Consider the following 122,688-nt stretch of genomic DNA (forward strand, 5'->3'; position numbering starts at 1 on the left):
AGTTACAAATTGCTTTTTACATTTGTTACCTGATTTATCTGGAGTATAGGTATGCTTCATATTTTGAAGATAACCAAACTGGGGCTATAAATTAAGAATAATATAAACTGTGATGATGCAGCTTGTAATAGCAGAGTCAGGGGTAGAGGCTTCTGACTTCAGCTGTATTTCTCTGTCTACCATTCCATGATGCTAGGAAAGGTGAGTGGGGGTGTACCGAGGGAGAATCCCAGTCACTTTACAAAAGGGTATGCTCTTCACCGATTAAAAACACAGAAAGTCAAGACTTAAACCCTAGATTACCGTGATTCATTTTTCTTGGGGTAATAAGGTAAATTAAAAATTAGGTGTGTCTGTTATAGGAAGAAGGAGCGAATTATCTTCTGAATTAGAAATAGTCTTTAATAGTCAATAGAAGAATGAGTAAAGGTGAAGAAGAGTAACTCTGTTAAAAGATAAATATAAGATCAACCTTAAAAAATTACTGAGGTATTGACAGAATGTGAGAACTGATTTCTAAGTGGGCAGAAAGCTGTCTTTCTAAAACCTTTATTGCGGTCCCATGTAGATGCAGAGGAAGAAGGAAATGGCAGCCCACTCCAGTACTCTTGCCTGGAGAATCCCGTGGACAGAGGAACCTGGTGGGCTGCTGTTTATGGGGTTGCACAGAATTGGACACAACTGAAGTGACTTAGCATGCATGCATGCATTGGAGAAGGAAATGCAACCCACTCCGGAATTCCTGCCTGGAGAATCCCAGGGACAGAGGAGCCTGGTGGGCCGCCGTCTATGGGGTCACACAGAGTCAGACATGACTGAAACGACTTAGCTGTAGCAGCAGCAGTAGATGCAGAAAGATGGACATGGAGAGCGTTCAGGGTCCCTTCCAGCAAAGCAGGGATGATAGACATTCGGGAGACTTTTTCACCTTTTATGATTTCGGAATCTTGCAGTCTATTATTCTCTGTCTTTGCTGCGCCTTTGTGAACTGCTTGTTCTACCTGAAAGCTCTGGAATATTCAGGGCAAACATTCTGAGCAAGGACCTCATTGAGTGTAAGGTCTCTAGAAAACAGACTGCTGTATCATTGCCTTTGGAAAACAATCGTTTTAAGATAGTTTTCAGGTAGGTGAAAGACCAGTGCAACAAACCGATAAAAGGCCTCTGTCATCTGATCTTCTGCAGTTGTTCCTGATGAGAACTGTGTTCCTGCTAGGAGTCCGAGCAGATGCTCTGGCCAGGAGGCCTCTATTTTGCTAGAATCTTGCCCCAATTTAAGGATCAGATTGCAGCTCTCCCAAAAAAATTGCTCTGTGATAGGCTGCATTACTTAGAAAATTCCAATAAAGCATGAGAATGTCTGAGATAAAAGAGCTCTTTGTAAATTAAAGAGAAAAATAAAGGACATCAGTATAATCCTATCTTTAAGCCAAATCTGGATAATGTTAAAGTACTTCCAAACATAATAACACCATTTAACTCCTTCTTTGCCGGAAATGCAACAATCTGCACTAGGAAAAATGTCTCTCCCTCAGTAAAGCAACATCTCTTGAACTTACTATTTAAACTGTGGAAAGGGGAAGAAACAAATGAGAATAAAAAAGGTAAAGTGGGAACTTGTTCTGATCCTGGTAAAGTCTGACATCTCTGGCCTCACCAGCTCACTTTGTGTGGTGGTTTTAAGTATCAAAATGAGAATATGTATGCAGAGATACATTATCTACTTAATAATTTTGTGTGTGTGTGTATCCTTAGTGCCTAGAACAGCAGTGGCACATAGTAGGTGTTCAATAAATACTTGAGCAAAAAGAAAAAGGTAAATTGGGAAGATGGCAAGGAATTGTCCCACTCTTAAAACATTTAAAAAATGGATAAAGATTTTAATGCCAAGATTTGCTTAAAGAATTTCCTCAAGCCCACTAGGGACCTAGAATCTACTGACCCTGACACCTCTTTCATCCCCCACTCTTCTCCTGTGTCCTTACTTCCCTCCTTACCCAACTTCTATTGATAGCCCTTGCATAAACCCTCAATTTCTTTGCCTTCTCTCCTTTCTTCCTCCTTTCTCCTTGCCTGGCAAATTCTCAACTCTAATAAAACCAGCTCAGGCTTCCCTGGTGGCTCAGATGGTAAAGAATCTGCCTGGAATGTGGGAGACCTGGGTTCGATCCCTGGGTTGGGAAGATCTCCTGGAGAAGGGAATGGTTACCCACTCCAATATTCTTGCCTGGAGAATCCCATGGACAGAGGAGCCTGGTGGGCTACAGTCCATGGGGTTGCAAACAGTTGGACATGAATGAGTGACTAACACACACACATTGGCTACCTCACGCTTAAAAGTGTTGGGGAGAAACATACAACCATGCCAACTGGACTCAATTTAAATTTGTGGTCATAGACATCCCATGGCCCTCCCTCCATGCTGCCTGCCTATTGTGTTGCATCTTCCACTCCCCTAGATAACTAGTTCATGCTTGCTCCTTTTTACTCTGTGGATCACTTTGCTTACTATTTCCTTATATGCAAAATTAGAGAAAAATTCCATATGCTCCCATTACCCTAATCCCCCTACAGCTCATATCTGTTAAACTCTTGGAAGATGATGCTCAGCATTGAATTCATGCTTTAATTGTCGTTTACTTAAAAGTAGTTACTGGAGGTTAAAATAATCAGAGAGCATCAACATAGCACTGTTCTGGGCACATTCCCTGACAGTAGTGTCCCTTTGCCCGTATTGCTGTGTCTCTTCTGTTTGAAGTTTCAGTAAGTGAATGCAAGCCTGTGTAAACTAGGGACTGAGCATATGACCCTTGCCTGTGCATGTTAAGTCGCTTCAGTCATGTCCGAGTCTTTGTGATCCTATGGACTGTAGCCCACCAGGCTCCTCTGTCCATGGGATTCTCCAGTCAAGAGTACTGGCATAGGTTGCCATGCCCTCATCCAAGGGATCTTCCTGACCTAGGGATCAAAGCCGTGTCTCTTATATCTCCTGTTATTGGCAGGTGGGTTCTGTACCACTAGTGCCACCTGGGAAGCCTGGGGCTACATTTCTGCTGAACTGCAGGTAGCCTGTCTTCCTGGGCCAGCACTGGGGGCATGCTAGGGGTACAGGCTGCTTTCAATTCTCACTGCTATGAACCCTGTCCAGCTGCCACACAGAGCCCTGCCTAAGGTTTGCGGGTTCATTTCCCAGGGGTGGGGTGCAACCGTACAGGCCAGCCCCTGTATAGTACTGCCTTCCTTTCTGCCACATCTGCCATGTATCCCAGATGAAGAGACAGTGGTAGGACTTGGAAACCAATCTTGGGCATTTTCAAACTAGCTCCTACTGGTTGAGTATCTGTTATGTGCCAGAAGCCTTACGCACATTAGCTCACTTAATTTGCACAACCACACTCCAAAGTAAGTTTCATTGTCCTCACTTTCTAGATATAAACACCCTGCCCTCTCCGAGGCCCCAGTTTCAGATTTCTGGATAGTACCTTCTCCCTCAAGAATATATGTTTCCCCAGAGACGAGCAACAGGGCTGCCCTGATCCATTTAGATTCATGTGAAAAGAAAAGAAGCATTGCCTCCACCTCAAAAGTGACAAAGCAGGCAGACAGAAAGCACAGGCTTGGAAGCTAACAACAGTTGTTACCAATGGGACTACTTAGCTAAGTCCTCCACTGAGAACATCTGTGCTTAGGTTTACTCAAAGTGCTTTCCACTACCCAGGGAGCTATGAGTTTTACATTTTGTAAAGGGGTTAGTTGGGTCATTTCACCAGGTCAAAAGGTGTCAACAATGAATAGTCAAGTTTTAACCTCTTTCCAAACTGAAAAATTCTCTAGCTTTGAAGCAATAGCTCTTCTAGTTTCTTCCAGTCACCTCCCACCCTCCCCAACTTATCAGTTCTAGGCATCCTGCCAAAACAAGCCCATTTAAAAGATTAGAAAACTGAGATCTATATAGACTTGATATCCTCAAGATCAGGCAAGATATATGCTCAAATTTTAGACATAAATTCATATGTTTTCCATCATAGAACACTATAAAATTAAACTGCTATAAACTCACAAAGAATTTGAGAGATATTTCTTAATAAGTTCCCAAGGTTGAACATTCCCCTATGTATTGTGTGTATGTGTGGAAAAGAAACTAGCCCCAAATTTCCATGTGACTATAGCTGGAAGAATAAATATTGATCTCATTTTTTCCTATAATTCTAAATTCTAGATCTTAGGAGTTTAAAGTTATAAGCAAATTTTACACATTATTTAGTCCAATCTATCATAAATTTTAAGTATAAAGGAAAATCCAGAATTGTCTTATTTGAAACAAAAAAAAAAGCACCTTTAGAAAAAAATGTTTTCACATAACACATTATCACCAAATGAATCTATTGAGACAAAAATAATACTAGAATAGGCTGTCTCTGAGGCCATAATATGACTTCCCCTTTTATGTTAATGGTAAAATTACATGTTTAAAATATATATGTTAGGATGAAGGTGAAGAAATATATGTTACAAAGACCATCAAAGTACAATGAAAGTTTTGGCTTTCATACAAGATTTTAATTTGTTTTGTAGATTCTTCTTTGTAATTAGATTTAAGTTAGATCATCTCATGTGACTCTTCTATAAAAACAGAGGTTTTAGCCAAGCACAGACATGCAAAACAAAAACAAAAAATGTTTTCCTTCAGGGACTAGCCTAGCTATAGTTTTAGTTGGAAGCTCAGTAATGCATCTATACATCCATGGTAATTAAATCTAACTTCCAACAAGCTTAAAGTTAAATTTTAATGATCTTTTATAGCTGGGCAGTAAATGATATGTAAATGAGTCATGGATACAGACCTTAGTTTGTAGAAAATGTCAAAAAAACAGTACTGATTGATATACTGTAAAAAGAAAGAGGCTGTGGAGATCTGTGTTCTAAATTGACCTCTGCCACCATAAGTAAAGCTCTTTCCTGTGCCTGGTTTAACTTAATTCTTTTAACTCTACAAAGTAAGAAAGACAGATACTGTTATCCTCACTATACAGATGAAGAAACTGAGGCTCATAAAGGCTAAAATACATGACCAAAATCATGCAGTTTGTAAACAATAGAGCTAGGGTACAGATGCAGCCCTTCAGACACAATTCTATATAGGCAGACATCATGCCTACCACCTCTAAATGTCCGATATAATAAAGTTGTGTTTAGTCATCACTCAATTACAACCAGACTTTTAAAGTACTTTAAACACCATTCAGCAAGCACAACATGTTCTCTAGCCTGCAGGACTAAATGCTTTTATGATTCCACTCTAGGAGGATCCAATTAAGTGCTAAGTTAATAGCCAACTTTATAGCCAAGCTAATAGAAAAGCCACATTACACTGGCTCCTTCTTGTCAGAACAGCCACTTTTAAGACTTTCTGCTGATTTATATCCCCTGATATTTATTGGAATGTCTAGGTTACTGTTAAAAAAAAAAAAAAAAAAAAACAAACAAACAAAAAAACGCTCCCCATTGCTCTGTTACATGTTAAGTCACAATTGTAGGCAGAACATTTGTAAGTAAACAATGTAGAGTATTCAACCAATTCAAAAAATAATGCTAGCTATGTGTCTCCAAACTCTTTCCCCAGATATCTGATGCCAGGCATTTGGTAAATCCTAATAAGCCATTTCAGTTTGGTTTCTTCTTGAAGTCAAGCCAAATATTACATGTACACAGCATGCTTTTATATTTTTCAAAGGGCTTTCGTGTTCATTATTTTATTTTATCCCAATATGACAGTAATGTGTAGGCTGAAGTTATTCTCTGTGGTCTCCCAAAACAGCTATTTATGTAGTCTTGGATTTTCTGTCTGTTTTTAACCCACCATAACACTGCAAGTGTTAAAGAATGAATAGAGCATGAGGGTCACAAAGCTTTTTTGAAGATAATAGAATGAAGAACAGGAGTGTTCCGTAAGCCCACCTTAAGTTGGCAGTGCTTGAAACTAAGGAAGTAACAATAACAAAATAGAGCAACAAATGTTTCAAAAGTTATGAATTAATCTAAAAAAAATATAACCTACGTTCAGTCATTAAATTTGTAAGTTGAAAGGATAAGATAAAGTTGGTAGGAACTGGCAAAAATACTTTTGTATCAGAAATGCCAATAGCACTTAATACACAATGGAGTATTACTCAGCCATTAAAAAGAATTCATTTGAATCAGTTCTAATGAGGTGGATGAAACTGGAGCCTATTATACAGAGTGAAGTAAGCCAGAAGGAAAAGCACCAATACAGTATACTAATGCATATATATGGAATTTAGAAAGATGATAACAATAACCCTGTGTACGAGACAGCAAAAGAGACACTGATGTATGGAACAGTCTTATGGACTCTGTGGGAGAGGGAGAGGGTGGGAAGATTTGGGAGAATGGCATTGAAACATGTAAAATATCATGTATGAAACGAGATGCCAGTCCAGGTTCAATGCACGATACTGGATGCTTGGGGCTAGTGCACTGGGACGACCCAGAGGGATGGTATGGGGAGGGAGGAGGGAGGAGGGTTCAGGATGGAGAGCACATGTATACCTGTGATGGATTCATTTTGATATTTGGCAAAACTAATACAATTATGTAAAGTTTAAAAATAAAATTAAAATAATAATAATAATAAAAAAAGAATTCAGAAGGAGCCCAAAATATAACTTTTTTAAAGATTAAATAAGAAATAATTGAACACAGCTTTACCAAAATCCATGAATATTCAAAGTAAGAGAAGAGAATAGGGAGTGAGGTTAACAGATGTCATGATTTAATCAACAGTCCTCTTTATAATAAAGTTTTAAAGATCATTTGAAAGTGCTAGATTTTCTTTTTACAAAGAAGAAACATATGTTTATATGTACTTTGGAAAAAGCATCTGGAGGCATATACACCTCTTTATTAGCAGCAAGTGTCAAGAAGAGAATATTTGTATGGATCTTGATCCGATCTCATACAGAAGTTTCCACATGTTCTCGAAATATGTGTGAAGAGTGTTCTCCTTCCAAAGATAGTAAGCTCAGTCTCCTTTAAAAATTCCAGCTGGAGAGCTACTGATCTGCCTGTAAACTATCCCTTGAGACATTTTAAGTCAGTGTGTTTCAGTCATGGGTCCATCAAAATTTGGCTTCATGCCTCCCTCATAAACTGGATGAGGGAGAAGGAAGAGAGGAGAGAAGTCACAAGATGGAGGATAAAATATTGTTGTTGTATTTCAACTTATCCAGGAGCAGAATGGGCGGCATTCTAAGTCTAATGTCAGTGATAGCATATTTCAGAATATTTGGGGCCTCCTAACCATGGCGATGGCACCCCACTCCAGTACTCTTGCCTGGAAAATCCCATGGACAGAGGGGCCTGGTGGGCTGGCGTCTATGGGGTCGCACAGAGTCGGACACGACTGAAGCGACTTAGCAGCAAGCAGCAGCAGCAACCATGGAACAACAGACTGGTTCCAAATAGGAAAAGGAGTATGTCAAGGCTGTATATTGTCACCCTGCTTATTTAATTTATATGCAGAGTACATCATGAGAAACGTTGGGCTGGAAGAAGCACAAGCTGGAATCAAGATTGCTGGGAGAAATATCAATAACCTCAGACATGCAGATGACACCACCCTTATGGCAGAAAGTGAAGAAGAACCAAAAAGCCTCTTGATGAAAGTGAAAGAGGAGAGTGAAAAAGTTGGCTTAAAGCTCAACAGTCAGAAAACGAAGATCATGGCATCTGGTCCCATCACTTCATGGGAAGTAGATGGGGAAACAGTGGACATAGTGTCAGACTTTATTTTTTTGGGCTCCAAAATCACTGCAGATGGTGACTGCAGCCATGAAATTAAAAGGCGCTTACTCCTTGGAAGGAAAGTTATGAGCAACCTAGATAGCATATTCAAAAGCAGAGACGTTACTTTGCCAACAAATGTCCGTCTAGTCAAGGCTATGGTTTTTCCAGTGGCCATGTATGGGTGTGAAAGTTGGACTGTGAAGAAAGCTGAGCACCGAAGAATTGATGCTTTTGAACTATGGTGGTGGAGAAAACTCTTGAGAGTCCCTTGGACTGCAAAGAGATCCAACCAGTCCATTCTAAAGGAGATCAAGCCCTGGGATTTCTTTGGAAGGACTGATGCTAAAGCTGAAACTCCAATACTTTGGCCACCTCATGTGAAGAGTTGACTCACCGGAAAAGACTCGGATGCTTGGAGGGATTGGGTGCAGGAGGAGAAGGGAACGACAGAGGATGAGATGGCTGGATGGCATCACTGACTCAATGGATGTGAGTTTGAGTGAACTCCGGGAGTTGGTGATGGACAGGAAGGCCTGGCGTGCTGCGGTTCATGAGGTTGCAAAGAGTCGGACACGACTGAGTGACTGAACTGAACTGAACCATTTAAAACATGCAAAGCCTCCTAGAAAAAGCCTAATGTTTGGTTTCCTGCCACTTTGGGACCATTCTGGCTCTGGGGCTGGAGTTGTTTTCCTCACCTGTTCCCTCTGGGTGCAGTTAAATGGTTGCCTAGTGATTGAGTTGGGAACTGCAGCTTCCCTAAGCACCCCCTCCACCTCCAACCCCAGCCCTGGGAAGTTTTTCAACTAAAATATAGAATAAGAGAAATTTGTCCATAAATATTTCTCACAGAGCCTTAAAGTGTCATATTACCTCACACTGTTACCAAGGGGAATACCTGAAACTATATAAACTGAAACATATAAATATAGTTTAAAAAATTATTGTTGTTGTGTTTGTTTGTCAAACCCTTGGAATAGGTCACCAACACAAGTCTGTCATAAAATCAGGAGTGTCAAGCTAGGCAAGACTTGAGAAATCAATAGTCAGAACCCTTCATTTCAAGGATGAGGAAACTGAGGCTTAGAGAGGTAAACAACAGGAACTGCATGGGGCTGTTATACTTTCATTCACATATTAGCAGATATTGTTCACTGAATTTCTACTTGGCCCTATGTGCTGGGGAAGCAAAGAGTAAGGTCCAAAGAGCACACTGTCTAGAGGGGAGCAAGACCTGAAAGCAAGAAAAAAGACTGTGGGAATGCGGTGGTAAAGCTGTGCAAAGGACCTTCTCATGTCAAATCCACTGGGGGACACTGGTCCCATATAAGGCTACACATTTTAAAAAGCACACAGAATAAAAAGAAAAAAAACCATGGTATATCTTTACAGTGAAATGTTATTTTGCTTTAAAAAGGAAGGAAATTCTGACACATGCTATAACATGGATGAATCTTGACGACATTATGCTAAGTGAAGCAAGCCAGTCACAAAAAGACAAATACTGTATGATTCCACTTATATGAAGTACCTAGAGTCATATTCAAAGAGACAAAAAATAGAATGGTAGCAAGCTGGATTTAGAAAAGGCAGAGGTACCAAAGATCAAATTGCTAACATCTGTTGGATCATAGAAAAAGCTAGAGTTCCAGAAAAACATCTACTTCTGCTTTATTAATTATGCCAAAGCCTTTGACTGTGTAGATCACAACAAACTGTAGAAAATTCTTCAAGAGATGGGAATACCAGACCACTTTACCTGCCTCCTGAGAAATCTGTATGCAGGTCAAGAAGCAACAGTTAGAACCAGACATGGAACAACAGACTGGTTCCAAATCGGGAAAGAGGACATCAAGGCTGTATATTGTCACCCTGCTTATTTAACTTTTAAGCAGAGTACATCATGTGAAATGCCAGGCTGGATGAAGCACAAGCTGGAATCAAGATTGCTGGGAGAAATATCAATAACCACAGACATGCAGATGACACCACCCTTATGGCAGAAAGCAAAGAAAAACTAAAGAGCCTCTTGATGAAAGTGAAAGAGGAGAGTGAAAAAGTTAGCTTAAAACTCAACATTCAGAAAACTAAGGTCATGGCATCCGGTCCCATCACTTCATGGCAAGACAGACTTTATTTTCTTGGGCCCCCAAATCACTGCAGATGGTGACTGCAGCCATAAAATTAAAAGAGGCTTGCTCCCTGGAAGAAAAGTTACGACTAAACTTGACAGCATATTTAAAAAAATGGCAGAGATGTTACTTTACCAACAAAGGTCCATCTAGTCAAAGCTATGGTTTTTCCAGTAGTCATGTATGGATGTGAGAGTTGGACTATAAAGAAAGCTGAGTGCCAAAAAATTGATGCTTTTGAACTGTGGTGTTGGAGAAGACTCTTGGACTACAAGGAGATCTTAAAGGAAACCAGTCAATCTTAAAGGAAATCAGTCCCAAATATTCATTGGAAGGACTGATGCTGAAGCTGAAACTCCAATACTTTGGCCACCCGATGTGAAGAATTGTCTCACTGGAAAAGACCCTGATGCTGGGGAAGACTGAAGGCAGAAGGAGAAGGGGATGACAGAGGATGAGATGGTTGGATGGCATCACCGACTCGATGGACATGAGTTTGAGCAAGCTCCAGGAGTTGGTGATGGACAGGGAAGTCTGGCATGGTGCAGTCCATGGGATTGCAAAGAGTCGGACACAACTGAGCAACTGAACTGAACTGAACTGAAATGAGAGGAGGGGCAGATAGGGAGTTACTGTTTAATAAACACAGAGTTTCAGTTCTGGGAGATGAAAAAGTTCTGGAGATGGATGGTGGTAACAGTTGCACAGTATTGTGAATATAATTAACAATGCTGAACTGTAACACTTAAAAATGGTTATCATGGTAAATTTTTTGTTATATATATTTTACCACATTAAAAAAAAAGTACACAGAAGGGAATGAGAATAAACCAATGATAGCTCCACATAATATGACATGAAACTCTCAAAATGTTGAGCAAAGGAAGGCAGACACGAAAGGATGCAGAATTTTGTGCTCCCTCTGTACAATCCATGTGTTAAAAGTCACCTCTATGGGACGCAGAGACAAGACAGCATGGGCTTCTAGGGTTCTGGTGATGCTTCTGTTTCTTGACCAAGGAGTGACTTTGCAAAAATTAACTACACTACATACATATGTAATCTGTGCACTTTTCTGTACATATATTAAACTTCATGTTTTTGTTGCTGATTTATGGGATATAGATGAACTGGAGAGGAATCAGTAGGAAAGTGAAGGGATTTAAAACTTTCATAAGAGGAAAGGTTGAATATTTTCAGGATGGTCAAAGGAGTTTGCAGTCTTTAAATGCCTGCAAGAGTGGTTGCTCTACCCACATGGGTAGAACTTGAAGGTGGTGGTGGGTAGGAAGTAGAGGAAGACAAATTCAGCTCATTGTAAAGGATGCTTCAGTGGTTAGAATGGGATCTCACGGAATATCACACAGTCAAGCGGAATGAACATTGACTTCCAGGCTAACTGCAACGGGTATGAACCCTGGCCTTGCACTTACTTGGACTGACTATGTCATTCTGAGTCTTAGTTTCATATTTGTAAAATGTGTCTAGTACTAACTACCTTGGAGTAGGAAATGTCAACCCACTCCAATATTCTTGCCTGGGAACGCTCACAGACGGAGGAGCCTGGCGAGCTGTAGTCCGACACAACTGAGTGACGAGCACGCACACGTGCTAACTTCTTTGCTGAGATATTTTCAGCATTAGTGACAATGTATACAATATACAAGCACCTAGCTCAGGGCTTGGTCCATAGGAGGTGCTCAATAACTAATACAAGTTTTTTTCAGTAAAACATTCAATAGAACATGGATAACACCTCTGTGAGGTGTTGGCTTCTGTTCAGGCATTGATCCTTTCCAGCCCCAAGAATCTATGATTTTTTGCATCTTTCTTTGTAACTTTCCCAAGATCTCACAGCTACTAATTGGCAAGGCTTTCTGTCTCTGAGATCTGTTTACTCCAGTAGCTGCCCCAGGGAAGAGGGTTACTAGGCAATTAGATAACCTCTGTCTGCATTAGGTCCTGAGGGATAGGGCCCAGTTCCTTTAAATTCTGAGTGTGTGCTGGAAAAGTTCAAAGAAGGGAAAATCTGGGAAGGTTGTTCACGTGGTAGGTTGTGAACAGACAGGTTGCAGCCTGAAGATACCAAGGGTCTCTGGGGCAGAGATTTTGGGAAAGGGAGAAGGGAAGGAGCAGATGAAGGGGAATTGTTTTTAAAAAGTGAATTAAAGACAAAATATGAAAACAAGCTTAGCGTGCCTCACCATTTTTCACGGTCCAGTTATTACTTGCAAAATTTATAAAGCATAAGCCATAAATAAGAAACGCTACTTTGAAAACGAGTTTCTTCATTTGTAGGAGAAGCAATATATTCAATCCACAAAGCTAAGAAAAACCTGGGTTAGTTTAGCGCTTTAAGCTAAGTTTCCCCAAAGCCTCTTTCTTATTCTGACTGCAGGCTTATTAACCTGTTACATTTCCAAAGGAAATGACTTGCTGGAGTGGGACTTCTCAGTTTTACTCATGGCTGCCTTCCTGACCTCTGTTGAGTATTTCTCCCTTGGATTTATGCCCTGGAAACAAGCCGAGTTTTTGTGACAAGAGACCTGAGGAAACAAACACCTAGAAACAGTCTCTCTTTGTCTTAGGTATTACACATTCTAGTCAAAGTGACCCTTTGAACTTGTTTATTCTCTGTTGGTGCTCAAATGTTACATCTTGGCCCATATGACTTTCATAGTGAATGATAGATGGTATGAATTTACCTTGCTTAAGTTTTGGCCTTAGCCAAAGGAAAGAAACTCCAGCAGCTTCCTTTTGCAAGTAGCAACTTATTTTAGCATTTTCCCTCTTCAGACTAAAGCCCTCAGCAGAAACCAGCATTACAGCCTAAGCCTACACGAAAACCTCAGCTTTTAGTCATATGTCTCAAAAGGATATTACATCATTTCTTAGTTTACCCGTCAGAGATATTTCCTGAAACACAGACACCCACTGCTGGATTTTGCCTAAAGGATTTTGGGGGTGACCTGTAACTAGATCTCATTACTTGGCTATCCCATTGCAGGTTTTTTTCTTTCACCTTGATCAGCAGGCCCGTGCTTTTCACAGGCAGAGGACAAAAAATCAGTTGTCTCTTTTGGATCCCAAGAAGCTCCTGTAGACAGTGTTAGGGTCCTGAAGGAAAGCATGGCATACACAAAATGAGTAATTTGAGGAGATTATGATAAAAGGACTATTTTCAAAAGAACAGAGAGTTGGAGGGGAAACCACAAAGGACTGGACAGTATCACTGTTAGTAGCTGTGAGCAGATAAAAAAGAGTAGTGACAGCAGTGGTTCTCAAACTGTGTATAAATTAATTACCTGCAGGGCTTGTACAACAGATTGCTGGGCCTCACCCTGAATTTTCTGCTGTGGTAGGTTTGGGGTAGGACTGGAGTATTTTTATTTTTCACAGATTCCTGGGTGATGGCAATGCTGCTGCTCTGGGGAGAAAACTGTGTGGAGAAGGCAGCTGGACTCCAGCTGTGCCCCCATAGAGAGATGCAGCAAACCTGAGGAGACCCAGCAGGCAGGAGACAGCGGACTCTTTGACCAAACTCAACCAGTAGCCAAAAGGCAAAGGGGCCTATTTACTGATGCAGTTCAGAAAGTTCAGCCTCTAGGACACAGATTAGAGTGGAGAGTGGATCTGGAAAAGTAAGTGGAAAACACCAGCACTTCCACTTGATAGTATCTTCAAGTCCTCACTGTATATTTTCATATTACTTTATGTTTTTATCATGCTTTCCAGTGTACATGAACATTCACATACCTGATATAATGTGTTTCTCACAGTAACTCTACAGGGTAGGTGGGAATGATATTTATGCTCATTACAAATGTGAACACTGAGGCTCAAAATAGTAAAGGCTGCACATCTGATAAGAGCTGGGACTTCAGTACAGGTCTTCTGGATCCCAGTTCATTGCCATCACTTCACACCTCAGACACAAGGGGATCGCAGTGATGTCATTCTCCCCACCTCAGCCCCCAGGAAGTGACTATGTGTCCTTGCTGTCCCATGTCAGGTCCCTCATGCTGCATCCTCTTCTGGGAAAGGTGGCTCCCTTCCTGACTGCGGAGCTCAGCTCTTGCTCAAGGGCACGTGGTGAATTTAGTCTCCTGCTAAAGTCATTTCTTTGCATTATTCACTGGTTTTTGAACTCTTCAATGGCAGAGTTACTTAAAGTCTTAATTTGGGGGCTTTGAATATGCCAACAAACTGCATCTCTTAGCCCCTCTGTGTTCAGAACCTTATGAGAAACAGACATGTTAGTCAGACACATAGAGATAAAAGTGTCAACTTTAATAGGGGTAAGGCACAGAGGAAGAGCCCCGCAGGTCAGGGCTTACAACCGGACTTCCCAACACTTGCCCCCTAGACCTTCTGAGGAGGCAGGGGTGGCTGCATGTGTGTGCAGGCTCAGGGTTTGAGACATCTTTCAGATGGACAGGCTAGTCCTAGGAGAAGACACAGAAGTGTGCTCATTCCTTCTACACTGGCCCAGTCAGCTGAGTCCCTCCTGCCTTGGGGAGAACTGAAAAGGAACTATCAGGAAGGTTAATGCTCTTCAGAATTTTGAAGAAGTGAAGTTTTTATTTTGTGGAGCTGGGAGAGGGAGAAAATGACCTCCCCTTGCAATAACGCCCTTTGAGGAATATCTTGCTCTTAGAAGTAGGAAGGAGAAGGCAATGGCAACCCGCTCCAGTACTCTTGCCTGGCAAATCCCATGGACGAAGGAGCCTGGTAGGCTGCAGTCCATGGGGTCGCTAGGAGTTGGACATGACTGAGAGACTTCACTTTCACTTTTCACTTTCATGCCTTGGAGAAGGAAATGGCAGCCCACTCCAGTGTTCTTGCCTGGAGAATCCCAGGGACAGGGGAACCTGATGGGCTGCCGTCTCTGGGGTCACACAGAGTTGGACACAACTGAAGTGACTTAGCAGCAGCAGCAGCAGTAGGAAAAAGTGATGTAATTGATTCCCATATGACCTAGGTACTGTATTTTTAAAGATTCTACTCTCATTAGTATAATAGTACAGGCTCAGGCCTCAACAGTACTATCATCTCTTCAGAATGCTACTTTTCTTTCCTTGATTCATTTCTGATCTCCCGATTATCTTTTACAATGGTCTGGATCAGAGACTGCTTGAAGATTCAGAAAGTTCCCATAGTTTCCTTCTGAGAAGATCCTGCTTATTGAATCTAGAGTTTATCTCTTTTTCTTGTCCAGGATCTGGTAGACTATTGGGAAAAGTCCTCACAAAGATTTCCTGGGAACTCAATTTTTAAAACAAGTATCTGTGGGAAAATATTCTCCAAGTACGAAGGGGCTCTGTTTTTGCCTCTACTTATTTCTCAAGCTCCTCAGGGAAAACAAAGTATTACAGGTCAAATCTTTTTACAAGTAAGCTCCACTGGACTGTCCAAATACATGGTATGGATTAGGATTTTGGTTCATTGACTATGACTTAGGTTAGACATAAACTGTGCTGTGGAGGATTCTTGGTTGAATAAAGATTTTCACTGCAAATGTATTTGTTGTAGAGGAATTTACCTGGTAAACACAGATCTCTCCAGCTAATGTTTTCAGCAGGCTGTTTCAGACTGGGGAAGAGGAGTGGGAAAACACTGTGGACACAGTCTGCTGGCTAGCAGTCAAGGCAGAGGAAAGAAAACACAGGCAAAGGTTTGTGTGAAATGCGAATCTGAGTCACAGAGGGAGAGGAAGAAAATAGTATGTGTCATTCTGAAAAAGTTCCTCTTAGAGCAGTTTCTTTTGGCTGTAACAGTTGCCTCTCCCCCGGAGAGAGTCAAAGGGCCTCATCTGGCTCTTCCTGCCCCATTTTCAGACTTAAAAGGCAAATCCCCCCTTTCTCCCAAGAAAGAAAATAAAATGAAATTGAGAGTCCTGGTCTCTGAAGAACCTGGGTGTGGTTTTGAATGAAACCAGGAGAGTACCTTCCCTTAGCTGGGAATGCCTGCAGTCAGGATTGGGATGTGCTCCTCTGGTGCCCCCTTGGGCATGAGAGTGGAACTGGGTACTTTAAGTTTCCTGCTGCTGCTGCTGCTAAGTTACTTCAGTCGTGTAAATCCCCACTATTGAACCAGTACTCTACCCAGAATGTTCAAGACCTTGCCTCTCAGTGTGGAGCAGTTCCTGACCAATATTTGGCCATTACCAAGGCTTCTCTTTTGAAGTTTTTCTCTGGCCACTCCCTATATGCCCTCCTCAATATATTCATTTTTCTAACAAATTCTTTCTTTCCATTTGGCATGCATCTCTGGTAACATGCATCTCTGGGATTGCCTGTTGGCTTAGATGGTAAAGCATCGGCCTGCAATGCGGGAGACCTGGGTTCCATCCCTGGATTGGGAAGATCCCTTGGAGAAGGAAATGGCAACCCACTCCAGTACTCTTGCCTAGAAAATTCCATGAATGGAGGAGTCTGGTGGGCTACAGTCCGTGGGGTCACAAAGAATTGGACACGACTGAGCGACCTCACTTCACTTCACTTCTTCTGGTAACTAAGTCCAAGAAAGATCCTGTCATTTCAGTTCAGTCGCTCAGTTATGTCCGACTCTGTGACCCCACAGACTGTACCATGCCAGGCCACCCTGTCCATCATCAACTCCTGGAGTTTGCTCAAACTCAAGTCCATTGAGTCAGTGATGCCATCTAGTCATCTCATCCTCTGTCGTCCCCTTCTCCTCTTGCCTTCAGTCTTTTCCAGCATCAGGGTCTTTTCCAGTGAGTCAGTTCTTCACATCAGGTGGCCAAAGTATTGGAGTTTCAGCTTCAGCATCAGTCCTTCCAATGAATATTCGGGACTGATTTCCTTTAAAATTGACTGGTTTCCTTTAAGATCTCCTTGCAGTCCAAGTGTCTTCTCCAACACCACAGTTCAAAAGCATCAATTTTTTGGCACTCAGCTTTCTTTATAGTCCAACTCTCACATCCATACATGACTACTGGAAAAACCATAGCTTTGACTAGATGGACCTTTGTTGGTAATGTCTCTGCCTTTTTTAAAAAATATGCTGTCAAGTTTGGTCATAACTTTTCTTCCAGGGAGCAAGCCTCTTTTAATTTTATGGCTGCAGTCACCATCTGCAGTGATTTGGGGGCCCAAGAAAATAAAGTCTGTAACTGTTTCCATTGTTTCCCCATCTATTTGCCAAGAAGTGATGGGACTGGATGCCATGACCTTAGTTTTCTGAATGTTGAGTTTTAAGCCAACTTTTTCACTCTCCTCTTTCACTTTCATCAAGAGGCTCTTTAGTTTTTCTTTGCTTTCTGCCATAAGGGTGGTGTCATCTGCATATCTGTGGTTATTGATATTTCTCCCAGCAATCTTGATTCCAGCTTGTGCTTCATCCACTCTGGCATTTCACATGATGTACTTTGCATATAAGTTAGATAAGCAGGGTGACAATATACAGCCTTGACGTCCTCCTTTCCCGATTTGGAACCAGTCTGTTGTTCCATGTCTGGTTCTAACTGTTGCTTCTTGACCTGCATACAGATTTCTCAGGAGGCAGGTAAAGTGGTCTGGTATTCCCATCTCTTGAAGAAGTTTCCACAGTTTGTTGTGATATACACAGTCAAAGGCTTTGGCATTATCAATAAAGTAGAAGTAGATGTTTTTCTGGAATTCTCTTGCTTTTTCCATGATCCAACAGATGTTGGCAATTTGATCTCTGGTTCATCTGCCTTTTCTAAATCCAGCTTGAATATCTGGAAATTCATGGTTCGTGTACTTAATGAAACTGTGCACCATGTTGTGTAGGGCCACCCAAGATGGATGGGTCATGGTGGAGAGTTCTGACAGGTGGAGAGTTTTGACAAAATGTAGTCCACTGGAGAAGGGAATGGCAAACCACTTCAGTATTTTTGCCTTGAGAACCCCATGAATATTATGAAAAGGCAAAAAAGATCCTGTAGCAAACTGTAAATCAATAAATAAATGAGCATTTCTAAAATCCATTTAAATATTTTATAGTTTTATTGTGATGTAATTTACATACTATAAAACTCACCCATTATAAGTGTACAGTCAATGATTTTTAGTAAATTTATAATGCTGTGCAACCACTGTTACAGCCTAGATTTAGAACATTTCCAAAACCCCATAAAGTTCCCTCATGAGTATTTGCAGTCAATTTCATTTCCAGTTTCAGGCAACTACTGATCTGATTTTTGTTGCTGCAGATTTGCATTTTCTGATCATACATAAATGGAATCATACAATATATAGTGTTTTGTAACTGATTTCTTTTACTGAGCATGTTTTTGAGGCTCATCCATGCAGTATGGGCTTCATTTCTTTTTATGTATGAAAAGTAGTCAATTGTATGGATTCATTTTATTTATCTATCATCAGTTTATGGACATTTGGATTGTTTCCAGCTTTTGGCTCTTATGAATAATATTTGCAATTTATCTACCAGACTATTTTGAACTGAGAATAATAAGATCAGATTCTGAAATAGAGAGCTCTTTTTAAAGGTTTAGCTGAAAAGAGAATTGGTAGTGGTTAAGTGACTAATTAGAAGTTTTTTTAAAAAATAATCCAGGACAGAGATGAGATACTAAAGCAAGATGGCAGGGGAAATGGAGCAAGAGGATGTTTTAAGCATGTTATCAGGGGTAAGTGGAGGCAATTTAGCTTGAGTGGGAAAGCAGAATAATTGGTGGGAGCTGACAAGGTCTTTTCAGGGAAAATACTGCCAAATGTGAAATACAGAGAACAAGGTGATGAAGAAAGCTAAATGGAGTTTAGAAGTTGACGGGGTTGGAGACTGGATGGATGACTAAGAGTCTAGACAGGAGTCTAGCCAAGGATAGCGAGTGAGAAGTGGGCAGTGGGGGTGTGGGGTTCGTGTCCTGGAGTTCCTTTTTCAGGTATCCCCATGCACATTCCCAGGACAGCATGGGGACCTTGGAACAGGAGATCGTGAACAACTGTTGTCTGTCTTCAACAGTCCCATTGACTGAGGGCAGAAATTTTTTGAAAAATGTTAGATGAAGGAATGATTCCCTGGAGATAAATCCTGAAAAGAAGGGGGCTGAATTCTCTGTGGGCATGGGGGTGGAATCCAAGGCTTTCAAAGCAAAAGCTAATGTTCATGTACAAAATGTTTCTGAAGAAACAGATCATAACAGTTGCTTCTATGGAGGGGAAGTTGGTGGCCGGGAATGGGAAGTGAACAAGTCTTGTCTTAGAATAACTTTTTGTACATTATGAATTTTGAATAAAGTGAGCTTAGCATCTGTTCAAAATAAAAATTTTTTAAAAGAAGCTGAGGAAATATACTGGAGAAAAATATTTTATCACCCTCTCACACATTTGTATATATTTTCAGGTGAGACAGCCCTGCTTAGAAAGTTTGTGGTGGGGCTGCTCATATTCTTGTGGAGAATAAACTAGTTTGCCCACTACTGTCCTAGGACCACCTTACTAAAATGTACTGAGTCACTTCTCTGCCCTATTTTCAGCTCAATGAGAGCCACCTTCCTCCCTGACTGAAAGAAGAGAGAGAGGAAATCCCGTTGTTGAGGGTTTAATTGAATAGGTTCAATCCTGGTGATGGTATGTCATTCTGAGTGAAATTACCTGGGACAGAGGTAGAGATGGGAAAAAGAGAAAGAACAGCCCATATTTACAGAAAAAAATGTATGGTCTTAAATTACAAGCTTAAAAAAGAACATCCACATCCCCTTCATTTCAGGGCAGGACTTGGAGCCAAAGCCTCAGAACAGGAAGCCACGGACAACCTCTTCACCATCAATACTAAGAGAGTACAGGAGAAATGTTCCAGGCAGAGTCTAGATTTAGGGATGTGACTTTAGTTCTACCTCTAAGTTTGTATGATCTTAGACAAGTGGCTTCCACAATCTAAGTATCAGTATCCTTTTCTACAAAATTAGTAATTGGATGTGTAGGTGAACTCTAAATATTCTACAGTTCCCACATCTTATAATTTTAAATCTTACAGAGCCTGCCGTATAGTTCTGCATCTTATCCTAACAGGTATTTCACTTCTGGGCTTTTGACGTATGTTTCTTAGCTCTACTTTCAATTTTTAGCTTTGGGAGGTGGAAGCTAGCAGGAGCATAGTAGGAATTGGTGGATATTCAATGATCTTTATGTTTCAGCAACTACTGTTCATAACCTAGTCAACTGGAGATAATTTTGTTTTTTTTCCAATTTTTTCTCTCTTCTGAGAACTCTTTTGTCTTTTTCCTTTGTAACCATTCACCTTACTTCTAAATTCTTTTGCTGTTCACTAGCCTATACTCATTTATTGATATTGACTGAATTATGATTGAATTATAAATATAATGATTACTTCAACAAAATGAGTACCTACTAAGTACTACATAGGCAGTTTTCAAACATTTTGGTTTCAGGACCACTCCACATGCTTAGTAATTATTGAAGACCCCTCAAAGCTTTTGCTAATATGGGTTACATATATAGTCTTTTCAGAGAAGGCAATGGCATCCCACTCCAGTACTCTTGCCTGGAGACTCCCATGGACAGAGAAGCCTGGTAGGCTGCAGTCCATGGGGTCGCAAAGAGTCAGACACAACTGAGCCAGTTTACTTTCACACATTGGAGAAGGAAATGGCAACCCACTCCAGTGTTCTTGCCTGGAGTATCCCAGGGACGGGGGAGCCTGATGGGCTGCTGTCTATGGGGTCGCACAGAGTCGGACACTACAGAAGCAACTTAGCAGCAGCAGCATATAGTCTTTTACTGAATTAACAAATTAAAACAGAAAAATTTAAGCTAATAGCTGGTTTTAAAATAGAAACAATAAGGACTTCCCTGGTTATCCAGTGGTTAAGAATCCACCTTGCAATGCAGGGTTTGATCCTTTGGATCCCTGGTTGGGGAACTAAGATCCCAATGCCATGGAGCAAGCTAAGCCCTTACACCACAGAGAGTCCAGGGTCTGCTATGAAAGATCTTGAGTGACACAAGAAGATCCCCCATGCCACAAGTAAGATCTGACACAGTCAAATGAAAAATTAAAATAAAAAAATAGCAACAATAAACATATTACATGTTAGCAACATTAAAAAAAAGCTATATATTCAAAAATGAAAAAAGTGAGAGGAGTGGCTCTGTTTTGCAAATTTGCATATCTGTTTACATCAAGCTGAATATAAGATAGCTGGATAGTCTCATGCCTGGTACTGCATTTAATCCGTCACTTTGGGGTTTGTAGTAGTTTCCTGGGGCTGCTGTAACAAATTACCCGTGCCTCAAAACAACAGAAATGTAATCTCTTTTGGTTTTAACTGAAACATTGGAAAAATACCCTGATGCTGGGAAAGATTGAAGGCAAGAGGAGAAGGGGCAACAGAGTATGAGATGGTTGATGGCATCAGTGACTCAATGGACATGAGTTTGCACAAACTCTGGGAGATAGTGAAGGACAGGGAAGCCTGGTGTGCTGAAGTTCATGGGGTAGCAGAGTCGGACACGACTGAGCGACTAAACAACCACAGTGGTTTTGGAGGCCAGAAGTTCAACATCAGTCTCACCGGACAGAAATCAAGGTGTGTGCCAGGAAGTACTCCCTCTGGAAGCTCTAGAGGAAAAGTCATTTCTTGCCTCTACCAGCCTCTTGTGGCTGCTGGTGCTCCTTAACTCGTGATGACTTGTTCCAATCTCTGCTTCTATCTTTACATCAAATTTTCCTCTTTCATGTGTAGTGGCTAATCTCTCTCTGCCTCTCTCTTATAACATTTATGATGGCACTTAGGGCCTCCTGAGATAAACCAGGATAGTTTAATTTCTTTCTTGTAAGACCCTTAATCACATCTGTGCAAGTTTCACTCTATAAGGTAACATTCACAAAGTCCAAAGATTAGGATATGACCATATCCTTGACAGACAGTATCAGCCTATCACGGGTTGGTATGTTTGAAGTTTATGAAGAAATCCTAGTCTCACATAGATTATGTAGTTCAGGAAAAAAGAAAGTATTTTAATAGCCTTTTCAAATAACTGAGGTATTCTTCTTTGACACCATACCAAAACTCAATAAGCAGTAGTTTCTTAAAGGTTTGTTGCAATATGGAATTTGAAAATATATCAGTGAACTTTTCATATAGGATTACATTAAAATCATTAGTCCATATGCATTTTAGGTAAAATGCACTTAAATTGAATGAGACTTAAATTAAAAATTCTTACTGCTTCATTAAAGATATGCTTCTACTGATGGCTGATTCATGTTGAGGTTTGACAGAAAACAGCAAAATTCTATAAAGCCATTATCCCTCAATTAAAAAAAAATAAATTAAAAAAAAGATATTCTTCAGTGTAACTGTCTTTTTTTAAAAATGTGAGTATTTGGTGGTGAAGAGTACAGTTGAGAGCCTCTGCCTTGATTTGTGCCAAGGTGCCAGCAGTTTTGTCCGGTGCTAATTTTACACAATTAGTGCAAATATCAGCACAATTGTTCCAGCATAAACTATGAGATTAAAAAAATTGTAAAATGCTTTATTTTAGCATCCCTTTAGTTTAATGCCAGGCATTTATATAAAAGATCTTCAAGGATTAGCTCATACTGACACTTGATAGCTACAAGCAAAGCAATGAGTCTAGCTACATCTATAATTACATAATTTTTATCTATCTTGACAGTATAATTCGGCAGATAGGGTATTAAATTAAAAATCTTTATGTCTGTAACTAAATTTATAAACTGGATCTTTGGAAAACATGATTTCTTTGACAGATTTTTCACCTAGCAAGCATTCATTCGGTAATGTGCAGGCTTTATTAGTCTCTCAGCTATCATATGCCCTTCTCCAGCCAGGCCAATACAATAATTTAACCTGTAAAATGCTTCAGCTGGCTATTCATTTCTAGTTTGAAAAGTGGTAACAAAAAAGCTTTGGCTTTTAAAGAGGTTGTCATTTTGACTTTACCTTTTTATTTATTATTATTATTTTTAAAGTTTTCTCACCTTTCTTGGCAGGCTTTTTTCCTACATTAAAAAAATTATTTTTAACTGGAGGATAATTGCTCCACAAGGCTGTGTTAGTTTCCGTTGCACAACAACGTGAATCAGCCGTAAGTATACACATATCCCCTGCCTCTTGAGCCTCCCTCCCACCACACTGCCCATCTCACCCTAGGTCCTCATGGAGCACCGAGCTGAGGCCTGTGCTCCACAGCAGCTTCTACTGGCTATCCACTTTACACGTGGTAGCTCATATACATCAGCGCCACTCTCCCAGCTCGTCCCACCCTCTCCATCCTCCACTGTGTCCACAGGTCCATTCTTCATGACTGAGTCTCCATTCCTGCCCTGCAAATAGGTTCATTAGTACCATTTTTCTAGATTCCACATATATGTGTTAATATGTGATATTTGTTTTTCTAGAGAGCTTATCGTTTTTAAAATACTCAATTTCCTTTTCTTTAAACTGAGAATGACTGGTCTCAAAATGATGCCTCAACCTACCTGGCACCATAATAGTGTTTGAAAATATTCTGTTGACTGAGGTAAACCATTAATATGTCTAAAGTCAAGGAAAAGAAATAAGCTTTGGTCACACTTTCCTTTCTTATTTACAGTTCACTTAGATTTTTCCCTTTACCTGAGTCAGAATCCTCTGATACTGATGTATCATCTTTTTTAGCATCTTTACATGTGGGAGATTGAGAAAGCAGATCTTTTAATTTCTCTCTCGTGTGTCAATGAAAGACCCTAAAATTAAAAGAATTACAAATAAAATTTTGTTTTAGAATAAAATATTAAATTATAAAAAATAAGCTTTTGATAAAATTTAAATATTAAGAAAAGTTTTCAATAAACTAAAAATATTCTTGCAAAACAAAATGTTTTTCTTTGTGTTTTTGCATAAGCACAGTCACAATTTAGGGATTTCAAAATACCATTTATTGGATGATTAATGAGAAATAATATATAAATAAATGTTGACAAAATTCTTAGAGGAAATGGAAAATGTTATTTGAGCCAACTGAGGATTAAAACCTGGAAGACAGTCTCTCAGAGAGCTCTGAGAACAGTTCTGAAGAGGTACAGGGGGAGGCCGGTAGTATAATATGAGTTTGATGAAGAGGTATGTGCAGTCAAGCACTCATCTTGGTAGAAGGTTACCACTGTTTGTGAGGAACAAATATATTAGTTCATGGGTTTAGTGCTTTTCTAAGTATTGTTGTTGTTGTTCAGTTGTTCAATTGTGTCCGACTCTTTGCCACCCCAGGGACTGCAGCACACCAGGCTTCCCTGTCCTTCACACAGCTCCCGGAGCTTGCTCAAACTCACGTCCTTTGAGTTTGTGATGTCATTCAACCATCTCATCCTCTGATGTCCCCTTCTTCTCCTGCCTTCAATCTTTCCCAGCATTAGGGTCTTTTCCAATGACTCATCTCTTCGCATGAGGAGGTCAAAGTATTGGAGTTTCAGCTTCAGCATCAGTCCTTCCAATGAATATTCAGGATTCATTTTCTTTAGGATTGACTGGTTTGATCTCCTTGCTGTCCAAGGGACTCTCAAGAGTATTCTCCAGCACCACAGTTCAAAGGCATCGACCGTTCAGTGCTCAGCCTTTTTCATTGTTCAGCTCTCACATCCATACATGACTACTGGAAAAACCATAGCTTCAATTATAGGGACTGTTGTAGGCAAAGTAATGTCTTTGAGTTTTAATATGCTGTCTAGGTTTGTCATTGCTTTTCTTCCAAGGAGCAAGTGTCTTTTAATTTCATGGTTGTAGTCACCATCTGCAGTGATTTTGGAGCCCAAGAAAATAGTCTGTCACTCTTTCCATTGTTTCCCCATCTATTTGCCATGAAGTGATGGGTCTGGATGCCATGATCTTATTTTTTTTAAGCCAGCTTTCTCACTCTCCTCTTGCACCTTCATCAAGAGGCTCCTTAGTTCCTCTTCACTTTCTGCTAAAAGGGTGGTGTCATTTGCATATCTGAGGTTATTGATATTTCTCCCTGCAATCTTGATTCCAGCTTGTGCTTCATTCAGCCCAGCAGCTCGCATGATGTACTCTGCATAGAAGTTAAATAAGCAGGGTGACAATATATAGTCTTGACATACCCCTTTCCCAATTTTCTTACATTTAAGTATAAGAAGATGTAAGAAACTAGGTTCGTAAATTTTTTTCCTACAAATATTTATCCGAGAGCCAGTTTTGTCACATTTCCAGAGCACAGAGCGCCTCATCCTGATCTTTGCCTTGAATTCCTTTCAGGGTATATTTTAGGTCAGCAACTGCCATGGCTAATGACCTGATTTTTGAAGAATTGGATGGTGAGCAACATTTTTTATTTTACAATATCTTCCTTTGGTCTTAATTTTGACTAAAGTTTGGGAGTAATTTTGTGATCAATTTTTTCCATGGTGCTAATTGCCAACATCCACTGGATCATGGAAAAAGCAAGAGAGTTCCAGAAAAACATCTATTTCTGCTTTATTGACTATGCCAAAGCCTTTGACTGTGTGGATCACAATAAACTGTGGAAAATTCTGAAAGAGATGGGAAGACCAGACCACCTGACCTGCCTCTTGAGAAACCTGTATGCAGGTTAGGAAGCAACAGTTAGAACTGGACATGGAACAACAGACTGGTTCCAAATAGGAAAAGGAGTACGTCAAAGCTGTATATTGTCACCCTGCTTATTTAACATCCCATGGACAGAGGAGCCTGGTGGGCTGCCGTCTATGGGGTCGCACAGAGTCAGACACGACTGAAGCGACTTCACAGCAGCAGAGTACATCATGAGAAACGCTGGACTGGAAGAAACACAAACTAGAATCAAGACTGCCGGGAGAAATATCAATAACCTCAGATATGCAGATGACACCACCCTTATGGCAGAAAGTGAAAAGGAACTAAAAAGCCTCTTGATGAAAGTGACAGAGGCGAGTGAAAAAGTTGGCTTAAAGCTCAACAGTCAGAAAATGAAGATCATGGCATCTGATCCCATCACTTCATGGGAAACAGATGGGAAACAGTGGAAACAGCGTCAGACTTTATTTTTTTGGGCTCCAAAATCACTGCCAATGGTGACTGCAGCCATGAAATTAAAAGACGCTTACTCCTTGGAAGGAAAGTTATGACCAACCCAGATAGCATATTAAAAAGCAGAGACATTACTTTGCCAACAAAGGTCCTTCTAGTCAAGGCTATGGTTTTTCCTGCGGTCATGTATGGACTGTGAAGAAAGCTGAGCACCGAAGAATTGATGCTTTTGAACTGTGGTGTTGGAGAAGACTCTTGAGAGTCCCTTGGACTGCAAGGAGATCCAACCAGTCCATTCTGAAGGAGATCAGCCCTGGGATTTCTTTGGAGGGAATGATGCTGAAGCTGAAACTCCAGTACTTTGGGCACCTCATGCGAAGAGTTGACTCATTGGAAAAGACTCTGATGCTGGGAGGGATTGGGTGCAGGAGGAGAAGGGGACGACAGAGGATGAGATGGCTGGATGGCATCACTGACTCGATGGACGTGAATCTGAGTGAACTCCGGGAGTTGGTGATGGACAGGGAGGCCTGGAGTGCTGCGATTCATGGGGTCGCGAAGAGTCGGACACGACTGAGTGACTGAACTGAACCGAACTGAGGAATGCTCATCCCCAGGTCAGGCACAGATTCCATTGATAGCCTCTCACTGTGTGCTATTGCTGGACTAGGCATTGTTAACAGTAACCAAAAGCCTCTGGACTGCCTGTCTTATTAGTTTGTTATAGTTCAGGAACCCTCTTGTTGCTTCTTCCCATATCTAGAATTACACTACTAAGATGATTGATCTTATAGGACTACATATTTGACCAATTGTTTTAAACAACGTAATCATCATTCAAAAAACAAAGATAATGGCATCCGGTCCCATCACTTCATGGCAAATAGATGGTGAAAAAAAAAAAATGGAAACAGTGACAGGTTTTATTTTCTTGGGCTCCAAAATTACTGCAGATGATGACTGCAGTCATGAAATTAAATGACGCTCGCTCCCTGGAAGAAAAGCTATGACCAACCTAGATAGCATATTAAAAAGCAGAGACATTACTTTGCCTACAAAGGTCCATATAGTCAAAGCTATGGTTTTTCCAGTAGTCATGTATGGATGTGAGAGTTGGACCATAAAGAAAGCTGAGGGCCAAAGAATTGGTGCTTTTGACCATGGTTTTGGAGAAGACTCTTGAGAGTCCCTTGGACAGCAAGGAGGTCAAACCAGTCAATCAAAGGAAATCAGTCCTGAATATTCATTGGAGGCACTGATGCTGAGGCTGAAGCTTCAATACTTTGGCCACTGGATGCAAAGAGTCAACTCACTGGAAAAGATCCTGATGCTGGGAAAGACTGAGGGCAAGAGAAGGGTATAACAGAGGACAAGATGGTTGGATGCCATCACCGACTCAATGGACATGAGTTTGAGCAAGCTCTGGGAGATAGTGAGGGACAAGGAAGCCTGGCATGCTGTAGTCTACGGGGTTGCAAAGAGTTGGACCTGACTGAGCGAGTGAACAATAACGGTTATCATGAATTTTTTCTGAGGCGTGGCCACACAGTTGATAATGCAAAAAATCAATGAGAATACAATTAATATAGTTAGTAACATTCTGAATAAATATTTAAGCTAAGAAATTCTACTAGGTGTGACCCAGAATCTCCCCTGTTCATCTCACCAGTCTGTTTTACACCATTGGCTATTTGTAAGGGAAATGATACACTGGCATTGTATATAAAGTTCACTAAAGTTGTCTACAGGTACAAGGTGAATGTGGAGCATTGTGACCCCTTACAAGATTGAGAAAGAAGCTTATCTTCTAAGAGTTAGATAACTAGTGCCAAAAAAAAAAGAAAAGAAAAATTGATGTTTATGGTGGAGTAGGTATTTCTGCCATTGGGGAAGTCTGGTTAATGCATAATGCAGTTGCACAATGCACATTAGAGGGGAGGGACCGACCCAAATAGGCACAGAATAATTTTATGTCTAAATTTCTCTTGTCTTGCCTTAAAATATGAATTTTTTATTGCATCACGAAGATAGCTTATAAGAACCCACTAGAAGTACTAGAAGTACTGAGGATAAAACAAGCTAATCTCTGAAAATACACTGATCTACCAACATATCCTAAACCGTAGCTGAATCTATAAAATACAAGAGGAGTATTCAAACACGTATTTCCCCAGCCAGCAGAGGCTGTAAATCATCTACCCTCTTGAAAAAGTCTCTATACACTCTGGAGAGGATAAGCATGAAAACAGCAAATAACATTAAAGTAATGTTGTGACCATTGTTTTGACTTCCTGGATCCTCTCTCAGAGACTCTCAGAAGTCATCAGACCACATTCTAAAAACCACTGTACTAGATTCTGTTCCAGACCGAGGTTGGGATAACAGCAATGAATAAGACATCCTCAGTACAGGGAGAAAAATATTGATGTAGTGGCAACTGTCATCCGTTTTAAAACAGAAAATAACAGAACATTGCGAGACGACAGGTCGGGGGCGGTGGTGGCGGTGGCCACCTGACCACTTCCCCTTGCTGGCTGCCTCCCCAGATCCTAGAAGAGGGGCTGAAGGGTAGCGACACTGGCCAAGAGTCCCCGTACGCGGCGTGGGCGGAACCCGGCAGGATGAGTCCACAGGACAGCCGCGCTGTCATTCAGCTCCACCAGGGTCCCTGGCACCGCCAGGACCAGGGCGGCGCGTGGTGCCGCGGTCCCTCGTCGCCCCTCAGGCTGCGGCGGCGGGAGGTGTAGGGATTGCCGGTAGTCCCCAAGCAGTGGGCGGTGGCCGAGAGAGGGCCAGGAATGTCCACCTCCCTGTGGTGTCCCCAGCAGCGCGGAGGCGCCTAAAGGGAAAGCGAGACTTTGGCGGGCGAAGTATGAGGGAAGGACGGCGGCAGCGGTTACCTTAGGAGGAGCCAGAGACTCGCGAGACGCTGGCGTTGCCATCGAAACCGGGAGCGTCCGGCCCTTCTCAGTTCAGTTCAGTTGCTCAGTCGTGTCCGGCTGTTGGCAACCCCATGGACTGCAGCACACCAGGCTTTCCTGTCCATCACCAACTCCCGGAGTTTACTCAAACTCATGTCCATTGAGTCGGTGATGCCATCCAACCATTTCATCCTCTGTCATCCCCTTCTCCTCCTGCCTTCAACCTTTCCCAGGATTAGGGTCTTTTCCAATTAGCCAGTTCTCCGCATCAGATGGCCAAAGTACTGGAGTTTCAGCTTCAGTGTCAGTCCTTCCAATGAATATTCGGGACTGATTTCCTTTAGGATGGATTGGTTGAATATCCTTGTAGTCCGAGGGACTCTCAGAATCTTCTCCAACACCACAGTTCAAAAGCATCAATTCTTCGTCGCTTCTACTCCACCACAAGACGACAACATCCGCGCAGGCTTGGAGCGCGGTCTTTCGCTCGCGGACTCTCGCGCCCTCTAGCGGCGTCTCTCGAGAAAAACACTGTACTTGTCCGCGCGGGACGCGAATAAAGATTTCTTCTTCAAACAAACAGGAAGTGCCTACGGAGGCCGGGCCGGCGGCGGGTCAGGGGCCGGGCATGAGGCCGGGCGGAGACCGGATCGCGGGCGGCGGCGATGAGCGACATAGTGGAGAAAACACTGACGGCGCTGCCGGGACTCTTCCTGCAGAACCAGTCGGTTGGCGGGCCTACGGCCGCCAAGGCGTCCTTCTCCTCCCGGCTGGGCGGCCTGGTCCGCGGCATCACCGCGCTCACCTCCAAGCACGTAGGTGTCCGTCGGGCCGGGAGGTCAGGGGCGCCTGAGGGAGGCCCCCTCCCTGGGAGGCTCTGGTCCCGCGGTGAACCCCTGGAACTGGCTCTCCGGCGGGTTTGTCTGTCGGTCCTGGCTTCTCTCCGGAAGCGTCACTTGGGCTGCCCGGACAGATAGACAACTAGGAGGCCAGGTTTCCACAGTTGGCCCTGACGTTGACTCATTATTATCTGGGGCAAAGTCTTTACTATTTGAGCCTCCGTGTGTTTCTCGAACGTTGAAGTGTCAAAGTACCAATACATATTTCATAGATTGTTTCGAGGGTTAGAAGAGACACCAACCAGTTGAAAATACCAGGTGCCATGGAAGTGTCAGCGTTATTCTCAAAAGTTTCTTTCCAACTCGGATTCTTGCTCTCTCCCAGTTCTTCAGTGTATGCTACATAACATGTATTACACAGACCCTGCCATCTGAACCTGTTGTTTGAATATGTTTGGGGAGCTCGAGGTTCTTAGGTTAGATCTCTGGATTGGGGAAAGAAAAAGCGTAATTCTTCCCAATCTCAGTATTTGCTGAGTAAGTTTCTGCCTCCGATGGGCTTTGAAAACGAGCTTTTATAATGGAAAATTTTAAGTTCCCACAAACTTTCTGTAGTTGCATGGGTTGTGTAAGATGCTGATAAAAAGCGTCAAGGATTTTGTATCTTAAAAAAACAATCATGTGGTATAGCGTAATTTATTTGTTCAGAAAATACTTATGGAAGAAGCTGTGTGTTAAACCCTAAGGAAATAGTCTAAAACACATTTACTTTTTCCAAAGAATTGGTCCTTCATCTTGGGCTTAAGACAGGTATAAGCAGTATATGGTGAAATATGTGTCAGGAGAGAAGAAAAGAGAAAGGAGATTTTTCTTCAAAGTGCTCTGAGGGTTTAAAAACTGTTTGTAAACTGAAATAGGATGATGTACTGGAGGGGATCTGTTTCACATTCAGAAATCACAGAAAACAATTATTTGTGGACTTAATATTGTTTTAACATTTTGTCCTTTGCTAATTTTTATGAGATGGTAAATGAAATAAAATATTTTTGGTTTTAAATTGCAGTTTGAAACTGTATATAAGGTATCTAAATGTGGCAGTACTTCACTAGTACTTTTTGGTTAGTTACTTAATGGGCATCTGCTAGTTCATTGTGTAACTTAGAGATAGCATTGTATTGGGCAAAATTTGGACCAATTTTCAAGTGCTTAAGGAGGTGAAATACAATGCAGACGATAGAAATAGCCATATTTGTGAATTTATTCTGTGTGTGTGAGAAAGAGAGGAAAGGGTAGGGAAAGGATGCAAGGAATAAAGGGGAAAAGGTAGGGAAGAAGAATATAGTTTAAGGGAAAAGGATTGGTTTTTGTTTGTCTTCTTACCCTGTTTCTCCATTCCATGAAGAAGAAGGTGTGAGAACCTTATTCTGGGCCACTACATGAAGAATTTCTTTTCTACTTATTCTGTAGTGTTAATTAAAAAAAAAAAAAAATTTCTGCTAAACCGTCCTTAAGGGGACAGTAACTGAAGAAAAGAGGAGTGGTGAGTTAGCGTGAAAATATTTATTCTTTCCAGGAATGATTCTGAGGGTTGGAGAAATCCCTTTAGGCAAATCTGAAGCACATACTTTTTATAACTCTCCTTTAAAATAATGTTTCTTATTTATAATATTGTGAGTTGTATTTTTCCCTTTTAAAAATACTATTACAGTTTAAAAAGACAGTTATTCATGAGTCAAATATTTTCACTTTTTTAGGAAGAAGAGAAATTAATCCAGCAGGAACTGAATAATCTGAAAGCAACTGTTTCTGCTCCTACTACAACCCTAGTAAGTTTACATAGTCGATGTCAGCATGTTTTCAATTTGAAATCTGGTCTACAATTGACTCAGTAGTGGCATTAACTGATGAGTTGCTAAAATCTAATATATCACAGTCAAAATCAGTTATGGATGATAATAAGTCAGACGTTAACTTTGGCCTTTTATTACCGACTGACTGCTCCAGACCAAAACTTGCTTGACTGATGTCAGTTCAGTGACAACATGATGATAGTTACATAAATGTGGTAGTACTCCTGGGACCCCATAACCGATCTTATTGTTTTAATGTTGTGCACTGAAAGAAGGTTGCTGCTGCTGCTGCTGCTAAGTTGCTTCAGTCGTGTCCGACTCTGTGCGACCCCATAGACGGCAGCCCACCAGGCTCCCCTGTCTCTGGGGTTCTCCAGGCAAGAACACTGGAGTGGGTTGCCATTTCCTTCTCCAATGCATGAAAGTGAAAAGTGAAAGAGAGGTCTCTTAGTCGTGTCCGACCCTCAGAGACCCCATGGACTGCAGCCTTCCAGGCTCCTCCATCCATGGGATTTTCCAGGCAAGAGTACTGGAGTGGGTTGCCATTGCCTTCTCCTAAAGAAGGTTAGGACACATAATTTAAAATAGTATTTTAATACTATTAAAATATATAATATTTAATATACATTAAATATAAATATAGATAATATACATTATAGAATATTAAAACATACAAATATATAAAATATAAAAATATAAAATATAATACTATTAAAATAATAGTATTTTAATACAGACCTTAACAGACCTGAATTGATACATTGTAAAAATCTCCTATTTTGCATTTCTACATCTTGGAGTATAGGTTGACTGACAGAGTAGAAAAATGATTTTCTTGCTATAAAACTGAGTATATTGCATAATAGCTAAATGAAGATCTAGTTTAAAAAAAATTGATTCCCTATAATTTGATTTTCAAACAGCATTCATTCAGCAATTAAGCAGTGGCCACTGTGGGACTGTCCCTACATGGTTAGATTAAGGCCTAGGTTTTTTTTTTCTTTTAATTTTCACGTGGTTTTAAATAATGAGATTTTATAAGCAACATTTATTTAGCAAAGATTTAGTGAGTGCTTTCTTTGTGTAAGTTGCTGTGGCATACACTTCTAATAAAGGTACTAGGGTGATCATTTTGCTTGTACACATGATCATGTGTGTGAATAACACTTGTAAAGTCTGAGAGAATATATGTGTTTCCTTTTCTGGTTATAATAAAGGACGGTGAATGGTGCTGCCGGATTCGTGGTCTCCGAAGGAGAAGATTTAACTCCAGGACCAAAGTTAGTCACAGTCACTCAGAACTTTGTATAGATTTTATTTAAAGTGAAAGTGACAGAGAAAGCTTCTGGCATAGATATCAGAAGGGGGCAGGAGAGTACTTGCCTCACTAAGCAGGACCTTATATACTTCTCAACCAGCTGCTGAGAATAGATAACAAATACCTCAAGGCTGTGAGAATTTCGCCCAGACCCTTCCCTGTAACATACATCCTGGGATGACATCAGCATGTCAGGATGAGATTAGCCAGAAGGAACAGGTTAACCCAGAGCTCAAGACTTTGGAAGTTTTACCCAGGCCTTTTCCCATAACATTCATCCAAAATTCAAAAAAAAGGCATGTCCTTGAACAAGAGATGCTGCTGCCTTTGAGACCTACTTGTCTAAGGCAAAAGTATGTGTTAAAGAATGTTTACTTGCTCCTTAAAGGGGCCTTACTTCTTGTCAACCTGCCTAAGTTACTCTTCCAGGTGGACAAATGAAACTCAAAGCATAATTAATGTGATACAGTGTTCAGTGTCAGTCTCTCAGTTGTGTCTGACTCTTTTGTGACCTCATGGACTGTAGCCCACAAGCTCCTCTGTCTATGGGATTCCCCAGGCAAGAATACAGGAGTGGGTAGCCATTTTCTTCTCCAGGGGATCTTCCGCACCCAGGGATTGAACCCAAGTCTCCTGCATTGCAGACAGAGTCTTTACTGCCCAAGCTATCAGGGAAGCCTCCAATGTGATGTATCTGTATGTATTAATGTGTATATATATGTGTGTGTGTGTATAGATATGTATATGTTTATATGTGTATGAATAAAGTCATTGTGCATTGTGATACTTGAAAGATATGTTAAGCAATGACTTCTCTTTTTAAGCAGTGACTTCTCTCTTTTTACTTGATTTCCATTTTCTACAGTTGGCAGTATTAAGTACAATTTTTCATGTTATTCAGTATAAACCTGATGTTAACAGAATTAAATAAGTAGATAGAAGTTAGGGAGCAACAGTTTGAAGGAAGATTTTATAATAATTATGGCCAGTCATTCTGAGTGTACGTTTTAGAACAGTCTGTCCTTGAGGTGGTGATGTAGAAGTTAGATTACAGTTTGTTAAAGAAATTCTGAAGTGAATTTCTACATTGGAGAATCATTTTCTTCTCCAAAAATAAGAGAATAATAGTGTATGCAATAGAATTTTACTTAAAGTGCCTAATGACTTTTGAGAACCTATGAGATAAAATGTTACAAAATCAAGGTTGATATTTAAGGGCTTAAATGAACACTTTCACTCCTCATTGATACAGAATTTTGCTTAAATATATATATATTTATTTATTTTACTGTGATGGGTCTTAGTTGCAGCTTGCAAGATTTTTAGTTGCGATACGTGGGATCTAGCTCCCTGACCAGAGACTGAAGCCAGGCCCCCTGCGTTGGGAATGCAGTCTTAGCTACTGGACCCCAAGGGAAGTCCTGATACAGAAGTTTTTGAAGAAGCTTCCAGTATCTTTTACACGTTTTCTCAGTTGTCATTGTTCAGTTGCTCAGTCATGTCCAACTCTTTGCGACCCTAGGGACTGCAGCATGCCTGGCTTCCCTGACCTTCACCATCTCTCAGAACTTGTGCACACTCAAGTCCGTCGAGTTGGTGATGCCATCTAACCATGTCATCCTCTGATGTCCCCTTTTCCTCCTGCCTTCAATCTTTCCCAGCATTTGGGTCTTTTCCAATGAGTTGGCTCTTCATATTAGGTGGCTGAAGTGTTGGAGCTTCGGCATCAGTCCTTCCAGTGAATATTCAGGATTGATTTCCTTTAGGATCAACTGGTTTGATCTCCTTGCAGTCCAAAGGACTTTTAAGAGTCTTCTCCAATACGACAGTTAAAAAGCATCAGTTCTTTGGCGCTTAGCCTTCTTTATGGTCCAACTCTCACATCCATACAGGACTACTGGAAAAACCATAGCCTTGACTGTATGGACCTTCGTCAGCCAAGTAACATCTCTGCTTTTTGGTTTGCTGTCTGGGTCTGTCGTAACTTTTCTTCCAATGAGCGAGCATCTTTTAATTTCATGGCTGCAGTCACCATCCATAGGGATTTTGGAACCCAAGAAAATAAAGTCTGTCACTTTTCATTGTTTCCCCATCTATTTGCCATGAAACGATGGGACTAGATGCCATAATCTTATTTTTTTGAATGTTGAGTTTTAAGCCAGCTTTTTCACTCTTGTCTTTCACCTTCATCAAGAAGCTCTTTAGCGTCAGCTTCACTTTCTGCCATAAAGGTGGTGTCACCTGCATATCTGAGGTTATTAATACTTCTCCCTGTAATCTTAATTTCAGCTTCTGCTTCATCCAGCCTGGCATTTTGCATGATGTCCTCTGCATATAAGTTAAATAAGCAGGGTGACAATATATAGTATTGATGTACTCCTTTCCCAATTTGGAACCAATATTTCTCAGTATTTAGTAGTTAATGTGGTAATGAATTAACTTTTATTACTTTAAACCCAAGTGAACTAAATTAAATCATTAAATATTATTCCCTTAAGATTTTCCTGTGATTTATTTTTAAACTTTTCATATTTAAATGTGTATGTGTATATCTATCTATATATAATATATATGAAATATTAAATGTTGTCCTTAGTTTAAAACATTTTATTTTACTATTCTTAAGCATTTTGTGATTTAGGAATTCTATAATTCTGTTATATATTAGGGTTAATTTATTAACCCTAATTTTTAGATACTAAAATAGTCTGAGCTTTACATATTTTGAAACACATTTATTTATATTTTTAATTCTTGATTAAAATTTGCTGTCAATATTGAGAATGCAGATATTCTCATACTAATAAATTTATAGAATCTCTTAAAACAAGTTATTAGCTTATGTTGTAAATTTTGAAAGACTCAGTTAAGTTTAATCTTGGAATGACTCTACCATTAATAGGGCTTCCCTGGGTGGCTCCGACAGTAAAGAATCTGCCTGCAATGCAGAAGACCTGGATTCGATCCCTTGGTCGGAAAGATCCCCTGGAGAAGGGAATAGCAACCCATTCCAATATTCTTGCCTGGAGAATTCTGTGGACAGAGGATCCTGGTGGGCTACAGTCTGTGGGGTCGCAAAGAGTCGGACGCAACTGAGTAACTAACATATACACATACCATTAATAAAGTCATAATAATTGTGAGAGTTGTTGAAAAAGTAATACTTAGACAATAAATTATTGCATATCATATACAGCATAATAATTCTGAAGAAACTCCAGATGCAATTTGGTTTTTAAGTATGAAAAATATTTTCATTACAGAAATTGTTACAAACTTGTGGGGATTTCATGGGTATTTTCATTTGACAAAGTGTATTAAATGATGTGCTGCATTCTAGAAGTGAAGTTAGAGTACTATGACTGAAGTTTTTTCTGAGGACCATGCATCCCACATTATGACCAAATTTTTCAGGAGAGGGACCTAGAATTAGAAATAGCTATAATTGATTTATTTTATATTGTTGCCTCTAACAAAATATCGAAACAGTTTTACTAAAATGAGTACTGTTGATAGTTAAATTTGGGAGAAACTTGTTTACAAAGTCTGACTTTGGGTAATTCACATATGTTGTTTCTTCAGTGCCAGGATTAAAGAATTCTGCTGTTAAATGATTACAAACATACTAAAGAAAGAGTCAAAGCATTCTCTTTATATGATTACTGGATTTTTTTTTTTTTTTCAGAAAATGATGAAGGAATGTATGGTGAGACTTATATATTGTGAAATGCTTGGATATGATGCTTCCTTTGGCTATATACATGCAATCAAGTTGGCACAACAAGGAAATCTTTTAGAAAAAAGAGTAGGTATGTATGCGTTTAAGACTTTTGCACTTTATCTTGTCCTTAAAGTTCTGACTAGTATGTAAAATAAATGATGACTGATATGTAGTATGTTTTTAGAACACTACCTTGTGATTTCCTTACCTTTAAAAGATAACGCGTCAAAAACTTACAGCCTATAAATGAAATCAATTTTCCTGATTCATAGCATTTTGGAGTTACATAGAAGATTAAAAGTTGTTTGTTCTTAGGATGGTGGTTAGATGACTTTGTCAAGACTCACTGAACTATACCCTTAAAAGGATGAGTTTTCTTGTATGTAAATTATACTTCAGTAAAGCTGATTTTAAAAAGTCTATTCAGTTTCATCAGTTTAATGATCAGATATGGTTTTTTATAGAATAAGACTGAAATTGCTGTGAATAATTTTAGCTATCTTGCTCTTAGTTTCACAAATGTTAGCTATAAGGATTTCAGGTATCTTTTAAAAATTGTTATCTCTATAATTAGCCTTCAAGGCTATTAGTAAAACTCCTTTCAAAGACTTAAAGCTTGTTTTCTTATAGCTTCAGCTTCATATCAGAAACTTAAGGAGCAAGCACTTTAGAATAACATAGGAGTAGAACGTATTCTTTATTCAAAGAAGTTGCTACTGTTACCTTGTTGGGGACCAACCTTCTTATGCTATATTGACCCTTGCTGTCAGGTGATGGGGAAGGGTGGAGATGTCTTGGTAAAAGATTCTGAGACTATCCTCACACAGCATTCTACTTGTTGAACCTCACTTCACCAAAAATACTCTTCTGTCTTTCGTTATATCCTTCCCTCCAAGTACAGTGGCCTCTGGCAGCCTATCTCTCCCTTTCTGTATTTCAAACCAAGTTTTAACTCTTCTGTGATCACTCAGGTGGCTCCTACCATCTGTTTGTCTTCTCCAACCTAATTGTAAAATCTCTGACAGCAGGAAATTTTGAAAACAATAGATAGTCAATACTTTGTACATCTGTTGCTGTCTTTTTCTTTTTAGACTTTCATGTAATTTTTTCATTTTCAATTAAATTTATTTACTTATGGCTATGCTGTGCAACTTGCGGGATCTTAGTTCTTTGACCAGGGTTTGAATCCAGACCAGCAGTGAAAGCGCCAAGTCCTAACCACTGGACCACTAGGGAATTCTCTGTTTTATTTTTAAAATGTGTAAAAATTACTTGTGTTACATGGTCCAAAGTTAAGACCTGATAAAAAGGTATAATCAGACAAATTTCTGATTTGTCAAATTTTTACTTTTATTTCTAGCTCCTGTATGAGGTTTGCCCCTTACCCCATGAATAACTATTTTCACTAGTTTCTGATTAATCTTTCCATTGCTTCTTTTTGAAAATAAGCAAACAAGTACACATTTATATACTCTCTCTTACACAAAAAATGGCTTGCTGTAGAGATTATTCTACACCTTGTTTTGATTTCTTTGTATTTTTATACAGTTGCATAGTTTTCATTGGGTGGGTGGATATACCACAGTGTTTTCAATCAAGTCTCTATTGGTGGATATATGAGTTTGTCTTTTGTTTTTTGCTCTCATAACCAATGTTGCAGTGAATGACCTTGTACATGTGTTATTTCATAGTTAAAGTGGCTAAGGAGACCCCAGATTCATTGAGATTCATGGTCTTTCTTAGGAAAGTATTTTCTTGCCACCTAGAGAGACATGTTTGTGGGTATCAGATGTTCTTTATGTGTGCTAATGGCTGGAAGTTTTGTTTTTTTAATGTGATGTGAAAGTTGCTCAGCCGTGTCTGACTCTTTGCAACCCCATGGACTATACAGTCCATGGAATTCTCCAGGCCAGAATACTAGAGTGGATAGCGTTTCCCTTCTCCAGGGAATCTTCCCAACCCAGGGATCTAACCCAGGTCTCCCGCATTGCAAGCAGATTCTTTACCAGCTGAGCCACAAGGGAAGCCCTTGTTTTGTAAGGTAGCATTTAAATCTTTTATATCTTGATTTTAGTACTTCTGCATCATCTACTCCTCTGAGATTTCTATGGCTAACTTTGGTGCTTTGTCTGATAGATAATGCCTTATTGTTTTTCACATGAATATTGTTGAATAAATAAATCTCAGTATCCACTAAGTCAAGTATTATGTTAGGTGCTTTATCTTGTGAGATGGTATTTCACTTTACAGAGGAGAAAACTGAAGCTCAGAAAGGAAGTCAGTTGTTGAAGGTCATAGAGCTATTAAATGGTGGAGCCAAAATATGAACCCAAGTTTCTATGAATCAAAGCCTGTATTCTTTTTTTTTTCTAATTAATTTATTATTTATTTGGCTGTGCTGGGGTTTTAGTGGTGGCATCCAGGAATCTTCAATCTTCACTATGGCTCGAGGGATCGTGGCATATGGGATCTAGTTCCCTGGCCAGGGATCGAACTTGGGCCCTCTGCTTGGGGAGCATGGAGCCTTTGCTTCTGGACCATCAGGGAAGTCCCTAAAGCCTGTATTTTTATCCTATAGCTCACTCTTAATCATAGCAAATGTACTTTATAATCATAGTTGTTGTTATTTCTTTTCCTGAAAAAGAAAGTGAAAGTGAAGTCACTCAGTTGTGTCCGATTCTTTGTGACCCCATGGAGTGTAGCCTACCAGGCTCCTTGTCCATGGGATTTTCCAGGCAATAGTACTGGAGTGGGTTGCCATTTCCTTCTCCAGGCCATCTTTCCAACCCAGGGATTGAACCTGGGTCTCCTGAATTGTAGACAGACGCTTTACCGTCTAAGCCACCAGGGAAGTCTTCTTTTCCTGAAGTCTTTTTAATTTTTTGAGTCACAGAATATCTTTTCCCCCTGTTTCTGGATTATCAAAATAGTTTCCCTGTTTTCTCTGGTTGTCAAAATAGGACATTCTTTGACACAGATTTAAGGTTTTTTGTAAGGTTTCAAGGTGGTCTTTGGATTAGTTTGTTAATCTTCTTGCATTGTGGTACTAGTGACTTAAGTGTGGATAATATCTTTGCTGAACAGATGTAGTCTGATAAGATGTAATCTCTGCTTTATTTGTTTTTTAAAATTTATTTATTTTAATTGAATAATTACTTTATAGTATTGTGATGGTTTCTGACATACAGCAACATGAATCAGCCACAGGTATACATGTGTTCCCCGCTCCTGTAATCTCTGCTTTAAATACTGTCTAGGGTTTTTCTCTTCCCTGGTCCTGGTTTGTTCTTTTTTCTCTGTCCTGATTATGGGAGTGATAGCTCTGTTCCTCTGACCTTCAGTGAAGATGCTTGGTTATGAGAACAGGAAATTTCTGACAGTTTTCCCACTTTCCACAACAGGCACAGACAGTATGAATGCTGGGTAGTGATAGGGATAGTTAACCTTAGAATCCCTAATAAAAGGGCTGAAAGAATTGAAAAGAATGAAAAACAATGGGGATGGGAAACAGGGAATCGGGTCTCAAGGGAGACTGAAGAAACAGAATGGCATAAGGGTTAAAAACGTGACCTAACTCCTACTGGCTTGGTTGTAGTCCTGGCTCCACCATGTAGTAGCTGCAGACCTTGGGCAGTTATCCCTTTTGGGGCCTTTTATACTGGGGATAATAATAATATCTACCTCATATAGTTATTGTAAAGATTCAGTAAGCTTGTAATGTATTTGACCCATAGCAACTGTCTAACAAATGTTATCAATATGAAGGGTGACAGGAAAATGAAATGGGGCATCCAGATTCCATACACATGGTATTTGTCATGGTATTAAAGTACTTCCTCAATTTTAAGATGTACTTTTTAATGTTTTGATATTATTAAAAGTGCTTAAGTCAATGAGTATATTTAATGTGGTAGACAGTGTTTTTTTCCTCAACATCTATTCACTCAATAGTTTATCTTCAAACTGAGAAAACAAGGTATTTCTTGTGGCTTAATGTATGATTTATGTCATATGGTTTGGTATTAAATAGCTCATTCAGTAATACAGATAGCTGGTAACTCACTATTAACTATAACAGCTGTTAGTTTTTGGATAATTGTATTTGGCTATAAGACAAAATGTTTTGATTGATTATGTAGAAATTTGCACAGAAGATAGAAGGTATATATTCCTAATGTCATTTATAGGACTTTAAGCTGGTACACATAGCCTTTTTTCCATTTTAGTTATATCCTGTGAAATACCTAATTATGAAAGACTTCAGGATGAAGAACACCTGAAATCTTCCTTACTGAATTTTTTTGAACCTTCTTATTTTACTATTTGTTTTAATATTTACCTGTAACTCTGTCTTTGACATTCAAACTTTGGAATATATTATTGCTTTGTTTAACTTCTTAAGAAGAGTTAATTTTTGACGGGTGTTAATGAGACTTTTTCTCTCAAATTTTAAGGTTATTTGGCTGTATCTTTATTTCTACATGAAAGTCATGAACTATTGCTTCTCCTTGTGAACACAGTTGTAAAGGTACTGTATTGTATGCTGGTTAATATAAAGTCTTAAATTATTCCATCAGGCATTTGACAGTTTTTATATTTTTGAAAGAATGTAGGCTTGCAGAATGCGTTTATTGGAAAGATCTTTTAGATCGGTTTCTGCATCTGTAGAATGAGGATAATAATAGAACTTAACCAAGTTGTAAGGGTCGAATGAAACACTATACAGAATATCATTTGCTACTGCTGCTGTTATAGTGGTTTCATTTAAAAAAGCAGAGTTAAGGAAAATAAACTCAAAATGGTCTAAAGATCTACAAGTAAGACCTGAAACTATAAAACTCCTAGAAGAGAACGTAGGTAGAATACTCTTTGACATAAATTGTAGCGAGGTTTTCTTGGATCAGTCTCCTAAGGCAGAATAAATAGAAAGCAAAAAATAAACAAATGGGACCTAATTAAACTTAAAAGCTTTTGCACAGCAAAGGAAATAACTGATAAAATGAAAAGACAACCTACGAAATGGGAGAAAATATTTGCAAATGATGGGACTGACAGGGCTTGATATTCAAAATATACAAACACTCATACAACTCAATATAAAAAAAGTAAACCGTAGTCACAAAATGAGCAGAAGACTTGAATAGACATTTTCCCAAAGAAGACATGTAAATAGCTAACAGGCAATGAAAAGATGCTCAACGTCACTAATTATTAGAGAAGTAAAATCAAAACCACAGTGAGGTATCACCTCATTGAGAATGGCTATTGTGAAAAAGTTTGTGAAAAATAAATGTTGGCAAGGATGTGGAGAGTTGGCAAGGATGTGGAGAAAAGGGAACCTTTATACATGGTTGGTGGGAATGCAAATTGGTCAGCCACTATGGGAAACAGTATGGAGATTCCTTAAAAAACTAAAAAAGAACTACCATATGATCCGGCAGTTTCACTCCTGGGTTTCTATCTGGACAGAACGAAGACACTGACTTAAAAAGGTACATAACCTCAGTGTTCATAGGACTATTTATAGTAGCCAAGACATGGAAACAACCCAAGTGCCCATCAACAGACAGTTGGATTAAAAAGACTTGGTATATATACATAATAGAATATTATTCAGGTATTAAAAACAGTGAAATACTGCCATTTGTAGCAATGTGGATGAACCTAGAGAATATTGTGCTTAGTGAAATAAGTCACACAGAGAAAGACAAATACAGTATGATATCACTTATATGTATAGTCTAAAAAATAATACAAATGAATGGAAATGCAAAATAGAAACAGACTCACAGACAGAAAATGAACTTGGGGTTACCATAGGAGAGAGGGAGGAACAACTTAGGAGTATGGTATTAATAGATAACAAATTACTGTATATAAAATAGATAAGGAAAGGGATAGCACAGGGAATTATACCCATTTATCATATAATAGCCTACAATGGAGTATAATCTGCAAAAATTTTCTAAATCACTATGCTGTACACCTGAAACTAATACTATATTGTAAATCAGCTATACTTCAGTAAAAGAATAAATAAAAAAAAAAGCAGAGCTGGAACTAGAACTATAATTTAGATCTCCAGACTCTTAGTCAGATGCATTTTCCATGCTATTGTCTTTTTTTCTAGGATCAATTTTAAAGGGATATAATATAAACTGAATAATTGAAGTCTTTTAAACTCTAAAAGTCAATTTAAAGGAGAATAGAGTATAATTGGGTAACTGAAATGTATGATAATAAAAACAATTTAATCCACATGCAATATTTTTTTCTGTTAAACTTTTAGACAAAATTGGTAATGAAGTATAATTGAATTGTTGAGCTTTTTCGTGTTTATCTTATTTCTTCTGATATGTGAGAGAGTGTGTGTGTGTGTAGTACTTTCTGAATTTTAAGTCATATATTCTCTTAAGGTCACTAGTGGCTTTAAACCTTTCCAAACTTTCAAAAACGTAGTTTCAGTTTCTATTAAAATAGTTTATAAACTTTGTGCTTATATAAGTATATATAAATGCATACATTTTATAGTATGTATTAAAAATTGCTTCCTTTTAAACTTCCACTCATTGCTTTAACAATAAAAATTCATAAAATTTTTTTTGTTACTGGTTTAGAAAAGTTTTAAAGGCTGTAGTAAAGAAGACTACTTTGATCAGTGTCAGAACAGAAATATAGTTTCCTTTAGATTGGTTACTTTTGGGCTGTCTTTATCTATTGACTCTATTAAGGCAAGTGAAACCTGATATTCCTATAAAATACAAGGTATTCCTAAATGGACAAATTAGTTGAAAACTACCGTATTAAGTGTATAGGACCATTGCAATGTTGAGCTCACTGTCCCTAGTTTCAGAATTTGCACTGAATGTTTTCTTTGCTTAATAATTATGTCAGGACTTGCAGAGCACTAACCTAGTAGAAGTATGTATGGCACTTACTATCGTCAGCCAGATTTTCCCCCGAGAAATGATTCCAGCTGTTCTTCCATTGATAGAAGATAAACTTCAACATTCTAAGTAAGTAAATTCTTTTTTGGATAGGTGTCTACACTGTGTATTTCAAAAGAAAAATTTATACTAAAAATTTTATTCTAACTTTGATTTAATGCTACCAGGATAGAGGATATTCTTTGACTGCCAGGTATAATACAAAAATCCCCAATAGCACTGTCCTTTATTTTTATGTGGGTTTAGAAAAATGTTAGGCAGCTTTCTAAAGTAAAACTGAGACAGTGAGGCTTACCATCAGGAATCCTTGGCTCTCTTTCCACTTCTGCTGCTAACTCTCAGTGGTCCTGTTTTTCCCTTGGCTATATGGGGTTGATTGAAGCTCCTTAGTTCTCACAAAGTTGTTTTATAAAGTGAAATAATGGAAAACATTTGGAAGTGGTTCAGATGCCATGAATCCATAGCTTCAGTGTACTGGAAATGCTTTTATATCAAAACTGCAGCTTTAGCAGGATATATACAAATGAACCTTAACTTGTAGTATTTTGCTAATTTTGAATGATTCCTCAACTCTCTCCTTATTAACTTGATTAGTATTTTTTCCAAACTTGGAATTATTTTGTTTTTGCTCAAGCCCCTTGATTTCATAACCTTTATAGCTAGGAAAATGTTTAGTCACTAGCCATTTTTCATTTGTGATTGTGGTACTTTATTGTATACATATTTTTGTTAAAGATTTTTTTTTTGTTACCTGTATAATATCTCTTTATTTCTATGCTTTTTTAAGTCAGCATTTTTAGTGTTCTAAGATTATAAAATGTCGTCTTATGGTCTGTGTTCTTTAAGAAATCTTGGGCCATGAATCTTCCAGCTAAAAATAACAGCTCTTACTGAGAATTATGGAGTAACTTCATAGATTTTTCAGACTTGTTTTGTTTGTGTTGAATTGGTGTTTAGAACAAATGATGGGCATGGACAGTTAACTACTGGAAATGAAATATTAGCCTTTCTTTATTTAGAAGTTGGTCTATCATAGCTGAGCATATTTTTATGAAATTTTTCCATACCACCACTGTTTTGTGGTAGCCGTACTTACCCTTTGTATGAAATCTTTCTGAGAAAGATTTGAATTTTTTCCTTGTTGCTTCCCATTTACCCTCTCAATTTTTTCCGTATTGCTCCCCATCTACTCTCATTTCAAATCCTGGCTTTTCCTGTCTTGTACTAGTTAGAATTTAGACTTTCTGAAACTCTGCTTTTGCAGTTATGGCCATACCTACTTCCTCGCTGTGGAGTAAAGAGCTAAAGACAGAGTTGTGGGCCACAGCTACAGATAGGCCAGTAGATGTCACGACGAAGCTGTGAGACAGGGGTTGGACTTGACTTTTGAATCCTTGGTTGTATTTTCACATGCCAAACCTACAGCCCAAATCCAGGTTTTTTGATACCTTGTGTTATTGCCACCATTTTGGGCCAGACCAAGGGATTCCTGAGCCTGATGAGGGTTTGTATTCTTTTTCCTCACCTCATTTATTTACTGTGTCCTGGAACTCAGATTGGTTAATACCCTATAGCAACACTTTGGGATGTAGATTCCAGTTACCATAATATTAATACTAGTGGCAAATCTGTTGTTAATCTGCTTTCTTTTTATGTGAAAAGGATTTTCCATCATGACATAGTTTACCCAGGAAGATGATGGGTTGCTTGTTAATGCAGAAGCTGGATGACCATTTGTTAGGAATATTATAAAAGGTATTCTTGAATGGAACACAGAGGATTGCATTGAATAATCTCAGTCTTGAGATTCTATGATTTTAGGTATCAGAAATATGTCTTAAGGAATCCTGAAAGTAAATACTTCACTACTGCTGTTGTGAGCACTGCCAGCATTATCTGCAGATATGAGCCATGTGGAAACAGGCATGAGAGAGAAAAACAAGAATATAATTCCTTGAAAATGACATTGTGTTCACAGGATAGCAACTCTTTATTTTTGCTTCTTGTGTGCTAGACATTATCTGTTACAAATGAAGTGCACGACTTGTATATACTTTCCTCCTCATTGTAATGAGGTTTTTGAAACATGAGCTGGGCAAGGAGAGGAGTAACAGCTTTTAATGTAAGTCCCCCTTATACTCCCCTGCCCCACTTAAGTATTTGGAGTATGTTTACCCATGATATAAAAAAAGAAATATAAAAAGCTGAAATGTTAAGGAGACTTTAATGTTAATGAAGAGACTGTTTAATATTACTAGCTGAAATTACCTCTTACTCATTTAAACTTACTATTTATTCTCTTCCCAATCTTTAGAGATATGGCTTTCAGAAATGGAATTTGGGAATTAAGAAATTTGTTTATCTTTCTTGCTTTGTTTTGGTTTCAAAAGTAATATATGCTTGTTATCAAAGAATGTTGTAACTAAAGAAATACATAACATGAGACTTAAAGTCTCTTGAGGTAACCTCCTAGAGATAACCTCCTAGAGATAACCACTATTTTATAATTTGGTAAATTAGAATAAAAATTAATAATAAATGGGTAATTCTCTCTCTTTTTTTAGATTAAAGTAATAGCTGGTATTTTGAAATCATCTGGTCCGTAATCTTTTCAGCCTAAATGTCTGATATTTCCAGATGGTTTATTTAGATTTTATTTTTTATCTTTAGGGAGATTATACGAAGAAAAGCTGTTCTGGCATTATATAAATTTTACCTCATTGCTCCTAATCAAGTACAGCATATCCATGTTAAGTTTCGGAAAGCACTTTGTGATCGAGATGTTGGAGTCATGGCTGCTTCCTTGCACATATACCTTAGGATGATTAAGGTAAGTTGACATTTTGAGAAGTTACTAAGTAGCTATCATTAGAAAAATATAACTATGTAATTAAAAGAAAACTCATATTTTTCAGTAAACTGCATCACATTTAAGTTTGTATTATTGACCCTTTAATAGTAATTTTTGCATGTTGTTAATAGCATGAGTTGCAGACACATTCTAGACTTAGTCTTTTTTAAATGCCTGAAATGTTTTCATGTTATGAAAGAAGCATGGGAAAATGGTAGCTCTGGAAGGTGGTTGAAATTTGCAGATTTGTGGATTTTCAAGAAGTGGCTCCTTTTTATACAGCTTCATGGGATACTTACAACAGCTTCTAAAGTGAGGAGAGCTGGTGGGGAATGTGTAAGGCACAGTCTGCAGAAGCAGTCCCTAATTGTTTTGGCACTAGAGACCAGTTTTGTGGAAGACAATTTTTGGATGGGTTGGGGAGGGGGAGGATGATTTTGGGGAGGGTGATTTTGGGGATGAGTCAAGCACATTATGTTTATTTTGCTCTTTATTCCTATTATTATTACATCAGCTCCACCTCAGATCATCAGGCATTAGATCTCAGAGTTGGACCCCTGGTCTATTGTGTTGATTCCATACATTGATTCTGTGTTAGAGGAGGAAGGAGGATTAAATGTTATAGTAAAAATTTTTTTCTAAATGGCAATATGGGTTTATACTAATTCAGCCCCAGTGTATTGCCTGAAACCTTTTGTGTCTGAAAGTATATATTTGTGAGAGATTTCATCATATCTCATAATGCTATTGAAATAAATTTAAAATTATACAAACTGAAAGTTGTCTTTACTTTTATGCGTTGTGTGTTCCAAAGTAGTATGGTATAAATAGATAATTGACATTAAATCTTATTTTCCTCTGACATTTATTAAACTCTGAGAGAGCTATTATTTCTCTTCCAAAAATTTGTCCTTGATACCATAAAAATTACAGTGAAGAGTCTAGCATTCATTTTGAGGAGTACGTATTTACTTTCCCTAATTCAGGCAGATGGTTACTAGACCACAGTTGTGATCAATTTGTAATATATACAATGTTGAATCACTATGTTGTACACCTGAAACTAATATAATATTGTGAGTCAACTATACTTCATTAAACAATATAAGATGAAAAAATTTCCTATGTCTGAGAGAGTAGTCTGATAGATAATCAAGGCACACTCATTCAGAATCACAAATATGTTTAAATACTATACAGTTAGTTAATTTTTAATAAGCAGGCTTGATGATTTGGGGAGTTTTGAATGTTCGAGTAATGTTGGTTGTGCTCTTCCACCCAGAGGATAATTTAGTTCAATTACAAGGGAAGTCTTTTGCAAACAAAATTCAGAGATTGCAAACAGGCCTTGATTTTCATCTAAAGTAGAGAGATTACTGCTTTTTTTCTTTTCAATTTTTAATTGCTGATACTAGCTATTAAAAGTTCTAAGATATAATTATCGAACTTTGGAAAGGTAATTAAACTGGTGTGTGGGACAAGTAGGGAATGGTTGAAACTTTAGGGGCATGATTCACTTCTGAATCTGGTCACCAGAAGAGTTTCATTGTGGAAGGAATTACACAAATCAGAGGACTGTTTCATTAAATGTGAACATGAGACTTCTAAATGAGCATATACTAAGTTAGATTCTGCATAGCATTTCAAGCAGGTCTGTTTTATTTTTGAGATACTGTTTTTAACAGAAAGTTTTTTTGTTTTATTTTTTGAATATAGGAGAATTCATCTGCATATAAAGACTTGACTGGGAGTTTTGTAACGATCTTGAAGCAAGTGGTTGGAGGAAAGCTCCCAGTAGATTTCAATTACCACAGCGTACCAGCACCATGGTTACAAATTCAGTTGTTGAGAATACTAGGACTTCTAGGAAAAGATGATCAAAGGTAAACTCTTCTAAGTAAATTTGATAGGCTTTAGCCATGTAAAGGTTCATGATAAACCAAATTCTCCCAATGCTTAGTTGACTTAGTAGTGATAAGTAAGCCACTGTAAGAAGTGTATAAATTCAGCTTGTTGAGATAATCCTGGCTTTCTGCTTATCTAAGTCCACTCACAGAAAAAGTTAACTTTGGAGCTCCATATCTTCTGTGAAACTTTCTGAATCATTCTAGTTTGGAAGTTGGGAAGCTTTTTTTTTTTTTTTTGGGAAGCTTTTTTATAAAAAGCCAGATTATAAATATTTTAGACTTTGTGGGCTATATGTTGTCTATTGCAACGTGTTAACTCTGCTGTGGTATATAGCTCAAAAGCAACCATAGATAGTATGTAAATGAATGAGCACACCTCAGTTCCAAAAAGCTTTATGGACGTTAAAACTTGAATTTCATATAAACTTTATGTGTCATGAAATCTTATTCTTTTGAATTTTTTAACCATTTAAAAATGTAAAAACCGTTTTAGCCTATAGCCAATATAAAAATAGACATCTGGCCAGATTAGGCATGCAGACTATAGTTTGCTGACACTATTGCTATACTGGAACAATTCATTTTGTCTGAATTACTTTTTTTAGGCAATAATTTTATGAAACTTTTTATTCATGTCTTTCCAATTACATATATGTTTTGTAACTTTTAATTTTGCTGTAGTTTTTTAAACTTCCAGAAAATTTCCAAGAATAATACAGGGAGCTCTCTACCTAGATTCATCAGTTATTTATATTTGCTTTATCGTTCTTTCTATCTCTTCCTGTATGTGCATGTGTGTACACATTATTTTTATTTAAAATTTTTTTCTGAGCTGTTTGAAAGCAACTCGATTTATTCCCCTCAAGAGCAAGGACCATTGGCTGAAGTCCCTGATGTGTTTCTATCTTGAGAACATAATATTAGTCGGATTCTGACTCTAGAGATATGGTTTTGTTTTATACAGTAAGGTACATGTATTTGCTAATTCTCTAGTCTTGCCATACTACCGGATTGTCCTCCAGGCTATTGCTCCTAGTAAAGCCCTCTCAGCTTCAAGTCAGAACCCATCATTGGTGAGCTTCTAATGAACACCAGCTGGGCTGTATCACTCTTGGTATTGCTGTTTTCCTTTTTTCTATCTTTATGAATCTCAACCTTGATTGAAGCCTGGGGTGAAAACCTGGAGTTGATGGAGCAGACACACACATTAGAAATGTTTGTCCATTGTGGAGCTCTAGTTGAAGCTCACTAGAATTGTTTTAAAACCATTAATTTCATAGTAATGCATTCAGATCTCATTGGTCCAAAAAGATTTAATGCCATCATATGTTGTCAGAAAGTTACTTTGTAGACATTAGTGAATTTACTAAATTCATTAACTCATTATCATCCTTTCCTTCAAGGATGCATTTGGAGAATACATACAAAAATGAATATGTTTACAGAGTTCAGAGAGCTCAATTGAATAGAAATTAGGCTTAATTAAATGAGTAAAGAATATGTCTCTTTTACAGTGTTGTGGACATTAAAATGTTTTCTCCTTTTTTGTCCCAACTCTAACGAGATTTTATGTTAACATGTATTTCTTAAGACATGATATGCTCAATTTGGCAAAGTAAAAATGTTATTTTATAACAGGATTCTAATATATTTAATTGTAAGTATTAATTTACTGGACAAGTCTTATGTTTATGGTCTTTTATATCTATTTGAATATTTTCTTGTGTTTTATAGCATTCTGCTTCTTAGGTTATTAACATTCAGCTCAATCATGTCTGCAAATGTTTCCACATTTTGTGTGGTTAATTATAACTCCTACATTGGCTTTTAAAATTGGGAAGTTACACTGTAATGTTAAGTGTAGAATTACCAGATTTTTTGGGGGGGAATATTTGTAATGTCTACTATATGACTGTTGTCTGTGGAAAAATGCTTACATAATAAAATAAGGGATTTTAAAATATGGTTCTGAATTCTCAGTTGATATGTATACTTCAGTTAAGGTATAATAAAAGTACATGCACTTCAAATTGAGTTTTATAGCTGTATAGTTTTTTAAAAAAGAAGACATTTTCTCAGAAACTTGTAACATACATGATAGATGATTTGTATAGCCCAAGATTATTTTGATCTTTTTGTTTTGTAGTATAGTTTTTCTACAAGAAACTACTGTGTATTTCTTTGTTGGTGGTGCTTTTTTCTATTAGTGCTTTTTGATTTCACAAAACATACGAAAATATCAGCTGAGAAGCCATATTTTTCACCATTGGCCTTTTAGAGAGGACTTTTACCTGGAAAAAAGGCGTAGTGGCAGAGTGCTAGGGGTCTATAAGGCACTGCATTTTTGTATAGTTTCTACCTCAACTCAGTTACTGTAACTGTAATCTGTGACCATAAAGACATAGAATGGTATTAATTTGTTAGTTTCACAAAAATATAATTTCTTTATATTTAACATAAATGAAAGTTAAAATTTTCTCTCTGAAGAACCTACTGCTGCTCAAAGAAAGACTGATACTTGAATATTTTTTTAAAAATAAGTATTTAAAATACGTATAATATACTGTCTGGAATAATCTGGATATGTGAAGTATTACTATAGTAATTTTAAACAGGTAGAAATATTATATTACAAAGAAAATGATAAAAGAGTGTTCAATCAGATGAAAACCGTAACCATATTTAAAGTAGGTACAGATTGAGGAATGAGTTGATTGACTTTCCTCATTGGCTAGTCAGCTTTGATAAAACAGAAGGTTAAACTCTTAAAAAAGTGAAAGTGGAATATTTAAGAAGTGAAATTCCCATAACTTCATAAAATGAATTTCTTTCACTTCTTTTCTGTAGATCCTCAGTTTTAAAGAGAGAGAAGTTTGAAAAACTATGTTTTATTGGGTTATAATACTATAATTCTACTGCAAATAAAATATCTTTTAAACAGGACAAGTGAATTAATGTATGATGTTCTTGATGAATCCTTACGAAGAGCTGAGTTAAATCACAATGTCACATATGGTAGGTAATATTTGTGTAAATGCTGCTCTAATAATGTTTTCAGTATTATAGCTAAATCTGTGTTAGAATACTGTGAATTCCAGTAAATTTTAAATGTTAATTTTTAAGGTGGTTTTGGGTTATTATTTTTCATTGAAAGTATTGAATAACTCATAAAAATAATTTGAAATTATGACATTGTTTTAAATGTTGATATAGATTGACTATTATAATTGTCTCTCTTTTAAAGACTTCATTTTTAAAGAGAAATTGTCTCTTTATTGAAAATGTTCAATAGATGATTCAACAATCAAGCATCTGACAGTGAAGATAACCCAGTAGATCTATTCCATACTTAAGAAAACAGTTTTCAAATAAAGCAATCTGTCATCTAGTCACCAAATATTTAAGGTTTTATTATTTATTAGTCCTTGTGCAAGATGCTTGGAATACAGTTGTGAACAAAACAGTCTTATCATTGAGCTCATAGCCTAGAGAGATGGAAAGGGACAGGTACCATGAATGTTACAGAGGCAAGTTACAGGTACTGTGGAGCATATGGCAGCTATTCTTAGTTGAGCAGAAGGATAAGGAAGGCTTTTCTCAAAAAGTGATACTTAAGAAGACAACTAAAGGTTGAATTTGAGATAGATAAGAATATATAGATATGGAATAATGAACTTTGTAATGAAGAGACAGCAGCTATTTATGTTAAACACAATTTTAAAAAGTCTTTTAGTGATAGGAAACAAGAGTAAAATGGGGGAGGAGGGAGAAGAACTGAGAAAAGTAACTAGTCGTAATAGCCAGAGGGAAGAACTCTTAGTTCTTTGTTGATCAGCTTGAGAAAGCTTATTGAAGAAAGTGGGATATTTTGAGGTATTTAAGAGATAGAAGTAAAACACTTTGAATTTTGCCTACTGTGGAGATGAGCAGTAGAAGAGATATTGAGAAATACAACTCAAATGAGAAGTCATTTCTTAATCTGGTGAAATACCATGAAATAGGGGATAGAGAGGAGTATTTGTTCTTTCAGGCAATGATAAACTGCAAATCTTAAAGAATAATGGTTGTAGAAACATAGAGTAGACTAGAGGGTAGAAGTTGAACCGGTTTTAACTGTAATAAAACTGAAGAAAGGATTGCATCTGTAAGACTAGTATAGAAAAAGTAATGTACATGGTAGTGAATTGGGATAGTAAATTTTGAAGGATAGATTTATGTTTTGCATGTATAAATGGTAGTTAAGGTAACAAGCATGGTATTCATTTGTTCAACCAGTATTTATTGAATTCCTACAAAACAAAACCTTAATTTTTAAACTAGATACAGATTGAGGAAAGAGTTGATTTACTTACATATTCCTCCCTGCTAAATGTGGGAGATTAAAGGAAAAATAAGGTAGACACAGGCCCTGCCCTTCTAAGTGTTTAGTATAATGGACAGTTGATGGCATCTAGGATCTTATTGGGACTTACCAGGTGGCGCTAGTGGTAAAGAACCCGCCTTCCGATGTAGGAGATGTAAGAGACTGCAGGTTCGATCTCAGGGTCGGGAAGATCCCCTGGAGGAGGGCATAGCAACCCACTCCTGGATTCTGGAGAATCCCATGGACAGAGGAGCCTGGTGGGCTACAGTCTGTACGGTCGCAGAGAGTCAGACATGACAGCGACTTAGCACGCACACAGGATCTTATTATGTAATGAGAAGAATAAGGCATCAGAGGTAAGGATGATCCTTATTGAGGCGGGTGGTTTGGCTAGGAGCTGTCGGAATAATCCAAAGTAGTGTCAGAATTTTTCCAGGCAGCTAAAGTAAATTAAAAATTGTTTGAGATATAATTATTTTATTGGATAGGTAATATATGCACATGGTTCAGAAATCAAAAGGTATGAAAGGGTATACAGTGGACAGTAAAGTGTCCCTTCAACCTTTATCACCTACTCCTGTAGATAACTGCTGTTACCTGTTCCTTTCCATTTAGAGAATACTGTATACCTGAGGAAATAGTTTTAATGTTCTCCATTAGGACATCCTTCTTTTATTAAGATTGACGAGACCAGTGCTAACAATTTGTTTCTTTGTAGTCTACTGGTCCAGTGTTTAACTTTGCCAGAGAAACTTAGTTTCTGTTGTTTTCTTTTTTCCTTTATTTACTTCTCTTTGTTCTGCATTTCCCCCCATACTTGTACCAATACAGTTTATAGCTTACATTTATCAGTGGTAGAGTATTCTCTAGTAAACTTAATATAAATATTTTATTGCTTAAACATATCAGTATTAAATTATAAACTTCATAAGGACCGGGACTATCTCTGTCTTATTGGCTAGCATATCCCAGTATCTGGCACTGGGTTAATCAGTGAGTAATATGTTTTAATTGAATTAATAGAAGAGAAAGTTATTTTACTTTTGATCAGTTATCTCATTGGGTTTCAGTCCAAACCATATTTTAATTAAAGTTTCATTTTTATAACTTACCTTAGTGTCAAAGGAAGAAATTAATCGTATCAGAGTCATTTAGAGTGTATCTGCTATGTGCCAGGCGTTGTAAAGTGATGTAGAGGATATGAGGCAGTATAAAATGTAAGCTTTGCCTTCAAGGAGTTTACAGTATAATGGAGGAGATAACTTATATATGAAGGCATAATACCAGTATAAGGCAGAATGTAAAGGGGGAGGTAAAGGGAATAAATATTACAGGATTCCAGAGGTGGTTAAGATCACTGTGGGCTTCAGGGCACCTAAAGATTTATTGATGTAATAGGACCTTGAAAGATGGGATTGAGATAGCCAGAAAGGAGGTTAAAAGCAGTTTTAGGCAAAGGGAACATGAAAGAAGGTGCAGAAGTGGGGGTGTTTAAAACACCCCACTGTTTCAGAAAACTGACTTGCCAGCTCGATTGGACAGTTAATAGTGGGAGCAGTGGGAAGGGTATATTGCGGACATCCTCCTATGGTAGCCACAGAGTTTGGATTGTATAAATATGGAGATATGGGATAGTTTTGGGCAGGAAACTGATAAGATGAGAAGGACATTTTTAGTAAACTATTTAGTAAACTGAGAGATAATATAAAATGAAATACAAGGGATAGAACCATTGAAAGTAGATAGAAGTACTTTAGGTGTACTCTACCCACTAAGTACACCTAAAAACTTTGAACATTATATGTAAAATAAACACATGAGATTCTGAAACGTGGATAAATGAAGGAGACTGATTAGGGACATTGGCATGTAAGGAATGACTCCAAGGTTAGTACCCTGGGTTTTCTTTTTGCCTTGTATGCCCCAAACTGGTTACTGGAGAGCCAGCAGTCTGAAAATGCCAACAGGTGCAGATAAAAATGCCCTGAAAAAAAGCCTACTCTCTAGCCAGAGGACTCAGGCAAAAAGGGCAGACTAGCAAGATGGAAGACTTTTAGACAATAGTTTTTCTATTGCAGTCAAGCACCACATAGAAAAAACTATGGACTACCCAGAGCAGCAAAGGCTGAATGAAGAATCAAGATTTCCATCCTCATCAGGTATAATGAGGTACCCCAACCCTCCCATGGAGCTCGGTGGTGAAGACCAAGAGGGCAGCTGCAGTTTGATCCTGCCGTATGTCAAGAGGGACCCTCCCTGGCATTGCCAGCGGAGATGATGTGGGAAGCCTGGGTTTTACATCATCAAGGAACAGAGAACAATTGAGGTACCCCTCCCATCTTTCCTGGGGTGGTGGTAGAGGAAACTTAGTAGAGTGACAGGGCTTTTTCTACTGGTCCGGTACACTAGAGTCACTCCGTTGTTCTCAGTACAGGTCACATCGGGAGCAGTACTGGGGTGCCCCTTCCTCTCCCAGACAGGGTACCCTCATCCCCCATCCAGAAGGATGCAGCATCCCCTGCCATTCCAAGTGTTAAAGGAAGCAGAATGGAGAAAGTGGACTACCACCCTCATTGGCTGGTACCCCCATTTCCTTGCCAGAGTGGTGACAGTAGATAACTTATTTAAAATGTAAGTAAAGTCTAGTCTGAAGGATAGAGTAATCAGTAGAATTCCTCAAATTTTGTACATAATCCTACCCAAAATATCTGTGATAAAGCCACAGTGTGTCACAAATGTTAGGACATTATTAATTTGGTAATTTTTACTTAATGATATTTTGGTTAGGACCTAGGTTGCTTTGGAGGAGTAAGCAAAACTCCACATTGCATTTTTTCCTTTAGAAGTCCTCAGAGGCACTTTCGTTTTAACCACTGCAGTGAGGAGACAGTGGAGTGACTGCTTTTTTATCTGTGGACTTAGACTTTTGTAGAGTTGGAGTATAAACAGTCTTAAAATCTCTAAATTATTTTAAAATAATTTAAAAACCTATTTTTAATCGATGGGGTCGCAAAGAGTCGGACACGACTGAGCGACTTCTGAGTCTGTGTGTATGCCTAAGTTGACAAATAAGTGTATTTTTTGAACTATTAATTTTATTCTATACCTAAACTAGCAGTTCTTTTAGGTTTTGTGTAGGTCGTATAGGTTTCTGTCATATATTCTCCTTTTTTTTTTAACCTTTAAAAATGTAATTGTACACCTAAAACTAATAATTTTATATATCAGTTATATCTCAAAAAATATAAAAATCATCCTTAGTTCACAGTTTACAAAGATAGGCTGAAGGCTGGGTTTAATGGTATTTTGCCTAGTCCTGCCTTAGTTGATTAGTTAATTGACCAAGGCTTTCTCTGTTTACTTCATGAAGTCATAAAGTCAACTTTTTGAAAAAATTTTTCTTTGAAAACAAATCTATTAAAAAAAAGAATTTTATTTACTGTTTTGGCTATGCTGGGTCTTTATTGCTGTGAGGGCTTTTATCTAGTTGCTGGGAGTGAGGGCTGCTCTTCAGTTGCGGTGGGAGGGCTTACGATCGTGGTGGCTTCCCTTGGGGAGCACAGGCTCTGGGGTGCATGGGCTTCAGTAGCTGGGGCATGTGGGCTCAGGACTTGCAGTTCCTGGGCTCTGGAGCACAGGCTCAATAGTTGTGGCGCAGGGGCTTAGTTATTCTGCAGCATGTAGTCTTCCTGGGCCAGGGGTTTGGTAGGCACATTCTTTACCACGGAGCTACTGGGGAAGTCCAAAGTCAACTCTTTTTCATAGCACAGAGTAAAGACTTTACAGCATAATATCTGCAAAGATCTTTTTAGGTTCAGTTGACTTTATAGGTTTTCCTTTAATTAAAGTCTATTCACTTCTTAAAGAGATGTTTATTTCTTAAAAAATGCTTATTTCTAATTTCTTTTCTCTCCTTATTTAGAAAGTATTTATTTTAGTAAAACTTTTTACCCAAAATGTTTATGTGTATCAGTTGATAGGCAACTTAGCAGTGTAAAAAACATAGCTAGTTGAATATTCAGGCTCTATTTTATATCTTGTACACGAATAAATGATTATTGTGTTTTAAACTTTTGGAAAAAGAGCAGGAGTGATTCTTTCAAAGATATGATATTCTTCAACCGTGTGTGTTAGTTGCTTAGTTGTGTCTGACTCTTTGCAACCCAATGGACTGTAGCCTGCCAGGCTCTTCTGTCCATGAGATGGATTCTCCAGGGCAAGAATACTGGAGTGGGTTGCCATTCTCTTCTCCAGGGGATCTTCCTGGCCCAGGGATCAAACCGGGGTCTCCTGCATTGCAGGCAGATTTCTTTACCATCTAAGCAACCAAGGAAGCCCTCAGTTGAACTGTTTTTAAGTCTGCTTATTTTGTTTAATGGTGCCTAAATTATTCTTGTTTACCATGACCAAGCTCCAGCTCTTTCACTCTTGATCTTTAAGAGAGTTTGAAAAATATTTTAGTGTCCATTTTAATCATCTGTTATAGTTATCTGATCTTTGATGAGACTAGAAAATCAAATTTGAACACTATCAAGATGTCAGTAGGTTTTCTATAACCTTGGAGGTTAATTTTTAAGTTAATTTTTAAAAAGTGACTTGAGTTTTGAGTATAAAAATTTTGAAATAAATGCTAGAGCACCCTAAAATGATTATATTGAACTAAACCACAAAGAGTTGGACACAACTGAGCAACTGAACTGAACTGAACTGAAACCACATGGAAATAAACTACATATCCAGTTTTTGTGTATAAGTGGTAGAAACTGCCTGAGAATAACTTATTTTGAAGCATTCAAGGAGTGTTGGAAGTATCTATTTATATAGGAGTAATGAATATATTACTTATGTGCCCATTAGAATGTGAATTTCTTGAGGGTAAGGGTGTTTGTCTCTGCTGTATCCATACTAGTAGAACAATGTCTGACTCATAGGAGGTTTCAGAAAATACTTGTTGCATGGATGAATATAGCCTGAAAATAGTAAAATTCTTATCTTTGAAAAATTTCCATAAGATTTTTGACTAAAACTGACCTTCTGATTAGTTTGTTTTGTTAGGAGTTCTGCACAGATACATTTTTTATTATGGCTTACTATGATCTCTGAAGTTATAATATTTTATTTTTCTAGCTATTCTGTTTGAATGTGTACATACAGTCTATTCTATTTATCCTAAATCGGAATTGCTTGAGAAGGCTGCCAAATGCATTGGAAAGTTTGTTCTGTCACCTAAAATAAATCTCAAATATTTAGGTAAGATGATTGGTTCTTTTGATGGAAATTACCAAGAGAGCTTTTTGAAATTTTCTGAATATTTATTTTAAGTCACTTTATGTTATTTAATCTTTGTTTCTAGGACTGAAGGCTCTTACCTATGTTATCCAACAGGATCCCACTCTGGCTCTTCAACATCAGATGACAATAATTGAATGCTTAGATCATCCTGATCCCATTATTAAAAGAGAGGTAAACTGGTATTTTGAGTAGTGTATGTGAAATGTTAAAATTTTTAAACATTTTGTTGGTCTTATGGAGAGAGATGAAAATTATGGGCATGTGCACACGTGTGTATTTTAACTTTTGAATGCATTTTATTTTTTCTACTGAAGTTTAAGGGACTTTTCTAAAAAGTACTTGTATCAATAACCACAAGAATGGTTTTAAATTGTGAGTTGGAGAAGTTAGGAAGGTGTAACTAGGTGGTGGTAATGGTAAAGAACCCCCGCTGCCAATGCAGGAGACGTAAGAGACATGAGTTTGATCCCGGGTCAGGAAGATCCCCCAGAGGAGGGCATGGTAGCCCACTCCAGGATTCTTACCTGGAGAATCCCGCGGACAGAAGAGTCTGGCGGGCTACAGTCCATAGGGTTGCAAAGAGTTGGACGCAACTGAAGTGACAGCACACATGCATGCACACACCTGTGTAGGATCCCTTATCAAGGAATCTTACTGGTCCAAGGGTTGTGTCAATAGAAGACCAGAATTCTATTTCCAGTTCTTCCTATTAGTATAATTTTAAGACATAATTTATGATAATTAATTTTTTTCATTATTTTCCTTGACATCTATAAAATGGGCTACTCTATTCCTTATTGAATCTGTAAGAATGTTGATAGAATTAATAAAGATAGGGACTTCCCTGGAGTTTCAGTGGTTGGGACTCCATGCTACTGCTGCAGGGGCACAGGTTCAGTCTCTGCTCAGGGAGTTAAGATCCTACATGCTGCATGGTGTGGCCAAAAAATAAAAAGAATTAGTAAAGATATCCCTAAACTGTTTTGAACTTCTTGGAAGGAAAGGTGTATAAATCTACTTAATTTTTTTCAACTTTTTCCTTTTATAAAATTGCTTCATTATCTGCTTGGGTGTTCTAGATAGATCTGGTAATTCTCATGTACAGACATGATTCTATACCTTCATTTAAAATGGTTTATGGGACCTAATTAAGAAGAGTGATTGTTTTATTTCTGATTTTAAAAATAATGAAGATAAAAAGATAAATTCTAGTAAACATCTAAATTATTTAAAAGCAATGAATTAAAAGTTCATTGAAAGAACATTATTGCATTGAATAATATGAATGTTGAATTCTAAAGGTACTACTTTTGAAATAATGTTTCTGAGAAATTGCCATCTACATATATGCAATATATATGCATATATATTTTGGATTCATATTTTTGATCTTCTAAAAAATAGTTACCTGCCTTGAATGAATCCAGAAAGTTTATGGATAATTTCTATGTGTAGACATTGTAGAAAAATGCAAAGATGCCAAGGGACAGTAACAAATAATTATATGACTCTTCTACTTTGAATGGATACAGAGCATGCATTTTCTTTGTGTGGTTAAGTAGTATGTTGAACAGGGTTGACTTGGGTACAGTTTTCTTAGTTCTGTGCTTAATTATTGGGATTTAATTTAAAAATGAGAGTTAAAGAGAAACAGACAACTTCTAAAATTATCAGGTCTGGTCTGCAGTGAGAAAAGTAGTTTGAATTCTTTGGGGAGGATACTGAGCATCAGTGGTGCCCAAAGAAGGCACTGTAGTACTGTTTCCTTAATTCCACTGTCATATCTAACCTCCATCAGTAATTATGTGGCAAGAACTTTGGTCCTGGGGTATGGAGTGACATGTTGCTTGGGTCTGGGATGCTCTTTTACCTGATTGTATTACCTTTCTTTCATAACAAGACAAAAGAAAGCATGAGGGAGTTAATAGAAAAGACCTTCCGCCATGCAATTCCTAATACAATGCCCCATTCAGTCCTGGAAACGCTAAGTTTCATAGTCTTAGAGTAGGAATTAAATTTGGTGTACATTATCTTAAAATACATGGCTTACAGAGCCTACAGGAAGGATGTCTGAAACAGCTTTATAAGTGGAAAGCTAGTGATGGGGGATCTATGTATTTATAGATTTTAAATGGTGTTAAGGATTAACTGGAACAGTTTTAAAAAAAAATTCAAAATCTGTTATCCTTTGTACTTGAAGTCCTGGGTATAAGGATTGAAAAATTAGGAAGAACCCTAAAGAAATCTGAACAGATTTAACAAGTAGGGTACATAGAAATTCTCTTACAGCTAATATTGTTGATCCTGAAATGCTAGTAAAGGATGCTTTCTTATTGCTGCCTTTTGTTTCATACTGATTCTGGGAACTATGATATTTGTGGAACCTTAATATAGGGCCTCAGAAAGCCAGGTAAATGGGAGTTTACTTTGGTAATGGTTTTTCTTCATCTTACTTGAGGCAGCAAGAGGTGTATTCCTCAGCACTGAGGAGCCATAAAACAGTTCTTCCTTGATACCTGAGATTCTGAAAGTAGGCCTTGCTGCACTTTGAAGTGCTTGCGCTACCTTATCCATCCATGAGAGACCATTTAGCATATTCAAAAGCAGAGACATTACTTTGCTAACAAAGGTTCGTCTAGTCAAGGCTATGGTTTTTCCTGTGGTCATGTATGGATGTGAGAGTTGGACTGTGAAGAAGGCTGAGCACCGAAGAATTGATGCTTTTGAACTGTGGTGTTGAGAAGACTTGAAAGTCCCTTGGACTGCAAGGAGATCCAACCAGTCCATTCTGAAGGAGATCAGCCCTGGGATTTCTTTGGAAGGAATGATGCTAAAGCTGAAACTCCAGTACTTTGGCCACCTCGTACGAAGAGTTGATTCATTGGAAAAGACCCTGATGCTGGGAGGGATTGGAGGCAGGAGGAGAAGGGGACGCCAGAGGATGAGATGGCTGGATGGTATCACTGACTCGATGGACGTGAGTCTCAGTGAACTCCGGGAGTTGGTGATGGACAGGGAGGCCTGGTGTGCTGCGATTCATGGGGTTGCAAAGAGTTGGACACGACTGAGCAACTGATCTGATCTGATCTGACAGATCCACTCAAGTGCACTTTTCTGTTTGGGAAGTATGGAAAAGCATTTTGGAAGACTGGATTTTTGTATATGTATGTATACAAAAATCCAGTCTTCCAAAATGCTTAAACACACACATGCATAGTATGCAGGCATGTGTAATGTAGGCTTAGATGCTTTCTCCTTGGAAGGAAAGTTATGACCAACCTAGACAGCATATTAAAAAGCAGAAATATTACTTTGCCAACAAAGGTCCATCTAGTCAAGGCTCTACTTTTTCCAGTGGTCATGTATGGATGTGAGATTTGGACTATAAAGAAAGCTGAGCACCAAAGAATTGATGCTTTTGAACTGTGGTGTTGGAGAAGACTCTTGAAAGTCCCTTGGATTGCAAGGAGATCCAACCAGTCCATCCTAAAGGAGATCAGTCCTGGGTGTTCATTGGAAGGACTGATGTTGAAGCTGAAACTCCAGTACTTTGGCCGCCTGATGCGAAGAGCTGACTTATTTGAAAAGACCCTGATGCTGGGAAAGGTTGAGGGCAGGAGGAGAAGGGGACGACAGAAGATGAGATGGCTGGATGACATCACCGACTCAATGGACATGAGTTTGGGTAAACTTCAGGAGCTGGTGATGGACAGGGAGGCCTGCTGTGTTGCAGTCCATGGGGTTGCAAAGAGTTAGACATGACTGAGCAACTGAACTGAATTGAAGAAGCTGTTACATTTTTAGAAAATAGGTTATAAATCTTTTAACTTTTTGGTGTTTGCATGGCCTGTCAATGTAGAGATGTCAGATCATAATTATCTGTATCAGTCGAAGGGTTTTAGACTTTTGAATTGATTATAATTCCTTTTTTTCAACAATGGTTTTACCTTCCTTAAGTTCTATTCTGGTTAAAATGTGTATTTCTTGAGTTCCCGTTAACTGCCCAGTAAAGCTACATAAAAGTGGAAGAACCAACTATTAAAAACCTTTGAAAGTGAAAGTCACTCAGTCATGTCCAACTCTTTGCAACCCTATGGACTGTACTGTCAATGGAAATCTCTAGGCCAGAATACCGGAGTGGGTAGCCTTTCTCTTTTCCAGGGAATCTTTCGAACCCAGGTCTTCGGCATTGCAGATGGATTCTTTACCAGCTGAACCACCAGGGAAGCCCAAGAATACCGGAGTGGGTAGCCTACCCCTTCTCCAGGGGATCTTCCCAAACCAGGAATCAAAGCAGGGTATAAACCTTTATGTTACAGTATTTATTGGGATTATCATGCATAGTTTTATAATACTGCTTTTGTTTTTCTTTCTTAAATAGACTCTGGAACTTCTTTACAGAATTACTAATGCACAGAATATAACAGTGATTGTCCAGAAAATGCTTGAATATTTACATCAGAGCAAAGAAGAATATATTATCGTCAATTTGGTTGGAAAAATAGCTGAGCTGGCTGAGAAATATCTTTTGGGCCCTGAGTCATAAAACACTTTTTAGTTACACAGTGACTTTATTTATTTATTTTTCAAAAAATAAATGTTTTTCCTTTTTTTTTAACTAAAATTTTTTTTATCACCAAAAACGTTTTGTATTGAGGTAGAGCCGATTAACAATGTTGTGATAGTTCAGGTGAACAGTGAAGAGACTCAGCCATATACATATACATGTATCCATTCTCCCTCAAACCCCCGTCCCATCCAGGCTGGCACGTAACATTGAGCAGAGTTCCATGTGCTATACAATAGTGTTTTGCTTGTTATCCATTTTAAATATAGCAGTGTGTTACACAGTGACTTTAAAATGATTGGTATAGACATAGTCACTTGTAGGTTGAATTCAGAGGCCCAGCAATAACTTCCATTCCTGATGTTCAAGCCTTTCTTATTGTTAAAAACAAAAAGTTGTGTAGACTTCCTGGGCGATAACTTTTTTCCTGTTTCTTTTTATTCTACTGGGCTGTATTATCAACAGGAGTATACAGGAATCTCTTGACTCTTCTTTTATCCCTCCTTGTCTTTGACTTTACTTCCTACTCAGTTTCTTTCCTGAGTAAAAGTTCTTGTTGTTTGAGGGAGATTGGTGAGGATATCAGTATGCTAAAATTTAGCCTTTACATGATTGCTTATACTGGGAATGGTCACAAACTCCATTTACGTGTTACTTTTCTTCACATTTGTTTTTAAAAACTCAGAGGAACTTTACAGGCCCCAAGGTTACTCAACATTCTTTTTAAGATGTTTGTTGTTTAAATCTAAGATTGAATGAATGAATGAGTAATGTCAGTCAAATTATCTTGGAATGCTTAAGTATAGTTTTGTCCTGGCCAGTGCTATAGCCCTGGCTAGCAGAATGGTAGAATTTTAGAACTGAGGAGGAACAGATTAGAAAAGAGGGTAAACAATTGTTCAGAAAGACATATCACAACACTTAACCTTTCTGAAGTGCATGCCATTTTCCATTATGTATTTGTCCACAGTCAGCTGGAATATTTCTTTCAGTTATTTCACATTTAATTGAGTGCCTATTATGTCCAAAATATGGTGCTAGATAAAAAAAAGCAACATGAATTGGTTTACTAAGTCTACTAAATAAGCTTTACTGAACACCTATTTTACACAAAGCTAGAGTATAGAAAAATTTATTGGCAGAAGTTAAAATTATAAATGCCAAACTGGGATGAATTGAGGGTTATTTTTGCAAAGATTGATTCAGGAAGGGTAATTTTAATAACTGGCATTTGGAAGTGTACTTGTTCTTAACACTGTGGACACATATGCTCCTGATAATGCGTGGTTTATTCAGACAATGAATGCTGTATTTTCAGTGGGAGGAGATGTGATGCATCCTGATATTCCCAATAACTTTCTGAGACTGCTAGCAGAAGGTTAGTAAACTATTGCATTCTGTAAAGATATTAAAATTAAATGTTTTTATTACAGAGTCCTTGGAGAATTTAATGGAAATTAAAATGGTATATCAATTCCTTTGTAGGTTTTGATGATGAAACAGAAAATCAACAACTAAGACTTTATGCAGTTCAGTCTTATCTTACTTTACTAGATGTGGAAAATGTATTCTATCCACAGAGATTTCTTCAAGTTATGAGTTGGGTAAGCAAAGTACATTGACTCATAAATGTTTATAATATTATTTTTTATAAAGACAAATACTGATAATGTATTTCTTCAGAAATCATTTATTTCAGATCTGTTAACTCCTTCAGCTGCCGATTTTCTTTCCCAGTGGCTACCTTCTATCACTTACCTATTTACTTGTGTGTTCATTCTCTCTGCCCTCTCACTTGAATAGTCTTTTAAATATGGGTATTTATTTAGATGCCTGTCTGTATACAATGCATTTGTTGTGAATCTGTATATGAATATGTGAATACTCATGAAGCTGTGGTATGCTAGCTTTCTATTGTTGCATAATCATGTTACCACAAACTTAAAACAGCATACATTTGTTATCTCACAGTTTCTGTGGGTTAGGAGCTCAGGTATGGCTTAGCTGGGTTTTCTGCTTAAGGCTTTTTAAGGGTGCAATCCAGGTGTCCCTTGGGGCTGCTGTTTCATCTGAAACTTGATTAGTAAAGGATCTGCTTCCAGGCTCACATGTGGTTGTTGGCAGAAATCAGTTTTTTGTAGCTCTAAGGCTGAAGGTTTGATGTTCGGACTGTTGACTGTTGGCTGCCCTTGGCTCCAAGAGTTGTCCTCAATTTCTTGCCATGTGGGCCTCCCAACATGGAGGCTTGCTTCATCAAAGCCTGCAAGGGAGATGATCTCTTTGCAAAGTGAGGTTACAATTTTGTAGAGTATAAGGCTTACATAATCATATACATCCTGTCACCTTCGTATATTCTTTCCTGTGCATGTGAGTGAGCATTTCTGTAGGGGGAGATTTGGAGAAGTGCATCTCTGGGTCATAGGATGTTCACACTTTAATATTTTATGGTTTTGTCAAATGTTAGTATGTTAAATTAAATTTTACCCAGACTTTTATGTAAGAATTCTTTTCTCATCTATGAGAAAGGTGAAAAAGTGGCATAATAAATACCCCTGTACTGTTCATCTAGATTCCCAGTGAATGTTTTTAACCACCTTGCTTTACTTTATCTACATCTCTATATATAGCTGCTTCCCCTATAAAAGAATTCAATATAAATCTCCCAAGAGTCACATTCTAGATAACCATAAAACCATTATTGCAACTGAAAAACATGACCTTAATTCATTAATGTCACCCAATATACAGTCCATATTCATATTAATCCAGTTATCCAAAAAATGTCTCTTATGACTATTTTTCCATTCCTCCTTACCCCATATCCAGTCAAGGTTCACAAATTGCATTTAGTTTTTCTTTTAGCCTCTGTATTTTACAGTGATCCTCAGGTTTTTTTTTGTTTGTTTTTTTGTTTTCATGACATTGTTATTTTTTTGGATGAATACTTGTAGAAAGTCCAGCATTCTGAATTGGACTATGTCTGGTTCAGGTAAACATTTTTAGCAAGAATACAACATTGTCAATATGTACTTCCCATTACATCATATCAGGATGCATATAATATCAGTTCCTCCAATTATTGGTGATTGTTAATGTCTTTGGTTAAGATGGTGATCTTCATATTCTCTCCATTGTAAAGGTACCATTTCTTCTTACTAATTTAGAACTAATCTGTGAGGTGATTCTATGAGACTGTGTGAGCATCTGTTCTTCAGCTGTCTTTTATCAATGGTTTTAGCATTGATAATCTTTGCCTAAATTGATTGCTGTATTTGGTAGCCATTTGTATATGTTCATATATTAAGAGTGTTTCTTTTTCTACAGCATACAAATCCTGTCCCTGTTTTGTTAGATTTATACTTAGATACAGATGGTCCCTGATTTAAGATAGTTCAGGTTAGGGTTAGGGTTCTGGCGATGCGAAAGTGATACAAATTTAGGAGAAACTTCAAATTCTTTATTTTGAATTGAAGTATAGTTGATTTACAGTATTAATATTATATCAGTTATAAGTGTACAGCATGTTGATTCTTTCTTTTGCAAATTATATTCCATTAAGGTTATTATAAGATTATGGGTCTAATTTCCTGTACTATTCAGTACATCCTTGTTGCTTACCTAGTTCATACTTTGTTTGTAGTTTGTATCTCTTAATCCCTTATACCTAACTTGCTCCTTCCCCCTTCCCTCGTTCCACTGGTAACCACTGGTTTGGTTTTTTTTTATTATTTATTTTATTTTATTTTATTGAATATAGTTGATTTACAGTGTGTGTTAATTTCTAGCATACAGCAAAGTGATTCAGTTATACTGCTACTGCTACTGCTAAGTCGCTTCAGTCGTGTCCGACTCTCTGCGACCCCATAGACGGCAGCCCACTAGGCTCCCCCGTCCCTGGGATTCTCCAGGCAAGAACACTGGAGTGGGTTGCCATTGCCTTCTCCAGTGCATGAAAGTGAAAAGTGAAAGTGAAGTCGCTCAGTCGTGTCTGACTCTTCGCAACCCCATGGATTGCAGCCATTCTTTTCCATTATGATTTATTATAGGATTTTGAATATAGTTCCTGGTGCTATACAGTAGGACATTGTTATTTATCTGTTTTATATATAGTAGTTTGTATATGCTAATCCCAAATTCCTAAGTTATATCTCCCCTATCTCCTACCCCCTTTGATAACCATAAGTTTGTTTTCTCTACCTGTGAGTCTGTTTCTTAGATAAATTGGTTTGTGTCGCATTTTAGATGCCACGTATAAGTGATATCATACAGTATTTGTCTTTTTCTTTCTCACTTGCTTCACCTAGTATGATAATTTCTAGTTCCATCCATGTTGCTTTAAATAGCATTATTTCATTCTTTTTCATGGCTGAGTAGTATTCCATCGTGTGTGTGTGTGTGTGTGTGTGTGTGTGTGTGTGTGTGTGTGTGTATATATATACATACACCATATCTTCTTTATCCTTTCAGTATGTCAGTGGACATTAGGTGGCTTCCATATCTTGGCTATTGTAAATAGTGCTGCACTGAACATTGGGATGCATGTATCTTTTCGAATTCTGGTTTCCTCTGGATATATATGCCCAGGAGTTAAGTTGCTAGATTATATGGCAGCTCTTTTGTATTTTTTAAAGAAACATCCATACTGTTTTCTGTAGTGGCTTCACCAATTTAAATTCCCGCCAGTCATGTAGAAGGGTTCCCTTGTCTCCACATTCTCTCCAGCATTTGTTATTTGTAGACTTTTTGAGAATACTCATTCTCACAGGTGTGAGGTAATATCTCACTGAGGTTTTTGATTTGCTTTTCTCTAATAATTAGTGATGTTGAGCATCTTTTCTTGTGCCTGTTAGCCAGCTTTATGTCTTCTTGTGCCTGTTAGCCAGCTTTATGTCTTCTTTGGAAAAATGTCTATTCAGGTCTTCTGCTCATTTTTTCATTGAGTTGTTTTGTTGATACTGAGTTGTATGGATTGTTTGTATATTTTGGAAATTAAGTCCTTGCTGGTTGCATTGTTTACAAATATTTTCTCCCATTCTGTAGGTTGTTTTTTCATTTTGTTGATGGTTTCCTTTAGTGTGCAAAAGCTTTTAAGTTTAATTAGGTCCCATTTGTTTATTTTTGCCTTAGTAGACAGATCCAAGAAAATATCGTTACAATTTATGTTAAAAAATGTTCTTTTCTAGGAGTTGTATGATTCAGGTCTTACAATTAGATCATTAATCCATTTTAAGTTTAATTTTGTATATAATGTGAGGAAATGTTATAATTTTATCATTTTACATGTAGCAGTCTAGTTTTCCCAGCACCACTTATTGAAGAAACTGTTCCTTTCTCTATCCTATACGCTTGTCTCCTTTTTCATAGATTAGTGGTTTATTTCTGTATTTTGATCTTATACCTTGCTAAATTCACTTATTAATCTAGAATTTTTTTTTTTTTGTAGATTTCTTGAGACTGTGTTAAGAATTTTTGCATCTCTGTTTATGAGGGATCTTCTTTTTTTTTTTTACTTTTTTTTGTTTTGTTTTTTTCCTACTCTTTGGGTTTAGTATCAAGGTCATACTGGCTTCATAGACTGTTTGGGAGTGTTCTTTCCTCATTTATGTAATGGAAAGATAGGGTGTTGTTTTGTCTTTAAGTGTCTTGAAAATTTCCTGTTGTCCTTCCTGTTACTGATTTTAGTTTGTTGTCAGAGAAAATACTCTTATGATTTCAGTTCTTTTTAAGTCTCTTGAGGTTTATTTTATGGCCTAAGATATAGTCTGTCTTGTTAAATGTTCTGTGGGTGCTCGAAAAGTATCCTGCTTACTGTTGGGTGGTGTGTTCTATAGATGTTGATTAAATTCTTTTGGTGATGGTGTTGAGACCTGAATAAGTTAGATGTAGAAAAGAGAATGTGTAACATAGATCAGTGTTCCTCAAAGTCTCTTCTGTGGATCATCTGTATCAGAATCAGATGGTATTTGTTCAGAATGTGTATTGTAGATCCCTACCACAGACATACTAAATCAGATTATCTGGGAGTAGAGTCAGAAATCTGTATTTTTGTGAAACATTTCAGATGGCTCTTACGCATGCTAGTGTGTGGGAACCACTTGTTTAAATGGTTATTGAAAAATAGTAACAGAATGTGAAAGTGCTTGTAAAAACCAACATCCAAACCTGGAAGTTCAGAAGAAAGCTAACTTGTAAAGATATGATGCTTTATATATTGTTAATAATAAAGATGTGAAAGTCCTTCTTGTATTCACTTCCAGTTCATGGTGGTGGTGTTCAGTTGCTTAGTCGTATCTGACTCTTTGTGACCCTATGAACTGTAGCTCGCTAGGCTCCTCTGTCCATGGAACATTCCAGGCAAGAATACTGGAGTGGGTTGCCATTTCCTCCTCCCCAATTCATGTGTAATTTTGACCTAAAATATGCAATTTTATTTTTAATAATTTTTTTACTGTGAGAATATGCTTAGTATAGATTAAATTTACTCTGCAGACACTTTGTTTAGATTTCTGAGTATAATTGCTATCTAACTTGATGTTTGCATATATTCATTTCTTTGTTTTACTTACAGGTGTTAGGAGAGTATTCCTATCTCTTAAATAAGGAAACACCAGAGGAAGTTATAACCAAGCTCTACAAGTTACTTATGAATGACTCCATTTCTTCAGAAACAAAAGCCTGGATAATAGCTGCTGTGACCAAGTTGACACCCCAAGCACACTCTTCTAATATAGTTGAGAGATTAATCCAGGAATTTACCACATCTTTGGATACTTGCTTGAGACAGCATGCATTTGAATTAAAACACTTGCATGAGAATATAAAATTGATGAAGAGCTTACTTCCACTTGATAAGAGTTGTGAAGACATGGTGGTAAGACATCTGCATTCTGTCTTTTTAAGGGTTGCATTGTGTTTAAAAAGAATAATTCTTGCATTTGAGATATATCTATAATGTACCAAAATGTAATTTCTGTAGCACTTAAGATGAAGGTTGGCGTTTTTCTCATGTTAGTGTGAGAGAGGATTTGAGAGCTTCTATTCAGTTGTTGTTGTTCAGTCGCTAAGTTGTGTCTGACTCTGCAACCCCATGAACTGCAGCACTCCAGGCTTCCTTGTCCTTCATTATCTCCCTGAATTTGCTCAAACTCATGTCTATTGAGTGAATGATGCCATCCAACCATCTCATCCTCTGTTGCCGCCTTCTCCTCTAGTTCAATAGTGATCCTAAATAGTAAGAAAGACTAATCTGTTCTGGAGAACTGCTGTGGAAGGGGTTTATATTCTGTGACAATCTCCTTTAACATATAATAATTTGAGAAATTAAAAATTTTATCTCCTTCAAACTTCTCTAATATATCATTTTATTATTACTCTCTTTGAGAATGTAAGAAAAAAATTTCTCCACTTTATTTTATGCATCTACCATCTAAATCTTTACTACTCTGGAACCTGATCACTCACCTTTCCTTCTCCCACCTGCTTTCAGCACCTGCCCTTTTAGGCAAAGCACTTAGTCACATTTCAGTTTGAGTTCTCCCTCAGATTGGTGTAAATCTGAAAACTTCGAAGAGGAAGTCAGATTTTTCAGATTTTTATGTTAGATGTCATATTCTACAGGAGAGGATGGGCATTCCCACTAATTACGATTCAGATGGAGATGCAGGTTTGATCTCTGGCTGGGGAGATCCCCTGGAGGAGGAAATGTCATTCCAGTATTCTTGCCTGAAGAATCCCATGGACAGAGGAACCTGGCTATAGTCGATAGGATCGCAAAGAGTCGGGCATGACTGAGGTGACTGAGCACATTCATGGCTTGTATTCATTTTGAACCTTTGTTCATTAATTTTTTTCATTAGCTCCTCATGGGCAGAGGCCTTGGTTTAACATTCCTGAGGCTGTATGAATACATATGCTGTTAAGCTAGTTAGTAACTCTACTTCTTTTTCTATCTGAAAGATAATGATGATGACATAGCTTCATCTATTTAAGAATCTTACCAAAACAAAACTTTTCCAAATTCAGAGTGTGAGATGCCAATTAAATTTTTGAGAATTACCTGCATTTCTAAATTATCTGAGCTGGTTGTATGCAGCTGCTGCTGCTAAGTCGCTTCAGTCGTGTCCGACTCTGTGCGACCCCACAGATGGCAGCCCACCAGGCTCCCCTGTCCCTGGAATTCTCCAGGCAAGAACACTGGAGTGGGTTGCCATTTCCTTCTCCAATGCATGAAAGTGAAAAGTGAAAGTGAAGTCGGTCAGTCGTGTCTGACTCCCAGCGACCCCATGGACTGCAGCCTACCATGCTCCTCTGTCCGTGGGATTTTCTGGAGTGGGGTGCCATTGCCTTCTCCAGAGCTGGTTGTATATACTTAGCTAAATCAGGAGAAGCAGATCTGTGGTTTCGGAGGTTGTTATTGCTGTATCCTCTTGTGTATCTTGTTTTCCTTTCTCACTTAATTTTCTCTTTTTCTCATTTTCCTCTTACTCTTTTTTCATCTCTTTATTTCTTTTCATTTAACCTATCTATTCTTGTACTTTGTTGAAATTAAGTTAATATTCCACAGATTTGTGAAGAAACATTTCTAGGTAGAAAGGAATCAGTTCAGTTCAGTTTAGTTGCTCAGTCGTGTCCAACTCTTTGCGACCCCATGAACCACAGCATGCCAGGCCTCCCTGTCCATCACCAACTCCCGGAGTCTACCCAAACCCATGTGCATTGAGTTGGTGATGCCATCCAACCATCTCATCCTCTGTCGTCCCCTTCTTGTCATGCCCTCAATCTTTCCCAGCATCAGGGTCTTTTCCAATGAGTCAGCTCTTGGCATCAGGTGGCCAAAGTATTGGAGTTTCAGCTTCAACATCAGTCCTTCCAATGAACACCCAGGACTGATCTCCTTTAAGATGGACTGGTTGGATCTCCTTGCAATCCAAAGGACTTTCAAGAGTCTTCTCCAACACCACAGTTCAAAAGTGTCAATTCTTTGGTGCTCAGCTTTCTTTATAGTCCAACTCTCACATCCATACATGACCACTGGAAAACCATAGCCTTGACTAGACAGACCTTTGTTGGCAAAGTAATGTCTCTGCTTTTTAATATGCTATCTAGGTTGGTCATAACTTTCCTTCCAAGGAGTAAGTGTCTTTTAATTTCATGGCTGCAGTCACCATTGGCAGTGATTTTGGAGCCCAGAAAAATAAAATCAGCCACTGTTTCCACTGTTTCCCCCTCTATTTGCCATGAAGTGATGGGACCGGATGCCATGATCTTCGTTTTCTAAATGTTGAGCTTTAAGCCAACTTTTTCACTCTCCTCTTTCACTTTCATCAAGAGGCTCTTTAGTTCTTTTTCACTTTCTGCCATAAGGGTGGTATCATCTGCATATCTGAGGTTATTGATATTTCTCCTTGCAATCTTGATTCCAGTTTGTGCTTCCTCTAGCCCAGCGTTTCTCATGATGTACTCTGCATAGAAGCTAAATAAGCAGGGTGAAAATATACAGCCTTTACGTACTACTTTTCCTATTTGGAACCAGTCTGTTGTTCCATGTCCAGTTCTAACTGTTGCTGTTGAACTGTTGCTGTTGAAAAGAACAGGGTAGTGAAATCAGTGTGGGAGGCTGGATAACAGCCCTCCCCAAGATATTCACATCTTAATCCCTGGAGCCTGTGCATGTGTGTGTGTGTATGTTAAGGCTCTTCAGTTGTGTCTGACTGCAACCCCATGGACTGTAGCCCACCAGGCTCCTCTGTCCATGGAATTCTCCAGGCAAGAATTCTGGAGTGGGTTGCCATGCCCTCCTCCAGGGCATCTTCCTGACCCAGGGATCAAACCCGTGTCTCTTACAACTCCATTCTCAGATGGGTTCTTTACCACTAGTGCCACCTGAGAAGCCCAGAGCCTATGCATACGTTACTTTATGTGGTAAAAGGGACTTTGTAGGTTTGATTACGAATTTTGTAATGGGGAAATTAATGTGGATCATCTGAGTAGGCATAATATAATCATGAAGTGTCCTTATAAAAGTGAGGCAAGAGGTCAGAGAGGAGAAGGCAAAGTAACCATAGAAGCAGAGATTGGAGTGATAATAGCCACAAGCCGAGGAATGCCTCTAGAAAGAGACAAGGAACCTGTTCTCTCCTGGAGCCTCCAGAAGGAACTAGCCTTTGCCACCACCTTGTTTTTAGCTCCCAGCAGGAGGAAACTAATGAAGACAGCATAGCTCATAGTGTATATGTCTTCTCCTTTAGTAAGTTACAAGTCTCATGAGGGCAGGTCTTGTGTCTTCCCTTTTCTGAACGATTAGCATCCAACATGATTCTTTAATATACAACAAAAATGTATTCTGCAGTGCAGTGAATTAATAATAAGTGCAAATGACTTATATTGTTAGATTCTTAGAGCTGAGGGATTTGATTATTGATGTTTCAAAAAGCTAGAGAGTTGAGTAGCAATTTTAGAATTGAAGTTCTGTTTTTCACTTAAAAATTATTTTTAGGAAATGTGGGCTAACATTACTTATATGATTGTGCAGTCTACTGTGTAGGGTAAGTGTTTTAATTCCTAATTTTTGCTTTACTTAGGTAGATGCTTCCTTATCTTTTCTGGATGGTTTTGTGGCTGAAGAACTAACACAGGGGGCAGCGCCTTACAAACCTCACCACCAACGGCAGGAAGAAAAGCTTTCTCAGGAAAAAGGTAATTTTTCATGAGTTTATAATAAGTTACATTGTAGGGACATGACTTTTTCATGCAATTGGTATCATAGTCATGTAAGTATATAACTGAGAAGATTTATTATCCCTCTTTAAATCTGCTTGTGACTTGTTCACCCTGGCCTTATTTGGGGTAAACAGAAAAAAAAAGGGGGGAGTTCCAAAAGTCATACGTTTCATGTACATAAGTGCCTCAGATCATCTTATAATTTTAAAAGAACTTGAAGGTAGAATTATCATGTTGGTCACTGTGCTAAAGGACTGACAGATGTTCCTGTCAGCATACCTGCAGAAAAACTTCAAAAAAAAAATGCTGGTTACTATGGATAGTGAGTTTCATTTTCATTCTGAACAATCTTGTATATCTAATCAGTGAGTTTAGTAATGGCTAAGAAAGGAAATAATAACTTATATTTTAAAAATGTAGGGTGTCAGGGAAAGACTTCTGTCATGGTTTTAGTCAAGAGGAGATTATAGAAATATTTGATGGTGGATGGGATATGAATAAAGGGAGACCATTGACTTATATATATAGGAATTCAGAATGTTAATACTAAAAAGTTTAATGCTGAAAGTCCTTTTTTTGTTCAGCTGCTGCTGCTGCTAAGTCGCTTCAATCATGTCCGACTCTGTGCAACCCCATAGACGGCAGCCCACCAGGCTCCCCCATCCCTGGGATTCTCCAGGCAAGAACCCTGGAGTGGGTTGCCATTTCCTTCTCCAATGCATGAAAGTGAAAAGTGAAAGTGAAGTCACTCAGCCGTGTCCGACTCTTAGCGACCCCATGGATTGCAGCCTACCAGGCTCCTCCATCCATGGGATTTTCCAGGCAAGAGTACTGGAGTCGGGTGCCATTGCCTTCTACTCATTCTTTAATGATTTTGTTGAGTACTTGTTAATTCAGGCTCTGTGCTAGGCAAAAAAGTTCAAGTAAATGGATGATCCTATGGTGAAACCAAAAAGTATAAACATTTATATAATCGGCTTGATGGTATTTTTTTGCAGAAGTAGAAGTATTTTCTCTTTTAAAGTTTCAGTTCAGTTCAGTCGGTCAGTCGTGTCCAACTCTTTGTGACCCATGAACCACAGCACGCCAGGCCTCCCTGTCCATCACCAACGCCCAGAGTCCACCCAAACCTGTGTACATTGAGTCGGTGATGCCATCCAACCATCTCATCTTCGTCATCCCTTTCTCCTCCTGCCCTCAATCTTTCCCAGCATCAGGGTCTTTTCCAATGAGTCAGCTCTTCGCATCAGGTGGCCAAAGTATTGGAGTTTCAGCTTCAACATTTGCCCATCCAATGAACACCCAGGACTGATCTCATTTAGGATGGACTGGTTGGATCTCCTTGCAGTCCCAGGGACTCTCAAGGGTCTTCTCCAACACCACAGTTCAAAAGCATCAATTCTTTGGCATTCAGCTCTCGTTATAGTTTAATACATTATTTAGTACAATGATACCTAATGGTGTAGAAAGTTCAATTTTCTGTCAAAGGGTAATCAGTTTCCTTCTTATTTAACCCTCATATATTGACAGAATATATAGAGGGGGAAATAAAAATTTTAAATTATAATTACCCAACCTCTGACTCGAGTGCCTGTCTTATGACATCCGAGGCACAGGGTGAAAAATGCAGAGTTCCAGAGTGGGAGACGTGGTCCAGTTGCCATATTTCCTTGTTTTCAAATGTTTGGGGGTTTTAAATTGCTCTTTTTTTTGGCTGTGCCTTGTGGCATATGGAATCTTAATTCCCCATCAGGGATTGAATTTGTGCTCCCTACAGCAGAAACTCGCAGCCCTAGCCACTGGACCACCAGGAATTCCCCATCAGTTGCTCTTATTACTGCAATTCAAGGCTAGAATAGGGAAGGGGAGGTAGGACAAGGAGCCTAATTTCTGGTACTCCCTGACTTCTTTCTTAAAATAAGTTAAGTGGCTGAGACAAATATAATAGCCCTGAAACTCCCCAAGCTAGTGTATTAATTTGCCAAGTACATTTTTAATCATAGATTCATCGTTATAAATGAAGTTAAACTGTCAAATTAGGCTTTTCCCCTCTCCTTCAAAATCTATTTCTTAAAAGTTCTCTAAATTAAAATTTCATGAGCCTCAACATCATGGAAAGGGAATCAGTTACAAGACAGGACATAGTAAGTGCTTTAGTAAGTACTTGAGGGGTAAGTTATAAAATCATGTATCTTATGATTTGATGGCAATGACAGGAAGTAAAAAGTTGGTGAAAAATAGGTATTTTCAGCCTAAAAAGTTGTTAATTCTGGAATCTTTCAAGTGTCAATTGGTTCTGATGCTGATCTTGTTTGAAATTTTTGTAAATAATTTATAGTTAAATGTCACTTTTATGAGGGATACAGTACTTCACTCTCTTGGGTAGAAAAATGCCAAGCATGTTAACAACAAATTTCAGGAAAATACTAAGAATTGGTAAAAATAGGTGGGATAGTGAGGAACAAACTTACTACCATTTTGTACCCAAGAGAAACACTGAAGAATCAGTGTGGATTATTCTGTTAAAAAAAAAAAAAAAAAGATAATGTCATCCAGTCCTATCACTTCATGGCAAATAGATGGGAAAAAAAGTGGAAGCAGTGATTTTATTTTCTTGAACTCCAAAATCACTGTGGACAGTGACTGCAGCCATGAAATTAAAAGACACTTGCTCCTTGGAAGGAAAGCTATGATAAACCTAGACAACATATTAAAAAGCAGAGATATCACTTTGCCAACAAAGGTCCATGTAGTCAAAGCTATGGTTTTTCCAGTAGTCCTGTACAGATGTGAGAGTTGGACCTTAAAGAAGGCTGAGCACTGAAGAATTGATGGTTTTGAATTGTGCTGGAGAAGACTCTTGAGAGTCCCCTGGACAGCAAGGAGATCAAACCAGTCAATCCTAAAGGAATTCTACCCTGAATATTCATTGGAAGGACTGATGCTGAAGCTCAAAAATACTTTGACCATCTGATGTGAAAAGCTGAGTCATTGGAAAAGATTCTGATACTGGAAAAGATTGAAGATAAAAGGAGAAGGGGGCAGCAGAAGATGGGCTGGTTAGAGAGCATCACCGACTCAATGAGTTTGAGCAAACTCCAAGAGATAGTGGAGGACAAGGAAGCCTGGCATGCTGCATGCAGTCCATGGGGTCACAAAGAGTTGGACACCACTTAGTAACTGAACAGCAGCAGCAGCAACTCCTGTCTACAAAATTAAGGATTTTTGAAAACCACATCAAGTTGAGAATGTTGGTCTCTCAAAAAATAAAATTAATAAGATCTGGGGGTAGTCACAGAAGTATAGCAAATGATAAAGAAGGAATGTGCATATAGTCAAGGCCTCTGAAGTTGTGAAGGATACAAACAAGTTAAATATTGAATTACTTATGCCCAGGATAGTTTATATTTTTATTTCTCACCTGCATTACTCTTGGTAGCTCCCAACTCCCAAGGACTCTCTCTGCTTCTGGCTCATGCTTTCTCTTCTGTATGAATTGCCCTTCATCTGGTTAACTACTACATATCTGTTAAGTTTCAATTCAGCCATCTTCTGTCTTCTCCTGACTCTCTGTATAGCATTATTCTCTTCCTGCTCCTCAGTTTGCACATATTCATCTAGTTAACTCTCTCCAATTTTTGTCTCTCTAGTCATTTATCTCTGTAAGAATCTTGGGAAATTTTCACTTAATGAAAATAATGCGGTTTGAATGTTATTCTCAATGTTAAGCCTTTCTCAGCCTTTCTTAGATGACAATCTTTAATTCTTCTGTATCATAATCAGAATTTTATCTGACTGTTCTCCAGATATTGTCCTTTTTCATGTCTAGTTTTTTCTTCCCTTCTATTTTCAACTTTTTACCTCTAATTTTGAACTCTTTCTGGTCTTTGCTTAAACATTATCTTAATGTGCTCTTTGTCTTAAACTCTTGAAACATTTCTTGAGCTCTGCTATTACTGAAGTGTCAGTGCAGAGGCTGGATGGCTGGCTGTCACAGATGCTATTTAAAAGAGGCCAATATGGAATAGAAGGTTAAACAGATGATTTGAAAACTTAAAATGAGAGGATATTCTAGCTGAAAAGCACCTTAGAAAGACTTAGACAAGTGGTTTCCAAACATGATTAAGAATCAGAATCACAAAGAGAGTTCTGAAAAAATGATACAGATTTTTGAGTCTTACTCCTGTACCTTTTGTATCTGTGTCTCTGAAAGCCTGGTTGTAGGTATAAAAAGATTTGTAGATTCTGTGAAGTCAGCTTATTCTTGGTTATCTTGGAAACTGCTGATCTTCACTTTACAGACAAAAGAAAGTTCTATTTCACAATCTAGTTAACACCCAACCTACATTAAGAACTGGTTCTCTTGATTATTATTAATGAGCCCATTATTTTTTTCTACTGAGAAGTAGTTCTCTTCTGTATCTTTCATTTAGCTGACAAACAGGCTGATTTATGTAGTACACTTTAGATTAGGTGGTGTTTCCTTTGAAGGAGCCAGTGTGTACTATGACTGAGGGTGCAGTTCTGGAACCAGAGTATCTGATGTTGAGTCTGCCTCTTTCATTTCTTGTCTTGGTACTCTGGGTGTCTTCATTGTAGGCTCTTGACTACAGTTTCCTCATTTGTAAAAGAGAATACTAGTTGCAGAAGTTTACATTTTATTTTCTGAGATACTTTTTATTATTTAAGAAGGTCTTTAATGGCAAACCACTCTGGTATTCTTGCCTGGAAAATCCGATGGATGGAGGAGCTTGGCAGTCTACAGACCATGGATCGCAAAGAGTCAGACACGACTCAGCAACTTCACTTTGTATTGTAAATAGGCAATCCAAAGAGTTAATGTGCCATTTAGGATTAAATTTAGTTAAATAGCATATTAGAAAACAGGGCCTTATGCAAGGCACAGGGTATTGCTTTTTCCCATTAAAGAAATCTGGAAATAGGCAGCCTAGTATTGATGATGGCTTTATGAACATAAAAGAGGAAGGAAGAGAGGAAGATTTTTTTCTTCCAGGAGGATTCCTTCCAGAAGTTGTGCACAAAATGTGCATATAATTTCATTGGTCAGAATTCAGTCACATGGTAGAAGAGTCTGGAAATGTTATCTCTTTTCTGGGTGGCTATTTACCTAGTTAAGAATGGAGGGTTCTATAACTTATAAAGAAGAGGAGAGTGGATATTGATATGTGCTCTACCACAATCACAATATGAATTTTGTGGCTCTGGATGAGTCATTTGGGTATACAGACTCAAAGGAATCTGAACCTGGGTAAACCTTGTTCTTTGACAGTAAGGGAGATTTTACATTGAGGGTTCCATCAGTCCAGTTGGTACAGGAATGTGCGTAAGAGCATTTTGTGAAACAAAAACACAGTGAGATCTTCATTCATAGTTCATTAAACATTTTTGCATGAGAAGAGCAACTTATCAGTAGACCTGACTTATCAGTTGTCTTTCCTGGTTGAATTGTTTTTAGCTTTGAAGGGAGCTAAAAAAATGAAAGACTGTTTGTCTTTGATAAATTAATTGTCTGAAAACTGTAGTAGAGATTCAATAAATAATAGCTGCTTTGTTATTATTATTACTATAAATATTTGATTAGATTATTTCCCAGACGCTTTCCAGTTTAAAAATTGTCACTGAATCCTAGTATTCAGTTATTTTATTTCAGTATTAAATGGTGCTTTTGATAATTTTTGCTTTTTTCATAATTTTTGCTTTGTTTTAAATATGAACCTCTGTTTTTGTTTTAAAATTCTAGTTCTCAATTTTGAACCATATGGACTCTCTTTTTCTTCATCTGGCTTCACTGGACGACAGTCTCCTGCTGGCATTTCTCTTGGTTCAGATATATCTGGGAATAGTACAGAGACCGGACTAAAAGAGTAAGTTCCTTTCTTATTAAAATTGAGAACATGGGAGTGTTTAAATGTCTTTAAATGTTGAAGGGTTCCTGAAAGCTAAATTCTGCATGGGTTGTTGTTTCTATGTATTGCTTTCAAAGTACTGATAGTGTGCAGACTGTCATACTTTAAGAGAGCTTGCTTCCAAGACAGTACAGAAAGTATACATACTTTGTGTGTGTTATTACTGTATACCATGTATACACACACACATTTTTAAAGTAGTGTATCAGAACTTCTATACCCAGGTGAGTATTCAACATATCATTCCACATTCCTCATAATCTATTTCTTAAAACCATCTCATTGGAAATTGACAAACATAGATGAACATAAAATAAGGTGACAGGTGACAGACTTCACTTGATAAAGCTGTATATTTTGTTCAGAATGCTTTCAGAGCCTCTTTACAGCCACCTTGAAATTCGGTGATACATTTGTCTAAACGTCTAAACATGGAACCAAATCTCCATCCTTTTTAGGTAATTTTTATTTTTGAAATATGAATACATTAGAAATTATGATCAAGTTAATAAAATGAGATAATGTATGCAAAGTGCCTTGTACAACCCAATACATAATAAATGATTGATAAATGGTACTAATATAATTAATAACTGTCATTGCTGTCATTATTGTTATTAACTAAAAGCTGAATTTACTACATAAAAGTTGTAGTCAATCTGGATAACTGGTTAGTATACCAATGTGACATAAAATAATGAAAATGGCATTTTTGTTTGTGAAGGAGCTTCTTCTAAAAGAATTCAAAAATATTTTGTGTAATGGCAGCATTGTTGAAATAAATGATAAAATCTCATATGAAAGATGACATTTGAATTGACTCAGTGACCTTATTTTATGTTCATCTTTGTATTTGTCAGCCTTCCAGTGAGATGGTTATAAGAAGGATTTATCAGAAGAATGACAGAATATGAGAAACATAGATGATATGCTGAGTGAAAAGGCATAAGTTCAAAACCTCTTTCCTAGCGTTTTTTTCCCCTGCTCTGTTGACACCCTTTTCTTTCCCAGACATTTAATGTCAGCATTACAAGCATGGGGGTGCAGATATGGTCCATGAACATATAATGGTGGTGGTGGTGATAGCATTTAAGTACCTTAGACAGCGAATAGAGAGGCAAGGCAAGGAGAAACAGAAAACCCAAACCCTCCCAATCCAGGGAGGAAATGTAGTCCCTTTTACTGAACAACAGATGATGGCACCTGCTTTTTTAGTATTGGAACTAGGGTCTGGGGGACTTGACAGGACCTTGTGAATCCTATATGTGTACATGTACTGCATGCAGAGAAAAGACATTTGGCAAAGCTGCTAAGGAATTATACATATGCCGTATTATCATGAAATGCAGTGTGAGGGATGAATTTAAAATTTCTATCTAAAAAGGACCACAGCTCACACATTATTTCAGATTAGGAACCTGTGTGGTAATTGGCAAGGTGAATCAGCTTTAGAGAGGAGATGATGGTTCTTCTTCAGTCTCTGGCAAGCTGAGAATAAAGTGAAGTGGAAGTGAAGTTGCTCAGTTGTGTCCGACTCTTTGCGACCCCATGGACTGTAGCCTACCAGGTTCCACTGTCCATGGGATTTTCCAGGCAAGAATACTGCAGTGAGTTGCCATTTCCTGCTCCATAAGATCTTCCTGACCCAGGGATTGAACCTGGGTCTCCCGCATTGTAGGCAGACACTTTACCGTCTGAACCAGAATAAAGTATAGCAAGCCGATTTAGAATTTCTTACCTTAAGTCCTATTGTAGAGCAGCACCCTAGCTCGAATGGGAATTTCTGGAGCTCAAAGTATATTCCCAGTCTTTGAATGTTGAGTGAGTGAGTGAAAGTCACTCAGTCGTGTCCAACTCTTTTTGACCCCATGAACTATACAGTCCATGGAATTCTCCAGGCCAGAATACTGGAGTGGGTAGCCTTTCCCTTCTCCAGGGGATTGTCCCAAACCAAGGATCAAACCCAGGTCTCCCACAATGCAGGTGGATTCTTTACCAGCTGAGCCACCAGGGAAGCCCAAGAATACTGGAGTGGGTAGCCTATCCCTTCTTCTGCGGATCTTTCTGACCCAGGAATCAAACCAGGGTCTCCTGCATTACAGGCAGATTCTTTACCAGCTGAGGTACCAGGGAAGCCCCTTCTGAAGATTGCTTCATTGGGCTTCACTGGTGGCTCAGATTGTAAAGGATTCACCTGCAATGTGAGAGACCTGGATTTGATCCCTGGGTTGAGAAGAGCCCCTGAAGAAGGCAACAGCTACCCACTCTGGTATTCTTGGCTAGAGAAGTCCGTGGACAGAGGAGCCTGGCAGGCAGCAGTTTTGAAGATTGTTTGGCCATAATTTACATCTGTGTTTGAATGGCCTGATTAAAAATAGCACAAAAGGTATACCATATAAAACCATGTATTATATTAATATTATTATTGTCAAAATCCAGGCAAAGATGACTGATGTTTAAAAATTTTTTACAGTGTTTCGTATCAGAAAGAAGCGTATTTTGTGTGTGAAATGGTTTTATGCTGCTCTCATATACTTCCTATTTAGACTTTCTATATGTAATGCATGATAGTGAAAATTTTTGTGGCTCAGATCATGCACTCCTTATTGCCAAATTCAGACTTAAATTGAAGAAAGTAGGGAAAACCACTAGACCATTCAGGTATGACCAAAATCACATCCCTTATGATTATACAGTGGAAGTGAGAAATAGATTTAAGGGACTCAATCTGATAGATAGAGTGCCTGATGAACTAAGGACGGAGGTTCGTGACATTGTACAGGAGGCAGGGATCAAGACCATCCCCATGGAAAAGAAATGCAAAAAGCAAAATGGCTGTCTGAGGAGGCCTTATAAATAGCTGTGAAAAGAAGAGAAGCGAAAAGCAAAGGAGAAAAGGAAAGATAGAAGCATCTGAATGCAGAGTTCCAAAGAATAGCAAGGAGAGATAAGAAAGCCTTCCTCTGTGATCAATGCAAAGAAATAGAGGAAAACAACAGAATGGGAAAGACTAGAGATCTCTTCAAGAAAATTAGAGATACCAAGGGAACATTTCATGCAAAGATGGGCACAATAAAGGACAGAAATGGTATGGACCTGACAGAAGCAGAAGATATTAAGAAGAGGTGGCAAGAATACACAGAACTGTACAAAAAAAGGTTCACAACCCAGATAATCACGATGGTGTGATCACTCACCTAGAGCCAGACATCCTGGAATGTGAAGTCAAGGAAGTCAAGGACCTTAGGAAGCATCACTACAAACAAAGCTAGTGAAGGTGATGGAATTCCAGTTGAGCTATTTCAAATCCTAAAATGATGCTGTGAAAGTTTTGCACTCAATATGCCAGCAAATTTGGAAAACTCAGCAGTGGCCACAGGATTGGAAAAGGTCAGTTTTCATTCCAATCCCAAAGAATGGCAATGCCAAAGAATGCTCAAACTACCTACCGCACAATTGCACTCATCTCACACGCTAGTAAAGTAATGCTCAAAATTCTGCAAGCCAGGCTTCAGCAATATGTGAACTGTGAACTTCCAGATGTTCAAGCTGGTTTTAGAAAAGGCAGAGGAACCAGACAGCAAATTGCCAACATCCGTTGGATCATGGAAAAAGCAAGAGAGTTCCAGAAAAACATCTATTTCTGCTTTATGACTATGCCAAAGCCTTTGACTGTGTGGATTACAATAAACTGTGGAAAATTCTGAAAGAGATGGGATTACCAGACCACCTGACCTGCCTCTTGAGAAACCTATATGCAGGTCAGGAAGCAACAGTTAGAACTGGACATGGAACAACAGACTGGTTCCAAATAGGAAAAGGAGTATGTCAAGGCTGTATATTGTCACCCTGCTTATTTAGCTTATATGCAGAATACATCATGAGAAACGCTGGGCTGAAAGAAGCACAAGCTGGAAAATCAATAATCTTAGATATGCAGATGACACCACCCTTATGGCAGAAAGTGAAGAAGAACTAAAAAGCCTCTTGATGAAAGTGAAAGAGGAGAGTGAAAAAGTTGGCTTAAAGCTCAACAGTCAGAAAACGAAGATCATGGCATCTGGTCCCATCACTTCATGGGAAATAGATGGGGAAACAGTGGAAACATTGTCAGACTTTATTTTTTTGGGCTCCAAAATCACTGTAGATGGTGATTGCAGCCATGAAATTAAAAGACACGTACTCCTTGGAAGGAAAGTTATGACCAATCTAGATAGCATATTAAAAAGCAGAGACTTTACTTTGCCAACAAAGGTCCATCTATTCAAGGCTATGGTTTTTCCAGTAGTCACGTATGGGTATGAGAGTTGGACTGTGAAGAAAGCTGAGCGCCGAAGAATTGATGCTTTTGAACTGTGGTGTTGGAGAAGACTCTTGAGAGTCCCTTGGCCTGCAAGGAGATCCAACCAGTCCATTCTAAAGGAGACCAGTCCTGGGTGTTCTTTGGAAGGAATGATGCTAAAGCTGAAATTCCAGTACTTTGGCCAGCTCATGTGAAGAGTTGACTCATTGGAAAAGACTGTGATGCTGGGAGGGATTGGGGGCAGGAGGAGAAGGGGAGGACGGAGGATGAGATGGCTGGATGGCATCACCAACTCCATGGACGTGAGTCTGAGTGAACTCCGGGAATTGGTGACGGACAGGGAGGCCTGGTGTGCTGCAGTTCATGGGGTCACAAAGAATCGGACATGACTGAGTGACTGAACTGAACTGATAGGTGTGTGTGCCTGTTATAGAGGATGAGATAGTTGGATGGCATCACTGACCCAATGGACATGAGTTTGATCAGACTCCGGGAGATAGTGAAGCACAGGAAAGCCTGGCATGCTGCACTTCATGGGGTCACAAAGAGTTGGACACGACTTAGCAACTTAACAACAATAATGCAGGCTCCATTTTCCTTCCCTTTCTCATTTTTGCCAGTTATTGTGGGTTGAATTCCCTGGGAAGTGCATTTGGAGATGGAATTTAGCATGCAAAATATTAAGGAGTGTCCTTGGCATTGTCAACTGTGGAAGGGAAGGAAAAGAAGAGGGTTGGGCAGAAAAAGAAGTCTAGAATCAATGTTGTTGTTGCCAACAACAGTGTCTGCCAACTCACTTGGAAGCTCTGGAGCTAGAATGGCCCATCAGAGCTGTCCTGAGTTGGGCTGAAATGGGTGGCCAGGACTCTTTATGTCTGCTCATTAATTATTGGATGTGGGTGGCCTGGGAAAAGGGCATTTTCTGCAACTGATGTGACTCTACAACTGAGGCAGATCCCTAAGGGTTCTACAGTCCCAGCAGCTGCACCAGTGACTCCTTCATTGAACGGGGATCTGGATGGAACATCCCAGGATCTACTACACTTACTTTTCTTTTTTTTATTAAATTAATATTTGAATCATTTGGAGAGTTTCTCTCTTTTTTTTTAAACTACCCCTTAATAATTAAAGGATATGTTTTGGTAAACAAGGTTACAAAACACACTGTCATTCTCCTGGGGGATTCATGAATCCCTTGTTGCTGTTGAGCATCCTAGAGATGCTAGGGTCATTTTAGTGGCTCCCGTGATGACTTTTTTATCTGCTCACACAAGATCAACCAGTTTTCTTCTGAAAGGTTTGATAGATAAGTAACAGGATTTTGTTTGTTTGTTAACTTTTAAGAAAACTCTTTGGTACCTGAAAGAGAGAAATGAAGATATTTATAAAGGAACATTCAACATTTGTTGAATGGACTGATTTCCTGTAGGGCGTTCTTTATTAGCGTTAGACTTTCTTTTAGACAGTTGGTACTTAATAGCATTAGTTCTTCACTCAGTATGAAGTATAATGATCTTTTTTTGTTTCTGGAGTACTACAGAAAATCAAACTGACTGTGATTCCAACAAATCATTAAGTAGAATGAAGTAGAATAACAATCAGTACAGATATTTCTGAAATCTTATTATAGAGTCATTTCATGATCTGCCTATCTTGTAGCACAAATTTTAAAACTGCAGTTTTAGATCATGGCAGAGATACTTAATGAGTTGGTGCCAAGGACACATGGTTCTTAAATGAAAACAATAGAGGCAGTCTTTGGTTGTTTGAGCCTACACTTAGGATTTGCAGCTGTAGCTTCTGGGACAACAGTAGATGAGTCTTAATCCTAATCACTGCTTTATTCTTCTTCACCTCAGGTATTAACTCCTAACATTCATGCTTTTTCCAAAAATATCATTAATACTTTTTTCTTTTATAGATCAAACCTCATTCATTTTTATTAATGTACTTTATAATAGTTAATGGGGCTTTTCTGGTGGTTCAGTGGTAAGGAATCTGCCTGCCAGTGCAGGAATGTGGGTTCAATCCGTGGGTCAGGAAGAACTCTGGAGAAGGAAATGGCAACCACTTCGTTGTTCTTACCTGAGAAATCCCTTGGACAGAGGAGCTGGATGGGTCTCAAAAGAGTTGGACACGACTTAGTGACTAAACAGCAATAATAGGTGAAAATGTAGATTGTGTTCACATTAATAAAATCTTTTGGATTAAAGGTAATTTTACACATAGGAGTAGATTTGAATGAATTTTTTTTTTTTTTTGCTTTCCACAGGATTTTATGTAGTGAATTTATAGAGTGTTAATTCCTTCATTAAGTGATTATAGCTATGAAACTATGTCATTTCTGATCTTTAACCCATCAGAAGTAAGGATAATTTTGAAAAGTCCATACACTGAAAGGAACTGATTTATAGTATTTCTGTTTTTGGACATCTTATTCAAACAATTAAATGAAAATTAAATGATCTGAAATTTTAAACTAAGCCTTGAGTTCTGTTGCATTAAATATTTTGGCTGGAGGGTTGGTGAAGGTTGGCTTTAACTAAAATCAAAACTGTAGATCTCAATTTTATTTCTGGCTTATAGAATATAATCTGAAAGCTATTTCTAAAAGATGACAACAAAGATGTGTTTTTTAAAAAATGCCTCATGAAGGTAACCATTTAGCAGTTATTTAAACGGACTTGATTTCATTATCAATCTCCTTAGGACAAATGGCTTGAAGCTGGAAGGTATAAAGAAATTGTGGGGAAAAGAGGGCTATCTTCCCAAGAAAGAAAGCAAAACTGGTGATGAAACAGAAGCTCTGCCAGTTCCTCAGGAGAGTATAATGATGGAGAATGGAGATCAAACTGTAACAAAAAAGGATCCATCTCAAGTCCTTACCCAATCTAAAGAGGAGAAAGAAAAGCAGCTGCTGGCATCATCATTGTTTGTTGGGCTAGGATCAGAAAGTACAATCAATTTGGTAAGTAGTCAGTTATATTCCTCTGAGAATCTTATGTCCCCTGTTTTGAACAAAAAAACTGGCTCTACAAAAGCTCATGACTGTTAATCTATACACATTGTGGGAATGGCTCCCGCAGCTCCAAAGCCATCAGTGACATACCTTTTATATTCCTGAAGGAGAAAATCTTACTGGCTCAGCTTCAGTCAGGTGTTCTCTTTAGTCAGTGCAAGGGTCAGAGTCCAGATTAAGTTGCAAATATGACCATGTGTATTATCACCCCCATTGGTGGAAAGGACAGGCCTCAGTGGAAAGGGGACTTGATGGAAATTAAAAATAGTAATAGTTAACAATATTGATGTGTCTATGGAAAAAGTACTTCTTAAAATGGTTATTTTTAATAGTGAAAAATAGGAATCAATTTAGATGTCTTAAGAGGATGGGTACATAAATTATATTAGCACTGAATATGACTTTGTCATTAAAAATGATAAATACTACATTGTAAAATTTAAAAATACTTACATATATCAAGCAAAAAAACCCCAGAATATTAATTTTTTATATTGCTTGTAACTGTTAAGATAAAAGTGTATTGAGGTTGAAAGGAATTATACAAAAGTGATAATTATATTCAGAAATTTTGATTATGATTTGCAAAAATTTTTATGCTGATATATTATTCTCTTAGTAAAAGAATAAACTGTGGAGTGAAGGACAGGTGCTATTTTTGAGTGTCTGTGTATTCCATATGTAATTTTCCATTTGGTGGGCAAATGATCCCACCTAGTGCAAAATTATGATTAGAGCTATATTTTCTTCAGTTTTATATCACAGTTTTTTTCATCCTTCACCTCCCTTGGTGGAATTTTCCCTCCATCTCTGTCAACACTAGTCAAGTCTCTAGGCTACATTCTTTGCCTGTATCTCTTTCTTTTCCAGAGCTTATTTTTGTCAGACTTGATAATCAGAAAAAGTGAATTGAATTCATTTTAAAAGTATTAATAGGTAATTAATGTATCTTAATGTTGTCTCAGCATGTGTAGTTCAGCAGCAGAGTGACTGATCTTGAGTCCGTGAACTGTTCCAGCAGGCTGTGGTGGTTTCCATTGAATGATCTGTCACTAATAGGGCAAGTTCTCAGTGGTCAGAGAGCATCAGGGTCAGGGTGCTCCAAGGCTTATGAAGCCCTGATTGGTGAGCCTTTTTCCTGGTGTTGAAGGATTTCTACCTTCTCAACAAAGTACATAGCTTTCAGAGTATTTCTCAGGAGAACATTCAGGGTGATAAATTAATTAGACTTTTCTTTTTTTTGGTGGGCTCAAAATAAGAAATGTAAGTAGGATGTTTTTCTATTTAAGTTAGGTTAAATCCTTTCTGCATTACCCCTCACATTTTTCTTTTTTCTTCAGCTGTCACTAGATTAGTTGGAAAAAAAGAGTGTAAAAAGAGTGTATTTCCTTGTTTCGGGGGGCTCTGAATTATGTGAGGAACTGTGTTATAACTCAGATGGCATCATGTAGAAAGGAGGGGAAGCAAATAATTATGTAAAATTAGCATGTATTATTTTTTAATAATACATGTAATAATGTTGAGTTGCTCAGTTGTGTCTGACTCTTTGCAACCCCATGGACCATAGGATTCTAGGCCTCTCTGTCCCTCACCATCTCCCAAAATTTGCCCAAATTTATGTCCATTGCATTGGTGATGCCATCCAGTCATCTCTTTGTGAGGCAAGAGGGCTCTTGAGCCATCACTCTTGCATAAATTCTCAGCCATTTCCTTGGGAGGCTTAGCTCAAGAATAGCAAATTTGCTCTTCCCATCCCCTGAGTCTGTAATGTACTTCACTAGTCACTTTTAGAATTCTTTGCTTCTGTGAGTTCTAGTTAGCCAGTGCTAGTTGATTATTAAGGTAAAGTCAGTTTTTCTTCCCTGTTTATTGACTCACAGGTCATAAAAATAGGACTATTATAGATTACTGAGCCAAAGTTTGAGCCATCCCTATGTTTAAGGGTATTTTAGCTTCTACAGGACAACTCTGGAAACAAAAAATTGCTAACTTTCTCACTGTTTTTAACTTGTGCAATTCTGTACTCTAGCATTCTGAAGTCTAACAAGATTTGGAATTGTTCATTGTTGACTTTTTGACCTTATTTCTTTTTCTGGTTTTATGTGTTTTTAATGAGAAGTAGATTTAGCTTAATAGTAGATTTAGCTTATGTAGCTGTCAGAATTTTAGGGCTTAACATTTTATTCATCTCTAATAGGTAGAACCTTAGCTAGTTACTACATTGTTCATTTGAAATGATTAAAAAAAAGTTTGACTCATGATGTAGTAGAATGGTTTCTTTTTGTATTATTATGTTTTATCTTTGCAGCTCGGAAAAGCAGATACCATTTCTCACAAGTTTAGAAGGAAATCAAAAATCAAAGAAACCAAAAGTGAGGAAACAACCACTGATCAAAATATAATCCGTTCTTCCTTTAGTTCTTCATCAAATGTGACTTACGAAGAAGATTATTGTTTGGATAATTTGCAGGATAGAGGAGACAAAGAATTAAAGAAATTTTCTCTCAGTTCAGAACTTTTGGATTCTGAGTCACTGACAGAACTGCCCTTGGTTGAGAAAATCTCAAATTGCAGGCTGTCTACACCCTCTTTGTTTGCTGATAACAACATGGAAGTTTTTCATCCTCCTCAAGCCACTCCAGCCTCAGTTGCCAATGAAATCTCTTTAGCTTCTTCTTTGTTGGAAGAAACTACTGAACACATACATTCAGATCTTATGGAGGTCTGTAATAATGAAGCCATATCTGTGTCTTCTTACAAAATTTGGAAAGATGATTGTTTGTTGGTGGTCTGGTCAGTTTTTAATAAGAGTGGTTTGGAACTGAAAAGTGCTAACTTAGAAATGGCTCCTGCAGAAAATTTCAAGGTAAGACAATGAATGGTTTATTTTTTCTGCCTTAAATGGACAGTGCTTCCTTAGTGTTTCTACTGTTGATGCTTCTGATGGCTTATAAATTTCTCCCACATCCTTGTTTCTTCTTTAGCAAAAAAAAAAGGTGTGACAGATTTTTAAAATTATTTTAAGTGGGACAAATCATTCAAAGGAGACAAGGGAACATAATAAAGATTGTATTAGAGAAGACTGAGAAAACTGATCCAATTTCTTCTCTGAGCTAGAATGCATTGAGTGGGATATTACCTGGGCCTGACCTGGCAGAAATTCCTAACTGTAGATGTGTGCGTTGTGCTGCCATGCTGTGTTAAGTTGCTTCAGTTGTGTCTGACTCTTTGCGACCCTATGGACTGTTGCCTGCCCTGCTCCCCTGTCCATGGATTCTCCAGGCAAGAATACTGGAGTGGGTTGCCGTGCCCTCCTCCAGGGCATCTTCCTGACCTAGAGAGCAAACCCACGTCTCCTGCAGCTCCCTCATTGTAGGCGGATTCTTTACTGCTAAGCCACCAGAGAAGCCCATAGATATGCATTAGAATCACCTAATTCTAAAAACCTAAAAACAAACCAAAACCCAGTTCAGTTGTCTGAGCTTTACCACCAGAACTTGATTTGAGTAAGGGTGGAGAATGAGAGGGAAAGATAGACCTTTTTTTTTTTTTTTCTTTAAATTCTCCTAGCTTTAAAAACCTGCTACTAGTTAGTATTGAGAGCCACAGGACTGTTGTTGTTGTTGTTGTTTTTTGGTTGTTGTTAAACCACACAGACATTTTCATTGTAATGCTGTTTGTTGCATACTTCTGACCTATGTATTGTTATTTCTTAATTATCTATGCTAGTGAATTTTTCTCAAGTGAAGTTGTCAGTTATCCTAGTGTTGTGGCTTGTTATTAATATCTCACTATAGTATGCTTTTGTACCAATTCAGTTAAATAGAATATTGGTATTCATGTGAAAGTCTGTATTGATACCTTCTTCAGTACTTACTTTACTTTTATTTACAGATCACTGAGCAACCTGGATGCTGTTTGCCCGTAATAGAAGCAGAAAGCACCAAAATTTTTCAATATAGTGTGCAGATGGAAAAACCATTTACAGAAGGAAATCTGTCTGGTTTTATAACTTATCAAGTGATGGATACTCACTCTGTTCAGCTTGAATTTTCAGTAAACTTATCACTGTTAGATTTCATTAGGTAAATATTTTTTGGAATATTAATTCAAGTTGTTCATTCTTTCAGCAAGTATTTACTAGGCTCTTCTCTGGACAGAGCACTGTACTAGGTGCTAGGGAGTATAACACCACAAAGGGAGGAGAGGGTTCATTCTAGGGAGAGATATTGAATAGTTATACAGATGCATGTATAACTGTGAATTGTCCTATGAACAGGAAGTAAATGGTGTGATGGATGATTATAGTGTGGGGGACCCTGTATAGGATAGGGTTGGCTAACCTATGGAAAACTTCTGAGAGAAACTGATGTTAGTGTTTCAGTTAGTTCGGTTGCTCAGTCATGTCCAACTCTTTGCGACCACATGGACTGCCGCATACCAGGCCTCCCTGTCCATCACCAACTCCCGGAGTTTACTCAAACTCATGTCCATTGAATCAGTGATGCCATCCAACCATCTCATCCTCTATTGTCCCTTTACTTGCCTTCAATCTTTCCCAGCATCACGGTCTTTTCAAATGAGTTAGTTCTTTGCATCAGGTGGCCAAAGTATTGGAGTTTCAGCTTCATCAGTCCTTCCAATGAACACCCAGGACTGATCTCCTTTAGGATGGACTGGTTGGATCTCCTTGTAGTCCAAGAGACTCTTAAGAGTCTTCTCCAACACCTCAGTTCAAAAGCATCAATTCTTTGGCACTCAGCTTTCTTTATAGTCTAACTCTCACATCCATACATGACTACTGGAAAAATCATAGCTTTGACTAGATGGACTTTTGTCGGCAAAGTAATGTCTCTGCTTTTTAATATGCTGTCTAGGTTGGTCATAACTTTCCTTCCAAGGAGTATGTGTCTTTTAATTTCATGGCTGCAGTCACCATCTGCAGTGATTTTGGAGCCCAAAAAATTAAAGTCAGCCACTGTTTCCCCATCTATTTGCCATGAAGTGATGGGACCGGATGCCATGATGTTAGTCTTCTGAGTGTTGAGCTTTAAGCCAACTTTTTCACTCTCCTCTTTCACTTTCATCAAGAGGCTCTTCAGTTCTTTTTCACTTTCTGCCGTAAGGGTGGTGTCATCTGCGTATCTGAGGTTATTGATATTTCTCCCAGCAATCTTGATTCCAGCTTGTGCTTCATCCAACCCAGCATTTCTCATGATGTATTCTGCATATAAGTTAAATAAGCAGGGTGACAATATACAGCCTTGACGTACTCCTTTCCCAATTTGGAACCAGTCTGTTGTTCCATGTCCAGTTCTAACTGTTGCTTCCTGACCTGCATACAGATTTCTCAAGAGGCAGGTCAGGTGGTTTGGTTCCCATCTGTTTCAGAATTTTCCACAGTTTATTCTGATCCACACAGTCAAAGGCTTTGGCATAGTTAATAAAGCAGAAATAGATGTTTTTCTGGAACTCTCTTGCTTTTTCAGTGATCCAGCAGATGTTGGCAATTTGATTTCTGGTTCCTCTGCATTTTCTAAAACCAGCTTGAACATCTGGAAGTTCACAGTTCATGTATCACTGAAGTCTGGCTTGGAGAATTTTGAGCATTACTTTACTAACATGTGAGATAAGTGCAATTGTGTGATATTTTAAGCATTCTTTGACATTGCCTTTCTTTGGGATTGGAATGAAAACTGACCTTTTCCAGTCCTGTGGCCCCTGCTGAGTTTTCCAAATTTGCTGGCATATTGAGTGCAGCACTTTCACAGCATCATATTTTAGGATTTGAAATAGCTCAACTGGAATTCTATCACCTCCACTAGCTTTGTTCGTAGTGATGCTTCCTCAGGCCCACTTGACTTCACATTCCAGGATGTCTGGCTCTAGGTGAGTGATCATACCATTGTGATTATCTTGGTCGTGAAGCTCTTTTTGTACAGTTCTTCTGTGTACTCTTGCCATCTCTTCTTAATATGTTCAGTTTCTGTTTAGGTGCATACCATTTCTGTCCTTTATTGAGCCCATCTTTGCATGAAATGTTCCCTTGGTATCTCTAATTTTCTTGAAGAGATCTCTAGTCTTTCCCATTCTGTTGTTTTCCTCTTTCTTTGCATTGATCGCTGAGGAAGGCTTTCTTATCTCTCCTTGCTGTTCTTTGGAACTCGGCATTCCAGATGCTTATATCTTTCCTTTTCTCCTTTGCTTTTCGCTTCTCTTCTTTTCACAGCTATTTGTAAGGCCTCCTCAGACAGCCACTTTGCTTTTTTGGATTTCTTTTTCTTGGGGATGGTCTTGATCCCTGTCTCTTGTACAATGTCACGAACCTCCATCCATAGTTCATCAGGCACTCTGTCTATCAGATCTAGTCCCTTAAATCTATTTCTCACTTCCCCTGTATAATCATAAGGGATTTGATTTAGATCATACCTGAATGGTCTAGTGGTTTTCCCCACTTTCTTCAATTTCAGTTTGAATTTGGCAATAAGGAGTTTGTGATCTGAGCCACAGTCAGCTCCCGGTCTTGTTTTTGCTGACTGTATGGAGCTTCTCCATCTTTGGCTGCCAAGAGTATGATCAGTCTGATTTCGGTGTTGGCCATCTGTTGATGTCCATGTGTAGTCTTCTCTTGTGTTGTTGGAAGAGGGTGTTTGCTATGACCAGTAAAGTTGTTAAGCTTTTATTAGACATACAGCATTTAGTTACTGTACTAGCTTGTGCAGTGCTACCCGCATAATTGAAAACAATCTTTTAACCCTTCTGCTCTCATTTAGTATTATGAATATATTGTACTGTGTTCAAACATTTTTTAAAATGAAGCATGCCTGAAGGAAGAATGTAGAATACCAATGAATATCTGTAAAAAATTTTTTTAACTTTCCATATCCATCTATAATTTTTGCCCATTCTTCAAAGTCTTCTAGTAAGAACATGTTTATCAGTCTGTCAAAGAGTATGTATTTATGCCTGCCGTGCTGAAAAGATAAAATCCAGCCTTCAGAAAACTTAGATTCTGTGACTATGAAGGTTATGTCCCATGGTGAACATTAGTAACTTGAAGAAGCACAGCATATGTGCCACAAACAATTCTGTTCTTATGAGTAAAATCCTCTGTATCTTAAAAATTTTTTTTCTAATTATAAAATCAGTACTTATTATAAGAATTTAAATGATATAGAAAAATTTAAGTAGAATATAAAAATTTCCCATTCCCCCCAGAGATATCCCAGAGTTAACTATTTGATCTTTAGCTGCTTGAACCATTTAAAAACTGTATTTATTAAAATTCTTTCTTGGTCCATTTTGCTTAAGGCACTGGATCTTTGTATTTGTACTTTTGTACATGACTTTGATAGAGTGTCTCGTCCCCAAATCTAAAGTATGTGTGCTCAGTTGCTTCAGTCATGTTTGACTCTTTGTGACCCCATGGTCTGAAGCACGCCAGACTCCTCTGTCCATGGAATTCCCCAGGCCAGAATACTGGAGTGGGTTGCCATGCTCTTCTCCAGAGGATCTTCCTGACCCAGGAATCGAACCCATATCTCTGGCATCTCTGGCATTGCAGGCAGGTTCTTTACCCACTGAGCCACCTGGGAATCCCCAGTCTAAAGTATACATGAAAGAAAAGTTTTATATTTGAATGATTCATGAAATTATTTGGTGAAATTTTACTGTAATGACTAATGCGCAGAAAAAGAACTGGGTGATTTATTGAAAAGACATTTGTTCTGTAATAACGTCTGTTTTCAGCATTGTCTTCAAGTTAGAGGATTTTGGTCAGCATTCTGATCATGTCTGGTTTAAAAAACATAGATTTCATAGGATTTAGATTTGTAATGATTTTTTTTTTATTCCCATGAATCAGTTGAAATGTATTTGTTTAGAATCATTTCATTCTTATGGACATAAATCTAATTTTCACAATTATTTTCAGGCCATTAAAAATCTCGACTGAAGACTTTGGTAAACTCTGGTTATCCTTTGCAAATGATGTGAAACAAAATGTAAAGATGTCAGAATCTCAAGCTGGTCTGCGTTCTACCTTAAAGGCCCTGCAACGGGAACTAAGACTTCATGTTGTTGACATTATAGGTTTGTAGAGTTTTTGAGAAGGCAGTCTTGTGTTTATGGGGCCTTTTGTTACAATCAGAAGGCAAACTCTTAAAAATATCTAATTTCTTAGGGATGTATATCCTGTTATGAGCATTTTTTTTATGAGCATCTTTTTGATAAGTGTGTTGTGCAGACTTTATTAAAGAATTTTTTTCTGTGGTAAAGTATATGTAGCATAATTTTACCATTTGGATCATAAAGTGTATTGGTGAGTGGCATTAAATATATTTCATTTTGTTGTGCAGCCATTGCCACTCTCATTTTCAGAACCTTTTCCTCTTTCTTAACTGAAACTGTACCCATTAAGCACTACTTTCCATTGCCTCTCCTCTGCAGCCCTTGGCAGCCACCATCCTATTTTCTGTCTCTATGAATTCGACTACTCTAGGTACCTCATCTAAGTAGACTCATACAGTATTCATCCTTTTGTGACTGGCTTATTTCACTTTAATGTCTTCAAGGTTCATCCATGTTATGTGTCAAAATTTCCTTGCTTGTAAGCCTAAATACAGTCACATTTTATGAATACACCATATTTTATTTGTCAGTTAATCTTTTGATGGACATTTGGTTTGCTTCCACCTTTTGGCTGTTCTGAATAATGCTGCTTTGAACATGGATATACAAATAATCTGTGTTTGAGTCCCTGCTTTCAGTTCTTTTAGTTATATACCCCAAAGTAGAATTTTGATAATTGCTGTTTTAACAGGTATGAGTAGTGTGTCATTTTAGTTTTGATTTGCATTTCCTTAATGATCAGTGATGTTGAGTATCTTTTCACATGCTTATTGGATATTTGTATATCTTCTTTGTAGAACTGTCTGTTGAAGTCTTTTTGTATTAAAGAATTTCTGATTTTGCTTTGTTGTAGGTAATGAAGGGCTGTTGGCCTGTCAACTGCTCCCATCCGTCCCCTGCTTGCTGCATTTCCGAGTTCATGGTGACACGTTAGCCCTGTGGTTCAGATCCTCCTGTTCTACTCTTCCTGACTATTTACTTTATCAGTGTCAAAAAGTGATGGAGGGATCCTAGCAAAAGCTCTGCTTATATTTTACTCCGTCAAAATAAATGGTTTACATAGATAAACTTATTTACCAAAGTAAAAAGAATTAATGGTACTTCTAATGAAAATGGGGATTATTACAGGTTGTGGTTTTATGTGTTTTCTTTATGGTTCATGATCAAGAAAGATCCCCAAGAAACTGTACCCCTAACCTTTTACTCAGGATTGTACAGTAGGTTTGGGTCCTAAAAAAGTGGCCTAAGCTAATGTTATAAACTGCTAAAGATTTATATATATCACTTAGTGTAGAGGGTCTGAAAATAATTTATTTTGTTATAAATAATTTTATAGCAGATTTACTCTAGTGTTAAAGCTGATTTATAGTAAAGCCAGGTCTCAGTTTTCTGCGTTAATGGAGGGGAGACATGGACTTAATAATCCTAAATCAAATTCATATTTGGCTTTGGAATGCAGTATATGCTTTTTGGTCAGCAAGTCATTACTTTCAATAATGTTTGCTTAGATCAGTACTGAGCTAAGTTGGCACAGCACATACTAATACTTCAGGAGACCCATAAGCACGTTGGATTTTGGGGGGATCCAATCTATGGTAGATGGACTTCCCTCACAGCTCAGTCAGTAAAGAATCTACCTGCAATGCAGGAGACCTGGGTTCAATTCCTGGGTTGGGAAGATCCCCTGGAGAAGGAAATGGCAATCCACTCCAGTATTCTTGCCTGGAAAATCCCATGGACAGAGGAGCCTGGTGGGCTACAGTCCATGGGGTCGCAAAGAGTCAGACACGACTTAGCGACTAAACCACCACAATCTATGGTAGAGTTTTTATTATAACTTGATACACATAATTGCAAACAATTTGGCTACAAAATTTGTTTTCCACTTGCATTAATTTTTAAAATTCAAAATGAATTACTGTGTTCTTGTTTTCAAAACTCAGAGCCATTTACATAATACTATCATTTAGAAACAAAACCTGTTAAGAGCACACAGTACTAAAGTAAACAGGTATAAAAGGACTTTTCAGTTATGGCAAATATCTTAGTTACCACTTAGATTTTTTGGGCACATTAAAATATGTGAATAGAGTACAAATGGCAAAACCATCTTTCCTGGCCTTTGAATCCACTAGTACTCAATGGATGCAACGAGAAGAGTGGTAGTCTAAGTTTACCATACAGAATCTTCAGTAAAATATGATTTTCATGTTACAGTTGTGCCTATATGACCTCTGTGAGAACTATTATCAGTAAAAGAGGTTAAGCCTGATATGAATGATAGACCAGAATCTTATGATTATACATTTATGTTAAAAACAGAGTATTTTATAAAACCTTATGGTGCTGTGGAAAATATTTATTATTTCACTTTTTCTGATACTTCATGGTAGAAACTATTCAGGTAATATAGTTTTAAGTCATTGTAGTTAATACTCTGGTTAATTGGTACTGTTTATCACCCAGGTGTGGAATTGTGGTTTTAGGTTGTCTCATTAGTCATAACTGATAGGGAATTCCCCAAAGCTGATAGACTTCACTAGTTATTGTGTTTAGCGTATGTCTCCCTAAAAACAAAAGCCACGTTAAGAAATTGATTTTTAAGTTACTCATTAAAAAAATACCTTGTTAATTTCATACTTCTAAAAAGCATGCAGTAAAACCTTGCTACAAGAGCAATAAGTGGTTAGAATTTCCTGAGTAGGTTTTTTCTTTTGAATAGAATATCAGATTCATCCTCAAGCTCTCAGCAGTGTCATGACGACAGGAATATGAATGTTGGGAGAGTGTGGACACTGTTGGCTTTCTCTTTAGTGCTGCCTCTGTCAGCAGCACCCTCCCACCCCACCTAGTTCTGTTGATACTCTGACAAAGAGATAGGAAGTGCCCTCTCACTTTGTGAAGGAATGTAAAGTGTAGCAAAAGAGGTGCTTCATATTTTTGTGTCCCTGCTTCCATTAGTTTGTGTGGTCACCACGGCTGGGTGGAGTGTGGAGCAGTGGATGTAAAGGTTCCCAACAAGCAGGTGGACAGCTAGCTGGGAGAGATTACAGTGAGCTGTTGTGCTGCTTTGTTACAGGGTTGGCAGCAGCAGTTGTCATGAGAGACGTGCTTGGCCCACAGTGCAAATGGTGGGAAATGTGGAATGGTAGGTTAGGGCTGGGAGTATGATTTGGGGTCTGTCAGAGGGAACATGGTGTCACTTTTGTTCTTTCTGAACCCACTGCATAAAGTAGGATAAAAGGATTTCTGCTGACTGTTTAATAGAATGTTTACATTTTTATATTTTTATGGTTTTTAAAAATAGGAAGGAGTAGATTTTAAAGAACTTCAGAGCAGTATAAATTCTGCCTAAACTAATGAATGTTTTAAGTTCTAGATGAGGCATTGCCAGCCTTTTCTGCATTATAGGAGATGTGACGAAGTAGGAAGAACAAACTTTTTGGGGGCAAGATTGTCTCTTTATCTTACAGTTCAGTCAAGTAAAGGGGTGACATCTGGAGTGAGAGCTCTTGTGGAGGGGAGATGCAGCTGGTGAGTTCTCTGCTGGGCATCTTTGCTGAGAACACAGGTGGCAATGAGTGTGAATCTGGGGAGAATAAAGGGAAGACAGGAAAGCCTTAAGAGACAGTGGAGGAAGAAGGAGCAGGCTTCCACCAGAGGAGTAGATTAGTCGCAGGGGAGTGTGGGCCCTGAGAATGGGTCCTTCCGAAAAAAACTGCAGATGGAAGCTGAACAGTTACCAAGTGCTAATGTGCCAAGCATGCCAAGCACAGCATGTGCTCTGCAGAGGAGCAGTATTTAAAAACAATATTCTATAGTCTATGGAAACAATTTTGGTTAAAACGCAGTGTTTTATTTTTTCCTTTATTTTAGTTCATGTCATTTGTGTTTTAAAATATCAAGCAATTTTTTTTTTTAGGGGTTAATGTGGTCTTTATCTCATGTTTGTGAGCCACTGAAAGTGCACTGAACCTATTCACATGTCTTTTAAGGTGTTGTTTTCATTTGTTTTAAAATGTTAGGAGGGAAAAATGCAAGGGAATAACAGCTTACCAGGCATTAGTTGCCTTATTTTGGAGTTGAATTCTGTAATTTGAAGAAATTCAGTTAAACATGTAATAAATGCAAAGTGATCTATGTTGTTGTTCTTCAGTCTATATATTCTTTATCATCTAAAAGTAATACTATTCAGTAATTTGATAGGCATTAGCTAAAAAGAGCAGAAGCAATTGGAATGGGATGAAAAAAGTGATTTACTTATTATAGCCCCAAAGCATGTCATATAATTGGTTAAAAGTAAAGACACTACTCTTTCTGTATGATGTTCAGAGAAAACTTTATGGGCTTCTGACAGGTTAGAGCATGGATTGATCCTCAGGAACTTGTCCATATCCCCTGCTTTCATCCTAGCCTTACCAGAGCATTCAAAGCAGTGTTTTGTTTCCATATTGCCTCTCCTCAAGATGCAAGAAACACGGTAAGTCAGGTGGTGACTTCTTATCTAAAGATTCTAAATCTGCTGGCCATCTCTGCATTGCGTATCCTAAGACACAAAGAAGTGATATTTAAATCTCACTTACAGATGCCTCTTGTTGGCTATAATGCATAGTAGGAAAAATGTTCTGGGGCTTGAAACTGATATTTGGGGCACAGAAGGTAAAGGAGGTTTAAATGCCTCACACCCATTGCAATAATTAAAAAGAAGGATGGCCTGCAGCCAAATGGGCCAGGGGTAATGATTATATGAAATTTACTTGTTATGTGTGTGCATAAAAAGAGGCTGTGAGCTTTTTAGAGCTAGGAACCAGGTGTATATTTTTATGTCCCTTTTGCCTGGTACCTAGCAGTGTATTGAATGAATGACTAAAAAGACCTGTTCCCTAAAAATAAGTAATCTGAAGTGAAAGTTACTCAGTTGTGTCCAGCTCTTTGCAACCTCATGGACTATACAGTCCATGGAATTCTCCAGGCCAGAATACTGGAGTGGGTAGCCTTTCCCTCTCCAGGGGATCTTCCGAACCCAGGGATCAAACCCAGGTCTCTTGCATTGCAGGGGAATTCTTTACCAGCTGAGCCACAAGGGAAGCCCAAGAATACTGGAGTGGGTAGCCTATCCCTTCTCCAGGGTGTCTTCCTGACCCAGGAATCGAACTGTGGTCTCCTGCATTGCAGGCAGATTCTTTACCAACTGAGCTATCTGAGACCAGGTAATATCCAGGGATTGATTTTAGTAATCCTGTGGCTGTCCTAGAAATAAAGAAAAGGGACTGATCTGGCTTATAGATAGAAGTCAGCAGAAAAGGGTTCCAATGGAAATAACTTGTTTGTACCAGGTAGGAGAGGAGAAATATGACCACTTGAAGAGACCCTTACCAGCCTCAGTCCCATGAAAATGTGCTATGTCATTTAAGAGATCTTTCTGCAAAGGAAATGTGATTACAGATAGAAATTATGACTTGGAGAATGGGTACTGTTCTATAATATGTCAGATGTTTATGAGTTCTTACTGGTCTATAAGAACTTTTTCTAGGATGAAAAATGGTAGACATTTGGTCAGTGAAATTAAATATAGGGAGGTAATGAATATAAGGCAGATTTACCAGCTAAATTAGTATCACCTATTTTTTTAGAAAAGTGAGAACTATGATAAGGGGAGAGTTTAATGTAGTTACTAATGGGAGAGTTAATATAGTTTAAAATCAACTATATTGATATTAAAAAGGTCAGTAGCATCAGGAAAGTTGGGAAAGAACAGGCCGCCTGGGATAGGGCACGAGAAAAGGAAATGTTCATTTGCATCACACAGGAAATGTTATGGTAGGTACATGGATCCAAGATAAGAGGATACCCCCAGAAATGAATCCCAGAGAACCATGAGCACTTAAAGATTGTAGCCTAGATGCAGAGAGGATGGGCCTGTGTGTGTGGAAAGTCAAAACAAGTTTACTGGAACACTTATAACGCTGGAAAACTAGTGGGTCCTCATAACTGATTGTGGCTAGATTGTGGGCTTTTCTCCAAGAGAAGGACTCAATTTCCTTTAGTTAGTTTGAACTATTTTCCTAAGTGGATGAGTGCTTTTCCTTTCTTAAACTTTAAGTTGCCTTTGTGACTAAATGGCTGACCTCAGGATGTTTTTTCCCTGACGGGGTCTGACAGGACTTAGGCCAAATGGATAGAGACTAGAGCCTAGAGATTATTCATGCTTCCAAGAGAGAAAAGTAATTAGAAGTTTAATTGCACATCTCCACACTTTAAGTGTGTGCATACTTAGTGTCTGACTCTGCCCTTTATATTATATGACAAATAGGAACAGAGGCAAGGCATATATATTCTTAGGGAGAGGCATTTAGTCTGATTTGCTGCCTTGTAATTTAATGAAGTTAAGGGCAGTATCTGTGACTAGAACAAACTGGTCCTCATTGATCATGGATATCAATGTATAAGAATTTAGTTTTTTCATCTTGGTTGATGGTTAGTGGGGTTAAGTAGAACAGTTTTGAGCCTTGAAGGGAAAGGTGAAATTATTTGAACCCAAACATCGGACAAGTCTTCACCTCCAGAAGCAATAGGAGTGTCTTTTCTTATTTATATTAAGCCTTTTTGAACACACTTGAGTTAATGCTAATGAAAAGACTTTGGCCTGTGGTTCACCCATAGTCTCAGAAAGGGGCTGGTCACTAGAGAGACCAAGTACTTAGAGAGTTAGAACTTTCAACCCTACCCACTGACCTCAAGGAAGGGAAAGATTTGAGGGCTGGAGATTAAGCTCAAAAAATTTTTTACTGAACAAAGGAATTTGATGAGCTTATGTGTTGGTGAATGCATCACATTCTGGGAGGGGACACACCCCAGTTCCAGTGAGGACCGAAATTCCTGTGGTTGGGACCCTTCTGTTGCTCACCCTCTATACGTCTTCATTTGTATCCTTTATAATAAACTGGTAAACATAAGTAAATGTTTCTCTGGATTCTGTGAGCCACTCTTCCAAATTAATTGAACCTGAGAAGTGGGTTGTGGGACCTTCCAGTTTACAGTCATTGCATCAGCAGTGTAGTTGACAACCTGGACTTGTGGAACAGTCTTGTGGAACTAAGCCTTTAACGTATAAGATCTGATTCTGTCTCCAGGTATATAGTGACAGAATTGAGTTAATTTGTAGGACAAGCCAGTGTGCCTCCACTCAGCATTGCTTTGTGGCATGGGGGAAAAAATGCATCAATTGACAAAAAAATTTTGATTGTGCAATGTGTTTTTTTTTCAAGTTGTCCAATTTGATGATTTAATATATATTGTGAAATGATTACCACAGTCAAATTAATTAAAATGCATCCATCACTTCACACAGTTACTTTTGTGTGTGTGGTGAGAACACTTAGGGTCTTAGCAGATTTCAAATATACAATATGGTATTCTTCCCTGGTGGCTCAAATGGTAAAGAATCTGCCTGAAATGCAGGAGACCCAGGTTTGATCCCTGGGTCTGGAAGATTCCCTGAAGAAGGGTATGGCAACCCATTCCACTATTCTTTCCTGGAGAATTCCATGGACAGAGGAGCCTGGTGGGCTATAGTCCATGGGGTCACAAAGAGTCGGACATGACTGAGTGACTAATACACAACACAACACAAATATAGTCACTGTGCAATCCACGAGACTGGGGATCACTTTAAAATCCCATACCCTAGACCATAATCAGATTCTTTGAGGGATCAGACATAGGCTCCTGCTATTATTAAACTCCATAGATAATTACAACATGCAGTCAAGTTTGAGAACCACTGTTTTAAATGCTGTCTGTCTCACCCTACTTTTCCTCAATGGGATTATTTTTGGTGATGTTTTCCCCACACTCCTTCCTGCAATGGAGACTGATTAAGAGTAGCTATTGAGTATTTGGAAGGTAAGTAATGGCATTATTTGGAAATATTGGGGTAGGTACACAGGAGGAATCTTGTGTGAATATATAAAAAGTTGTAGGTTCTATGACAGTAGCAGCTTAGTGTTTGAATTTAGCAAGCTTAGGCTTGCTCTTAAAATGGTAGCATGGTGGGATTTGAGAAATGAGAGTCCCTCACATCCAAGCAGGAAAGCACTGTAGAAATTGTTAGGTAATGTGAATTGAAGTTGGATTGTCAAATTTTAATTCTTGGCTTCACTAATTACTAACTTGTGCTTTTGGGCATAATACTTAACACTCTGTGCCCCAGTTTCTTTTCTGTATGGGGAATGATAGTACCTTGTAGGATTACTGTGAGATGATGTAAGACACATAGTGGTTCATGTTATAATCTGTCAGTGTCTTAAAGTATGAGTTTATTAACATCATTATGGGAAAAAAAAAAGGGCGTAGTAAAGATGAAAGAAAGAGAGAGCTCAGATAAAAGTGAAGAATTTAGCAGAACCAGGAAACATCAGAAGGTGAATTGCCAAAATTTTTAACATAATTTAAAAAACAAAAAGGAAAGCTTCATGAAGTTAGAAAAGCTGTTTTCAATGATGTCCCTAAATATTTAGGAAAATAATTTTATACAAATGTAGGCATCAGAAAAATACTATGGTCAAATCCCATATAAACTTATTATGAGAGAGAGGGTGATATTAAGAGGTGGGATAATATCCCTATAGAAAATAAAAGTACACTAGTATAACATGCTCACAAAATAGATCAAAACTGTTAACCTACTGTTGCAAAACAAGCTAGATGAGATTTTAAAAGTTAAGATGTGAGAAAACAAGATATATTAGTGCTGTAGAAATTCTGAAACGAAGTGATAAATTAGGGAAGAAATAAAATTTTTAAAAACTCAGAACTAAAAGCAACTAGAAGAATCAAAAGTGTGAATAAACACACAAAAACACTTTAGGGAAATGCAGTATGAAGATGATATATTTTTTAAATAAATGAAATATGGTGAATATTCAAGAGAAAGCAACAAATATTGAAGATAGGTAAAGAAGATTCAACATATGGATTATAGGAGCTCCTGAAGAAGAAATTCCAAAACACAGGACCAAAACAAATCCTGAACGTGGTAACTCAAGGGAACATTCCCGAAAGTACAATTTAAAAAATTTGAAACGAGAGAGTACACTGTGTACCTGAGACTCTCAACTGATAAATACCAAGACAGGACCTTCTAGTAAGATTACTAAACTCATAAAAATTGGAAAAATTCCTTGACCACCTAAGAAAAAATAGCAAGTGACTTATAAAGAAAATAGATTATCATCAAACTTTGACAAATGCTATATGCCAGAAGAAAATAGGATAATATATTTTAGATACTCGAAGATGTGAACCAAGAATTTTATGCTCAGTAAAACTAATCCGCAAGTTTAACAAGCACAAACTGCTATCAACATATAAGTAGTCAAGGAATATTGTTCCTATGAACCCTATGGAATCCTATAGGGTTCCTATGAACCCTATGAACTCTTCCTGAGGAAGCTACTAGAAATGAGATTCATAAGGGCTGGTTGTAAGCATTAAATATATGGCTGTTAGTAGAACCAGGAATAAGTGAAAAGGAGAAGATAAGAATATGTAAGGGCTGTGTGCACTGACAATGCAGATACAGCTGAAAGAAGTGGGGGAAATAGAAAAAGCATATGCAAAATCAAAAATATTTTTTGTAATTATATCAGTAGTGGTAGCATTATCTGATACCATGTAGGATAAAACAAAAGATTAATGATGGGATATTCCAATTTTATCATTGTGTCCTTGAGACCAGGAGTCTCAGAGTGGAAGAAAGTAAGTACAGAAATAATATAGAAGATGGTGAATAATTTCTGTAGTTCTCATTTTGTGTTGAGGATACACACATATACATATGCCCCTGCTGCCTAGAATGTGGTCCTGGAATGTTGTTATACTGTGGTGGTTTGGTGGTTTTAGTTGCTCAGTTGGATTTTCCTCTAAAAGAAACCAAGGCTTCTTGGAGAAATTATTGATTCCAGGTCGGGGACAGAAATTATACAAGATGAGCCTGAAATATTTTTTATACCAGATAGCAAAGAATCTATCAAAGACCACTAAAGTCACAACAAAGGACACAGTAGCTAACTTGTGTCTCCCGATGAAAGAGTACAGATCACCTACAGTCTTAACCAAAGTGATAGAATAATCTGAGTTTGTTCAAGTCTTTGGATGAAGTTGCCAGCTTGGTACTGAAAATACAGAGGAGAGAGGAATAAGCTAAACTGCATCACATGTTTGCAGTCAGCAAAATTTAGACTGTGGAAAACTCTAGAGACCTTCAACAAATAAGGAAAAGAAAGGGATGGGATGGAGTTTTCACATTAAAAGAAACATGTCAAGTTTCTTAAAAATGGGCTAGACTAAACTGTAGTGTCTAGGGATGCACAGTTGGGTATTTAAAAGAAATGCAAGGAAGTGATTGTAATAACTGTTACTCTGGGGCAGGGGGAAGATTGTGATTGGAATTGGGCCCACTGAGGGACTGTTTTTGGGGGAGGATGTCTTCCCAGGTGGTGCTGTTGGTAAAGAGCGTGCCTCACAATGCCACTGCAAGAGACCCAAGAGACGTGGGTTCAGTCTCTGGGTTGGGAAGATCCCCTGGAGGAGGGCATGGCAACCCACTCCAGTGTTCTTGCCTGGAGAATCCTATGGACAGAGGAGCCTGGTGGACTACATAGGGTCGCAAAGAATCAGACACTACTGAAGTGAGTTGAGTTAGCATGCATGCAGGGGCTTTTTGGGGTGGTTGGCAAAGTATTGTTTCTTGACCTGGGTGGTATTATAACAGTTTCCCTTTTATTGTTAATCATTTTTTCAAGTTAAAAGCAAAAATAAATGGGACCTTATCAAACTTACAAGCTTGTGTACTGCAAAGGAAACCATGAAAAAAAACAAAAAAGGAAATGACAACCTATGAACCTGGAGAAAATATTTGCAAATGATGCGACTGACAAGGGCTTAATTTCCAAAATATGCAAACAGCTCATACTATTCAGTAACAAAGACCAAACAACCCAATTGACTACATGATCAGAAGACCTAAATAGATATTTCTCCAAAGAAGATAGGCAAAAAAATGGCCGATAGGCACATGAAAAGACATTCATATCTCTAATTATTAGAGAAATGTTAATCAAAACTACAATGAGGTACCACCTCACACCAGTCAGAATGGCCATCATTAAAAAGTCTACTAATAACTAATGCTGGAGAGCATGTGGAGAAAAGAGGAACCCTCTTAACATTGTTGGTGGGAGTATAAATTGGTGCACCTACTATGGAAAACAGTATGGAGGTTCCTCAAAAAACTAAAAATAGAGTTGCCCAGCAGTCCCACTCCTGGCTATATACCCAGACAAAATTGTAATTCGTGAACACTGAAAGCAATGGCTCTGCTCGCTCATCGCAGAGTCTGACCCCAGACTCCAGAGTCCCTTCCTACACGAAGGTGAGTGGCCCTCTGTCTTACCAAGGATGTGACCAAAACGGTCCTTAGACTTTGGGAGTGACTTGTTCAAGGCAGCCGTGTTCCCCATCCGGGAAGGGGAAACGGTCCTTAGACTTTGGGAGTGACTTGTTCAAGGCAGCCGTGTTCCCCATCCGGGAAGGGGAAAGAGAGTCTGCTTTCCCTTGTTTCAATCCAAGAGCAGGAAACTTGGCTCAGTGGTCCCTTCTCTGCAGACACAGAGAGTGGCCTATAAGCCTCTGTGGACAGGACGCTCTTCCAGAGAGATCACTAGTCTGAAGGTTGTTTTGAATGTGGGCCTCGTACTTGGCACTAGTGATAATCCTTCATGAATGTTCTCTCTGAGAACAAGCAGGAGGTGTCAACCCCAGAGGAAGCTGAAGGAGGTCCAAGGCTTGGCCGACTCTGCCTGCCCATGTGAGGCTCACTGAGTGCTGTGAAGTAGTAGTATCAGTTGGTCAAGAGTCTGAGAAGACACACCACTGTGAAAGACGCTCTGGATTTTTACACATCCCATTTTGATGCATGAGGAAGTTATGAAAATTGATCTATCTAGCAATAGAGAACAAGCAGGGAAGCCTGGTGTACCAAAAAAAAAAAAAACCCCACCATAATTCAAAAAGATACATGCACCCTAGTGTTCATAGCAGCACTGTTTACAGTAACCAAGACATGGAAACAACCTAAATGTCCATTGACATGAATGGATAAAGAAAATGTGGTATATACACAGAACGGAATACTACTCAGCTATGAAAAATAGTGAAACAATGTCATTTGCAGCAACATGGATAGACATAGAGATGCTCATATTACAGTAAGTCAGAGAACGACAAATAGCATATAATATCACTTATACATGGAATCTAAAATATGACACAAGTGAACCTATCTGTGAAATAGACTCATAGACACAGAAAACAGACTTGTGGTTGCCAAGGGGGAGGGGGTTGGGGAAGGGAAGGATTGGGTTTGGGATTAGCAGATGCAAACTATTTATATGTAGAATGGATAAACAAGGTCCTATTGTATAGTACAGGTAACTATATTCAGTATCCTGTGATAAACCTTAATGGAAAAGAATATGAATATATATATATGTATAACTGAATCACTTTTCTGCTTTATATAGCAGAAATTAACACAACATTGTAAATGAACGGTACTTCGATAAAATTTGAAAAAATAATGTATGAAATTATCCATTTGTATAGTGTGGTTTTCTGTGTCTGTGTTTTATTTTACAGTTTAAAACAGGGTTTTCTAACAAAAGTAGATCATTAAGAGGCCCCTAGTAATGCAGTCTGAGCCATTTTCTGTAATGATCTGTATTTTCACACCATATTTTTGTTATTATTGGTGTATGCTGTATCTTAGAGAATACGGGAGCAGCAAGGCTACCATTACCAGTGGAGAGGGAAACACATCAGTTGCTCAGCTTTAATTTCTCCTCTTACAGAGGGTTTTCAAATTGAACCGTCCACATTGTGATAGATCTTTGTTCAGCCTATTTCATTCCCCTTCTCTTTTCTCCTTCCATTCTTGGTGTGGCCAACGGAATGTTAGCACATGTAATACAAATGGAGGTCTTAAGTGTAAATGTGACTTGTATGATGGTGATTTGCTATGGGGAGACTTTGCACCCAAAGCTGCTGCTGCTTTAGTGGGATGCCCTTCCTCTTTGCTCTTTAGGTGACTGGATAAAGAGAATCCAGTGAAAGTCTCCAGAACGGAGACAGTGGCACCACTGGCTATAAGAAACTTGAGTCCTTGAAATGAGGTTGAGTTCTTTTCCTTCTTAACGTCCTTGGACTGTAACCTGAATTGAAAATAAGTCTTGGATTGTGTTAAGCCATTGAGATTTTTGAGTTTGTTACAATACCTAGCATGACCCTGACTAATGCAACTGCTTAAACTTATGCAGTCCAGTATAGTAGCCACTAGCCACATGTGGTAACTGCACCCTTGAAATGTGGCTAGTCAGGACTGAGATGTATTTTAAGTATAAAATGGGCATTGGATTTTAAAGATTTAGTACAAAAAATATAAAATATTAAAATTGTTTAATAATATTGAAATAATATTTGAATATATTAGGCTAACTAAAATATATTACTAAAATTAATTTTACATATTTCTTTTTAATGTGGCTACTAGAGAATTTAAACTTACATATGTGACTGTATTATATGTCTATAGGACAGTGCTGTCTTGGAAGTAACATTCAACCAAGATCTCAATTTATAGACCTACAAAGGTCTAATCTAGAAAAAACAATCTGTGATAGTTCCTTCCTTGCTGCTAATCCTAACATTAAATCTGTTATTCTTAATCTTTGATGGCAATTCCAAGAGAATTATGTCATTTTAAAAGGAAGAATTTTCCTCAACTTCTAGAAGAATTTGATATCCATTTGTTCGTGTCTCTGTCTCCTTCCTATATCTAACTTACCTTTGTCTAAAATGTTACTAATGTGTTTTTAAATTCAGACATAATATTTTTCTTCTCTATAGAGGTGCCATTGGGTCTTTTTTATATCTTCAATTTTTTTTCATCATGCTCAGGTTTTCTTCTTCTAGAACATATGGAGTATATTTTTAATAGCTGTTGTAATGTCTTTGTCAGATAATTCTGGTATCTCTGTCATTTCTGTGTCTGTTTCAGAGTCCAAAGTGCTAACCAATGTATATAGGGCCTGTGTCTGTTTCTATTGATTGTATTTTCTTCTGTTATTGGTCATATTTTGTCTGCTTTTTTGTATGTCTGGTGTATGTGTGTGTGTGTATATATATATATATATATATTTTTTTTTAAACTAGATGCTAGACATTGTTGAATGTTGGATTTTACTGTATTATTTTACATGGTGTTGGGATGTGTTTTGTTAAGGCACTTGGAATCAGATTGATCTTTTCAAGATCTGCCTTAAAGACTTGTTATGCTTGGTCCAGAACAATTTTTAGTCTAGGGTTAAATTATCCTCCCCTAAAGCGACACCTTTCTGAGTATTGTACTTCTGTATCATGCGAGCACTTTGGCTGCTGGAAACATAAACTCTTTCCATCCCCAAATCTAGCCCTCCTGGCCTCCTTGAGCTATTAGAACTTTTCCTCCCTGTCCTGTGCTTTGAAAACTGCATCCAGATAGTAAGGTGCAACAATTACAGGGCTTGCTTTGCTTTTGTTTCCCTTCTCTCAGGGAAATTTGCTTTGTGCTGGTAGTTTTCAGTGTCTCAACAAATAACAATTTTATATAATTTCTCCAGCTTCCTAGTTATTTAAGGCAAGAGGGTAAATTTAGTTCTTGTAAAAGAGGTAATGCCCTAACCAGGTTTTGATTTCATGAAGGACACACTCCTACACTATGCTAGGAATTCGTGAGGCATTTGATCAAATTCAGTATTAAATTTGGAGTGAAGAGGCATGTGTTACTCTATGTAGACATGGAACTCTCCTCTCTATGTTTTAGGTCTGGCCAGGTTATTAAAGATAATAACCCTACAATCAGGCAGTGCAATTAGCATCAAAAGGAAGAGCCCCTTATTGTGGCAGCTAAGTGTTGATTAAGAAAGCAGAGGGGAGTAGAAGAGGACTTTTTAAATCTTCCCATCAGAATGAAGCTCTGAAGTCTTGCATCAGCAGACATTGCTCGACAGGCCAGAGGGGCACAAGCAGAGGCCTTTGCTGGAGCAGCTCCAGGCTAAAAACTCCTTGGTAGGTTGGTCTGAGCTGAACTTGCCCCAGTATTGGCAGTTGTAGCTGGGAATTTTCCTTTTTTAAAAAAACAAAACAAAACAAAATTTATTTATATTTATTTGGCTGTGTTGGGTCTTAGCCCTGGCATGCCAGATCTTCGTTGCATTATTTGGGATCTTTCATTGCGGCATGCAAGACCAGTTGCCCACAGCATGCAGAATCCCAGTTCCCCAAACAGGAATCAAACCCAGGTCCCCTGCATTGCAAAGCAGACTCTGAACCACTGGACCACCAGGGAAGTCCCAGGAAGAATACTGTGGACTTTGAACTACTGATTTGTCTATAAATTGTAGGGTTTTGGTGGGAGTGAGGGAGGAGGGGAGAGGATTTTTGTTTCTTCCAAGGACAAGAAACGTATGGATGGTTAAAGTGTGTCAGGTCCTGGGCTGTCCAACAGAGTATCCCTTCCTGCCCTCTTCCTCAAGTTTCAAGGGCAGAAGTCAGAAAAAAAGGATTTCCCTGAAAAGAGCTGTCCCTGTAATACCATAGATCTTAATCAGTATTGGTATTTTTGTTAGTTTTTTTTTTAAAGTAAATTGTTTCTCAACTAAAATATTTCTTGGTTTAAGAAGTACTATTATATTACTTGTCTGAGTTTTCTCTTGTGAAGTTAGCTACCTAAGTCACTGCAGGTTTGTCCTTAGTCCATAGAAGATCAGGAATGGCATATGTCATCACTTCCTCTTCTGAGATGAGGGCAAACATCGTAATCTATCACATCCCTTCTGGCCTTGGATTCAGGACTCATCTTCAGAATTCTTTCTGCCATAGCGCTTTGGGCATTCACTACTAGTTAGTCTGAGTTGCCACTCAAAATGAAACTTATTTGTCCTCTCTTTATTTGTCCTCTTTATTAGAGTACGAAGTTGGTTTAAAATATCAGCCTCCAGGACTCCCCAGATTCCTAGTGGTTAAGATTCTGTGCTTCCACTGCAGGGGGCCTAAGATTGGTCCCTGGTTGGAGAGCTAAGATCCTGCTTGCCACGTGGTGTGGCTAAAAAGCTAGTAATAAAATAAAAAATAAAATATCAACTTTCCTCACATTAGGGGATTCCCAACTTGTATTCTGCAAAGCCCTCTATATAATTTTTCTGCTATCTATGACTTTCTATCCCTAATTACGTCTAAAAGGCCTCCAAAGAAAAGCATTTTGTCATCTCAACAACCAGGAAACATTTATTGAGTGCCTCTAGGTCAGAGGCTTATTCCAAATACTATCAGGGGCTTAATCTGCCTGAAGACAGATATTATTTTCCTATTTTATTGATGAGGAAACTGAGTCTCAGAGAGTTTAAGTGACTTGCCTAGGGTCACACATATCTAGCAGTAGAGTTAGGACCTAGATTGGGATTTTATGATCATCCTTGAATATCCCCTGCCTGTTTTCTTATTTCCTTTTTTGTTTCTTTGACACCTTTTGGCTTTGGTGAGGAGCAGCTGGCCCTTCAGGAGTTCTGCCAATAAGAAGGTGCCATAACTTCTGTGAGCAGATTGACAAGCCTGTCACTGGGGGTTTTTGTTTTTCTACTGAAAAGAGACACATTTTGCTTTTTCTTTTCTTGGTTACTTTCAGATTGGAGGCCATTCTGAATGACAAAAGTCCAGCTAGGCTAAAGAAAATTGAGAAATTACAATAATTTCTTTTTATTTTAGATTAATTTGGCAGTTGTGTCAGGAAGTTATACTGTGGTTATTTTATTTAATTGAAGAAGGTATTTGTAAAGCAGAGGAAAACTATAGCAAGTTAATCATTGATAATTGATTATTCACTGTTTTTTTTTTTGGGGGGGTTGCTTTGTATTATAAGAACAATCATCAAATAAATGAGTGATTTTTTTTAATGCAGCATACATCCAGAGAAAAAACATACAGAAGTACATATGGAATTATTTAATGAAATAAATAATTATTTCAGCCACAACAACTGAAACCCTGTGCCTATTAGCAGTCAGTACCAGTTTCACCTTCTCCCTAGCCTCTGGCAATCACTGTTATTTCATTTCTGTGGATTTGCCTATCCTGGACATTTTATAGAAATGGAATCATACCATATGTAGTCTTTTGTGTCTGGCTACTTTCACTTAGCATAAGGCATGTTGTAGCATGTTGTAGCATTCAACAATACTTTATTATTGTTAGTATTTCTTTATATGGATATACCTCATTTGTTCACTCTAGTTGATGGACATTTTAATTGTTTCCACTTTTTGGGTATTATGAATAATGCTACTATGAACATTTGTGTGTAAATGTTTACGTGAATATATGTTTTCAGTTCTCCTAGTTACATATACCTAGGAGTATAATTGCTGCATCACATGGTAACTCTACACTGAACTTTCTGAGGAACCATCACATGGTTTCCCACACTGTCTGCACCCTTTTACATTCCCATCAGCAGTGTGTGAGGCTTCAGATTGCTCCACATCCTCATCAGCAATTGTTACCATCTGTTGTTTCTGTTATATCTAGTGTGTGAAGAGATAACAGGTACCTTTATAAACAGTGATATATCATTGTAGTTTTGATTTGAATTTTTAATTTTGATGTATCCAGTTTATCTGTTGGCTTGTTTCCCTAATTCTAATGATGTTGAGCATCTTTTCATATATCTTTTCTGGAGAAATGTCTTTTAACCTTTGCCCTTTTCAAAATTGGGTTATTTGTTGTTTTTTTTTGTCTAGTTATGCATTTTTTATATATTGGGGATGCAAGACCCGTATCAGATAATTTGTAGATACTTTCCTTATTCTCTGAGTTTTTCACTTTCTTAATAGTGTCTTTTGAAAGCACAAAAGTTTTAAATTTTGATGAATCCAGTTTATCCCTTATTTTGTTTGATTGCCTTGTGCATTTGGTGTCATTTCTAGGAAATCATTGCCTAATCTAACGTCATGCAGATTTTTCATCAATATTTTCCTTCTAAGAGTTTTATAGTTTTATATCTTAGTAATACTTCATTAAAAGATGAAAATTCCAGGACATATGCTAAAAAGGTGTGATGCTAGGACAAGTGTGTGTTGAGGTTGTCCTTGGCAAACCAAGGATATCTGGTCATCCTACCTCTGATGGACTGGGGGTGAGAGCCAGCTGGTATAGGGGAGGGTAAGGGCAAGGGTTGATCAAATTAATTTCTCTCCTGTTTATTTAAAGACCAGAGAGGACTCAACCTTTCTTTGATGCCTGAGGGTTCTGGACTGAGTTCACTGGGATACAGTAGCTTTCCTTAATCTTTTATGTAATCTATAAAATCTTCACCCCCAGGCTTGGAGTCCTGAAGAAGGGGGTTACATGGAAATGGAAGTGGGAACATACCCAAAATCTACTTCAAATTTTTATTCAAACTGGATACCCTAGCTCCTGAGAGTTAGTGGCATTGCCTCCTTTAATGGCCCCTTCAGACTTAGAGATTGGTGGCATCTTGGGTTCATGTTATTGCTGATTTCTGGGGTGCATTAATATACCTTGTTAGGCTTCCTAGCCTTCATCAACTTGATAATCAATTCCCTGTACCAGATTCTCTCTGAAATGTCTGGAGTGTTTTCTGTTTTTTTGACTGAATCTTGATTGATTCAGAGCTTGCTTCTATTTTCTTTTTGCCATAATCCTTAGGTGCTTAATATTGTCCACTTCATTCCATGATGGTGATCTACTTATTGTACTCTCCCTTTCTGAGTTTTCTGTATTTTATATACCCCATCCTCTGCTGCTGCTGCTGCTAAGTCACCTCAGTCATGTCTGACTCTGTGTGACCCCATAGACGGCAGCCCACCAGGCTCCCCCGTCCCTGGGATTCTCCAGGCAAGAACACTAGAGTGGGTTGCCATTTCCTTCTCCAATGCATGAAAGCGAAAAGTGAAAGTGAAGTCGCTCAGTCGTGCCTGACTCTTTGCGACCTCATGGACTGCAGCCTTCCAGGCTCCTCCGTCCATGGGATTTTCCAGGCAAGCGTACTGGAGTGGGTTGCCATTGCCTTCTCCTCCCATCCTCTCTCTCCTATCAAAACTTGCCACATCAGTATCTCATTACATTGTTTTCCAAGAAAATAGCTAGCTATTTGACAGAAAGCTATGCCAAGGTATTGGGGCATGATAATGGATTATTGTGTTATCCTTCTCAGAAATGTATGGCAATAGTTCCAGTGTTAGAATTTTAGACTCTTCCTAGGAACTCTTAAAATTTTACCAAGTATGTGGTGCTTTCATTAAGTTTGTCCTTTCTGCTGAGAGATTATCATTTTCTCAAATGGATCAGAGTTTGGGAAGCCAAAAATAAAACAAGATAAGCTCAGAGAGACCATTAGATTGGAAACAGCCAGAAGTTTTCTGTTACTTGCTTTTCTAAAGTGGGCTTCCAAGCAAAGTCTGCTGATCAATAGAATAGCTAAGTTCAATTTTCTAGGGGTAAAATTGTAGCATGGAGGAGGAATTTGGGTTAATGACTTGGGAGAGGGCAGGGATGGTTAGATGGAGAAATGACAGGGCAAGTCACTGTGTTTGAACACCAAGACAATAAGGTTCTGGTTCTTATAGTGAACAAGGATAGAAACCGAGGAAGCATAGGGGCAGCAGAAGCAGATGCGCAGCTTTGTGAATCCTCAGGGCAGCCCATGATAGGACTTGCTACAACCTGAGAACAACATGAACTACTCTTTCCCTGGGCAGGTGACAATGACCACAGCCCTTTCTGTGCAGCCTTGGCTACCTCCCTCTAGAATCAGTCTCCCCTTAAACAGTCACCCAGAAATTCCCCAGAGAAAGGAGGAAGGTCAAACAAAGTGACCTACAGTGAGGGATTCTTCCAAAGCTCTAAAAGACATTACCAAGACAGGCATCCAGCATAGTCGTTTATGGCTTGTCTATCAGCACTAGCAGTATTATCTTCATATGAGGAGTTGACTTCATAGTGCTTTAGAATTGCAGCGTCATACATATCTACGAATATGTTGTTTTGTCTGCTGTCATAATTTGTAGGCTCCAAGAGAGTTCTGACCAATTTTAGAAGTATCCATGTAAATGAATGAATATAATGATAACAAGATAATGAAAACAGAACAAAATAAGGTCAAGTATCACATTTACTCCACAAATATTATGATAGAATGAAATTGTTTTAAGAGGAGGCTAAAGTAAATTTTGTGTGTGTTTGTGTGTGTGTGTGTGTGCAGAGATGGGATGGGGGAGGGATGATGATGTGTGTATAGCCACCAGGCTAAAAAGAGAGAAAGGATGCCTAAATAGGGAAGCACTTCCCCTGCTCTTGTTAATGGTGTTCGTCTTTAGAAATGATTTGGTGGTGACCTAACAGACTAGACGCAGCACATTTATGTACGTATAATTTAAACTGGCACTTTAATAGCAACAAAAATATTACTTTATAACACTCAATGCTCTGTGACATGTCTGAAAGTGTGCCATTAAAGGAATTAATTCTGAAATGGAGTTAGTTCCCACCTATTTTCACTAAAAGTCATTTAGATGGAAATGAATAGTTTGAGGTTGACTCTGTGAGATGTTATTTAAGGGAGCAAATAAAGAAATGGGTAACAATGATTGCTCACTCCAGTTTTTGTTTTTTTTTTTTTGGTCACTCCAGTTTTATGAAAAAAAAAAAAAAATTTGCCTGGGGTCTGATCTATGATTCTTTCTTCTTTCCTTGAATTTGGAATCCTGTCTTGCTCCCAGTTACTTTTCCAGCTATTTGACACTCTCTGGGGAATGTTCTTGATGGCTTTGGTTCCCAGGTGTGTTGAAGGCAGATTTCAGGTTAGGAGGTTGAAGGTCATACCCAGGAGACCGCATGCAAAGGCTCAGCTGCTCTCTGAATGTCCATATTGTACAGGTAAACTAGTGACAGAGTAGAGTAAGAAATTACTGCTTAGTGGTTTGCTTGCAACTGATTTCCTCCAGACTTCCTCTCAAAGGCTCAAAGTGAACTCAGTAATATTATTTCTAGGGAAGTGTGGAAGTGAAGGTGGTAAGGGTATTGATTTGAGACTAAGAGAGACACCTGGGCATGGAAAACTGGGTTCTTCCATCTCTTGTTTCGTCGCTAAGTCACATCTAACTCTTTTGCCACCCCATGGACTGTAGCCCACCAGGCTCCTCTGTCCCTGGGTCCACCTCTTGAGACTTCTATATATAAGGTTGAGATGTGACTTTAGAGAGCAGGCGTCTGCCATATAATCTACTTTGGAAATAAGCAGCAACAGAGAGGGAATGAAAAAAAAGATCTAATGTACCATTTAGTCTAAAAGAAAAAAAACAAACTACACCTTTTAGCTCATCAATTCTTTAAATTTATTTTTATTTTTTTGTAATGTGGTAGCTCCAGGACCACTTTGGATAGTGAATACCAGTGACCAACACCTTTTAAATGCTTCCTGCTTGAGAGTTTGTTTTCTCTCATCCCAATTTCAGTGGAAACTCAGTAACCTCTGGGCCCTTTTACAAAGCACAACTGGAGGCTTACAAAGAAAGAAGATGGGCTTAAGACCATTCACAAGTAAACCCACCCAACGACTGCTCTAACGGGTGGAGGTAAACACTCACTAGAAATTCAGGAAGGTTTGAAAGCTGAAGTAAAATGCATGGAGCTTATTATAGAACCTGGTGAAGCTCGAGGCACCAGTTCTGAGATAAACATCCTTATTCACATGCCACAGACACACTGTTTCCCTCAACAGAGAGCCTTGAGGCCCAGCACTTTTTATGCTAGAGCAAAAGATTTGGGTCAGAATCAAAGTTTTCAAGACTTTTTATTGAAGAAGTTAAAAGATTCGTTGGCCAGCAGCCAAATGTGGTCTGATTTGTTTGCATTTCCTCTGGGAACTCACAGGCAAGCGAGGAATTGGCTGGCCACAACTGTGAGGGTGACCCACTCCCCTGTGGGCCTTTTCTCCCTGGACATTTACAAGGTGGGGGAGGAGAGGCAGGGGGACCCTTTCCTTACAAAGGCCCAGTTCAGCAGCCCAGTCAAGCTGCAGTTCTCTTCAGGGTAAAGAGGCCTACAATCTCCCTTCCCTACAGCCCAGTGTTTACTAGTCCACAAATAAGACCAGCCTCACTCAGAGAGTGAATGGCAGCAAGGGGAGCAATGGGAGGTGAAATATCACCACTTCTGCTCTCCACTAGTTATGGTCAGAGGACCTGCTCCAGGCTCAGAGGCATCAGACATGCATGCTCAACGGGCTGGTTTTCCTTGTTTAAGATCTTGGAGATGTTGAGTTTTACAAAAAGAATTTTTAAAAATAATCCTGTTGTCTGTAGTTAACTCAGAGATCTTGGGGGAAATTTGTCAACAGAATTTAACTTTAAAAAATGAAAAAACAACAAAAAAAACCCTAACAAACTTGTTATGGTTTTGGAAGTTAGAAAAGAAGGTATGTGCACATAAACACAGAACATGAAAATCCCTCTCTCTTAGGAATTTGATCATGTTGGTAGAAAATTGGGCAAAAATGTAAAAGGGTACAAGGTGAGGAGGAAGAGTTGAGAGATTTAAAGAGGTGGGTCCCTGGTTCTCTGGGACTGATGAATCCTGAAATGTGGCTGATGCCCCTTGTTGAGCAGAATTCATGACCTCTTTAATAGTCTGAACACCCAAGTAGGGGATGGAAATGGAAAACAGGAGGTAATACAGATATAGATGTGTTAGGGCATGGGGTGAGTAGGCAGGAAACCCAAGGGTGAATATGCCAAGGAGGATTCTGGGAAGATGAAATAAGAAGCAACCGGAAATCTCCCCACCTAGGACAGCAATTGCACTGGCAGAATTTGTCTTGCGTAACTATTTTGAAACTCTGGAATTTATTGAATAAAGCTTGTAACTTCCAGGGGAAGACTTTAGGAGACTAGTATGCTTGTAAGGTCTGAGGTGGAGTTGGGAGGTGATAACTAAAGGGTACCAGGTTTCTTTTTGAAGTGATGAAAATATTGTAAAATTGACTGTGGTTATGGTTGCACATATCTGTGAGTATATCCAAAGCCACTGAATTGTATGTTATGTGAATTATATCTCAATAAAGCTGTTTTTTAAAAGGTGAGTTCATGACATGGGGGTGCATGGAATACATCGTGTAAAGATATGTATTAAAGATGATTCAAACAGGGACACGAGGGGAGGTTTTGAGAGTTCTGTATAATGTCCCATTTGTTGAGGGAATGGCTTCATTAATATATTTAAAAATAATTCTGATAGTTTCCTGTATTTGGCTCAAATCAGTAATGACTTACTCATGAATTTGCTTACTACCCTGTTATCTCTACAGAGATATCGATATATTATTGGAGTTGGACACATGACGTTGAAATGTGTGTCTCAGTAGAGGATCAGTGCTAACATTGAATCCCAGTGGGCCCCTGGTGACTGGCTGACTACCTGGTCCTACATTGTGCAGTTCACTAGTCTTTGTAGTTTTTACTTTGCATTTTCTGACTTAAAGCCTTTCCCTTCTGTAATCATGAACTTAGATCTACACTCAAAAATCTTTTTTAAAAAACACTTAAGTATAGTTGATTTATAGTATTTTGTTAGTTTCAGGTGTACAGCATAGTGATTCAGGTTTGTTTGTTTTTTTTTTGCAAATTATACATATTCAATTATAGGTTATTACAAGATATTGAATATAACTAACTGTGCTATATGGTATGTCCTTGTTGCTTATCTATTTTATGTATAGCAGTTTATATCTCTTAAATACATACCCCTAATTTGTCCCTCTCACCCTCTCTCTCCCCTTTGGTAATCATAAATTTATTTTCTGTGTCTATGAGTCTGTTTCTGTTTTGTTTATACATTCATTTGTATATACTTTAGATTCCATATAGGAGTGATATAGTATTTGTCAGGGGCGGTCCTAAGATGGAGGAGGACTAGGACGGGGAGACCACTTTCTCCCTCACAAATTCATTGAAAGAACATTTGAATGCTGAGCAAATTCCACAAAACAACTTCTGAATGCTGGCAGAGGACATCAGGCACCCAGAAAGGCAGCCCATTGTCTTCAAAAGGAGGTAGGAAAAAATATAAAAGATAAAAAGAGAGAAGAGGGAGGGATGGAGATCCATCCCAGGAAGAGAGACTTAAGAAAAAGAAGTTTCCAAATACCAGGAAACACTCTCACCGGTGACTCTGTGGCGAGTCTTGGAACCTCAGAGGGCAACATAACCAGGAGGAAAAATAAATAAATAATTAAACCCCACAGATTACATGCCTAAAGGCAACTCCCAGCGGAGAAGCAGCTCAGACGCTTGCATCTGCCACTAGCAAGCGGGGACTGAACAGGAAGGTGCGGGCTGCATTGCTTAGGATAAGGACCGGGCCTGAATGCTCCGAGGGCAATCTGAGGGAACTAACTAGAGAGAGCAACCCAGACTGTGGGATAGCTATCCCATGAAAAGCCCTAACCTAAGACACCGCCAGGCCCGCTCACGGAACAAAGGACTGAGCAGAGCTAGCCGGCTGCAGACCGGCCTATCCCCCTCCAGAGACAGGCAGGCGAGGGCAGCCAGAGCTGGAAGGGGGCACTTGCGGCCCCAGAGAGGCATCATCTACCAAACTGCAAGCAGGCTTTGTTGCTAACCAAGACTCCTTGGGATTCTGGACGGTCGACATCCACCCGGAGGATCGCACCCAGAGATAAGCTCCCCAGAGGAGACACACGGCACACAAGAGAAGGCACGCCTGTTGTACACCTAGAAAACCGAGCGGCAAGGACAGGGGAGGTGATAAGTCGCAGCCCCAACTGGGGCGACCATGCTTGCCAAGCACCTGGTCACCTGAGCTGCTCCAACCGGGGAAGGGCACAAAATGCAGGCCCAATCAAGTCTGCACCTTTGTGGAGTACTGAAGAACTGAGCCTGAGTACTCAAGAACCTGAGCCTGAGTGGCTTAGACCTAGGAAGTGCACTCAACCCAGGACCTGCCTCAGACAATTCCCGGCAGAGCAACCTAGAGCCTAAGCAGTGTAGACTGGGAAAGCACACACGCCAGTGAGCGGGGGCAAACCTAAGTGTGGCCGAGACACTGGGAGCACTCCCCACAGACACCAGTGATATTTGTTTGCAGTGTTCCTCCCTCCCCACAGCACGACTGAACAAGTGAGCCTAAAAAAAGTGACCACCACCGCCCCCTTGTGTCCGGGCGGAAATTAGACGCTGAAGAGGCCAGCAGACAGAAGCCGAAATAAACAGAGGGAACCGCTTTGGAAGTGACAGGTGAAATAGATTAAAACCCTGCAGTTAGCACCGACTACATAGGAATAGGCCTATAGATCTTGAGAAGTGTAAGCCAGATCAAGGAACTATCTGAAAATGAACTGACCCCACACTGTCCACAATAACACCAGAGAAAGGCCTAGCTATATTTTTACTATTATCATTTTTTAAATTTCCTTACATTAAAAAAATTTTAAGTCCTCTATTACTCCTTTAATTTTCATTTTAATAACCTACTATTACTTTGCAAAAAAAAGACCCTATTTTTAAAGCAAACTTCATATATATATATATATCATAATTTTTGTGACTTTGTTTTTTTCTTTAATATTGTATTTTTGAGAATCTAACCTCTACTCTAGATTTTTAATCTTTGCTTTTTGGTATTTGCTATCAATTTTGTACCTTTAAGAACCCAATCTTCAGTACCCATTTTTACTTGGGAGCGAGATTAATGGCTGGATTGCTCTCTCCTGCCTTGGGCTCTCCTTTTTCTCCACCAGGTTGCCTCTGTCTCCTCCCTCCCCCTTCTCTTCTCTACCCAACTCTGTGAATCTTTTTGTGTGTTCCAGGCTGTGGAGAACACTTAGGGAACTGATTACTGGCTGGATCAGTCTCCTTTTGATTTCCCCCTTTATCCTCCTGGCCACCTCTGTCTCCTTCCTCCCTCTTCTCTTCTCTGTGTAACTCCGTGAACATCTCTGAGAGATCCAAACTGTGGAGAGCACATAGGGAAGTGATTACTGGCTAGCTTGCTCTCGCCCCTTTTGATTCCCCCTCTTCTCCTCCTGGCCACCTCTATCTCCTTCCTCCCTCTTCTCTTCTCCATGTAACTCTGTGTACCTCTCCAGGTGTATCTCACTATGAAGAAACTTTACATAATTAACCTAGATGTTTTATCATCGGTGCTGTATAGATGGAGAAGTCTTGAGGCTACTGTAAGAATAAGACTGAAAACCAGAGGCAGGAGGCTTAAGTCCAAATCCTGAGAACACCAGAGAACTCCTGACTCCAGGGAACATTAATCAATAGGAGCTCATCAAACGCCTCCATATCTATGCTGAAACCAAGCACCACCCAAGGGCCAACAAGTTCCAGAGAAAGACAGACCATGCAAATTCTCCAGCAACACAGGAACATAGTGCTGAGCTTCAGTATACAGGCTGCCCAAAGTCACACCAAACCCGTTGACATCTCAAAACTCATTACTGGACACTTCAGTGCACTCCAGAGAAAAGAAATCCAGCTCCACCCACCAGAACACCAACACAAGCTTCCCTAACCAGAATACCTTGACAAGCCACATGTCCAACCCCATCCACAGTGAGGAACCTCTACAATAAAGAGGACCCACAAACTGCCAGAATATGGAAAGGCCACCCCAAACACAGCAATATAAACAAGATGGAAAGGCAGAGAAATACCCAGCAGGTAAAGGAACAGGATAAATGCCCACCAAACCAAAGAGGAAGAGATAGGGAATCTACCTATAAAGAACTCCAAATAGTGATAGTGAAAATGATCCAAAATCTTGAAAACAAAATGGAGTTACAGATAAATAGCCTGGAGACAAAGATTGAGAAGATGCAAGAAATGTTTAACAAGGACCTAGAAAAAATTAAAAAGAGTCAATATATAATGAATAATGTAATAAATGAGATAAAAAACACTCTGGAGGGAACCAACAGTAGAATAACGGCAGCAGAAGATAGGATTAGTGAGGTAGAAGATAGAATGGTAGAAATAAATGAAACAGGAAAAAAGAAAAAATAATTAAATGAGGACAGCCTCAGAGACCTCTGGGACAATGTTAAACGCCCCAATATTCAAATCATAGGAGTCCCAGAAGAAGAAGACAAAAAGAAAGGCCATGAGAAAATACTTGAGGAGATAATAGTTGAAAACTTCCCTAAAATGGGGAAGGAAATAGTCACCCAAGTCCAAGAAACCCAGAGAGTCCCAAACAGGATAAACCCAAGGCGAAACACCCCAAGACACATATTAATCAAATTAACAAAGATCAAACACAAAAAACAAATATTAAAAGCAGCAAGGGAAAAACAACAAATAACACACAAGGGGATTCCCATAAGGATAACAGCTGATCTTTCAATAGAAACTCTTCAGGCCAGAAGGGAATGGCAAGACATACTTAAAGTGATGAAAGAAAATAACCTATATCCCAGATTACTCTACCCAGCAGTACAGCAAGGATCTTATTCAAATATGAAGGAGAAATCAAAAGCTTTACAGACAAGCAAAAGCTGAGAGAATTCAGCACCACCAAACCAGCTCACTGCACCAGTTTACATTTCCACCAACAGTGTCAGAGGGTTCCCTTTTTGCCACACCCTCTCCAGCATTTATTATTTGTAGGCTTTTTGATGGTGGCCATTCTGACTTGTGTGAGGTAAAACCTTGTTGTGGTTTTGATTTGCATTTCTCTTACAATTAGCAATGGCACCCCACTCCAGTACTCTTGCCTGGAAAATCCCATGAACGGAGGAGCCTCGTAGGCTGCAGTCCATGGGGTCGAGAAGAGTCTGACACGACTGAGCAATTTTACTTTCACTTTTCACTTCCATGCACTGGAGAAGGAAATGGCAACCCACTCCAGTGTTCTTGTTTGGAGAATCC

General features: G+C 38.5%; 1 protein-coding gene across 2 annotated transcripts; it reads left to right on the forward strand.

Moving 5' to 3' along the window:
• Positions 1 to 29,444: 29,444 nt before the first annotated feature.
• On the forward strand, positions 29,445 to 101,838 carry AP4E1 (adaptor related protein complex 4 subunit epsilon 1). Of its 2 annotated transcripts, XM_005900468.3 has the most exons (21): positions 29,445 to 29,689; positions 31,468 to 31,539; positions 36,567 to 36,690; positions 41,057 to 41,130; positions 43,497 to 43,618; positions 46,220 to 46,379; positions 48,117 to 48,283; positions 51,249 to 51,322; positions 57,798 to 57,920; positions 58,024 to 58,133; positions 62,344 to 62,483; positions 63,795 to 63,907; positions 64,015 to 64,133; positions 69,098 to 69,400; positions 73,110 to 73,224; positions 79,010 to 79,133; positions 86,188 to 86,446; positions 88,806 to 89,363; positions 90,392 to 90,582; positions 94,431 to 94,588; positions 95,481 to 101,838. In XM_005900468.3, exons 1-21 carry the CDS (start codon positions 29,540 to 29,542, stop codon positions 95,639 to 95,641), a joined length of 3,417 nt encoding a protein of 1,138 aa, XP_005900530.1. In that variant the 5' UTR covers positions 29,445 to 29,539; the 3' UTR covers positions 95,642 to 101,838. The 2 variants fall into 2 exon arrangements, with proteins under 2 accessions (XP_005900530.1, XP_070233994.1); XM_070377893.1 differs by lacking the exons at positions 29,445 to 29,689; positions 31,468 to 31,539; positions 36,567 to 36,690; positions 41,057 to 41,130; positions 43,497 to 43,618 and adding an exon at positions 45,564 to 45,671 and having other exon boundaries at positions 95,481 to 101,837.
• The last annotated feature ends 20,850 nt before the right edge of the window (positions 101,839 to 122,688 follow it).

Source organism: Bos mutus, chromosome 10 (genome assembly GCF_027580195.1).
Source record: "Bos mutus isolate GX-2022 chromosome 10, NWIPB_WYAK_1.1, whole genome shotgun sequence".
In the NCBI taxonomy this organism is placed as follows: domain Eukaryota; kingdom Metazoa; phylum Chordata; class Mammalia; order Artiodactyla; family Bovidae; genus Bos; species Bos mutus.

What these genes read in the sequence shown, in the direction of transcription:
- AP4E1 (XM_005900468.3), top strand. Translation starts at nt 29,540, where the DNA reads ATGAGCGACATAGTGGAGAAAACACTGACGGCGCTGCCGGGACTCTTC. An exon ending in GATAAACTTCAACATTCTAA is followed by an intron (nt 43,619 to 46,219) that starts GTAAGTAAATTC and finishes TTTTATCTTTAG; the next exon opens with GGAGATTATACGAAGAAAAG. An exon ending in ATCCCATTATTAAAAGAGAG is followed by an intron (nt 58,134 to 62,343) that starts GTAAACTGGTAT and finishes TTTCTTAAATAG; the next exon opens with ACTCTGGAACTTCTTTACAG.